Below are 144,179 nucleotides of genomic sequence, written 5' to 3'. Positions count from 1 at the left end.
ACAATTACTATCCATACTTTGTTAGCTGTTTGTTCTTGTACACACTTCTTTCAGAATTACTACAAATCAAAGCGCCTTATTTACACTTTCAAAAAGGAGTAAGTTGACCCAAGACTTATGGAAGATAGAAGTTTACTCAACTTGATCTTCATTCCAAATCACAGATCAGTGAGGGGGATAGAGATTGATAATCACTGTTTAATCATATTTTGTTGGCTCATGTCATGTTTACATGTCGCTTGTTTCCAATGAAGTAATACTTCTCTTTCTCACTCTCTCTTCGAGCCATGTGACATTATATCAGTTTCTATTAATTTTTTTCTTTTTATCATTTTTTCCTTTTTACGAAAGGCCACTCGAGGTTGGTGATTACTGCAGTAATAGCATAGTGATCGTTAAAGGCTGAAATTGATTAAAATTTTATTATCTAAGAGGACAGCTCAACAAGAACTTTCCCACAGTCTTGTAATCTTAAATTCTCGTCCAGCAGTTTGACCTCGACTAGATTTTTATTTCCTGTTTTGTCAACTAACCGTTTTATATACTTTTGAATTTACTTGTCCAATATCTAACAATATTATCAACCAAGGTCCAATCTATGAGTTTGATAGAATCTACCACCTGTCTGACATGAAACTACATTCAACGAGTATTGTAGAAGGAAAGGCAATGTCAGAAAAAATGAGCCAATCCATATAAACCCTGTGTATGGTTTATTGCAGGTTAATATTTTTGGTCTCCTGACAAAAGGTAAATTCAGACTTGTCCGTTCTTCTGTTTGTCTGTTCATCCATTTGTCTGTCCGCACTTTTCTCATAACTACGCCTTGGAATTTTTTGAAATTTTGCACAAACATTAAACATGATATTTTTTACATTTTTTTACATCCAGCATGAATTCAAAAGCTCGGTTCTGGGCTGAATTTGTTGAGAGGCTCAATATTCCAGTTTGGCCACGTCTGAGTGGAATGTGATCTCTGCCAGCCGTTTTTGCCTGTGTCTAAAGATCACGTTGAGATCACCACTTGTTACAGAGGGTTGAGAGGGGTAGTGTGGTGCCAATTGATCGTACAACTACTAAAGATAGACACAAGACAAAGAGGTAACGGTAATAATCTCCTGCTTTATGGTTTTTTAAATCAGAGATTTGCTTCTCCTAGAAAGGTTGCCTTCACCATGGCTTACACGAGCCAAACACAGATGTTTGGTTAAAGACGTGTTTTATTGTTTCTCAAAAAAACAGTAAAATGTACAGCAATCGATACATAATCAGCTGCAGCGAGAACAGGCGTCTTGCAAGGTTGAGATTCTTGGGTCCTTGAGGTAGAAACTAGTAGCCAGACGTCAGTGAGCATTGGTACTTACAGGAGCCCTCTCCACCCCAACACACACAAACACACACAGTGCTAGTTGGCCGTTGATCCCGAAATAGGGTTCATTCGCCCATACATTCATACATACATGATGATTGCAACGTCTTGTCAGACGAGTGCCACTCCCTCAGACACTTCCACGAGCCCAAAAATGACTTCCATCGCCACAGGACCATTTTAATAGACAAATGCCTGAGGGAGTATCTATACAAAGATGATGTTACAGAGCTTTAGCTTTGTACGACAGCTAAGTCTCTCTCTCGGTTCAAAATATTGAGATCCAGCAACAGGCAAGAGCAAGATAGCCAGCAACAAGTTAACTGCAGACCAGCTTAATGTGGGTACTTGTCTTCTGCTTTATGTTTTTTTTTAAATCAGGGATTTGCTTCTCCTAGAAAGGTTGCCTTCACCACGGCTTACGGGAGCCCTCTCCACCCCAACACACATATACACACACACAAATATACATGGTGCTAGTTGGCCGTTGACCCAGAAAAAGGGTTCATTCGCCCTTTGAAAGGTCTTGTTTTTAATCCTTCAGGGAGACTAGCCGCCCTCCTCATCAAACAAGTCTGGTGGGGGAACCAGTTTAGTCGCCAGTAACCCGACCATGAGGCAGGTAGTACTGGGTTACATGATACCAGTAACATATGACATGACCTGGATACATACATACATACATGCATACATTTAAACAGACAGGTGAGATTTATATTATAGATGAACAACTATACTGTCTCCCCCGCTCCCCTCTATAAATACTCTTTATTAATCTTCTCGTTATTGAGCATTTTACATTTTTACTCTTGAAAAAGCCCTCAATAAACGGGCAAAACGTCAAGTTCTTAGGTCTTTCCACCTCCATTTTTATCACATCATCGTATTTCTTATCCTATTTTAATCACATCAATAAATAAATATTTTGTAAATTTCAGGTTTCGAATATTTAAAGAGTTATAGGGACTATATGGACACAAGCTTCCCATCTGAAATTCAAATATTTCAGATTTGCAATAAATGTGATCCAGAGTAAAATTCCCTGAATTTGAATTCCTCCTTAAGACCTTCAATTTTATAAATTTTCCAGAATCGAAATTATGTCACTGATTTCAATTAGTATCGTTATGTCTTGATTTTAATCTTTGTAATGGAATATAAAAGTGAGGCAAAACTGTCCTTATTGTCACACTATTTCGATCAATGTAACCTCCGACCTTCTTCAAGTGTATCTTGCCAAACTCAGAAATCATTCTGTCAAACTCGGGAATCTGCAAAGAATTTTGAATTTAATCCTTCATTTAATTCACAGGAGATAGCATGCTCTTGTTCCATCAGCCATTACTAGGTAGAAGTCTTAAGTAATTTGCAATTGTATTTTAAGTGTCACCCGTACTGAGGATTGAACTTTCAACCCCCAAAAGAGTGTAACCTTACAACTGAATTTTATCAAGAACTTGAATGCCACAGGTCTTTGCAGAGTTTAATGAGATACACCTGAATAAGGTTGGAGGTTACCTCGACTGAAACGTTGTGAAAATAACACTCAAGATGAGAACAGTAGTCTGAATAATCCAAATAATCCAATAAACTAAATACTCCAAATAATCAATTCTCATTTCAAAAATTTGGGAATGTGGTGCAAAACTGTTCTTTTTACAAAATTACTTTCACCTTCCATAGGACGGGTATTTTTCTAGCATCTTTTTGAAACGTGACACATATTTCTTATTTCAGTCAAGATTTTGAGATTGTTATTCAGTTGTAAGAATAGTCAAATTATTTTATGATCCTGGCCAGATGGCTGCCATATCAAGCAGCAAAGATGGAAGACGATTGCTTGTTTCAGAAATTCTTCTGGGTTTTATTTGGGTCAAAAGTTTCACATTGTCTTACTGGTCAATAAAAACAATAAAAAGGAAGAATGATTGTATAGATCCGTGAATAATAAGTTAATTGAATGTCCTTCTGTTTTAGATTGCTCTAAGTTGCAGTTATCCTTTACACACACACACACACACACACACACACACACACACACACACACACACACACACACACACACACACACATAGAGTTATCATTCCAAAACTAGAAGACGTATTTTAATCACATTCATAAGTTTTTTATTCTTTTTGAATAAGCACGTCTTACACATGTTTTGTTGAGTAGCAAACAATCACTAAAGAACCTTTCAGAGACGGATGTATGTTCCTTAAAAACTGCTGGAAAGATTTTTTTTTTTTTTTTTTATAAGAAATGAAAAAAGATTTGGAGAAGAAAAGAGATAAAAGGAAAGGGAGATATGTAAAGTCTGCAAAAAATATAAATGAATTAAAACTTATTATAGTGCAGTTTATTGCCCCCCCTCCCTACCCCCAGCCCCCAAAAATAAAATTCAAAACACACGTGAGAAAAACGTCTTAGGATGCCATATTCATTAAGGATATATATATATATATATATATATATATATATATATATATATATATATATTAGTCATCCACATAGAGTACTGTTTTGCTGTATCACAGCTCATCAGTGCAGCTAGACAGGCAACTAACTCAAGCCAGGATCGAAACCCGACTGCCCAAACGACAGTCTAGGCTTTTTACCATTACGCTATTTGTCTGCTGCTGTGCATGTAGTGAATTAACAATGTTTTGACATTGTCCAAATGCCTAAGCTCGATTTGTTTACACAAAGAGCATCACTTAATATGCTAATAGCAATTTGTATATCACTTCCAATATGCTCACCCAAGATAGGGAGCATTATAGTCATTCACATACAGTACTGTTTCGCTGTATCACAGCTCATCAGTGTGGCTTGACAGGCAACTACCTCAAGCCAAGATCGAAACTTGACTGCCCAAATGATATATATATATATATATATACATATATATTATTATTATTATTATTATTATTATTATTATTATTATTTACTATCATAATTATTAAATACCTACAGACACTAGTGTTTCATCCTTTCGGGAATCATCAGTGCAGGGTGTCACGATTAACGCCAGTCGAGAGATTCGAACCCCAGCAACAGAAATCATCTCTGGCTTCATTACCAAGGGCCCAAACCATTCAGCTACCATCAACCACGAGAGATACAGTTGAAATTTAAACATTAATTCTTATTAAATGTTTTTAACGTCAGAGTGATGTAATCATTACATGACGATCTGCGCGTATAAGCTAAGTTGACAGACTTTATTAGAACTAAAAGTGCTCAACAATAAGAAACAAGTTTCTTAAAATGACTGACGTTATTATTTACTATAATAATTATTAAATATCTACAGACACTAGTGTTTCATCCTTTCGGGAATCATCAGTGCAGGGTGTCATGATTAACGCCAGTCGAGAGATTCGAACCCCGGCAACAGAAGTCATCTCTGGCTTCATTACCAAGGACCCAAACCATTCGGCTATATATATATATATATATATATAAATATATATATATATATATATATATATATATATATATACTGGCAGGCTGCCCGGCATTGCTCGGTCGTAAAATATGCTTAAATATGATGTTTTGATGAATGCAGGTTTTGCATTTATTATTATTATATTATATTGAACCCAATATATAGTAATGATTTAAAAAATTAAAAAAAAATGACTCATGCGCCACCACCAAGAATCAAAACCAAAACGTTTAGCCTATGATTTACTTTTTCCTTTGATGTTAATGCCTGACCTATGAAGACATGTTTGCTGCAAGGCTAAAAATTAAAACATGAACCAATAGCTATTACGTTACGCATGCATATTTGTAATGCTGTCAAATGCTTCACCTGGCAAATTCCATTTTTTTTTTTTATTATCACACTTTTGCACCTATTTTCTCTGGCTAAAACCCAAATGTAAAGTTTTGCATGGATTCAAATACCATATATATTAAGTTCCATATCTGTAGACTAAAAGCTGACAGAGGAGTTTGGTAGGCAAAATTTTTGAACAAATATATATATGCATACATAAATATATATAAAAAGAGGTGTGTGTTGACTCTAACCCTTTTTACGCAAATATTACGCAAGTATAAATCATGTAAAATATCTGCATGAATATAATTACACGTAATAGTTAACTAAAGATTGTCATTCCATAAGAAAACGGAAAAACCTAATAAAGAATTAATTAAATGAATGTTTAAAAGAATATGCAAATTAGCTAGATCTTTTGCAGATGAATGTAATTCCACAACCCATATTTAACAAAGTTGTATTTTCTTTTTAAATAAATAGAAAAGAGACTTTTTAATATGAATATCAATACGCACACAAAAAAAAAAAGAAAAAAAAATTATAGGAGTATAGATATACTAGCAGGAAGTGAATTGTTAAAAATTCACTACAATCTAAAGTTTCATCAAGAGTTTCCACCGACATTTTGCTTTCTTACTAAATTACAATATAGCAAGCATTATCCAACTTCATGTATAGCTGTTTTCCAAAATTCTCCTTAATTAGTACTTTTTCTTTGGGGTCAAGGGTGGAGTATGGAAATTGCTCCAGACCAGACATGAAACCACTTGATGTAAGGATCTAAAAAAAAAAAAAATAGAATTACTACTTTAAGGTCAAAAACTAGCCAAACATGAATGTTATATAGATAAACTTCGATCCAGAAACAGCAATTTTTCCCCTTTTGTCAGAAATATCACTTATGGCATGTGAGGATTAAAGAAAAAAAAAAAGAAAAGCGAGTTATGAAGCTGCCGAAAGAAAACCCAAACTTCACTTTCTACTCTTCTAAGTTTATGAGCTAATTCACATCATACAAATATATAATCATATACACATACCAAACTTTATATATATATATATATATATATATATATATATATATATATATATATATATATATATAGATAGATAGATAGATAGATAGAGAAAGAATAAGTTAAGACGATAAAGCGTAAAGTTACACAGGAACTTCATTACATTATCAAGTCAATAAGAGTTACAGCAAGAGGCATTTCAAAGCTAAATGCTTCTCATCAGAAGAGGCGAAAAAGCCAGCCTTATACGAAAGTAAAGGTACAAAGACGACACCAACTTTGAAAACATTCAGATTAAAAATGAAAAACAATTTTTGAGATTAGAATTGGAAAAATTAAGAAGGTGGTAATGATGGGAGTAAACAAGAGAAAAGGGTCATAAAATAACAATAAATGCTAAAAGAATATACAAAACAATATGTAAGAAAAAAAATTTACTAAGAAACAAAAATATTTTTAATTTATGAAAATATTTTTTTTTTTTTTTAAAACCTTAAAAAATTTCAAACTTCAAAAAAATTTTAAAAGTTGAGAAATTTCCAAAAATTTCAAAAATTCAAAATAATTACAATAAAGTTTTGATAAAAAAATTAAAATATAAATAAATCAAGCCAAATTAATTAATACTAATTTGTTCGCTTAATTAGTTTATAAGATGACATCGTCCCAGTGAGTGTAAAATCCTACTTGTGAAACATTAGCCTGGGTTCTTAATAGTTGGATAACTAAACCGCTTGTTGAGAAGAAGTCACTATATTCCACACTGGGACTTCGCTGCAGTTTGCTTGATCCGTGTTAGTCAATAGACGTTTTTGTATGTGACATGGTGGCTCAAGTAGCAGGGTATTCGCTTCACATGCAAATGACTCTTGTTTTGAATCTTAAGTTTGGATAATTTCTACTGATGAAACCAAATAAGAGTGAAATTTGAGTTTAGCATTTCTAGTCTATGGCTTTCATGGTTTGTGTGAGCTGTTTGATTGTGAAATTAAAAAAAAAAATCAAATAATTCATTTGAATGATTCTGTCATATTATTGCTTACAGAAAAATCAGAAAACTGACAAATTTGGCCATATTTATGACAACGTAGTTTCAATTCAGTGAGAATTTTCACATGATCAAACAAACACATTCACACCCGAGTTCTTATCAGTTATGAGTTTAATTGTATTTATGTTCTAGAATAACAGGTTTTCCTTAAATTAAATAAAAAAAAACTCAACTTTTTATAATACTATCGGTGCACTGCGTAAGTGTTAGGAAGTAGCAGAAAAAGAAGAAATATGTTTATCAGCAGAACAAAGGTATAGGAAGTTGTTCACCAAGGAACATAAAAGAAAGCTAAAATAGAATTGTTAATTAAGGTGTGACAGTAATGGAACAAAAGATCAATCATTATATTTTACAGTTAGTTAAGAGTGGCAATGAGTTTTGTGTAAGGTTACAGCAGTTAGGGACAGTTTCCAGAGAGTCTGTGGTTTGCAGCAATTAAGGGGGAGATGCATGTTGGATATTGTTGAAGGCAGATCGTTGCTTTAAGAGATCGATATGAGCTGATGTCAACCAAATTAGGTTTCAACAGACTTTCCCACAATGGTGTCACACATGCACCCAGAGTACAACTGATACTTGAAGAATCTGTCAGAGTTTGTGCTTTTTATGTTTGGTTTTATTTTGTTGTTTTTATGTTTGGTTTTATTTTGTTGTTTTTATGTTCGGTTTAATTTTGTTGTTTTTATGCTTGTTTTTATTTTGTTGTTTTATGTTTGGTTTTATTTTGTTGTTTTTATGCTTGGTTTTATTTTGTTGTTTTTATGTTTGGTTTTATTTTGTTGTTTTATGTTTGGTTTTATTTTGTTGTTTTTATGCTTGGTTTTATTTTGTTGTTTTTATGCTTGGTTTTATTTTGTTGTTTTTATGCTTGGTTTTATTTTGTTGTTTTTATGTTTGGTTTTATTTTGTTGTTTTTATGCTTGGTTGTATTTTGTTGTTTTTATGCTTGGTTTTATTTTGTTGTTTTTATGTTTGGTTTTATTTTGTTGTTTTTATGCTTGGTTTTATTTTGTTGTTTTTATGCTTGGTTTTATTTTGTTGTTTTTATGTTTGGTTTTATTTTGTTGTTTTTATGCTTGGTTTTATTTTGTTGTTTTTATGTTTGGTTTTATTTTGTTGTTTTTATGCTTGGTTTTATTTTGTTGTTTTTATGCTTGGTTTTATTTTGTTGTTTTTATGCTTGGTTTTATTTTGTTGTTTTTATGCTTGGTTTTATTTTGTTGTTTTTATGTTTGGTTTTATTTTGTTGTTTTTATGTTTGGTTTTATTTTGTTGTTTTTGTGTTTGGTTTTATTTTGTTGTTTTTATGTTTGGTTTTATTTTGTTGCTTTTATGTTTGGTTTTATTTTGTTGTTTTTATGCTTGGTTTTATTTTGTTGTTTTTGTGCTTGGTGTTATTTTGTCGTTTTTATGCTTGGTTTTATTTTTTTGTTTTTATGTCTGGTTTTATTTTGTTGTTTTTATGTTTGGTTTTATTTTGTTGTTGTTTTTATGTTTGGTTTTATTTTGTTGTTGTTTTTATGTTTGGTTTTATCTTGTTGTTGTTTTTATGTTTGGTTTTATTTTGTAGTTTTTATGTTTGGTTTTATTTTGTTGTTTTTATGTTTGGTTGTATTTTGTTGTTTTTATCCTTGGTTTTATTTTGTTGTTTTTATGCTTGGTTTTATTTTGTTGTTTTTAATGTTTGGTTTTATTTTGTTGTTTTTATGCTTGTTTTTATTTTGTTGTTTTATGTTTGGTTTTATTTTGTTGTTTTTATGCTTGGTTTTATTTTGTTGTTTTTATGCTTGGTTTTATTTTGTTGTTTTTATGTTTGGTTTTATTTTGTTGTTTTTATGCTTGGTTTTATTTTGTTGTTTTTATGCTTGGTTTTATTTTGTTGTTTTTATGTTTGGTTTTATTTTGTTGTTTTTATGCTTGGTTTTATTTTGTTGTTTTTATGCTTGGTTTTATTTTGTTGTTTTTATGTTTGGTTTTATTTTGTTGTTTTTATGCTTGGTTTTATTTTGTTGTTTTTATGTTTGGTTTTATTTTGTTGTTTTTATGCTTGGTTTTATTTTGTTGTTTTTATGCTTGGTTTTATTTTGTTGTTTTTATGCTTGGTTTTATATTGTTGTTTTTATGCTTGGTTTTATTTTGTTGTTTTTATGTTTGGTTTTATTTTGTTGTTTTTATGTTTGGTTTTATTTTGTTGTTTTTGTGTTTGGTTTTATTTTGTTGTTTTTATGTTTGGTTTTATTTTGTTGCTTTTATGTTTGGTTTTATTTTGTTGTTTTTATGCTTGGTTTTATTTTGTTGTTTTTGTGCTTGGTTTTATTTTGTCGTTTTTATGCTTGGTTTTATTTTTTTGTTTTTATGTCTGGTTTTATTTTGTTGTTTTTATGTTTGGTTTTATTTTGTTGTTTTTATGTTTGGTTTTATTTTGTTGTTTTTATGTTTGGTTTTATTTTGTTGTTTTTATGTTTGGTTTTATTTTGTTGTTTTTAATGTTTGGTTTTATTTTGTTGTTTTTATGCTTGTTTTTATTTTGTTGTTTTATGTTTGGTTTTATTTTGTTGTTTTTATGTTTGGTTTTATTTTGTTGTTTCTATGCTTGGTTTTATTTTGTTGTTTTTATGTTTGGTTTTATTTTGTTGTTTTTATGTTTGGTTTTATTTTGTTGTTTTTATGTTTGGTTTTATTTTGTTGTTTTTATGTTTGGTTTTATTTTGTTGTTGTTTTTATGTTTGGTTTCATTTTGTTGTTGTTTTTATGTTTGGTTTTATTTTGTAGTTTTTATGTTTGGTTTTATTTTATTGTTTTTATGTTTGGTTTTATTTTGTTGTTTTTATGCTTGGTTTTATTTTGTTGTTTTTATGTTTGGTTTTATTTTGTTGTTTTTATGTTTGGTTTTATTTTGTTGTTTTTATGTTTGGTTTTATTTTGTTGTTTTTATGTTTGGTTTTATTTTGTTGTTTTTATGCTTGGTTTTATTTTGTTGTTTTATGTTTGGTTTTATTTTGTTGTTTTTATGTTTGGTTTTATTTTGTTGTTTTTATGCTTGGTTTTATTTTGTTGTTTTTATGTTTGGTTTTATTTTGTTGTTTTTATGTTTGGTTTTATTTTGTTGTTTTTATGTTTGGTTTTATTTTGTTGTTTTTATGCTTGGTTTTATTTTGTTGTTTTTAATGTTTGGTTTTATTTTGTTGTTTTTATGCTTGTTTTTATTTTGTTGTTTTATGTTTGGTTTTATTTTGTTGTTTTTATGCTTGGTTTTATTTTGTTGTTTTTATGTTTGGTTTTATTTTGTTGTTTTTATGTTTGGTTTTATTTTGTTGTTTTTATGTTTGGTTTTATTTTGTTGTTTTTATGTTTGGTTTTATTTTGTTGTTGTTTTTATGTTTGGTTTTATTTTGTTGTTGTTTTTATGTTTGGTTTTATCTTGTTGTTGTTTTTATGTTTGGTTTTATTTTGTAGTTTTTATGTTTGGTTTTATTTTGTTGTTTTTATGTTTGGTTTTATTTTGTTGTTTTTATCCTTGGTTTTATTTTGTTGTTTTTATGTTTGGTTTTATTTTGTTGTTTTTATGTTTGGTTTTATTTTGTTGTTTTTATGTTTGGTTTTATTTTGTTGTTTTTATGCTTGGTTTTATTTTGTTGTTTTTAATGTTTGGTTTTATTTTGTTGTTTTTATGCTTGTTTTTATTTTGTTGTTTTATGTTTGGTTTTATTTTGTTGTTTTTATGTTTGGTTTTATTTTGTTGTTTTTATGCTTGGTTTTATTTTGTTGTTTTTATGCTTGGTTTTATTTTGTTGTTTTTATGCTTGGTTTTATTTTGTTGTTTTTATGCTTGGTTTTATTTTGTTGTTTTTATGCTTGGTTTTATTTTGTTGTTTTTATGCTTGGTTTTATTTTGTTGTTTTTATGTTTGGTTTTATTTTGTTGTTTTTATGCTTGTTTTTATTTTGTTGTTTTTGTGTTTGGTTTTATTTTGTTGTTTTTATGTTTGGTTTTATTTTGTTGTTTTTATGCTTGGTTTTATTTTGTTGTTTTTATGTTTGGTTTTATTTGGTTGTTTTATGTTTTGTTTTATTTTGTTGTTTTTATGTTTGGTTTTATTTTGTTGTTTTTATGCTTGGTTTTATTTTGTTGTTTTTATGTTTGGTTTTATTTTGTTGTTTTTATGTTTGGTTTTATTTTGTTGTTTTTATGTTTGGTTTTATTTTGTTGTTTTTATGCTTGGTTTTATTTTGTTGTTTTTATGTTTGGTTTTATTTTGTTGTTTTTATGCTTGGTTTTATTTTGTTGTTTTTATGTTTGGTTTTATTTTGTTGTTTTTATGTTTGGTTTTATTTTGTTGTTTTTATGCTTGGTTTTATTTTGTTGTTTTTATGCTTGGTTTTATTTTGTTGTTTTTATGTTTGGTTTTATTTTGTTGTTTTTATGCTTGGTTTTATTTTGTTGTTTTTATGTTTGGTTTTATTTTGTTGTTTTTATGCTTGGTTTTATTTTGTTGTTTTTATGTTTGGTTTTATTTTGTTGTTTTTATGCTTGGTTTTATTTTGTTGTTTTTATGTTTGGTTTTATTTTGTTGTTTTTATGTTTGGTTTTATTTTGTTGTTTTTATGCTTGGTTTTATTTTGTTGTTTTTATGCTTGGTTTTATTTTGTTGTTTTTATGTTTGGTTTTATTTTGTTGTTTTTATGCTTGGTTTTATTTTGTTGTTTTTATGTTTGGTTTTATTTTGTTGTTTTTATGTTTGGTTTTATTTTGTTGTTTTTATGCTTGTGAACCCATGCACGCCTCCTCAGCAGCCACATTAGAGACAACATAGCCAGAAAAAAAGAAGACATTCTCAGAAATATGATGTTTTCAAATCATCCATGAGTTTGGCTCAGAGATCATCTATAAATACAGAAATCATCTATAAATATAAAAGCGAAAATAGATGTATGTATGTATGTATGTATGTATGTATGTATGTATGTGTGTTCGCTTTTTCTGTATGTCTACAAAAGGCTTTTTTCAGAGAAGCAGTCGGTCGGTTCACAACTTTTTAAAACTTTTTATATCACATATAAATCGTAATATCTCAGAGTTTACAACGAAGCTCGCCTGTCTATTTAATTTGCTCGATTTCGGGAAGATAAATATTCAACATTTGTCGCTTGCCGCATGTGGGTTAGTCTTTTTCCTATAACATCTTGGGAAAATACTATCCTGCAGTCAAACTTGACCTCATTAACTCATTAAAACGGGCACCTGCCAAATCTAAGTAATTAAATAAATTCAAACGTGTTTCCGTTAGCATCTCGCGGTGGGGAAATGGTTAACGTCGCACGTTTTTTTTTTTTCACACACCTCCAAACACCCGGGCAACGCCGGGTACCCCTCGCTAGTCTATTAATACAAAGATCATCTATTAATACAGAAATCATCTATTAATATACTAAATATGAGTTAACCACTGTTCACTTCCCTGAGACTAAAATATACCTTATTTTTTGGATTGAGCTATGTTTGGAAAAATTTTTTTTTATTGTTCTAATTAGCTCAACACGTCACCTATCTTTTGTTTTCGCTATCTGTGTTTCTTTTAACACTCTTCTTACTTTTTTTTTTCAGTTTCATCATTTAATTTCATTACGTCTGTCTGTACACACTACAAGCACTTATGTAAATTAGATAGCAAAATAATAAGTCCCTTTATTACAATACTAGCCTGGGTGCCCGGCGTTGCCTGGATGTTTGGAGGTGTGTGTTGAACAAAAAAAAAAAAAGTGGTAGTAGGCAAGCAGGCTCGAACCCATACTGCAAAGGAGGAAAAGAACGTGAAAAAAAAAAAAATAACGTGACGTATTTGCCGTTGCGGCCATCACCAAACGGGAAGTGACGAAGGTTTAAATTAAGGCTAGTCAATCAAAAAGAGGGATGACATTCGAAAATATCGGCGAAAAAAAGCGACCCCTCCCTGTAGAAAAGTGCCCAGTTGAGGATGAAGGAATTAATATTTTTAGCCAATTTTTTGATATTTGTCTCCTGAAGGGCTGAGCTTCAAAACGATACTAATCTCGTGAAAATCTGTCGCCTCTGTCGAAAGTTTTAGGTAGACATACATACATACATACATGATGATTGATTGCAACGTCTTGTCAGACGAGTGCCACTCCCTCAGACATTTAAAATCCATGAGCTCAAATGTCTGAGGGAGTATCTATACAAATATGATGTTACAGAGTCTTAGCTTTGTACGACAGCTAAGTCTCTCTCTCGGTTCAAAATGTTGAGATCCAGCAACAAGCAAGAGCAAGATAGCCAGCAACAAATTAAACTGCAGACCAGCTTAATGCGGGTACTGGTCTTCCGCTTTATGTTTTTTTTAAATCAGAGATTTGCTTCTCCTAGAAAGGTTGCCTTCACCACGGCTTACGGGAACCCTCTCTACCCCAATACACATATACACACACACAAATATACACGTTGCTAGTTGGCCGTTGACCCAGAAAAAGAGTTCATTCGCCCTTTGGCATACATTTAAACAGACAGGTGAAATTTATATAATAGATAAGAATAGTAAAGAATAATGATATGTTTAAAACAACAGAAATAGTTTAGAAGTAAAATGACTCATTATCTTTAATTATGCAAAAAGAATGTTTGAAAAGATGAGTCACAGTTTATAAAGTGAAAGTAGAACAAGTAGTGGTCATGGTTGTGATCCAATGGTTCATGGATCCATCTAGTATTATCTAATACTACTTTTGCCACATGGAGATGTGTGATTCGCCTAATAGTTACAATGATGTACTCCTGAATCAGCCATGCAGAATTCAAATCCTCTCAGATCTGCCATGTTCAATTATGCACTGGGAAAGATATGAACATTCCTCCCATAGACATGGATCAAATAGCTGTATTCAATTAATTGTTTCTAATGAGTGTTGTGTTTCAACATTTAAAAAAAAGCATCTCTGTTCAGTCTCAAAAGACAATGGATACTCCTTGTAAGGGTGGTTGTTCATGGAATTATGAGGCAAAGGTTGCATAATCTTCAACCACACCTCTGCTGAATAGGCACTACTTGAGTCCAGTGGCAGGGAGGAATCCAGGGCGACTGGAAACAATGCTAAGATAAGCAGAGAGTTAATACAGCATCTGGAATTCCCAAATCATCATCCATTTTAGTACTAGCCAGGCTCAAAGTTGCTTAACTTCGGTGATCTAACAGGAACCAATGGGTCAACCTGATTATACTGTCAGCATCAAATAACTAAATACAACTAAATACAGCAAATAAACCTTATCAAGTATTCCCTTGTAATAAAAAAAAAAATGAAGGTTTGCCCACTTTCCTTAGACTGAAAAGATAACCAAATTTATAAAAAATACAATCGAGCAGTTTTGTGTTCATAGTTTTATGGATGTGTGTGGAAAGAGTATATTTAGTATTATTTAGAGTATATTAGGTTGGTCTAAAAATAATGTCGTTTTTTGACGTTCAACTATGCATATAGAAACGACATTATTTTTGCACCAACCCAATAGTTTCTATTCACAAATACTGGAAAGAAAGGTACTATTTGACAGAACTAATTTTATTGTAAATAAAGTAATTTAGGATAACTCTTTTAGCTCTTTTTGCTCAGGCTCAACGTTACTTAGGATTACTGTCTTAGTAATGTGTACTCTGCCTTTTTTTTTTTTTGCCAACCAATCACAATCAATGTTTCGATTTGCATACAAACAAACACACAAAGTACGATAAACTTTAATAGTATATATAAAAAAAATACACAAATCATTTATTGAATAGCCTAAAAATAAATATTGATTTTTTTTTGTTTTTGCAATTCCTGCTGCACTGATAGGATACTGTGCAACTATTTCCTTGTAAAAGACGGAAATTGAACTCTTTATTGGTGATCGATTATATTAAAAATACAGTTTTAAAGACCTTCGTTGAAACAAAAGTCTATTAATGTTTTCCATCTGTGTAATAATGATAATGATTTTCTGTCTTTGTCTCCTATTTTTATTTTTAACTCGAAGACCAGACAAAACCATTAAATGAACCGGATTTGGTCGGCAGGCAGTAACGATCTCTATTTATATAAAGTTAAATATATGTTTATATACTTCTGTGTATGGGATTCACTCCTAAACTAATTAACCGAACATTATGAGATTTGGAACACAATTGCTAGGCGTAACGGTGAGTAATGTGGGTTAAATTTAGTTTAATTTAATTTAGTTTATGTAAAGAGGGCAAAGGTTTGGTTTGGTTGTTTTTGTTTTACGGCATATCAACCCTTTTCAGGTTATTTAATACCGAATCCAGTGATTTTGAAGAAAAATATTTTTAATAGAATATGTTTTTTTGTTTGTTTTTTTCCAAGTCGGTTTCTATTCAGCCCATAGTTGGGGCCCTAACAGGTACTACCACTCCAGGTCAGAGTGGACCTGGAAGCAATAGCAATTAAAGGGTGACTCCACACTCCTCAAAGCCTGCAAGCTGCGGCCTCACCATCGGATATAGTTTAGGGTCATATCTAGGACCGAGTAAAGAGGGCAAAGAGGGAGTATATTGTAAAATGTTAATAATAGCAACGTAGGTATTATACATCAATTAATAAATATTCTTCAATTTTCAGTTTCTTTAAAGTATTTTAAAGGATTTTTAGAGGGCATAATATCGGCACAATCCCCATTTGAAAATTTGGCAAAATTCAGATTGGCATTAAATTTGATCCATGATCATTAGATACCAATTAAGCAAAGATTCCCTGGATTTCAATTTCTCCTTAAGACCCCTTCATTTTAGATATTTTCTTGAAGCAAAATCATGTCATTTATTTGATCAAAATTGTAATTAAGATTCCTGCATTTTTTCTTGATTTTAATTTTCATAAGAGGACAGAAAAGTGGTGTAAAGCTGTTTTACTCATTTTATCCATTCTGGAACGAGTAGTCTTTACTGAGTTATAGTATTCAGCACATTCTTATCATAAAACTAATGTGCATTTTATGTTTGGTTTTATTTTATTGTTTTTATGCTTGTGAACCCATGCATGCCTCCTCAGTAGCCGCCAGTATGAGAGACAACGACATGGCCAGGAGAGAAGATGAAGGAAAATAAGACCATGGAAATAGCGTTGGTCCCAGATTTTAAAGATTTAAAAACCAGGCTAAAACATTCTCAGAAATCTGATGATTTCAAATCATTCATTAGTTTGGCTCAGAGATCATCTATTAATACAGAGATCATCTAATTATACAGAGATAATCTATTAATACTGAGATCATCTCTTAATACAGAGATCATCTATTAATACAGAGATCATCTAATTATACAGAGATCATCTATTAATACTGAGATCATCTCTTAATACAGAAATCATCTATTAATATAGAGATCCTCTAATTATACAGAGATAATCTATTAATACTGAGATCTTCTCTTAATACAGAAACCATCTATTAATATAGAGATCATCTAATTATACAGAAATCATCTATCAATACTGAGATCATCTCTTAATGCAGAGGTCATCTATTAATACACTTTTGATCCCCAATTTTTGGTTAGTTCACATTTTATTTTATGAAACTTGTCAAACTAATATCGACTGCTTTAAGAAAATGCTTTTTGGATTTTATTGTTGACCTTTCATGACCTTCTGGATTGATCTTTGTCAAGTGTACTTAAGCTATAGCCTAGAGTGAGTTATATAAGCTATCTGTATACCTCGTTTAGTTGGAATCCATACAATAGTATCTGGACAGATAATGGACAGATCTCTCATTTAATTTATGTATGTATTTAATTTTAATCTCTCATTTAATTTACACTTATTACCTTACTTAGACTTATTACCATTTATGGCAAGTGATTAAACCTAAAATTCAAAAACAGCCCAAACCATAGGAGATGGCTTATAAATATGTGTGTTCACGGCACAGATCATCATCGTTGACTTGTTGTGTTGATTCAAATCATTGTTCGATTGTGACACCAGTGTCAACCGTTTGATCCAGTCAGTGCTGCAACAGAAGAATTCTCTTTCTAAGTAAAACTAGAACTTCAGTTTAAAATAAGTAACAGAAATTCATTTGTTGGAAGTTACAATGATAATCGTTTTTCAACAACAGACTTGCAAATGAGAGACTTTTGGCTGACCAAATACAAAACACAACTCGAAAGGCTCAACTTGCATCGACTGACACACAGATTGAAAATGAACGTCAGATGCCAGAAAAACACTTGAAATGGCCTATCTGCTAAAAAATCTATGAATATTATTTTCTCAGAGTTCTCATCTCTCAGCATGAATCCCTGGTTTTAAAAAAGATTTACATCTTTTAAAAAAGAAAAAAAAAAAAAAATTCTGAATGGCCGAACCCCCAATCAAAGATTTTTCACTTTCTTGTGTTGCTTCTTTTCCCTTAGCCAAACATCTCTCACCTGCGGCAAATCTACTATTCACACGCACTGCAAATATGTAATCCACTAAACATGTTGCTTAGTGCATATTTACAGGATCATTATAAACACTACATTTTCATTATATACGAAAAGGAGAGATTTTTTTTATGTGCTGTGTACGGTTGTGCAAGAATCAAGAATGGTAGCAAAGAATTGCCAATGAATCAAAGAAATAGTGACACGATTTTAGTTAAAAGGAATTCAATGTATTGAAATACAGTATGTTCTTTTGGTTAAAGAGGTGCACGTGTGAGTATTAATAGTTTATGCGTGACGTGTTATATAAGCAAGAGGAAATTTCTATTACAAATTAAATTGTGATTATTATTAGGTTGGTGCAAAAATAATGCCGTTGAACGTTGAATGTTAAAGAAAACGACATTATTTTTGCACCAACCTAATAAAATGGATAAAATCCAACGATAGGAAATTTAAAATAACCTCTAGGTCTCTCTGCCTCCATTTTAAATTAAATTATGTAAGAGCAGAACATTTCTGATGGAAGTTAAGGCTAGAAATTAAGTTAACGTGTTTGAACGCCGTGGCATTACAAAAAGTTCGGAGTACTACATACTAAAAAAAGCAGAGTGTGTTTCTGTCTTTGATTTTGATTTCCAAGATAAGCAGTCATGTTTTCAGTACACTTGTCCCCTATCTGCAGGAGTGGACATCTGTCATAAGAGGACATTTTTCTCATAAAAGTATTAAGATTCAATTATAATAATATTAAAAATGTGTAATTATTACTGTTGAAAACATTACATTAAAATAAGAATATAAAAATATTCTTTTTAAGAGTTTCCGGAGAGTTCTAAATAAAGAACGTAAAACTCTTCTTTTTCAAGAGCTTCTAGAATATTCTAAGTTGCGGTGTCCCATTTGGAGCATTTCTGGAACTTTCCATTCACCATAACTATAAAAGTATGCTGATAGTGTTAACTCTCCAGTTAGTCAGTTAGTCAGTCAAATATAGTCGTTGTGCCGCAGCAGGTTGTCAGAGGCTGACTGGATTAACTCCGGTCAATATTTCCTGGGATCCAAATCCTGTTGAAAGGAATGTTATAAAAAGAATCAATTACAAGCACCCTCAAAGAAAAACATGAACATTTGGTAATTATAAAGATTTCTTGATATTCTCTCTGACCAAAGAACTATTGTTATTAATTCTTAATAACTAGGTATTTCTTCTAAAGGTAAACTAGACTGAAATATGAACTTGCTTATCTCTCTTAGATCATTTGTAACTATTTTTGCTTCTTTGTTTTTATGTAAAAATAAATAATTTTTATTTTTATTAATTTTAGATTTTTTTTTAAATAATTTTTTTTTGTTTAATTTAGTTTTTTAATAATGTTTAGTACCTCTAGACTCAAACACGTAATTAGTATTGTTAGTAATGTATGATACTCTACAGAGGAATTATTAAAACGAAAAAGAATATTAAAGCCTAGATTGAATTTGATGTCATTCTACAACTTCAATCATGAACAACAGCCCAAGAATGCTACTATTGTTACTATAGCAAAAGAAATAGTTGCCTCAGCACAAAAGCCAACAGAGTCTAGGCCATTGTTGAGATGGCTTTTTCTCTATTGGCTGAGACAGGGCTTTGGTCCTGTATAGTTCTAGGAGATTCACTCTCTTAGGCTTTATCTTCTCCATTTGAGAATCGTCTGAGGTGCTCCTACTGTACTTTGGAGTAATTGCACTAAATCCGAGGGTAATTGCGCCAACTAAAAAAGTTCTTTTTATATGTATGGCGCAATTACCCCGGACTTGGCGCAATTACGCCAAAGTACGGGAATGTTAATGTGAATGTCTAAGCACTTTTTGCAATCCATAGTACTATTTCTCTAGGGCTTAGCTTTTCAAATCTCACCTTCTCAACCTATATGTTACACCATCGTCATGGGAGGGAGACAGATATCGAGACAAGTTGCTATTATCAGTATCATAAGAGAAAAACAAATGCAGAACATAATATCAACACAAAGTGGATACACAAGCCACCTAATAATAGTTCTAAATATTTTTATATCTAAAGGGAGAAATCTATTTTGTACCCTAAAGTTATCTCCCTTGCTTGCGTTCTGAAGTATGATTGATTGGTCAGCATTATCTGCACTCGAATTGACTGGACGATTTAATGGAGGATGTTTACTAAAATTGGTTTAATTAAAAACTATCCAATTCATAGTAATTCCCCCCAACAGTAAATTCAATTTATAAAACTCACTATGTCTGTCTGTCTGTCTCTATATTTTTAAACTTTATTTGTTTCAAAACTAAATGTCGCATAGAAGCGCTAGGGGCCTCAAATGATTGGATTTTTTTATGGACCATTCTTTTATGGGTCTATAACCGGTTAAAATAGTTAAGTGATCAAAAAAGGGGTTAAAATTGAAAATTTTTTAATATATTTTGTACATTCATCTTAGTTTATTTTTAATCAGTTCATATGGGTGTCATATTGGTACAGTGGTAATGTCACCAGCTTTAAATCCTATAGTTTCGGTTTCGATTTTTAGCTGATGGCACCTAAATACTTGTTTTTTACTTTCAGAATCATTGCTTTATAATAATATATGCAAAATCTGGATAAATTAAAATATCATATTTAAGCATATTTATGACTGGGCGACCCCCACTTATTGTTAAGAAATAATTCATTATTGTTGATTTTTTTTTTTTTTTTTACACAGTGGTCACCACTTATCAAGGCCCGAAAGCCACTCAGGGATAAGGGTTATTGCAAGTACATTACGTTAGTGTGGAGATTTGATGAAGTGTTTACTTAAGGGGGCGGTTCATTAGGAATTTGTTAACGTTGGACTTGAACACATCCAAGTTGTAGTCAGGTGGGAAGCAGGCAGACGGAACAGAGTTCCACAGGCATGCAGTTCTAAGAAAGAAGCTTTGTTCATGGAATCCACGTTTTGATTTAGGCACAGATAAAGAATGGGGGAAATTTTTCACAGTGGTTTCAGCTAGACGAGTGTTTTTCGTGAAAGATTGGCGAGGGGGGACCAGAGATTGGAGTTCAGACGAGCACCTGCCATGGAAATAATGATAAAACAAGGATAGGCTCGCAACGTCTCTTCTGTGGGAGAGAGGTTGCAGGGTAGAGAAAAGGGCATCCCCCACTAAGCCACGAAGTCTATTTTGTACTCTGTCAAGGCAGGATAGGCTGTTTTTAGCAGCTCCTGCCCAGATATGTCAGCAGTATTCCATCCTGTACATAGAACCGCTTTCATTTCTTTCCATTTCTTTATATTTCTGTTTTATCACTCATGCAAAATACTTCGCAATAATTGTTCTTCAAAGAAAGATGACGAAACTTTGGGCAACAATATTTATGCATTATTTATTTTTTTCCAACTACTGTTCTCATCCTCAGTGTTATTCTCACAACGTTTCAGCCGGTGTAACCTCCAACCTTCTTCAGGTGTATCTTGTTGTACTCAGGAATGTGTCTGGAATTTTGAATATTCTACACAGTATCGATTCTCTCGTTCTGTCAGCCATGACCGAGTAAAAGGTCTAAGTAATTCGCAATGGTATTTTTAGTATCACGCGCACTGAAAATTGGCATTTCACCCTCCATTAGAGTGTAACTTAGAACTGAATTTTACTTAGTATTTTATCTTTTATACAACTGTCCTTGCGAAAAAAACATATATATGCACATACAGTATTCATATATGCACATATATATATACACACACACATATATGTATATATATATATGCATATATATATATATATATATATATATATATATATATATATGCATATATACATATATATATATATATATGCATATATATATATATATATATGCATATATACATATATATATATATATATGCATATATACATATATATGCATATATACATATATATGCATATATACATATATATGCATATATACATATATATGCATATATACATATATATGCATATATACATATATATATGCATATATACATATATATATATATATATGCATATATACATATATATATATATATATGCATATATACATATATATATATGCATATATATGCATATATACATATATATGCATATATACATATATATGCATATATACATATATATATGCATATATACATATATATATATATATGCATATATACATATATATATATATATATGCATATATACATATATATATATGCATATATACATATATATATATGCATATATGCATATATACATATATATATATATATATATATATATATGCATATATATATATATATATATGCATATATACATATATATATGTGTGTGCTTATATAAACACACATATATATATATATACACACACACACACACATATATATATATATATTAAGTAATGTGATTGATAATTTAAAATTTAAAAATCAAATTATAATTAAATTAAAAATCCGTTTCATAAGAAGGAACAATAACAAAATCAATTACAACGAGCACTTTCTCTTTCCTGTATTTTAATTAAACTAGTAATTTCACTGTTACATTAAAATACACTCAGCTCTTTAGACTATTGTTCTAATCTCCTTTAAATTTATATATATATATTACACGGGAATCACCCCTTATCAAGGCCCGGAAGTCACTCGAGGATAAGAGTTAATGTGCATACATTAGTTAATGCGATTATCGCATAGTACACATAAGTAGTCGGAGTTTTGTAAATTGAATTACTTAGGGGGATGGTTCATTAAGGACATGCTTATGTTGGACTTGAAGACAATCAGATTGTAGTCAGCTGGAAAACAGGCAATCAGAAGAGAGTTCCACAGGCGTGCAGTTCTAAGAAAGTAGCTTTGTTCGTGGAATCTACGTTTAGGTTTAGGCACAGATAAAGAGTGTGGGAAACTATTGATAGTGGTTCTAGCTAGACGATGCACATATATATATATACGTAGTAAGTTTATATATATATATTATTCCTTAATTGGAATTCATTTTTGAGATGAGCCTTATATATTAATTTATTTTTATTTCGGACTATTATTCTCATCTTTATTAGTTGTTGTTTTTGATTTTTTATTGGTTTTGTTTATTCACAACGTTTCGGCCAACTATTCCTCTGGCCTTCGTCAGGTGGTAACCGCGACGGATAGGAACTTCGAATCTCCTAACTGCATTCTCAGCCATCACTGCCATCCGTAGTTGTTGTCGTCTCACCACATTTTGGCCAATTAACCTCTGGCACGCTTTGGGTGGGATTGAAACCGCTATCTTCAGACAATGTTCATCTGGAACTGTAGAGATTCAACGTCTCTATCAACTGTGCCACGGGCCCCGAACAGCGATCAAGGTTGGATTCTTTGATCTTATAAATCCACGTTTATTTATCTGATCTTCTATAGTCGGGTCCGTACTGATTGGTATATATATATATACATTATTCCTTAATTGGAATTCATTTTTGAGATGAGCATTATATATTAATTTATTTTTATTTCGGACTATTATTCTCATCTTAATTAGTTGTTGTTTCGGGCCCGTGGTGCAGTATTATGACTGCCCAAGTTGTATGAAATTATTTTTCCTATAACTATCATCCACCATTCGAATAACATTTTCAATATATATATATATATATATATATATATATATATATATATATATATATATATATATATGAATAAAAAAGAATGCGAAAAGTATAAAAGCTTATAACTTTTCTTTATTCGTTTTCAATTGGTGACGTGCAGGAATACAAAATAATAATATTATGAAAAAAAAATTAAAAAACTTTTTTCATAAGTACATAATTTTCGACCGATCCTTCAGTCTTCATCGGTGTATATATATATATATATATATATATATATATATATATATATATATAATAAATTCCACAGCCAAACAACGTCGCAGCCCACAAGAGCCATGACAATCAACGAACCGGCTCTTGTGGGCTGCGACGTTGTTTGGCTGTGGAATTTATTATATACAATCTCTCACATTCTGAAAATATATATATATATATAATTTTGTATGCAAAATCCGATCCCGCATTTTGCTAATTCCTACCCTCTGATGAGAATGAAAGTATTTCTCCAAAACTCTGCGGATTAAGGACTATCCACTTATTAAGTGTTTCCTTTTCAGATTAAATATGTTTTAACTCTTTTTCAAAGTGTTTTTAACATGTTTCATTAACTATTTGCTCTTATATATATATTGTTCAAACATGTTTTTCCTCACATATACATGCCCACATGTACACACGCACATACGTACACACAGACACACACATATACACATCCTTATACATACACTCACAAGCATATATACGTATACATACACACACATTGTGTGCATGCATCCGAGCTATGACGTCACTTCCTTTTAAGTGAAATCCAGACATGCTCAGTCAGAACACTCACCCCGATATAAAAATCAACAACAAACATTCAACTTCCTCTTTCTTCCCTTTTTGCCTTGGTTCGTCAACCAGGCAAGTTCGCGTCCACAGCTCTTGGTTTGAAGACTTTTCCACATGGACGACTGCTATCATGAACATGTGGCTTTGCTGAGGTCAACACACACACTCTCTCTCTCTCTCTCTCTCTCTCTCTTTCCATTTCTCGTCCTCTACTTCATTCCTTTCTTTTCCATGCATGTAGTCGTCAACGACAGAATGAACGCGTGTTCTACCTAAACCCTTTATTTTCGACAGAAAATAAACAACATGTTTATTTTATCCAGCAATTGAGTTTTGTTTCCTTTTTTCCATTCGTTTCATTATGTTCTTTTGTAGCGAGTTAGGATATTTATATCCTGGCCCGCAACAATATATATATATATATATATATATATATATATATATATATATATATATATATATATATAAGGCTATATGTCTGCCTGTCTCCATATTTTCAAACTCTATCTTCTCCAAAATTAAAAGTTCCGCAGTGGCATTAAGGGCCTCAAATGATTGGATTTTTTTATGGGCCGTTCTTTTATGGGTCTTTAGCCAATTAAAAATGTTTTTAAGGGGTAAAAAATGGGTTAAAATTGAAAACATCGTTATACATTTTGTACATTCATCTTAGTTTATCTTTAATTTTTAATTGGGTTATACGTGTGTCACGTTGGTACAGTGGTAAAGTCACATGCTTTGAATGCTACAGTTCCGATTTCAATTCTAGCTAATGCCACCTAAATACTTTATTTTTACCTTTGAAATCACGGCTCTATAACATTGGACAAATTAAAATATCGTATTTAAGTGTACTTTACACCCCTTCCCCCGCTGGTATGTTGACCATCTTATAATTTATTCCTTTAATTCAGTTGACATTTACAATTCTTCGAGATATATATATATATATATATATATATATATATATAATTGTTGGTAAAATGTGTTGCTGCTCAGTTAGTGTGGTATAAGTGACGGACGTTTGAGGTGAAGCTGGAGTAAACAAGGGATGATTCTCAGAAGAACAAGAAGAAGATTATGAAGAATTTGGGTCTCAAAGTAGAAATTACTAGCAACATTAAACGAGTAAACTTTCTGAACGTCACCTTTGATTTAGCCACCAAAACCTACAAACCATACACTAAGGAAAGCACACACCCCACATATATCCACCCTCACTCAAACCACCCACCTTCTATCATTAAGCACATACCTAAGTCAAGTGAACGTAGAATAAATAATAACTCCTCCAATGAGAAAATATTCAATAGATACAAAAATATTTATAATGATGCGCTAAAAAAATTGGCGCTTCTACACTATTGGGACGAGATTTTCGAAATCGTAATACTGAATTTCACATGAAAACAATCGTATATACGTATGCCTCATATTTTTAAGATGATTATATCCAAAAAAATTGTGAATATCGATAAAGTAGAAAATTATTTATTAAAGAAAATTAATAAAAAATAGAATTTGATGAAAACGATCGTAAAACCTTTAAAAGGGAGGTAATTTTCTGTTTTGATTCAAACAAAATGGCGGTAATTTTCAGTAATATTCAGGTAATTCTGACTGCATAATTTGGAAGTTAACTTGTAACTTATTAGAATTGACAAAAATTATTAGTTGAAACCATTGTTTTTTTTTCTGAAAACTCCATTTATCGACTATGAAATTTCGTCCCAATAGTGTAGAAGCGTCAAAAGTTTTTTTTTTTTTTTTTTTTTGCCATTCAGGTGACAATCGTTTTTATTGTTACAAATGATATGATAGGATTTGTATCATTTAGATTCTTCAGATTATTGTTCTCATCTTGAGTGCTATTCGCAGAATGCTTCAGTCGATGTAATCTCCGACCTTCTTTAGGTGTATCTTGTCAAACTCAGGAATCCTTTTATTGTTCTCGGGAATCTGTACAGAAACGGTATAAGAATAACGCTCAATAAGAGAACAGTAGTCCAAATGCAAATTATCAATCCTCATCTAAAAAAATCAGAAACATAATATTATAGAAGTCTATTGAAAAAGATCAGCTTTTATAGGCTTTGCATTTTTTGTTAGGATCACTGTGTAGCACCTGGCCAGTGAAGGAGAAATCCTTCTTGACTGAGACAATTTCTATTTTTCGTTTCAATCCAGAGTGCCGCTTTTTGAGGAACTGAATTTTTCCAAAATTGACCTTGTATCTAACTTTGCTCTCGTGGGGAGGCAAGTAAATAGAATCTTAATTATTATTATTATTATTATTATTAGTAGTAGTAGTAGTAGTAGTAGTAGTAGTAGTTACTACTACTATTACTACTACTACTACTACTAATAATAATAATAATAATAAGTATTAGAAATCAGGGGAGACTTGCTGTCACTCAGACTCCAGAGAACGCCACAAGTTGTTTTCAAAGAGAAATTTTTCATGATAGCCTGTGTGACTACTCCTAGTGAGTAAATAATATTTTAATTTTTCATTGGAACATCTTCATAGAATTACCGCAAGAATGTTATTTACCTGTATTTTCGCAAAGACTAGATGTAACACAAGGCCGATTCAACCAGAGCAAGCAGTCTCCCACCCCCACCCTCACACCTAAATGTTCGAACCTCGGTATTCTTGGTAAGGGCACCTACCTCGATAAACAAGCAATAAACCTATCTTTCCCGAAAGGAAGAGGCAAAGCCTGGGAGTTAGTTTCCTGGTAAGGTCAAGAACATTCAAATGATCCCAATACTGGCATAAATATCCAGTCATAAGAATCGATCTCACAAAAAAGTTTGCAAAAATTTCCGCCGGATTTCCTCGTCGAATTTATTTCAGCCAATCAAAATACGTCTTTGAAGTGACGTCATTACAAACTCTGCATTCTACAAGTCGAAGAACGGGGAATCACAAACATTCACGTTTCTTTTCGCATCAGAAAAACGTGCACTTGCCCGACGTTTCTTTAGCTACGCATTGCATCCCAGATCGAACACATAAACTGTTTTACTTGCTGTGTTTGTTTCTGTTTTCTGATGTTTCTTTGAAATTCAGGAAAAGAAAGATATTTGCAAGAAGAAACGACAAATAATTTGAAATTCGACACCCGGCGTACAGTGTTGTGTTGCCACCCCCCAAAAAAACGTGCGTAAAAAACAAAAAAGAAATCCATTCGTTTGTTGTTGCAGAAGACGAAATGTGTACATTTTGTTGGTGAGTTTGTGTTTTTGTTTTTTCTTAATAATATTCGAACAGCTACGAAAGTTTTGTAGTTTAATTTTTTTTCTAGTTTACTTTTTTTACGTTTAAAATGCATTTTGTTTTTGTTTACAAAACAGCAACTAAATACACACGAAAATGCCAAAGTGAATTTATAAAATCACTTACGTTTTTTTTTTTACATATTAAAATAATATAATAATAATAATAAAATATAGTTAAATAAATTCACGATAAAAAATGTAAATCCAATATTTACATTTTTAAACTTTAAAATTATAAAAATAACATTGTTTATTTCGTGTTCAATTGTACAATAGGGACAGTCGAAATATCTCTTCGTTTCGGTTGTTTTTAGCTCACATCTGCTTGTGTTTCTCGCCTACATGTAACTTTGAATACGGCATAATCACGTTGACCTACCAGTTCTCGTCAGATCATTGAAGTTAAGTAACGTTGAGCCTGGCTAGTACCAGATGGGTGACCATTTGGGAATTCTAGGCGCTGTATCTTCGTTTATATCGGCATTGTTTCCGGTCGTCTGAACCTGGTATTTAACAACACTGACCCAGGAGAGGTGTGATTAGAGACAGCGCCAGCGCCACTCTTGTCACAAAACTTTCACGCGCAGGCACCATTACAGTGGATATCGATAGTCTGTCAAGACTGAAAGAAGCAACTATATGTAACTTTGATAAGTGCACACTGCACATTTAAGGATTAAAAAAAATGACTATTAATCGAATAATCAAGGTACTTGTGCAGTTTACAAATCGTGCTATTTTTAGATAGGATTTTAAAGTTAAATTCAATTTTTACGGTATCTTTCGTTTATTAAATTGTTAGTCGAAAGTACAAAATATTTACAAAACAACTCCCTTCCCATTATTAAAAATGGGTTTCTAAATAATAACGTTATTATTTCAGACCGGTGCCTTCTCTGTGCTATTTAATAAAAAAATTTAAAAAAATTAAAAAATTGTAAACATTTCTATATTTTGAATTATTTTTTTCTCTAATCATTCCACCTGGCAATATTGTCTTCTCCAAGACAATATCGTCGTTTTGTATTAAATCAATACAGGAATCGCGATTGATTTCTCCAAATTATTTCATCCCCTCCCCAATACCGATTATCTATCAGTACGTTTAGAGGACGATTCTATAAATAAATAAATAAAATCTATCCAAATTTTTATTCTCACAACGTTTTGACCGATGTAACCTCCAATCTTTTTCAGGTGCGTTTTTTGGACTCTGGAATCTTTATGTCCCTAGCCCATTTATTTGCTCTCCCCAAGAAAGCCAAGTTAGGCACAAGGTGTTTTTTTCTTTTTTTTTTTTTTTATTATTATTATGATTATTATTATGGGAGTGGAAGTATCCCATACCATAAAACGGGCACTCTGGATAAGACAGGACAGATACTACACTATTGTTATCTTAGAAGACCAGTTCGAACTGGAACTTTAATAAATTGCCCAGTTCGATTATAAAGATTCTCAAGTTCAACAAAACACACCAGAAACGCCGTGAGAATGAAATACAAGATGAGAGTAGTAGTCCAAATAATCCGAATTATCAATCCTCATCTAAAAAATTCCGAAACACTAACTTTAAACTAAAGTTTTTTGGAGAATGAAAAAAAAAAAAAAAAAATTGACACTCTTCCTTGAACTTTTTGGATAGGAGCAAAGTCTGGTATCCGAGTCTTCTTTTCTGTCTTCGGTCGGTAAAAGAGAAATCATTCTAGACTGAGGCAATTTTAATTTTTTTATCCTGATTCAGAATACTCCCCACTTTTTTTTTTTTTTTTTTTTTTTTTTTTTTTTTTGAGAAGTAGAGGTCTGGATTCGTCCCCTCACCCCCTACATTTAAAACTGATCTTGTGAGTAACTGTACCCTTATGGGGAGGCAAGTAAATAAAGAGACTCGGGGTTATTTTAAAACAACTAAGTTATATATACTTTTTTTTATTGTAATAAGTAATCTATCTATAAATCTATAAAAGTGAAATTGTCTGTGTGTGTACATTTCCCTACCCAACTACTCTGTCAATTTTCAATCTACAGACTCGAGATTTGACATAAAGGGTATTGAGATTTGGGAAAATCTTTTCAATTAGTTCTCGGCCAGAAATTTGGCTGTCAATGTTCAATGATTTGGCCTTTGAAAACTCTACCAAACTCCTTCGCCAATTTTAGGTCTAAACACTTGAAATTTTAGATGTAAGTTACTTGGACATGGATCAAACTTTTTAATTTGAGTCCAAAACAAATGTTAAGGAGTCAAAATTGGGGTCAAAGTTTTAAAAAAAATTTGACCTCTGCAATCTCTAATAAATTACTTAGCCAATTTTTGGTCTAAATATTTGAAATTTTATATAAAGTGTATTCAGACATGCAGCAAACTTTTTAATCAGTTTTTGGACGAAAATTTGTCTGCCAAGTGGTCAAAGTTGAAAGAGTTGACCTTTGCAGACTTTAGTAAACTCCTCCGCCAATTTTGGGTTTAAACACGTAGAATTTTAGATGTAGGTTACCTGGACACGAGTCAAACTTTTTAATATATATATATATATATATATATATATATATATATATATATATATATATGCACATAAAGTTATGAACAGTACATAGGACGAGAGAAAAGCCGGGCTAAACTGCTAGTTACAAGTAAATGTTTATTTTCTTTTTATATACTATTTTTCTATTTTTTCAATAGAAATCATGAAAAAGTAAATTTTTACATCCTTTCCACCCCAACACTCGCATTTAAAATGATGACTTTAATAGGTTTTCAGGTCTGCTAAACACGAATGTCTCATTCAAATTTGGGACAGACATGTAGTTTTCTGGATATTAAGACATTTTCCCAATGTTTTACTTAATAACTGTCAGTGGCGTTCACCATTCTTAACATAGGGAGGAGGAGGTGTTTTGTAACATGCATGCGCATTAGTTCAAGTAGGGGAAAAAAACATGGCAACAAGTGAAGACATAATGTATTACGTTGGATAATAAAGATCTTAATATCAAGAAAACTATTTATTTGTCCAAAATTTAAATGTGATATTCGTTTTCAGTAGGCACAGCCAAAAGGCCGTGCCTACGGAAGGCGGGAGTAAGTATTTTTTGATGGAGTCTCTCTTTAAAAATCTACCAAAAATGAAGTAATTATCCAATCAATGCGAAATTTTCACCGATTATTAAGTAAAGAATGGTGTACTTTTTTTTCATAATCTATATATATATATATATATATATATATATATATATATATATATATATATATATATATATTTATTTATTTTTTTTTGCCTACAACCCCCCCCCCCGTCTTTATTTGGTTACAAATATGTTTAGAATAATCAGTTGAAACCGAACAAAATATATTGTATTGTGTGGAGGGTGAGGATTGTAGATAAAAAAAACAACCATGCACGTATCAGATTTTAAGGTTGAAAATCCGAATTTTGAATGTGTTTAATTTTTCATCCATTGTGTTTTGAAGTATGAATTTCGTTGACTATATTAATAATAATTATTCTTTCAGATTAGCAAATATATGTGTGTGTGTGTGTGTGTGTGTGTGTGTGTGTGTGTGTGTGTGTGTGTATATTTTTATGAAAAACACTAGTTTTAAATCTTTGAAAAATAAATTACTTTTTAGTGAATCCAATATTGCTAATATATATTAAATAGAAAATGCTTCATAGAATCGATACCAAAAAAGAAAGAATCGATAAATAGTTGTGCATTTTGCTAAAAATACGATAATTTCTTTCAGCAATTTGTCGGTATGCCTCACCTATGGTAGACCATATGGCATACAAACACATTTTCATACAGTCGTTATCTTCCCCTTTTCCTTTTTTCTGTGACGTGCTTGATTTAGTTTAAAGTGTGGGGGACTTGCATCTACCACACTCTCTCGTCTAGAAGCACTTGGTCCTGATGGCAAGACAGGGTCAAGACGACCAATCGTAGTACTAGATGCAGAAGTTATCTCTAACACATACCTCGCCTAGCATTCCCAAAATGATCACCCATCTGGTACTGGCCAGCCTCATCGTTGCTTAACTTCGAGGGTCATGTAAGGAACAAATACATATGTATCGCTTATGAAAAAAGAATGAAATCCTTATAAGGTGATTCTTGACTTAATCGTCGATACAAACATTAAAAATACATGGAAATTTACAGAATTAAATAAACTTCATTTAGTCCTGTAAAGGCTACCGTAGTTTCTTCCTAACTATCATTAAATTTTGGATATCTGTATGTGACCATCTATGGAGTGAGATAAGATTGAATTATTTCAAATTCAGGTCTTTATGTAATAATAGTTTTGCATATTCTTACAGCAAATCATCCTAAATCTTATTTAGACAAAAAAAAAAGAAAATTAATGGATTCAAAGATATTTTTTTAAAATATTTAAATGTTAACCATCGAGACAAAAATGTGAGTGGATGGTGATTTTTTTTTTTTTTTTTTTTTTTTTTTATTAAAAAATTTAATTTTCTATTAAAAATAGTAAAAAAGGTTTTATATTAATCTGCTTTTCATATGATAAAATTCAGGCTTTTATTTTTCTGGAAAAAAAAATTGCTCAAGAATAATGGATTTTAATAGATTTTAATTCGTTTTTTTAAAAAAAGACTTTGTTTCTCTTTCACTTTTTTGTTTTTTCTTCCATTCTTTTTTTTTTTTACCGTGCCTAGTTTTTAGCATACCTGAAAACCTTAAAAAGTCATTTTAAAGGCGAGTGTTGAGGTAGAAAGTAAAAAAAAAAAAAAAAAAAATACCTATGAAAAAAAAAATGATTTCAAACTGTAATAAGTTTTGGAATAATATTCAACGTCAATTTTTAGGATTCTCTGATTCCCCCAAAATATCCTTAAGTTGAAAAAGTTTACCTTTCCAGGTTTGCCTTTTTGAGAAAAGCTTATTTTATTGCTAATTGCTTTAAGTGCCCATATCGGAAAATGCTGATAGGGCTGCCGAAACACTTATTGTAGGCCAGTGTGCCCTTCCTTTAGTGCTTTGATTCTTAGTACTTTATGACCTAGTTGAACTAATTCGTTCAGTCGTAAATACATGAATATAACAGCATAAATAAAGTGGGAATTGATTCAAACACGCCTTGTACGTATTAGTTCACTATCTGGGTAGCTGCCAGGTACCTCCAGATTGCAACAGTCCATTGCTTGCATTCAGTATGCTGCCATTTGTCTCGGAGAGTGGAGGATTTCGTTTGTCATAAACACACTTTTTTCAAATACTATGGAAAATAATCAAGGTAAGTTTATGAGATGTAAAAAATTTCCAGTAGTAGTTTAACTATTAAACTTCATAATTTTTCCAGTTTGAAGACCATCACAGTATCATTGCCCTTTTAAACTAACTAAAATTAATAATACATATTTTGTTAACCATCTACATCTTAATTCAAGTCATAAAGGATTAAATCCCACTTTCTCTACCTTGTCACATCTGCCGGCTACGGGAGGGAGATAAACAAATTTGGCTTCTAACAGGATGATAACACTTTCATTGTCAATTGAAAGCCATGTTGCTTATTCAGTAATGGAGCGGGTTGCTCCATTATCTTTGACTGTCGTGCAGCTATCAAAGAGTAATTTGTTTATGGAGTACCTCTATCTGCTAGGTCAGAATTTTATTTTTATTTTTATTTGTGTTTGTTTTTTTTGTTGTTTTTTTTAACAAAGGAGTCACCTCTTATCAAGGCCCGGAGGCCACTCAAGGATAAGGGTTAATGGGTGTACAGTAGTTAATGGGACAATATCATGGTAATCGTTAGCAGTGGAAATTTGGGATATTGGAAGTTGTTCACGTTGGACTTGAAGACGACCATATTGTTAACTAGAAAGCAGGGAAATGGAAGAGACCACAACAGATTTAGCGGCAACACATCCAGCTCTGTATATAAACAAACTGCGCTCATACTTTAATACTTTAATAAACTTCCACCATGAATTCTCAGCAGCGGACCACAGAATCTTTGGTCTCCAAACACATTTTGTCATGGACACATGTTTTTCTATAAAAGAATGCCGTGAGACCTTTTCTCAATTAACCTTATACTGATTCTAATCGTTCGCTTGCACATATTGACAAACTGTTCATCCTAGGCATTGAAATAGGGGAGAGGGGGGGGGGATGTCAATTTATCAGGTAAAAACAGGCCTTTGTAGCCATTATAATGGTGGGAGCTTGGCAAATACTCGGCAGATGGCACAATCACGCTGGCTTTGGTGCTGTGGGAGGTCATGTTTGTGATGTTCTCGACGTATGACCAAACAAAGTAGTCCACCAGGTTCAGGTCCAGGAGGAGGAGGGGGCCAGTCTGAGAAGGGTACAAAGTCATAACACTCCTTCTGAAGCCAAGCATGGGTCTCTTTGGACTTGTCTTACTGCCACACCCAGGGTCTGCCAGTGGACACCTGATTGCATCAGGGGATCACCAAACTCTTCAGCACATCCAGATACACTTTGGTGTTGACTTTCAAGCCGACTTTGAAGATGTGAGGTGGCATGATGTGGCCCTCACTTGGAGCTACACCAAAGACCTACTGTTCCCTCAAGTTCGGATTTGCATTTTGAGGGTGCTGGCAATGGTCATGTTATCATATTTTGGATTGGTAGAGAGCATGAGTTGTATAGCAGCGTATCTCTGATCTCACGCGTTGAACATTGTGTCACTTTCAGACATCGTAGAAGGCTCCTATCGCTCTTGGGACTTGTTCACGACTGGCTAACTAGTAGGTGGTCTGCACAAAAATAACCTGTTTTCATCAAATGGAACTGGAATCCTGTTGTCTTCTCTAGTCCAACAATTTTATTGTTTTACCCTGTACTGTTAAAACAAGCACAGGGATTCAACATTACAGCAATGGAACAGAGATTAGAGCTTGCTTGATTATGTGGAGCCTAATATACCTGGTGAATGAGAAAAATGAATAAAAACGCCCGTTACCATTTAACAAATGTTAAATTCACCAACAGGCTGTTGTGAATAGTGATGGGACAATTCCAATATTTTTCCCCCGATTCTATAATTATAATTACCCATTCTGTACTAAATTCCTGATGCCGATAAAATTACTGATTCCAAGAAATCTCTAAATATTTAACTATAGAATTGTTATTTTTTCCCAATTTACCATAAAATTATATGTAAAAATGTGCAGATATTTTATCAAACCTAAAAATACACTTGTGAGAGATAATCTATAGATTTAAATTTTTATTATTAGTTTAAAATCAATAAATATTTATTTCATCATTACTACAAGCAGTAGAAGATTTTGCTTTTAAACAAAATCAAATAAAAAATGACACTTAATGGAATCGTTTTTGGCATTGGAAAATAGCCACAAATTTTACTGATTCCAATACTTCAAAAAGTTCCAATTTTACCAATTCCCTATTCTAATTAATTATTCCAACACTAGTTGTGAATGAAAGAGAGGCAAACCTTGTTAACGAATAAATTATATTCATATATTTACAAACCTATGAAAGATATTGAGTGAATCCATTGTTCATTTAGAAAAGTCCTTGAGTGCAAGAAGACATGAGTGTTAGATGTATGTCTCTCTCTCTCACATTATATATATATATATATATATATATATATATATATATATATATATATATATAATGAGATTTATATTATTGATGAAAAGGAAAGAATAAGCCAGACAGATGGAGAAAGAGTAGCTTTTATAAGGTAGTAACTTTTTTTATGTTCATCACGTTTCTCCACAAGGTATGATTTTTTTTTTTTAGCCATAGTTTTATTATTGCAAACAATATAAAAATAATTTCTCTGCTATGCATTTTGTAATTAAAATTTCCTGGTCTTTTCTCTTCAGTTATTTTTTTCTCATTGTATTTTTTCTGTTGTAATTTGAGCCGTTTATGTCCATGTTTGTGAGAGATAAATCAAGACAAACTCTTCTTATGCAAACGTTGGCCATTTTTTTCTGTCAGTTATTTGTTTGTGGCATTGCCATTGTTTTTGTTCGCCTGCTGGTTATATAATTGCCTTTTCATTTTTCTATCTCATTTTTTTTTTTGTTTTTTCTTTCGCTTTTAACCCTGTCTTTCTATCCTCCATGCCCCTCTCTCTCTTTGCTTCATCTGTCACTCTGTTTCCATTCGTCTCGTCCGTCTTTCTATCTCTGTTCGTCCCCGTCTGTCTATCTCTTTCGCTTTCTCGCTCATCTACTTTTCTCTCCGTTTCACCTGCTCTCTCTCTCTCTCTCATCATCTCCTTCTCTCTCTCTCCCCCGTTCTCTCTCTCTCGTTAGCTCTCACTACACCTCTTTCATTCTGTCTACATCCTTCACTCTTTTCATTCAGCTGTCATTAAATTTCTTGTTTATTAAATGAAACCTTCCACACGTTTTATTACAACCTCTTTAACAGTCGACTATTTTTTTTTTAATTATTCCTTTAAACCCCCAAAACCAAATAAATTTCATTTTTTTTTAAATTTTATTTTATTACACTTTCTCTCACATAATCATAAACTTATGACGTGTGGCCTTTTCCTCATAAATCCTAACCTATTTCGTGTATTATATGTTCAACTTCTTTACTAAATGAAAGTAAGAACATGCATGTACCTGCAACAAAAACCAACTGGAAAGGTCACTTCTTGAGTGCACTCATCCTGAACAAACATGTCAGCTTTCATATCATCTTACTTCTTTATAATGAAGTCCATTTTCTCCTATTTTATTGATCATTATAGTTTTCAAAACAGCCATGCAAGCCAATTTCTCATGCAGAAAACATGTGTTCGTTTTGTTTCTTTCAAATTTTCTTACATTTTTTCTAGGTAGGCTGCTTCTCCCAGCACAGTCATTTAGAGTAGATTGCAGTCATTTTTACCTGCACTCTCCAACAGCCCTGGAGTCACTAGAGTTTGTTCTTAATGAGATGTTCTTTTCGTAAAATAACAGCAATTATTTTACGTTTTTCTTTTTACTATTGTCTATATAGTACCAAACTGAGTCAATAATGTCTAGTGTGGTATTAGCCCCTGTGTGACTTATGTCAGCTTCCTCTAAAGGAGGAAGTTTAAAAGGAAAATGAAATTCACAAGTGGTCCCCAGGCACATGTATAATCCGATCATGGGAAGATAACATACATAATAATGGTCACTCATTTGGTACTATCTAGATTCATACATAACATACATAATAATGGTCACTCATTTGGTACTATCTAGATCCACATTGCTTAACTTTGATCAAATGAAAACCAGTGTTTAAATGCAATTATGATATATACTACATAAGATTTTAAATTTAAACAAGCCGCGTGTGCCTGGCCCCCCTCTGCTGCTGCATGTGAAATGATACCACAAAAAATAGTGAAGAAATAATTAATGTAAGAAGGGTCAACATTGCCTTCACATTTTCGCCAAGTTTCAGAAAAATCTAATGGATGGGACAAAAGTTATCAGGTAAAAAGTGTCTTTTTTTTTTTTTGGCAATTTTGGGGCATGTGACCTCCTTTGAGCTCCTGGGAACGCCGAATCCCAGTGGAAATGGACAAAAGGTGCAGTTTCATGCCTTAAGACGTATATTTGATTCAGCACCATGGAAAACCACTATATAGACATACATATCAAGTTTTTGAGTAATATGAAAAAAAGACCTCCAAAAAGTCTTTTTTTAGCCCTAAAAGTCTTAAAGGAATGCGGACCAGGATGTTGCCAGGGTCACCCATACTGAACTTATATTAAGAACAATGGCCTCCACGTTTTGGCCAAGTTTCAGGAAACTCTAATGGATGGATCAAACGCTATGGGGCAAAAAGTGTCATTTTGGGCCATTTTTGGAGCATTTTTGAGCCCCCTGGGGACGCCAAATCCCAGTGTAAATTGATAACTGTGCAGTTTCAGGCCTTACCACATGTATATCTGAGTTGACCACTGTGAAAAACCATTATATAGTCAGACATATCAAGTTTTTGTTGAGCAATATAAAAAGAGCTACAAAATGGGACGTGTTTAGCACTAAAAGTCCCCAGGTATGTGAACCAGAAGTTTGCCAGGGTCACCCATACTGGATTTATATTAAAAACAATGGGCTCCACATTTTGACCAAATTTCAGAAAAATGTAATGGATGGATCAAAAGTTATGAGGGCAAAAGTGTCATTTTTGTCCATTTTGAGGCATTTTTGACCTCTTTTGAGCCCCTGGGGATGCAATGGGAATTTTCATAAAAAAATTTAAAAAAAATTTATTGTGCACAGTAAATTATGAAATACAATTTGTGGCAAAATTTCAGGAAAAAACTAACAGACGATTATCTGGCAATCGTCCGGAATAACGGACGCACAGATGGACGCACGAACGCCACTGAAAACATAGGTCCCTCTCCGATATAATTCATATCACAACCAAATCAAGGTTAGCTTCTAGTTCAGCAGCATATTTCAACTGGTCCCAGAGAAGTAGGTGAGAAGCAAAACCAGATTAGAGTGTGGTGGCATAGATTGATCTAATGAATAATATTCTCAGGACGATCATTGATATAGGTATCCAATAAAAGGTATACAATGAAATGTATAAATAATGATCAAAAAACACTAATTGGGTCAACTGATGTGCTTTAATGTTTCTGAAACTACTTTTGATTCAAAGGAAAAGACGAGAAAATAGGTCAATATTTTTAGTTGACCTACATCTATCAATTGTTCTAAAATGAAATGGGGACAGTTTTCCAGAAATAAAACTATTTATTTTTTTACGATTCTTGGTTTCTTTTATCTGAACGAAATGCATTGAAATTTGTGATAATTATAAGGGAAAATTTGCATCTTCTTTGAATTAGGTCGAATAATTCGAATATCAATTCTTGAGATTTGTTTCCAAGTTTTACATGTCAAATGGATGAAATGATTCCAAACGAGAGTTCACACCGAAACAACAAAAGGTTTTATTTGAGAAATTGCCCAAGTGAGATTAATGCTGACCTTTTCTCTTGTCAGCTAAAAATAAGATCAAAAAACTTTGTGGAATTAGCTTTTAACTTTCTATTTATATATCATAATTTATTTAGAAAATCTAAGATCTTGGCAAGTAATATTGAGAAGGTTGAGTTCCTTTCCCATGTTTTCTGGGATATCTCTTATTCTGACTGTTTTTTGTTTTTTTAAGTAGGGGGATATTATTCGTTTTAAATACTAAGTTATGGCTTATTACTTGTATTTAAGAGGGTTTTTTTTATCAATTTATAGTACAAGTTGCTAGATCACTTAAAAAAAAAAGTAGCATAGAATATTTTATGAGGAATTCAAAAATAATTATAAAAAAAATTAATTGTAAAAATAAAATTGATAGCAAACTTCTAGAAATTATCAGATAAAATATTTTAAAAAATTTGATCTGTATACTAATCTATAAATTATATGGAAAAATGCACGCATGAAAAGTAATATTCTTAAGATTTTATTAAACCTGGAAAAGTAAAGGACAAGAAATTCAACCTGAAAAAGTAAAGAACAAGATATTCTAGTAAAGTAAAAAATAAGAATTTTTTTAGACTTAAAATATTGCAGCTAAAAATAAAATTTGAATATTGATAAATATTTTATTTATTGTTTGCATATGTTGTTGTTTATTGTTGAGTTAGAAAGGGTATCAGTCGCTGGATTGAACTTATTTCCCCCCTATTATTTGCATATATTTATGTAGTGAAAATTGTTTGAATAAAATTAATTCATTTTTTTTTTTTTTTTTTTTTATTACATTTTCACCCCAAACAAGGCAAATTGCCACTTTGGTGTAGGGGGCTACTATCAGGGGCAACAACTACTGGGGTACTATGTAGGGATTTGGGCAGCAAGGTGTCGGTTCACGTTACACTTGAACTTCTGCACGTCAGTACTGTTGGGGAAGCAGGGACCTGGAATGGAATTCCAGAGTCTTGCGGTTCTGGGGAAGAAACTATTGGAGTAAAAAGATCTTTTACATCTAGGGACCTCTACAGTGTGGGGGTGGGATCTAGTAGCCTGTCGGGTTTGTCGAGGGTGCTCGCGTCGTGGGGGCACAAGTGATTGCAGTTCGTCAGAGCATTCACCACTAAAATACTTGTAGAAAAGGCAGAGGGATGCAACATTTCGTCGATGGGACAGAGGCTGAAGCTTAGATGCCAGTTCAGGGCCTATCAGGTTTGCGACTCTCTTTTGAACCTTGTCAAGGAGCGAGAGACTAGTAGCAGATGCACCAGCCCAGATGTGGCAGCAATACTCCATACATGGGCGAATGGTGGCCTTATAGAGGTACAGGATACTTTCGGGTGTTAGTAGTTTTCTAGCACGGTAGAGAGAGCCTACCTTTCTTGCAGCGGCCCTGGCAATGCCTTCAATGTAATTGTTCCAACTCATGTTTCCTGTGAACGTTAGGCCAAGGAGTTTGAAAGATGGACTCTCAGATAAAGAGTCGTTAGCCATTGCTATGGGTGGTAGAGAGGGTTTCTTGTAATTATTGAATGAAACTAGTTTAGTCTTGGCAGCATTGAACGCGACCAACCACTTTTGTCCCCATTCCACTACAGATTGGAGGTCTTCCTCTAGTGTTTCTGCCATTTCTTTAGAAATGTGTTCATTCGTCTTCCTGTCGTGTCTGCCATAGAGTGTAGTGTCATCAGCATATATACCCATCTCAGAGGCAATGTTGTCGGGGAGGTCATTTATGAATATCAGGAACAATAGAGGTCCAAGGATAGAACCCTGGGGCACTCCCGCATTTATATCATATTGTTTAGATGTGCGACCGTCGAGGACTACCTGGATTTTTCTCTTATCTAAGAAGGATTTAATTATGTTAAGTATTCTACCAGTGATACCGTATGATCTGATTTTACTGAGGAGACCCTCATGCCATACCCTGTCAAAAGCCTTAGATATATCTAGAGCTACCGCTCTGCCTTCCCCCGCTTTGTCCAGTGAATGGTATATACGTTCAGAGATCACAGTGAGGATGTCTGCTGTGGAACGGGCTCGTCTAAATCCATATTGTTTGTCAGTCAGTAGTTTAGCATCTGTAAGATGATGGACTAGAGCATGGTTAATTATGGTCTCAAATATTTTGGCAAAAAGTGGGAGGAGGCTAATGGGGCGATAATTTGATGGGTCTGTCCTTTCGCCAGAATTCTTGAATACTGGTACAACAGAAGCAGTTTTCCAACAGCCCGGAAAGCAAGCTTCATTAAGACATTTGTTGTAGAGTTTGGAGAGAACTGGAGCTACTTCGGCTGAGCACTTTTTTAATAGCACAGCTGGGATAAGATCGGGTCCACATGCTTTTGAGGTGTCAAGGTTTTTTATGATAGCATGCACCTGAGCAGGGGTGGTTTTCAGATCGTCTAGTGTGGCGTCTGTCCGCATAGGAAAGTCAGGTAGGGGGTTGTTGGAAGGATCCAGTGTGGAGTTTGAGGCAAACCGAATGGCAAGCATGTTAGCCTTGTCGGTTGCTGAGGAGACAACCTCGTGATTGTTGGTTAGTGGGGGAATTGTTGATTGCCCATTATTTACTACACTGTTGTAGATTTTCCAGAAGTCTCGAGTTCCTAGTTTTTGTGCTTCGATGCGCTTTTTAGTGGTTTCCGTAAATTCTCTCTTAGCTGTCGCTATTTCTTTCTTAACGTTATTTCTAGCTTCTATATACTTCAGTCTGTTTGAACTGGACTTATGTCGGTTAAACCTACGGTATGCATGCTGCTTTTGAGTAATGGCAGTTGCACAAGTCGACGTAAACCATTGGGGAGAGTGGGGCTTACTATAAAATTTCCGCATGGGAACATGCGCTTCGATTGCAGTTTTGAACCAGTCAGTGGTCTCGTTTGCACATTGTTCAGCAGGGAGAGAGAAAATATTTTTCCATGGAGCATCTCTAATTAGTTCCCTGATGGCTTCCCAGTCAGCCTTATTATAATATCTCGTTGTTTTGAGCACTGGTTCTTCAGTTTTGGGTCTAGAGTTTAGGGCGATTTCAACCATTATCACTGCATGGTCAGCGTTCCCGAGTGGGCTGTGGGCCTTCGTTATGCAGTCATCGGGAACTGTGGTCAAAAACAGATCTAGAAGTGATGCGTGTTGTTCTTCCTGGTCAGGGAAACGGGTTGGAAACGTAACAATTTGTGATAGGGAGTGAGATATAGCGAAGCTATGGGTTGTGCTGCCCGCTGCATCTGTGTGAGTAGAGAATCCAAGCCAGTTTTTGTGGTGGACATTAAAGTCACCAAACACATGTATTTGTGCGCTAGTGTCGAGGGACAGTGCCGTGTCTATGCTGTCAGATACTTTGTTTATTATGGAGCAGTCCTGAGTCGAGGGAGAGCGGTAGAGAAAATAATAGTAGCTAATACTGTGTTGCACGTTTAGTCTAAAGCACATAAAGGCTTGATCATCTGTTTCTAGGTTTGTTTCTCTAGTCAAGGGAAGGGTATTACGAATGTAAACTCCAAGTCCGTGCATATGTCTGTCAGAGTCCTTACGGCAGAGTGGGAGATATCCAGGCATGTTAAAGTGGTTAGAGGGAATGGAGGAGTGTAGGTTAGTCTCACTTAGTGCTAAGATATCCGGGGTATTTGTTAAGAGAAATGCTTCAACATCAGCTAAGTTAGTTCTAAGCCCACGGATATTTGTGAATGAGAGCCTCAAGGGAGGAGGCAAGTTGAATTTGTTTGTCCCTAATCCTGGTTTAAGCTTATTTTTAGATTGTACTGTCGTCATATTTTTTTTTAAGAGTTTCGGTAAGGGGGAGCTAAACAAGAGGTTATGCGGAGCTTCAGACATGCATCACAAGTAGACCATCAGCTGACCTTTCTCCAATTAGGATTGTGGCCTCAGGAAAGCCCACCGAGGATGAGTGCAGGGTCCCTTTCCATGCGCGTCATGGCACTGCAAACAACCCGATATTATTCAACTGTTGATAGAGCAGCCGCTCTAAGCGCTACCAAAGAGTTAGGGCTCCTGTACTACCAGTCGGGAACAGCAGCCAGGAACTGTCAATCCGGTACCCTCAACCCTTTAGAAGAAGGTCAACCCAATCTAATCGCTCAGGCATATCTTATACTCAAGCACTCCCAAATGTTTAGTTTTAGGGGTGGGGCATGCTGGGAATGGGGAAGAACGGCGTTCATTGCCCTAGCCAGGAAACAAGATCTACCGCTGGGTGTTTCTGTCGAATCACTGAGATAGTGTCTCTGCGCTTGACTAATAGGCAAAGAAAGAGTATGGAAGCCGGGCGATAGACAGAGCCTATCTACTCCTTAAGCAATTTAGGTTTGCAAACCGGTGAATTTGTTTGAGTCACCAGCTCTAGGAAGGTTGTCATCCAAGACTGAAGAGGCCTCTCTCCCCTTTGGTTTAGTTTCAGAGTTTTCCTTCTCCTAGACGGATGATCTGGGAAGACCTACTGGGTCCGTCAGCCCTGAGAGGGTTTTCTCCGCGCCTAGGTTCTAATCCAGGTATTTCTGCGACCCCGCGTTGTTAGTGTTACTGGGTTAGTTTGTGAGGGATTTTATCTCTACTGATTAGTTACACTCCTCAAAGTGATTTAGGGACATGCTATTTACTTGTTAATGGATAAAGGGGGGGTGAAGTTCATGCAGTGTAAGCGTCTATGTTTGTAAGAGGGCTTGTTAGGGAGGAGATAATGTGATTTTAGTCTTACCCTTTTTTTATTTTATTAATGTTAGTTTAGGTCTAGTATAGTGTTACAGTATGAGTAGGTATTAAGAATTGAGCTACGAGTTTTGCCCGAGCTATTTTAGATGATAGGAGGGTTAAGATATAAGGGCAATATAGCATGGATAAGACAGCAAGTTTTGAGTCATGCGTAATTAGGTGAATAGATATATGGGCAGGTTTTCAGTAGGTGCGAATAGAGTTGAAGTTGTAGGTATTTTTTTAGTAAGAGTCATGGGGCGTTTTGCATAACAAGGAGTGTCGTTTCAATAACGTACTTAGTCGTTGCAAAACTCGAGGAGACAGTTGTGTAGTGCATATCGCTTTGTTTCTGGGTACTTTGGCTGTTAAGTACCTGCCTTTATGTGCATAGGCTGTTAAGTCCCTTACTGGATAGGAATGAGCTGTAATGCATGTCTTAGAGGTAGAAATGTATAGATGTTTAGTGATGGCTATTAAATCAGTTTGCATGTGAGGGATTAGGGGCTGGAAGTTAGCGATTCCACTACAGATGCGGAGCAATGTGGGAGTTTAGTGGCGGATAGGTTGGAAGGAGTAGATTGTTAGCGTTCAAGAGAAGAGGGGTTATTTATTTACAGATGGATTTCCATTAGGATTTTTGAGTTACAGGTAAGGTTTAGTTTGAAGAAGGGAGGAATTTTTTTTATTTTTTTATGCATGCAGGTAAGACAAACGCAATCGTCTTGGAGGTAAAATGTATAAGATTTCGTAGCTAGCTATTAGGTTTTTCCCTCCCAGTTATAGGGACAGCTAGTTCGTTGGGATTTGGAATTGTAGTCATTAAGGTCAGGCGCAGAGTGTTGCATCTATTCAGAAAGTTAGCCCTAGTATCACAGCTGGTATTAGGTATATTGCAGTTACTAATATAGTGCCAGTCAAATTATGAGCCACGTGCAGTGGTTTGGTATGGTATGGGTATCATGGAGGACACTTACATACAAGCAAGCGTACGGTGATTGCATATATTAAGTATACTACTTAAATAAAGTTCTTCTGTCTTCTATAGTAGAAAGAAAGGTGGTCCTAGCTCTTCTATATTCTTGCATAGGCTATTCGTTATCGAGTAGAGTTCTTCTGACCATAAAAACGGCTCGCGTGGGACTAAGTGTTAGAGACCATTTTTACGCATATGTAATTAAAATGCATTAAATAAATACATTTAAAGAGAAGGTATACAGTTGGTAAAAGCAAAAAGAGAAATAAATAAACAAAGTGAATAAATAAATAAAAAATAAAGTAATAGGACAAACGACTCGCATGGAAGCAAAGAGTTAAAGACAATATATGCGCATATAGTTAAAATACATTTGTCAAAATTAAGAAAAAAAAAAAAAACAGTTGCCATTTTGGTAATATTAGGATTTGTTAATTTAACTTAGCTTATATTGTTTGCCTATCTTCAAAATTGTCGCGTCTGTCAGCGAGGCGTAACCCTGTTAGTGTGATGGCTTCACTTCCTTTCCCCGGATTTTATATCTATTTATAGTGCGCACATGTGTATGGTAATTTTACTTTTTTATTTTGTTCTTTAGTTAGTTAGTTAGATGGAATTAATAATTTTATAATTTACATAGAAATGAATTAAATGATCCTAATTATGATATAATAAAATTATTAATTCTTATGTAAATTATAAAGTTATTAATTCTATCTACTAACTAACTAACTAATGAATTAATTTTATTCAAACAATTTTCACTACATAAATATATGCAAATAATAGGGGGGAAATAAGTTCAATCCAGCGACTGATACCCTTTCTAACTCAACAATAAACAACAACATATGCAAATAATAAATAAAATATTTATCAATATTCAAATTTTATTTTTAGCTGCAATATTTTAAGTCTAAAAAATTCTTATTTTTTACTTTACTAGAATATCTTGTTCTTTACTTTTCCAGGTTGAATTTCTTGTCCTTTACTTTTCCAGGTTTAATAAAATCTTAAGACTATTACTTTTCATGCGCGCATTTTTCCATATAATCCATGATTTTTCCAGGCATTGCTATTGTATTAATATATAAATTTATAATATTTATTAATGATTGTCAAAAAAAATTAGCTCTCAAACACACATTTATGCAATATTTATCATTCAATCACAGTAGTTCCGAGCCAGGGTCTCTACCGAGACTGCGGTTCATGAATTCGTGATCTGTATAGAGCGTAAACTAACAAAAAAGAAGATGGCACTTTGTGTCTTTTTAGATATCGTTGGAGCTTTTGAAAACATACCCTTCAGTAGTATGTTCAAGTCGCTACGAAAACTCAATGTGCCACCAGTACTCATCATCCGATGGATTGAGTATATGGTGAGGCACAGAACAGTTCAAGTAGAATTACTGAGGGCAACTGTTAAAAGGGAAGTAGTTAAATGAAACCCCCAAAGTGGGATTTTATCACCTTTACTATGGAACTGTATGCAGAATCCTCTTTTAAAGGAGTTTAAAAATAGGAATATTTATGCCCAGGCTGATGCTGATGACATCGCAGTGCTGGTCACAGGTTCAAAAGCATCATTGGTCAGACGCATTGCCAAAATGGCATTAAATATTCCTAATAAATGGTCTAATCGAAATGAATTAGAATTCAGTAGCCGTAAAACAGAAATGGTCTTGTTTACATATAAAAGGAATTGCCAACTTGGTGACCTTTTTCTGAGTGGACAGAAATTGAAACTTTCGCAGGAGGCAAGGCTGTTAGGGGTAATCCTAGACAGTAAGCTAACCAGGAAAAGCCACATAGAAAAGATTTCCTCCAAGGCGACTGCAGCCCTTATGCAATGCAAACAAATTGTGGGGAAAACCTGGGCAGTTAACCCGCATGTAATGAGGTGGATATACATTGCTATGGTATGTCCCATTTTGTCATATGCATGTGTTTCCTGGATCCGCGGGACAGAGAAACTGTACTTGAGGAAGAAACTCCAGACGGTACAAAGACTTGCTTGTTTAATGACTTCTTCAGCATATCCGAGCACACCTACTGGAGCATTGGAGATGCTGTTGAATATCCCTCCGATTAAAGAATTCCTGAAGGCAGAAGCGATACGGGAATCCTATAGAATAGATCTCATGGGTCTGTGGTGGTCAAGATCCGTTGGGACTACTGGAAAAACAAAGAGTCACGTGGATTTGTGTAATGAGGCTAGGAAGGAACTACCGCTCTTGCATGTGCCGGGTGACCTTATGACTAAAACCAGATCATTTGAAAAGCATTTCACATGTATGGTTTATGACAGAACAGGCGCAAGAGATTACGAAAAAGAGCTGGAAAGCAACGTAATCAAATGCTATACTGATGGATCTAAAATGAATGATAGGATTGGTGTGAGTGTTTATATAGAATACTCAAACCACCTCACCTGTCAAAAATCTTATTATCTTGGTAAACTGAGGACGGTCTTCCATGCAGAAGTCTTCACCATACAGGTATCATCGGATACAACACACAACACCAGTCATGAGCTGGTACCATTGGATGTGGTACCAAACACCACCCCCGCCTTCACCAAAGAGCAGGATCTCAGACCTAAGTCTGACAAGTCAGCTCTAACATTCGGTAAACATCATGACAAAAACCGAAGAAGGAGAGATAGCGCATGTTTAAGGCTTTTGAATCTGAGGTTCTGATCATGGAAGAGGTTCAGCAACAGGAAATAGCTATCCTTTCAGATAGTCAGGCAGCTATTAAAGCATTGGAGAATAGTACGGTAAGATCCCAAACCGTACTGTGCTGCATTGAAAATCTAAACCATCTAGGAAAAGAAAACCGCATATCTATTTCATAAGGAGAGTTTAAAAAAAATTAGTTATTAAAAAAAGGTTCGGTTTTTTAATTATAAAAAAAAAAACGATACACGGGATTGAACCTAAAATCTTTCCACCAACCCCCGGTACTCTAACCGTTACGCTAACATGTCATATTGGCAAAATCGCAGTAAAAAATATTTATGGAAAATAAAAAAAAGCGTTAGTCACTTATGTATGTACTTACTCTCCTGTTTGTGAACCCACATATTTTGTAACTTTTTTTCTACTGAACCAATTTTCGAAAATTTTTTTTCAAAATGTAGCTAATGAGGTGTTCTATCCAACTATATAACCTGTTTGAAATTTGGTTGCGAACGGAATTAGTGGTGGGGGTTTGAATGTGTCTCGATTCATTCAATTTTGGACTTAAGCATCCGTGGTTGAATGATTAATACGATAGCGTGTGTGTTCTTTGGTGTGTCACGCTTATATCTTTCTCCTTCCGAGTGATTGTCATTTCATTGTTATCACCTTCAATTTCTTATAATAAATAATTTTACCAAGAATTCTTTAAGTTTTTGTTTCGGTTTCGATTATAGTTGATGGCCCCTCAAGTCGTCTATTTTATAAATAATTTTACTGAGAATTTTTCATAAGATTTGGTTTCGGTTTCGATTATAGCTGAAAGAAATTTATATATAATATATTTCTTCATAAGTTTTGGTTTCGGTTTCAATTCAAGCTGATGCACCCAAGTTATATAGATATTTTTTTTTAATCACTTTATAAAAATCGAATTGACTATAATAATATATAAAAGCATATTTTACGACCGAGCGTCCCTGCTAGGCTTAAATATCTTTGAAATTTTAACAAAAAAAGCTATTATCATACCAGGGCGTCTCCATTTACGCTGAACATCCACAGAATGCCAACATCAACATATGAAAGAGTCCGCTGTGGAATTTCCACAGGTCCCACCATTATTGTATTAATGGCTTAGATGCTGTCGTCATCATCATCATGAACACCCTTCACATTCAATTTAACATATGTTTCCAATGCTGTCATGCATTGGACAGCTTTTAGAAATTGGCTTCCAAACAAATTTATCTCTTTATAAGTAAGTCCATTTTCTCCTATTTTATTGATCATTATAGTTTTCAAAACAGCCATGCAAGCCAATTTCTCATGCAGAAAACATGTGTTCGTTTTGTTTCTTTCAAATTTTCTGACATGTTTTCTAGGTAGGCTGCTTCTCCCAGCACAGTCATTTAGAGTAGATTGAAATTTTCTCTCAAATCTATTATGTCGAAAAAGTTGGACATAATAGATATGAATGAAGGATAACACTCCTTCGTTCTCGACACCAATTCCCTTTTGACATTAATTGGGAATTTGCGGAACAGCATGTGAGCTACAATTATACCAGAAGTAGAGTTTTCTGTAAAAAAAAAAACACACAAAAATGTTCCATCAGATTTGTCCAATTCAGATAAGTCTAGTTTTAATTGTTTATTTTATTTATTTATTTTTCTTTTCAAAGACTTTTTAGGAAAAAAGAAAAAATGGCACACAGAATTGGATAAAAATAATTGCTTCAGTTTTTAAGGAGTTCATTATGTAAATCCTTACTTACTTTCTGCCTTAAGAGAAAATATTTCAAAATAAAAATTATTTTTTCTATGCACTTTTTATATGGATCTAAAAATATATTTGCCAAAAACAAAAAAAACCCTCTCGACTGAAAGTAAGTAAATTCATTTTATTGTTTATTTCAATAATACCACAACCCATTTTTACAATATTTTGTGCTGACAAATACACTAGTTCGTCGGTGTCAAAGTTGCTTTAACAGTAAATCAGCAACAGGAGCAAATAATCACACATTATTTAATCATACATTTTTAGTAAAACGCCTTATGTACGGCCAAAATCCGGCACTACTAAAATGTCCGATTTGTCTCCTGCTGATTCAAGCAACTTTATACGTTTTTTCTCTGACAAACGGCAGGATCAGTCAGTTGTACATTGATGAGGTATAATTTTGGTCCTACATTTTCAGTAAAACCATATTCTAGGCAACACTGTTAGGAACGTGGGCATATTTATGTGTTTTAAACTTTACTATTTAGGGAAGAGGTGCCTGACCCCCCCCTCTCTCCCCCAAAAAGAACTAATGTTATACATATTGCGGTAAAAGAGAAACGGTCTACTTAAAGACGCCTTCCAGTTTTGAAATAAGAAATATACAAACGGTGTTTAGCAAAAAAAAAACTGTTGCTCATTATATTTTAGGTCCGAGTGCTTATTCATGTCGGAGATGCACATTTTGCAATCAACAAATAAACACTAAAAAAATAACTCTAAATGTGTGTGTGTGTATATATATATATATATATATATATATATATATATATGCATGCAGTGGGTGCAATAAGTATCCAATACAAAGCAAAAAGTTTATTTTTATTACATGAAAACAATAACAAAGTGCTATTATGTATTTTGTATGATAAATACAAATCTTGTATCAAAAAATCATAAATACATATTCTAGCACTTTTTGTTTTCGTGTAATAAAAATGAATTAACCTTTTGCTTTGTATCGAATACTTATTACACCCACTGTGTGTGTGTGTGTGTGTGTGTGTGTGTGTGTGTGTGTGTGTGTGTGTGTGAGATATCAAGCCTTTGAAGCATAAAGGCTTAAATTGGATTCAGCATTAAATAAGTTTCATCTGTGGAACACAATTCCACAAGCTGATTACAGTATGATCGCCTCCAAGTCTAATGTCGACAAATACTTTGACCGTCCTTTTATGTAATCAAATCTTTATTTCATTCATAGTTCAATTCACATCAGTTCATTATCAATCTGACAATCTCAACCTCTTATCCAGTGACTTTTACAGTGACTCATCCATATATCTAAAGTAGTGAAAATGTATGTGTGAGACGACGCTTCTCAATCTATATACGCAACAAATGTTTTACTTTAGATATTCAGACATTTGAAAAACTTTTTCATCGGTTTTCATTCGAAAAAATAAAGGCTTCTATGGAGTTAAAATTAAAAATTTTATCTGCTGTTGCGTGAATGGTCCACGTTACTGATTACTTACGTTAAGAATAAGTAAAAATCGTGTCACGCTGGTATAATGGTTATCGTACTCGACTCAGTGTCATTAGGTTTTGACTTCAATCTCAGCTCGAGTTTTAGAAAAAAAAAATGAATACTCACATGCAGTTTCTGTATTAAAATATATGTACGCGTATTTTTATGACTGGGCAATGCTAGGCGGCCCGCTAGTTCGTATATACAATGAAATAGTTGATATGTCGTAAAATAAAATAACCAATGAATTCCATCTTTCTTTGGTATTTTATAGAAGCGCTCTCATCTCGAAACCGTTTTGTTATTTTCTTTTTCTTACATAGTTTTGGACGTTAAAAATGAATGTTAGTTAAATCAGTTGCAAATTACTAGACTTTTAAATTACGATCCTTTTTCGTATTTCTTTATTAATGCTCATATCTTCTCAGGACACCCGAAAAAAACATAAAACCAGAAGAAAAAAAGAAAAACGCTTGATTGTTAACGAGTGATTTTAAAGAAATTATCCTATCTTATTAAATTTACTATTTGTATCTGATTTTTATTTGATTTTTGTACATTTCTAGTAGAACCTTCATGGTCACCCTTATCCACAATCAGCATCATTTACGAAGACTGCTCATTTCCTTCATTATATCAGTAATATTATACTTATTTTTAGTCGCGTGCAAGCGACTCTATAGTCGGTCTGTCCGTAAAACTTTCTTGGCCTTTTTGGTTAAGATCAAAGGTCTTTTGTTAATAGATGCTGTTCTTAGCTTTTTAAGCTTTTCTTGGCCTTTTGGGCAAGATCAAAGTGGTTGGCCATGTGCCTAAGTTTTTTGTTCATTGTTGATTTTCAATGTATTTTTAACATGAATAAAGGATTTAATATCTCAAAGTGGAGTATCTGTTCTTGCTACATGCTGTACTTATGTTTGTAACTTTGTGATATAAAGTGGGGGATCCCTTTTCTGTATTAATTTAATGTAAAATGATTACCCACTTTACAACAAGTCAGTCTCAAAGCCATTCAAGTCATTCTCCAGATCATTCAAGCTGTTTTTGAAGGATTCCAGTTATTTTTTAAGCATTCAAGTCATTCTTAAGGTCATTCAATTCATCCTTAAGTTCATTAAAGTCATTCTAAGTCATTTACTTTTTATTTATTTAAGTCATTTCAGCCCATTTTTTTTTTTTTTGATCATTTTAGTTTATCTTTAAGAATTTCATGTCAATCCTACATTCACGCATTTATTCATTACATGAGAGCATGCGACTAATGGCTATCGGTCTTGTTATAATGGTAGTGCCCTCATTCAGTGTCTTTGATAACTTTTAGTTTTTCTTACATTGCCAAGAGTTCTTTGGTGGTAAAGCATTTCCACTTGGGTCTTGATATAGTCTTGAATAATTGGGACATTTGGAGCACAGGATATGCTTGCTTGCCTTCTTGTTCCTCCTAACCCAGTCCCTTAGCATTTGGCAGGCTTCGGTTGCTCTAGAATTAAGGAATAGGCAAATGGAAGGGGAATTAATGACTAGCAACAATGCGTTAATAATAAAATGGTAATTAATTCTTGAATAATGGCAGAAACTTCTACTTCCTATTTCTCTTTCCATTTAATTTAGTTCAGACTGGAAATTGGCTTGAAATAAAAATGGCATTTAATTTAGCAGGAGAAAATATATTGCTTACATATAGTCAACCATTTCTGAAATATGAGCCCGTGTGTGTGTGAAGTTTAAAAATCACTTTTTTTTTTTTTTTTTTTTTTTTTTTTTTAAAGGGGAGAGGAGGTGTAAAACGGATTTATATATAAAAACAAACGTATTAGATTATTTTCCTCATCTTTGGTTTCAAACATTTATCCTCCAACCTTTTTCTGGCATTGAATTTATTTAACACTAGCGTGATTTTTGTGATTTTTGTCGAAGCGTTGCAGGGAAAATTGTGGAAGCCAAGAATCTTTTGATCCTTAACCCTTCACAGCTATTTTGTGTTACCAGCATGCCGCCTGGCATTGCCCGGTCATAAAATACGCTTAAATATATTTTGATTAATGTAGATTTCGTATTTATTATTATATTGGACCCAATGTATAGTAATGATTTTAAAAAGTAAAAAAAAAAAAATTTGTGCGCCACCACCAAGAATCGAAACCAAAACGTTTAGTTTATGATTTACTTTTTCCTTTGACATTAATGCCTAAGCTATAAAGGTGTGTTTGCTGTAAGACTAAAATTAAAACATGAACCAGTTATATTTGTAATGCTGTTATTCGCCATTCATCTAGCAAGTTCAATTTTTTAAAATTTGTACATCGATTTTCCCCCATTTAAAACTCAAATAAAAAGTTTCACATGGGTTCGAACACCCTATATATTAAGTTTCATGTCTGTAGACCAAAAAACTGACAAAGGAGTTTGATAGGAATTTTTTTTTAAACAAATATATATATGCATACATAAATATATATAGAACGAGTTTTGTGTTTACTCTATACCCTTTTTACGCAAGTATAAATCATGTAAAATATTTGCATGGATATAATTACACGTAATAGTTAACTAAAGATTAAAACATAAGAAAACCGAAAAAACTAATAAGGAATTAATTAAAATGAATGTTTAAAAGAATATGCAAATTAGCTAGATCTTTTGAGTACAATTCCATGCTTCGTGTATAACAGTTGTATTTTCTTTTTAAATAAACAGAAAACAGGTTTGCCTTTTTTCATCTTGGCCTTCAAGCCAAGATCTTCTTTCTGTTATCAAAGTGTTGTATCTGTTCCGGCAGATGCTGCAATCAAAGACCATATGTGGGGGCAACCCCACATATCAGACCATTGCTACTGAGCAATCAGTTTTGGTCAATGTAGGGGAAACCCTTCATACCAATTGTCACTATCCAGTTCCCTCTCGGGAAGGGGGAGGGACTGCCCCACCCCCTCCCCTCACTCTCCACATTAAAAAACGGCCTTGTGTCTAATTTGCTCAGTGGGGAAGCAAATAAATAACTAAATAAATAGAAAGTTTTTTTTTTTAATATTCATATCAGTGCATACAAAAAAAAAGAGTATAGATCAGTCGAGACTAATGCTTTTTTCTTTTTCTTATTTTTCTTTTCCTTATCTATATATTGATATGATAGCGTGTGTGTCATTTATTTTGTGTGCTACGCTTACATTTGAGTGACTGTCATTTAATTGTTATGGACTTCCATTTCTTGTAATAAATAATTTTATCAAGAATTCTTCATAAGTTTTGGTTTCGATTATTGCTGATAACACTGAAGTCATTTTTTTATAAATAATTTTATCAAGAATTCTTAAGTTTTGGTTTCGGTTTTGATTATAGCTGAAGGAACTCAAGTTATATACATATATATGCATATATTTTTTTCATAGGTCTTGGTTTTGGTTTCGATTCAAGCTGATGCACCCAAGTCATATGGATATATATTTTTAAAATCATAACTTTATAATATATAAAAATCGATAGAACATTAACTCTATAATAATATATACGAAATCGGCAAGAATTAAAATATCATATTTAAGTGTACTTTACGACCGGGCTATACTGGGCGTCTGTGCTCGCTTAGATAAATACTTTTGCAGTTTTAACAAAAAAGCTATAATAATATCAGAACCTCTCCATTTACACTGAACATCTACAGAATGCCAACATCAATATATTACATATGAGTCCTCTGTGGAATTTCCACAGGTCCCGCTAGTTATTATTATTATTATCATTATTATTATTATATAAGATGACTTTTATTACTAACCTGGGTGTCCGGCGTTGTCCGGGTGTTTGGAGGTTTGTGTTGAGAAAAAAAAAATGTTGTAGTAGGCAAGCAGACGGGCTCGAACCTATGACATAAAGGCGGAAAAGTGGAGGTGTGTGTAAGGTGTTGGTTGAGCAAAAAAAAAAAAAAAAAAAAGACTGGTAAGCAGGCTCGAACCCGTAACACAGCAGAGGAAAAAGAGGTAATAAAAAAAGTAGATAAAAAAAATCACATTTTCGACACCTTCTTCTTGCCTTTAATCGAGGGCAAAAAGCGAGTGAAGTGACCAAGGGTATTTGTGCCGTATATGGAGAAAACGCTATAGCTGAGAGAACTGTTCGTGATTGGTTTACCAGATTCAAACATGGTAATTTTGACCTCAATGACGCTCCTCTTCCGGAAGACCAATCAAGATAGCACAAAGACTACCTCAGGTTCTTTTGAAGGAAGATGGCTAGCAGACATCTATAGAATTGGGTGAAAAGATGAAATGTGATTTTGCGACAATCTTATGCCACCTTCAGTCGATGGGATCCACACAAAAACTTGGAGTTTTGGTCCCACACGAACTTACTTTTGCTGTGAAAATTTTTTGATTTTTCTTTTAAAAGACTGCAGGAACTTATGCAACAACCTAATACATTCAACATCAGACTAATAAATAATGGTTGTATTTACTAAGCATTGGCTGTATAGTCGTGTTAGGAAAAATAAGTCTAAATACAAACTCTTACATTATCTTTTTTTTAATAAGATTTTTTAATCGCTAAACTTTTTTTATTAATCTCTTTGAGCTTAAAATATCGATTAATATTAAGAAAAAAAAAAATTCGATATGTATTAATTAAATACAGACAAGAAAGAGAAACAAGAAAAATAATAAAAGTAATAAATCATTAAAAAAAATATATGAACTAATTTTTTTTTCTCATGCCGATAAATAAATAGAAGAAATTTATGGATTTTTTTTTTTCTTTTTTTTTGCTTTCGAAAGAAAGTTAAATTCTCACGCGTGAGAAGGTAAGGATTTTACATAGATACATGCTGAAGGTTGAGTTGTGGGCGACAGGTTTTAGAGAGAAGGAAAAACAGTGTATAGCTACTTAACACTATTACTTAGGCATGTGCAAAAGAATGATATACAGCAATTGTAAATATATAAAACAAGAGTTTTCCAAATAATTGCTTTTGCTAGAACTTAAGGAAGTTTGTCTGGATAACTGCATTGCACACTAGGTTCCATCAATTGCAGCTCTTTTCGTCATGGAATGAATAGCTTTTGTCCACAAACCACTTTCTCTGGTTGTTGTTTGATGGTAGCAAAATAATGTGACGTCGACAAGAAGAAAGGAACACAAACACAAATGAAAATTGTTATAAAAATTTGTATTGATAGAAAAGAGGAGAAAGAATGTTTCCTTGCAAAAAAAAAAAAAAAAACTCACATTGTGTAGAACTTATCTGTAGGATTCGTCTTGTTAACCATGTTTGTTTCCTGTGGAGTTTTGGCCGGGTTGAGGAAAAAAGGAAGCCTTGAGATTTTGTGTGCTTCACTTGCTGTTGAAAATCCTCACACGTGTCTGATGTTGATCGGTGAGAGCAGACAGACACATGTTCTTCTCGAGGCCCGATAAGCAAAAGAGGTAGAGAATTTGAAAAAAAAAAAAAATCTCGTGGTGCTGGCGAAGATCTAAAAAGGAAGCCTGTGATTAGTTGTTTTTTTTTTTTTTTATATATCCAATTGCAGGGGGCACCCCCGTTAGTGGCTCCTTAATAATTCCAGTAGGTTCTATCACAAGGCAGACTGGTAAAAATCGACCATAATGAGAAAACTGAACAAAGAGTAGTAGCTGATGGAAAAAATGCAAGGTACTTCCATGGATTAAAAAAATGGTCGCATTCAAAATTTGGTGCTTATGTATTTTTGGTACCACGCTATTTTTAAATAGTTTTTTTGAATTTTTTCAGGTTAAATTCAAGTTTCACGATTTTTTATTTTTTATTAAATTGTTAGGTGGAAGCATAGAATAGTTAAAAACCACCCTCCCCATGTTAAGAATGGCTTTCGAAATAGCGTTATTATTTCAAAAATACATAAGTCCCCGAAATTCTATTTAGATTCCCGAGGACAAGAAAAATACTTGTCACCTAAATATTTTTTCAAATAAACAAAACAATATTTCAACCATTTTTGATTAATTTATTTATTGTAACAGCTTGAATCTTTATCTTAAAGCCTCTTAACGATCAAGCTTTCATAGAACATATCTTTGATGCTTGCATAAACCCTTGCCTGTGGTGTATAAGCTTATAATATAGTGAGAATGTTTTCACCCACCGTGAGTTTGCTAACCAGGATCCTGTCAGAAATAATCATCGTTAAAATCACATTTGATTTAACGTTCGTTTTACTTGTTGACTGGATAGCTTTAAGAAATTGACTTCCAAAGTAACATGTATCTGGCTAGGTCTTTATTTATCCCTCTTTCTCTCAAGCCCATTTTTATAATCCCCCCTCTTGTTTTCCTGTTAACTGAACCTGCTACCTCAACTGTTCTACATCTTTTAACCCCCAATTTTTCGTCTATTCTTTCAGTGTGGGCATACCATCAAAGTATATCTGTATATATTTATGTTTCAATAAAACTTTTTCAAATTTTGGTTTATCTTAAGTAGGACAACCCCTGAAGTGAATGTGGTATTGCGGTGACTGAGATGATTCTAGTTAGGAGTAGGATAGACAATTTTAAGTATTTGTGACTAAGGTTGACTAACGGTACTCATTATCCTCACACTTTTGATTGGCCTTGTGCCTACTTTGAAAATTTGTAATTTTTTATATTTTATTGCAAATATTCCAAAAGATTTTTATGGGTACATAATTTTATAAAATATTTGAATAACACCGACCATAGGGCCATTATTAATTGTTGAGGGTTTTCCTTTTTTTTTTCTATAGTTTCAACATAAACCATTAAAACAGAAAATTTCACAAAGAAAAGAAAACCAAATTACACTTCTAAAGTATATTTCTCCTAAGCTCTAATTGTATGTTTAAAAAACATAAATTAGATAAAAGAGATAAATAAGGGGCTGGGCAGAAAAAAAACCCTATCGAGACGTCTTTCAGCCAACCCTTTCTAAGATTAACGTTGGCAACGGGGAAGGAAATAAATATTCTAAAGTCTCACATTCTGCATACATTTCCAATCTCTCAAATGGGATCACACTTAATAAATATAAATATTTTTATTTGCTTATGTTTTTATTAATATTTTAATGTGTTTAAATATTTGTATCAATAAAACATTACACTTACATAAACCCCGAAATAGAATATATAAAAACTATCATCATCCGTCATTGTACCATTCTCATATCATTTCTGTCCATGCAACACATGTCCTCGACCCTCACTGGCCAGCATGACACTGTGCACACATGCCTGATAGCTTCTTCCCTTGATCAACACCTCTAGCTAAAAATCTACGTATCTATATAAATAAAACAGTTAATGTATGTGTGTGTAAAAAATTTAACAGGTAAACTCTTAAACTACTGGTCATATAACACTGAAATTAACGGGAAATAGTAATTATACACTAAGAATGGTTCATAATGCGTAAAATCTTTGTTTGGGTTGATGAATAACGCATACAGACATATATCGGCATGTTGAAATGCGAAGCCGACATGTTTATACTTCGTTCTGCGCATGCTCACATAAAATTAATTTCTTCAAGTGTGTTAACATTTAGACTTTATTGTCTTTCTTTCAATACCAACATCGGTAAAGAACACGTTTGGAACGCGAAGTGCTTTCGTTTCTATTCTAGCTGATGGTTCTAAATCATTTGTTTTTAATTTTTCCATCATGTCTGTATTAATAAATACGAGTATCTGCATGATTTTAAATATATTTAAACGTATTTGACGGCAGGCGGAATCAAAATATTTATTTACAAGCTTGGAAAATAAAACTCTTCTTTTTTAATCTCTTACAGATATTTTTGGACATTTTTTTTTCTTTCTTTTTTTGCCGGGAATCGGATAATTATGTATGAGGACGGAATATTCAAATATATCAAATACAACCTGTCAACGTCGGGTACTTCAACTAGTAATATAATAAAATGTTTATAATTGTCAGTAGGCTCATGTTCTTTCATGTGCATTTTTTTTTGTTTTATATTTAAAAAAAAAAAAAAAAAACTCAAGTTTACACCCGTCGTTATTATTCTTTGTGTAATTGACTGCACTAAGTATGTTAGTTAAAATACCAAACGATAAGATTCTTATTTACTTTCTCAAGCGATTATGTATTACATTGTGTAACTGCGTAAAAAAAAGGAGGCGTTTTATGTAGTAAACATCCAGTTTAATCATATTTATTTAATGGAATGTGCTCTGATGAATTCATTGCACTTGTGCTCCTTTGACATACATATCCCCAACAAACCCACTTAGCAACAAAATCATACCCTTTCACTGTTGAGGTCCTTGAACAGCTAGACTTTAGAATTACCTTCCCTGACTGTACTGATATGCAGAAGTTTAAATGTAATCTAAACCAATATCTTGTTAATCTTTTTTAGGCATGATCCCAAATAGTAGCCCCTTACGTCCAAATGGCGATATGCCTTGTTTAAGGTGAACGTGAGGAAAAAAAAAAAAAAAGAAAAAAAAAAAGACATTGTATTCAACATAGGAGAATAGAAAATGAACCTTTGGCTTACTTTCGAGGGCATCGTAACTTTTGTTTCTCTTATTTTATCATTTAGTCCTCATATTCCCTGAGCGAGGTTTCTGACAAAGGAGGAAGAATGGCTGTTTTCTGGGTCTGAATCTATCTATCTATTGTTTGTTAATTTTTGACTCTGAAGTTGTATTTCCTTTTTTTTGTTTTGCTTTAAGTTCCTTACATCAAATAGCTTTATGTCTTGTCAGAAGCGATTTCCATAAAAAAGATTTTTGTATCAAGTTTACGATTATGGTTTATAGTAAAACGAAAATGAAATTTTAGAATTTCCAAAGTGTAAATATGAATTACAGTAATATTGGACTAAACTGGAGGTTTCGGATCAATATATATATATATTATTATTATTTACTATAATAATTAAATATCTACAGACACTAGTGTTTCATCCTTTCGGGAATCATCAGTGCAGGGTGTCACAATTAACACCGGTCGATAGATTGAAACCTGGCAACAGAAGGCATCTCTGCAAGAACCTAATCAAATCGGCCACTGTTAATGGCAAGAAATGCTGTTGAAATTTAAACATTTATTTTTAAATGTTTTTAACGTCTGTCACACACACACACACACACACACACACACACACACACACACACACACACACACACACACACACACACACACACACATATATATATATATATATATATATATATAAGAACAAGTAGTTAATAAAACATGTTAAAAAAACACTTTGGAAAAGAGTTAAAACCATATTTAATTTTAAAAAGGAAACCCTAAATAAATGGATAGTCCTTAGTCTGCGAAGTTTTGGAGAAATACTTTCCTTATTGGTCCTGGATATGACTTTAAACTATATCCAGTGGTGAGGCCCCAACTTGCGGGCTTTGTGGAGTGTGGAGCCACCCTTTAATTAATATTGCTCCCAGGTCCACTCTGACCCGGAGTTGTAGTACCTGTTAGGGTCCCAACTATGGGTTAAATAGAAACCGACTTGAAAATAATATTCTATTAAAAAAATTTTTCTTCAAAATCTTTGGATTCAGCATTAAATAACCTGAAAAGGGTTGATATGCCGTAAAACAAAAACAACAAATCCTTCTCATCAGAGGGTAGGATTTAGCAAAATGCGGGATCGGATTTTGCTTGCAAAAGCATTAAATGAAACTACAAGTTAGTCATAGATCTTACTTGATAACAAAAAGTGACTTCACGTGAATGGATAGTCTGAAGGGTAAAATTTCCAAATCCAAAGATGCAGAATCCAAGAAAGTTAGTTTTAACTTTCTTCGATTCTGCATCTTTGGATGTTACCGTCATTGGAAATTTTACCCTTAACAAGACTATCCATTCACGTGAAATCACTTTTTTATTCACCCTATTCCCTCTGCTTCACTTTTTGTTATCAAGTAAGATCTATGACTTCCTTATAGTTTCAATACTTTTGCAAGCAAAATCCGATCCCACATTTTGCTAAATCTCATCTTTTGATGAGAAGGAAAGTATTTCTTCGAAACTCTGCAGATTAAGGACTATCCATTTATGTAGTGTTTCCTTTATAAAATTAAATATGTTTTTAACTCTTTTCCAAAGTGTTTTTTAACATGTTCTATTGACTGCTTGTTCTTATTATAAGTTCTATCTCCTATTTGGTTTTATCGAGCTTTTACATCTGGTTGAGATTACCTTATAAATATTAATTCTTTAATATTTATAATTCACTTTAGTTTTGCTATCTTGGATCATTTTGGTAAACTTAACTGTAATTCTTATTTGTGTGTGTGTGTATGTATATATATATATATATATATATATATATATATATATATATTGAAACCTGCGCATGATCTCGCAGTAGTCGTTTGCATACTTATGCAGAATATGAATGATGTTTTTTTGTTTTTTTTTTTATTATCGGATTTTCAAGTTATATTAAATTTTTTCATATATAAGTACTGCCATTTGTTTGGTTTTAGTGCTATTGCTACTTTAGTTTTGATCTGTATGATAATCTGCTTGTGTCACATATTGAATGTGTAGATCAACTGGTGTGTATTTTGGTTTAGGCAAGGTCAACAAGTGTAAGAAAATAATTTGTAAGAACTAGACTTCAGAACATTTTCTGGCTTACAAACAAGGGACTTAATTCATACAACTAAAGCGTAACACTTCTAAACCAAAACCAAAGAGAAGATGCGATTGATGCAAAGAAAAGAGAAAAATATGAAAGTTCCTGAAGTATATGAATGTGTGACATGGCGCAAAAGTGAATATCAACAAAATGAGTGATAACAGAAATTTGTGAATGGCAAAAAACATAATGAAGGCTATGCGTCTCATATTAAGAACCTCGGTTATGATGTGGCAGGTGGAGACTCTTGATTTTACTTCAGCAATGTAATACTCTAGATTCTTAAGGAAGGTGGTGTTTGATCAACACAGCTGTGGAGCTATGATTTAATATTTTGTTTTTAAATCCCTGAAAACAGTGCTTCATGGTAAACAACTGATGATCTCTTAAATTAACTTTAGGACTATTGTGAATTCAAGAGAGTAAGTTGATGCAGTAATTGGAGGTGATTAAATAACTTACTGAATAAATAGTTTTCCAATGAATGGTAGAAAGATAAAAATTAAATAAGTTCTTTTTAAAGGTTAAAAAAAACTTCCAAGACTATATATATATATATATATATATATATATTCAGTAAAATGATTCATGATTTTGAATTAAAAATTAGTTTCAAAAGGAAAAAAAAAAAAAAAAAATCAACTAGATTATACGATCGTTTCAGAAACGATGTTCATTTTATTTAAATTGACAATAAATATTGACAATAATCTGATAAAAGTTTTGTCCTTTATCAACAAAGTCTCCTCATCAGCAAAAATGGCGGGGGCACAATTTAACACACCAAATAAAACTAGCATTTTCGCTGTGTGTTTCAGTCATATATATATATCCTTTTTGGCGTCGAGAGGTTCCAGGTCGCCTGATGAAGTCTCTTTGATTGAAACAGATGGCTATTTGTAGCGACCATATGTAACTGTTTACCCCAAATAATAAAACAAAATATATATGTATTATATATTATATTATATATATATTATATTATATATATATGAGAGTGAAAGAGAAATATATCTAGATTAATAAAATGATAACGATTTTTTTTTTTTTACATGGTTGTCACCACTTATCAAGGCCCGGAAGCCACTCAGGGATAAGGGTTACTGCAAGTACAGTACGTTAGTGTGGTGATTTGATGAAGTGCTTACTTAAGAGGGCGGTTCATTAGGAATTTGTTAACGTTGGACTTGAACACATCCAGGTTGTAGTCAGGTGGGAAGCAGGCAGACGGAACAGTTCTACAGGCGTGCAGTTCTAAGAAAGAAGCTTTGTTCATGGAATCCGCGTTTTGATTTAGGCACAGATAAAGAGTGGGGGAAATTTTTCACAGTGGATTCAGCTAGACGGGTGGTTTTCGTGAAAGATTGGCGAGGGGGGACCAGAGATTGGAGTTCAGACGAGCACCTGCCATGGAAATAACGATAAAACAAGGATAGTCTCGCAACGTCTCTTCTGTGGGAGAGAGGTTGCAGAGTAGAGAAAAGGGCATCCCCCACTAAGCCACGGAGTCTATTTTGTACTCTGTCAAGGCAGGATAGGCTGCTTTTAGCAGCTCCTGCCCAGATATGGCAGCAGTATTCCATCCTTGGATGTACTTGGCTTTTATACAGATAGAGAATTGCATAAGCAGTGAAATATCTTCTGGAGCGGTAGAAGGATCCCACCATCTTTCCAGCGACCTTGGCAACAGACTTGATGTACGTGTTCCATTTCAGATCAGGAGTAAAGGTCAAACCCAGAAGCTTGTCAAAACACTGGGCCTCTCCCAGACGAGAGCCATCCATCCCAATTGATACCAGATGGGGGTCAGAGCGTTGATGATGTAAGGATAGGAGTTTGGTTTTAGATGCATTAAAGGTAACCAGCCACGTCTTTCCCCACTGAACCATGCGCTCGAGATCAGAGGAGAGAGAATCAGAACTTTGTCATTTACAGCCTTTGATGTGTTGCCGTAGATGGTCGAGTCATCAGCATAGATGTCAACGAATGATTTAAGTATGTGTTTAGGGAGGTCATTGATGTAGATCAGGAAGAGAGTTGGGCCCAGGATTGACCCTTGAGGGACTCCAGCATTAATACTGCAGGCCTCTGATTTTTGTCCATCGACCACTACTCTTATGAGCCTATCGGAGAGAAATGATTTAATGATTGAAAAAACACTTCCAGTTATACCGTAGCTGGAAATCTTGTGAAGTAAACCCTTATGCCATACCTTGTCGAAGGCCTTTGATATGTCGAGCAATTGCCCTAGAAAGGAAGCCTTTGTCAAGAGATTCACTAATCCTGTGAGATATAACCGTTAGCACATCTGCGGTAGATCTTGCAAAACGGAAACCATATTGAGTGTCACTAAGAAGGTTGTTTCTGATGAGGTGGTTGACTATTTCTCTATTTAATATGGATTCCAGCAACTTGCTCATAACACACAGGAGACTTATTGGTCTGTACTGAGAGGGAAATGACATCACCTGAATTCTTAAATACAGGGCTAACTGATGAGGTTTTCCAGGGAGTCGAAAAGCATTTCTCCTTAAGGCAGCGCTTAAACAGTTTCGTAAGTATGGGAGTAAGTTCTGGTTGAAGCTTTTTGAACACTATAATTGAGATGCCGTCAGGGCCAGTTGCTTTACTGGAATCAAGGTTCTTGATTAGCTTGGCGACCTCATGCACGGATATTTGTATATTACCTAGCGTGTTCTGTGTTACAGGAGGAAATATGAGGAGTTGATGGCCTTCGTCGCATAGGGTAGAATTAGCTGCAAAGTTCTTTGCAAATAGTTTGGCCTTGTCTGATGCTGACGAGATGACCTCTGGTCCATTGATGATGGTTGGGATAGAACGCACACTTCTGTTCAGGATCCTATTTGTTATTTGCCAAAACTGGTGGGAACCAAGCCACTGATCAGCTACTTTGGATTTAACAGACTGGGCATATAGCTCTCTTGCATTTCTTATTACTCTTTACAGTGGTTGCTGGCAGTCCTGAAAGCAGCTTTAGTCTCAGTGCATCTATTACGTTGGTAGTTATGGAAAAGTGATTTCTGTGCGCGATAGCAGCAGCACATTCTGGGGAGAACCATGGCTGGCTGTTAGGTTTTTGTTGGAATTTTTTAGATTGTAGGCATAGACCAATTCATACCATTAACCATTTGGTCAGATCTGATACTATAGAGGACACTTCCTTTTTAAACATGGCATGCAGAGGTAAATCAGATATGAATGTACGGAAGCTATCCCAGTCAGCCATAGAGTATCGGTATATAGTACGGTGGAGAGTTACGTCTGGGGGCTTATTACATTTCGTTTTTATCTTAACTGATACAACAGAGTGGTCGGAGGATCCTAGAGGAGAATGAATGGAACATGAACATAGCTCAGGGGAAGTTGAGAGAAAAAGGTCTAGGAGGCTTGCATATTGACCGGGTGTATCGGGCACACTGGTGGGTTCGCGAACAATCTGAGTGAGGTCATAAGCAATGGCAAAATCATGGCAAAACCTCCCCTCATCGTCTGTCTTATTTAAATGGGTCAGCCATTCCACGTTATGGACGTTGAAGTCACCACAGATGTGGATGTTAGCCGAGGAATGTGCAGACAGGATGTGGTCTATTTTCTCAGATATGCTCTTAAAGATAGTAACTCCGCTGTTGTGGGGCCGATAGAGGGCAAATATAAATGCAGTGGTGTTAGCAAGTGCAACCCAGAAGCACATATAGGGTAAATTAGGGTCTTCTCTAGAGATATCCCTGCCACACGGGAAGCCATCTTTAATGTAGGCACATATTCCATGCCCATGGCGATCTTGGAAGTCAGATTTAGCTGCTAAGTTAGAGTATCCATTAATTATGAACTCATCTAGGGAAGTGGTCGGCCCTATTCCAGTTTCGCTTAGAAACAATATGTTCGGTTTTGTCTCTTGTAATTGGGTTTCAACCTCTGGAAGGTTGGGACGTAGACCTCTGATGTTGGAGAAGGAGACCTGGTAGTAGGGGTCTACGTTGGAAGATGGGGTTCTAGGTTTATTCGAGTTTTTTTCTGGAGATATTTCATGTTGAGGTTTTGGGATTTGTGGAACAGGTCGGCATACTTGGTTAGAGCAGTACAGAGAGGGAAAGTAAGAGAGAAAAAGACAGGAGATTTTTTTTTTTTGTAGCACATGAAAAGGTAAAGCCGTAACAATTACCCACTAGTATGGCATCGAGAGCCCCCACCAGAGACTACTGCATGGTCTAGATCCACTCACCAAATGGCAATACAGTAGTCCCAGTACTTTGCGCCTGCTGATAGGACAGCCTCCTTAGTGGTTAATCCAAGATTCGGGTCCCTGACTATCAGGCGGATAACGTCAGCCCAGACAAAACGTTTACCTCCAGCACCCTTACTAGTGACATGGCCACAGGGATAGACATAGAGACAGAAAAATTTCCGACATCTCAGACTACTGTTCATCAAGTACTACCGACCTTTAAGCAGCTTTTTCTTCACCCTTTGTCAGAAAAATCACTCATTTGAATGAGGACTGAGGGACAAAAAAGGAGAAGCGAGAGTTACTGGAGCTGCTAATAACACATCCACTGTCTTATCTACTCTCCATTTAAAAAATAAAGAAGAAAAAAAGAGAAACGGGGAGGAAGGGAATGGGTACAAGTGACTTATTTATATCTAAGTAAGTCCGGTGCTAAATTATCAATTCAGGACACTTTTGATGATAATCTCCCCTCCCATATTAATGGGTGGAAGTTTGTCGTTATCCCAGAAGTGCTATGAAAGCATTCTGCAAGAAGAGTGGATGGAGAAGGGAGAGCATAGATATCAGAAGGCTGAAATGGAGAATCGCGGATGCATTTATTGTTTAAATAGTGATGTCCGTTCATGATACAAGCGAGTTAATCATGAGTTAATTCACTTGAAAGGAATGGTGAATTAATACGACAATGCACTATTTCTTTTTTCGTACAATGCCATTGGTGACTTGATAAGCTTTCTGGCAATAAGCGTACATCATTTCATATTCTGTAGAAATGATCTATCTCAGAAAAATGTTATCAAAGAATTGAACATAATTAAAATAGGAAAGCCTGAAAATAGAACATTAAAATTTTTGGGATTGAATGTTAAACTAACAAAAAAAAAATTATTATAGATCAAAATCTATTTGCTTCAGCTATATCCCCAATAGACATAAAGGAAGATTAAGGAAAAATGATGGATTGAGCTTAAGAGGAGAAAACAGAGCTAAAGAGATTGATAGATCAAATGATGTGGATATCTACCTGGACTCTACCAGATGTATTGTTTGATGTGTGTAGAATCTATCTATCTATATATCTGTGAAAGTGTCTGTGTGTGTGTGTACATTTCCCTACGCAATAACTCTGTCAATTTTAAGTCTACAGACTCGAAATACAGGATACTGAGATTTGGGAAAATCGATGTGATCGGTTTTCGACCAGAAATTTTGCAATTAATGGGTCAACGATTTGACCTTTGAGAACTCTACCAAACTCCACCAACAATTTTGTGTCTAAACACTTGATATTTTAGATATAGATTCCTTGGACATGGATCTAACTTGATTTGAGCCCAAAACAATAAATGTTAAGGGGTCATAATAGGGGTCAAAGTTTAAAAAAATCGACTCTTTTTTTTTTTTTTTTTTGCTCAGCATACACCTCAAAACATGCGGGCAACGCCGGGCACCCATGCTAATATATCTATAAAAGTGAAATTGTCTGTGTGTGTGTCTGTGTGTACATTGCTCTACCAAACTGTCAATTTTCAGTCTACAGACTTGAGATTTGACATAAAGGGAATTGAGATTTGGGAAAATCTGTTTAATCAGTTTTCGGCTAGAAATTTGGCTGTCAAGGGGTCAAAGTTCAACGATTTGACCATTGAAAACTCTACCAAACTCCTCTGCCAATTTTTGGCCTAAACACTTGGAATTTTAGATGTAGCTTACTTGGACATGGATCAAACTTTTTTTTATTTGATTTGAGCCCAAAACAAATTTTAAGGGGTCAACATTGGGGTCAAAGTCTTAAAAAAGTTTTTTACCTCTGCGGTCTCTACCAACTTTTCTCTGTGGTAGTTAAGGAAGCCTATTATATAGAAAGGCATTATCGTACATGTGCACACTTTTTAATATATACACATGCATGTAAAGTTATGAACAATACATAGATCCTGAGCAAAGCCAAGCTGAACTGATAGTAATATTAGAAAATCGTCAAAAGTGAAGTTACACTTTGAGGCAAACAAGTCATTACTAAAGATAAAATCAACAGGTTCCATATCTTTTACTAAGCTTGGGAAACCTTCAGATCTGAATATTGTTTGTTATTTAGATGCGATCTATGCTAATTTGGAGGATGGATCTTCACAAGGTGGTTTTATCCTTCTTGTTTATTGCAAGATGAACAGAATGGACCTATGTGCTGGTCATCAAAAGTATTTGACTCTAACAAAAAGTCAATTAGACTCAGAAACTCTTGTGCTTAGTGAAGCAGCTGATGCAACCGGCCACCATGTTTCAAGAGGTATTCAAGACTTACATTGCCTGAAGTTCTTAGGAAAAAAGATAATGCTTCTCTGGTAGAGACTTTAAATTCATCAAATCTTGTGAGTGATCAAAGTGAAAGAAATAAAGTCGAAGAAGGAAATTCAAACTGAATGGATTAAGGGTCGAGAACAGATAGCAGATTGTCTGACAAAGATGAAGGTCTGTTCTGAAATCTTGAGACTTTTTTTTTTTTTTTACATGGGGGTCACCACTTATCAAGGCTCGAAGGCCACTCAGGGATAAGGGTTATTGTGTGTACAGTAATCAATGATGTAGTATTGTAGTAATCATTAGTATTGGAGGTTTTGATAGTGTCTTAAGGGGCGGTTTGTCAGGAGTTTGTTTATGTTGGACTTGAAGATGTCCAAATTGTAGTCAGGTGGGAAACAGGCAAGTGGCAGAGAGTTCCACTGGCGTGCAGTTCTAAGAAAGAAGCTTTGCTCATGGAATCTACGTTTGGATTTAGGCACAGATAGAGAGTGGGGAAAATTATTGACAGTAGTTTCAGCCAGATGGGTGTTTCTCGTGAAAGATTGGCGAGGGGGGGACGAGGGAGTGGAGCTCAGACAAGCACTTGCCATGGAAATAACGATAAAACAAAGACAGGCTCACAACGTCTCTTCTGTGGGAGAGAGGTTGCAGGGAAGAGAAAAGGGCATCCCCACTTGTTGCAATAAAACTGGTTTTATTTTTGACGTTTCTGAATTTTTAGAGGATTGGTTATTCATATTATTTGGATTTCACGGACTACTGTTCTCATCTTGAGTTGGATTTTTCACAATGTTTCGGTCGATATAACCTCCGACCTTCTTCAGGTGCATATTGTCAAACTCTGGAATGTTTCTGCCAAACTCGAGAATTTGGATGGAATTTCGAGTGGAACCCTTTATTTACTTCATGGGGGTCCGTCAGCCATGACTGGATAGGACCTCTATCCAGTCATGGCTGATGGCACAAGAGCATGCTAACCCCTGTAAATTAATTCCATCTTGAGTTCAACAGAAACCTTCCCAGTTTGACAAGATACACTTGAAGAAGGTCGGAGGTTATATTGACTGAAACGTTTCATTTTTGTTTTATTTATTATAGGGAACTGTAGTCTCCACAAAAAAACATCAGCACTGTTAAATTGTGTTTCTTTCTATTAAGATAAGAGTTCTCTTCATTGTGTTATGTATTTATAGTGATATTTCTCTTGCTGTATGTTGTGGAGTATTGATTGTAAAAACAAAGATGGAGATTTTGATAAACGTTACTGTGTCTATGATTGGAATTATATGTAGAGTAAACTTTTATATTAAGAAAGTTGGGAAGCATTGCCAAGGTTGCTGTGAAGAAGGTGGGCTCTCTTTACCGTGCTAGAAAGCTACTTATGCTTGAAAGTATACTGTACCTCTATAAGGCCACCATTCGCCAATGTATGGAGTATTGTTGTCACATTTGGGCTGGTGCATCTGCTACTTGTCTCTCGCTTCTGAACAGGGTTCAAAAGAGTCGCCAACCTGATAGGTCCTGAACTGTCATCTAGGCTTCAGCCTCTGTCCCATTGATGAAATGTTGCATCCCTCTGCCTGTTCTACAAGTACTTTAATGATGAATGCTCTGACGAACTACAAGCACCTGTACCTCCTCGACGTAAATACCCCCGACAAACCCAACAAGCTGGAGATCCCTAGGTGTACTACTCGAATAGTTTCTTCCCCAGAACTGCTAGACTTTGGAACTCCCTTCCGGGATTCTGTTTTCCCAACTGTACTGACATGCAGAAGTTCAAGTATAATGTGAATATACATCTTGCTACTCCTCTCCCTTCATATAATACCCCTACAACTTGTGTCCCTGATAGTAGCCCCCTACTTCAAAGTGGCAATGGGCCTTGTTTGGGGTGAAAATTGATTTAAAAAAAAAGCTACCATGGAATTTCTTGTATGTTATTTTAATTTTATTTAAATTCTTTTCCAGATGTTCCAATGGAGTCTCTTTGTCTTTGAGGGAAAAGACCAATTCCGGTCCTGCAAGATCGTCTAATTCAACTTGTTCAGTTATGAATCAAACAAAAGAGCCAGTTAAAAATGGCTCAACTCACCAAGGAGAGAGTATGGTGCAAAGCAAGGAACAAAAATCAACTCTTTATGTGGTTTTTGTGGCCCTCATTGTTGATTTGTTGGCATTTACTTTGATTTTGCCATTACTGCCATCCATAATGGACTATTATCAAAAAAGAGACCAGGTAATTTTGTTTATGACGCTGTAAAAAACACACCTCGCACTTTTTTGTTTTTCTTTATTATGATATCTTTTACAGACTTATTAAAATTAGCTGAATAATTGGTTGGTCTAGTCCTAAGAATTGAACTTATAAACAGGCACATATCACTCTGTTAATATCTTGAAGTATGTAAGATGACAAGCCATATCCAAACTTTGAGACTCAACATCACTTAACACTAGTTGTTTGCAATTAATTACGCATCCAACAATATGTAAGCTTAAAGTAAATATATAAATTTCAAATGGAGTGGGGAGAAAAACAAGTCAAGTACTATACTTAAAGATACAATATCCATTATTACACTTTTACTATGAAGTAAAGTTTGTCTTTTTATTTCTTTGTCTTACAAAATCAATATTGTATTTTTTTTTTCTTGTGGATTGTTGCTGCATGTTGTTAAGAATAAAACGTAATGCGAGTTAATTCCTTTCAAAAAAATACTTGTGTTGGAATTATTTTCAAATAGCTGCAATCTAAAAAATAAAATAAAATAGGTGATGTAACTCTAAATTCTATATTGCTCCCCCTTTTGATTGAAACAAAAATTATGCAAAATGAACAACCCCCAAATGGTATCTGTCCAGCCACCGATTGTCATGGAAACACTCTAACCTGAATGGGAACAAAAGCATAGAAGACATTGCCAAGGCTGCTGCAAAGAAGGTGGGCTCTCTTTACTATACTAAAAAATCATACCTGAAAATATATCTAGAAGCAACCATTTGCCCATGTCTGGAATATTGTTGCCACATATGAGTTGATGTATCAACCTATATTGGACAGTCTAAAAACGAATCTCCAATCTAATAAATCCTGCATTATCAACCAAGCTCTAAACCTCGTTTCATTGGCACAATATTGCATACCTGACTAACTTCCCTGTAGAGGTAACTTGATGTCAGAGTTTTTTTTTTAATCTAACAGGTTCTTTCCTCTGTCTACTTGACTTTGAAATATCAAAAATCGTTTGACTCTGAGAGAAAAGTGAGAGGATGTATTGACCCATGCCAACTTGTGTCCAAGAACATTGATGGCAACGCAGTAATATATTATTGGGACAACTTGCCAGTTCGGAGTAAGAACAACAATAACATTTTAAGATGAAATTAAATGAATTTAGAAAAACTAGTAAAAAAGATGCATTGTTGAAAACTGAAATTGAATATTTTACAGAATGTTATCTGTATATTGCATCGGTCTGTCTTAAGAGTCAGTGGAATTCTGTGCCTCAGTTTAGTCTGTTACCAAATTCCGATGTCTGCTTTAATATAACTATTCAAGCCTCTCTTGAATTGACAGGCTCTGTTGCAGTTGCCATAGATGTAAATGGTGTCTGATTGCTAGAGCTCTGTTTCAGCCTTCTAACATCTATGCTCTCTTCCCCATTCACCATTCAACCTCTCGCTCCTCTTGGAGAATGTTTTCATAGCACTTCTGGGAAAATCGTTATCATTTTATTAATATAGATATATTTCTCTTTCACTCTCTCAGATATATATATATATATCTTGGAAGTTTTTTTTAACCTTTAAAACTATATAAAAGAACTTAATTAATTTTTATATTTTTTTTACCATTTGTTGGAAAACTATTTAGTCAGTAAGTCATTTAATCGCCTGCAATCACTGCATCAACTTTCTCTCTCGAATTCACAATAGTCCTAATGTTAATTTAAGGGATCATCAGTTGTTTACCATGAAGCACTGTTTCGGGGATTTAAAAACAAAACAGCATATTAAATTATGGCTCCCCAGCAGTGTTTATCAAACACCACCTCCCTTAATCACAAGAACAAAAAAAATGTTCCAGATATTGGATCTAGTTACCTACTCATCATTAATTTGACTAATCTATTCATGTTATAAAAAAATGTCTTCCTTACCTGTGAGATTCGTCTCTGTCTCCAAATTCAAAATGTAAATATTTTTAATTTACCAGCGTTTTTTTTATAAGATTAGGATTAGTCCATTATGCTACTGATCACTCCCTGCTATTATTAGTACTTTATATATTTACATCTTTTATTTATTAAGAATATATAAACGTTATGTATATATTTACTTGCTATATTTAAGTATCTGTCCATCTTTTCAAGTCATAAATAAAATAATGTAAAATTCGATTTTTATGGATGTTCAGAATAAATGCAAACTCCAAACTTTTATTGTAAAAAAAAAAAAAAAAAAAAAAAATCCGCTAATACAAAAAATTTATATCACCACTAAATTCATTGTAAAGTCTTTATCAACAAAATTTGTGTTTGATTTTTTTCATTGCGTTTTTATCTGACCAGGGATGAAATTGAAAATAGACTACAAATATAGTATAGATTCTGAGATTTATATTCATCTGTGCCAGCACTGACTCTTACCAGTTTTATAAAGTGCTAATTTGGACAGTCTTGTCTAAGATTGCAAGCACGATTTATGGATAAATTCAGGGGAGACTACGAGGAACTGTTCAGTAAAGTCCAAATTTTACAAAGTAATTATCCTGTCAACTCTTTTTTTTTTTTATGGAATGGAAACCTGGAATACTGATGTGTGACAACTCCATGACTACATGATGTTTCATAACAGGGAAATATATGGCAAGATATGGTCACAAGTGAATTCAGTAATCAGTGCTGATCAGAGACTCCTAACAAACGGTTCCCCAGTTCGATACAAAACACCTGACGAAGGCCGGATGGCAAAACGGCCGAAACGTTGTGACAATAACAACCAAGATGAGGAAGTCAGTCCGACAATCTCAATCAATGAAAACACCTCATCTCAAAAATACAGACAATTACAGTGCTGATCAGTTTGAAAAAAAAATTTTTTTTTTGTCACCCCAAACAAAGCACAGGACCATTTAGTTGTGAGGGGCTACTATTTGGGACCAGATTTGCAGGGATACTATTTATGGAGTTGGGCAGCGAGATGTCTGTTCATATTACGCTTGAATTTTTGCATGTCGATACAGTCAGGAAAGCAGGGGCATGGGAGGGAATTCCAAAGTGCAGAAGTCCAAGGGAAAAAGCTATTCGAGTAGAAGGTTTTATGGCATCTACAGATCTCTACAGTGTAGGGGTGGGATATTGCTGCTTATCAAGTTTGTTGGCGGTGTTGTTGTCAAAAGGGTGTTAGTGCTCGGAGTTCCTCAGAACACTTGCCATTGAAACACTTGTAAAACGGGCACAAGGATACCAGGTTTCGGTGATGAGATAGAGGTTGGAGTTTATTTGCTAGTTCAGAACCTATTAGGTTGGTGACTATATCTTTGAACCCTGTCTAGGAGCGAGAGACTAGTGGCAGATGCACCAACCCAGATGTGGCAATGCATGGCGAACTGTGGCCTTCTGATCAGTTAAGCTCAAACTGAAATAAAAGGCTAGCAAGTTGATAAGATAAGAAGTGGGGATATTCCATTATGCTTAGATAGGCAATTCCATTCTCTGGGTTCTGATTGGTTGCTAGTCAACAAGTCTTTTATGCTGGAAAGTGTTAATCTGATTTTGCAGGCAGTAACAATGAAATACTAGAAAGTGGAGGCCTATGTTCTATGATGAATGTACGAATTCAGAATAATCTTAGCTGTGTGGAATGTATGGAGAGAAAAGAACTCAAACGACTAGCAAGATAACTGATGTACTCTCGTCTGTCAATGAGGCTACACACCAAAATGATGAAATAAAAGACCTGAAGTCAAGATGGCGGCAGTCAAGTTCAGGAGAACCGGACTGAATGGATCAGAATTTATAATGTTGTTCGAATGCACACAAGAGTCCAGTTTTATTTGATTACAAGCTATTTTGACCAGAAAAATAAAGTTGCTGCGACCGAGATGAAAATTGAAATCATTGAAAAAGATTAAACGAGTTGCATCGAAATTCGAAAGCGTCAAAAATTAAAATGATTCGCATAGAAATTTGAAAGCGTCGAAAGTTAAAAATTAAAATGATTCGCATAGAAATTTGAAAGTGTCAAGAGAATGTTGAATGGCACGCGTTGAATTTTAAAAATTGAAAGCGTTGAAAAATGGAAAGATTAAAATGATTTGCGTTGAACTTTAAAAATTTAAAGTGTTAAGAAAGGGAAAACTGAAAAGAGTTGCATCGAGATTTGAAATATAATATTTTGACTTATAATGGGGTATGATCCTGCACAGTCGGGAGATTCTATTTATAAACGATGTTGCTAGAAATTGACGAATCAAATTAATTCACGTTCCGCTACCAATCAATCAGAAACGAGAATTGCCCCATAAAAATTAAACCTTTTCTGTAGCAACTTCGCATATATTTTCTTTGTGTCAACATGGAAAGAATCTTTTGCTCGTAGGCTTCCAACTCAAGAACTGTCTACTGCAAACCAATCATCTTCAGGACTTGTGTAGAACAACTAACCATTGGAAACTGTTCTGAAACTAAACATGGCTTACAACTCTAGAGAAAAGATTAAATGAGTCGTGCCAAACTGAAAAAATGGAAAGCATTGTGGGCTAGCTGTGACTAGCCAAGTAGTGTGGGCTAGGGAAGAGACTAGCAGGGATCAAGGAGATGATCTTTAAGGATCAGGGGGCGATGTAGTTTGATATCGATGAGGCCACACACCAAAAATGACGTAATAAAAGACCCGAAGTCAAGATGGTGACAGTCGAGTTCAGGAGAACCAGACTGAACGGATCAGAATTTATAATGTTGTTCAAATGCTGGCAAGAGTCTAGTTTTATTTGATTACAGTGATCAGATGACCGAGACAAATATTCAAATACAGTGAAAAGAATCTTGGAAAAGGAATATAGCGATTGGCAATATCATGCAAAAAATAGTAACAGGTGGATATCACTGGAACTACTTTCTATGCACAAAGAATGTAACCCATTATTGTAGGAACACATAGGACACCGTAGAACTCTTCACTAAGGGCTGTGTTTTATGTATATGCGTTAATAAACTGGGAAATTTACACAATGATTGTTACTATTTACCACATAAGCACATTACAGTGGAGAAGTATGATTACAGTATGGCGGCCTTCCTGAAACAGTTATCACTTTGATGGAGGACATCTGATAACAGTGGTACCAAATTTGGTCACAATCTAGAGCAAGAGTCCGAAAACTAAGGATGATGAAAAAAATACCAAAGTACCAACATGAGAGATTATTTGTTTATCAAATTTTTTTTATTTTTCCAAATTTTCTTTGAGAAAAAAAAAATTATTTTCTGGTTTTAAATGTTTTTTTTTTTTTTTTTTAATTTACATCGTGAATTTATTGTTCTCTTTTTTAATTCCTACATTCTATTCATTATCTTGTGTTGCAAACATTTATTTTAGGACACAATGTATTCAGGCATTGCCAGCAGTGTACATGACTTCCAGGACTTTATAGGCGTTCCTCATACAGATCGATGGAATGCTGTGTTATTTGGAGGTAAGTCTACATTCTATTAAGAATATTTGTTCATCATGATTTTTTTTTTTTTTTTGTATAGGTTGGTCATAAAAGTCTATATTGAATTAAAAGAAAACCACTGTCAGATGATTTATCAAATCCATTGCCAACGTCGCTGGAAAAATGGTAGGATCCTTCTTCCGCTCCAGTAGATATCTCCCTCCTGATGCAATTCTCTATCTATATAAATGCCAGGTACGGCCAATGGAGTAGTTGCCACATCTGGGCATATCCTGCCTTGACAGTTAAAAATAGACTTCATAGCTTAGTGGGGAATGCCCTTTTCTCTTTCTCTGCAATCTCTTTCCCACAGAAGAGACATTGGGAACCTGTCTCTGCTTTATCGCTATTTCTATGGCAAGTGCTCATCTGAGCTCCAATCTATGGTCCCTCCCCTCACCAAACTTTCACGAAAAACACTCGTCTAGCCAAAACCACTATCAATGATTTCCCACATTCTTTATCTGTGCCTAAACTTAAATGTAGATTCCATGAACAAAGCTTATTTCTTAGAACTGCATGCCTATGGAACTCTCTTCCGATTGCCTGCTTTCCAGCTGAATACAATCTGATTATCTTCAAGTCCAATATAAACAAGTTCTTGATGAATCGTTTCCCTAAGTAATCCAATTTACAAAATTTCCACTACTTATGTTTACTACACTATAATCACATTGGCTAAGGTATACCTATTAACCCTTATCCTCAAGTGGCCCCCGGTCCTTGATAAGTAGTTTTTCCTGTGTAAAAAAATAAATAAATAAATAAAAAATAATCTGTGTTATAGAAATTGATATCTTAACAGCACATACAAGTTTTAAATGAATTTAAATGCACTAAATTTCCTTTGATTCTATCTAAAGTCACTGAAAGTGATTTTCAGTTTTGTCATAAAATAGATTGTAAAGAAACAATTTATTTTTTTTTTTTTTTTTGTAAGTTAAAGCATTTATCTAATTTTTTACTGGTATTTTTAAGATTTAGAATAGAAAATAAATAAAAAGGAAAAAGGAAGTTGCTACTTTACAGAACACTGTTGCTCTGACAATTTGTTTAATTACTTGCCCTCCCTCATATTGGAAATGTTTTTTTAACTGTACTTTCAAGTCCGAAATTCTAAACATAATATTTAAGTCTTATATAGACTTAGTCATTTGAAAACTAAGGTCAATAGGCACCTTCTTGAGTTGTAAGTCATGTTTAGTTTCAGAACAGTTTCCGATGGGTAGTTATTCTATACGAGTCCTGGAGATGACAAGTTCTCAGTAGACAGCTGTTCTGTACAGGTTCCGGACTTTATAATTTTGTAGCCAAAGAACAAAAGATTCTTCCCGTGTTGACAGGAAGAAAACATATGCAAGGTTGCTAAAAAGAAGGTTTAATTTTTATGGAGCAATTCTGGTTTCTGATTGGTTGGTAGCAGAACGTGAATTAATTTGATTCGTCAGTTCCTAGCAGCAGCGTATATAAATGGAATCTCCCAACTCTGAGGGACCATACCCCATTATAAGCCAAAAATATCGCAATACACCTTTGCTATAATCATCTCTTGTTCTTGTTAGCTGCTTACATAAGGTGGCTTCACACCTTGTCAGGAGCGATTTCCATAAAAATACTTCATAAAATAATATACCACATTTTCTTACATAAATATGTTCATTTAAGTATTTTCTTTCAAAATACATTCTTCCTTTATGAGGGTTGGTGGTGTACTCTTAAACAAACTATAAGAACAAGCATACAGTATCGAAATTATTATCATTATTTCCAGTGAAGGTCACTTCAATATATAAAATCGTTACAAAGACAAAAGCAACAACAACAAAAAAATGAAAAGAGAAAAAAACTTGGTGGATAGAAACAAACGAACAGTTTTATTAAAAAAAGAAACTTAGAGCGAAAAGTTCACGACTTTCTGCCGCTAAGATTTTGCTCTCAGCTACAAAGAAACTCCTTTGTGTGGTAACATTTGCGGAAGAAAGACTGGTTCAGTAGGCTTTTTATTTATTTATTTATTTTTTTAATGTTCCGAGGGTGTTCTGTTTGTGAGGAATTTATTTCCTGATTTTACTGAAGGGATAACCTGTAAAAACAATACACAGTTCTTCATATTTTAACGTTCACTGAAGAGGCTAGAAGTCCAATAATAATTAAAAAAAAAAAAAAAAAAAGTCTTTGTTCATTTTTTCAGTCTGGTCAAAATATATTCTTTTCTACTTGACTTAGAAAAACTGCAGCTTGAGACGTGTCCGTTTTCTTGAGGCCTTAGAAGAAAATATCTAATAATAAACACCTATTTCAATCTTTCCTAGTGAGAATATTTCTTACGTGTGTGTTCTCTCCACCAAGCTAGTATTTTTCCAACAAATTCAAATGTAAGTCCTCGACAGATTTCTTGGATTTCCTTGAAGTAGATTTCCCCCAGTGAGATACGACTACGTCAGGTAACTTAGACGAGTTCACTTCAACACTTTACAAATATCCATTTCCGTCAAGTCTGAACTCCAAACTGCTAACTTCGGCTTTGAATTTTATTACAAAATGAGGGAATGTGCAAATCAATCAACAAGGAGAAATTAGTCACATGACCAACAACATCAGCAGTATGCAAACTCGGTTTCAGTTATTGAATGACGATACGAAGACAAACAGTACAAAATATAGATGGTGATTCTATATTCATCAGCCGGCTGATTGATGACTCAGGAATTCAAGCTTGTATGACTACACGGTCCCCTCCCTTCGTCTCTAAGTCACTGACCAACTCTTCTCTCTAACTGACTCCATCACTGTGACTGTGATTGTGTGATCGTCTCTAACTTCGAACCCTGTCTCAATATATTGAGAATCTCCTTTCTTTATGCGAGAAGTATGGTCAACCAATGTGACTTTATCACATTTCAATTTACCCGTGCCCTTTGCATATGTATCTCACACATCTCATAAACAAAAATCCGTAAATTAAATTGCATCATTTAACCTAGTAGTTACATAACATTCAACTTTATATTTGTCCATTCTTTTAACTGACATTCTTAATATCCAGTTATTTCTAAAAGTATGGACAATCGTTCTATCTCTGACATAAATAATATTTAGTTATTTTAACACTTGCCTACTGGGTTCGATTCTAGCCTTTTCCTAATATTTTCAAACTTTCTAGTTTTGCTTTCTTATTTACTGGGGTCTGTCCCTTTTGTTATACTTCTCCTTAATTAGCCATAGTGATTTCTCTCAAGTTAGTAAATATGTGCTGAAATACAAAAAGATGGGTGTTTTTTTCAGTATTTTCTAATGTAATGGGGTTGTGCTAAGACTCATTGTGATAAAGTGTGTGTGAGAGAGTTATCATCTTTTTGACATCTACTATTTGAAATTTTTTTCTGTCACAGACTAACCTAAGTTACAATTTATTGGCAAAACAATCTTCAGTGTACAGCATTTGTTTATGAAGCTATACTGACCAATCAAATAGTGGAAAATCTCTTTATTTTATGTTTTTAAAGAACAAAATAGTGTCAGTTTGTAAACTTTATCGGGGAATATCTCTTTACGTTTTTTCTTGAATATCCATTTCTGAGTTGTACCATAATCCTAAAGAATAACATTTAATAACTTCCACTTTTAGCTAAAAGCAAAACCTCATGCTAATAAACTAATTAAGAATATTATCAACTAACTGTCCTTACTCGGCGTTGCCCATTAATCTTCTAGTACCCACCAAATTCTTTCCACAAAGGTTCAATTGTAGTATAGAACTGTTGTAATACCTCACCTATTTTGTCCAAAATTAAGACATTATAGCCAGCAGTGAGTAAAACATTGAATACAAGTTGCTATAAGAGTATTACCAACTAGTTTTCTACAATGTTAAATTTATAAATTACAGAAAATTAGAACAAATAAAATAGAATTCTTTTCAAACATTACTCAGTCTCAAAATTGAGGAATATTTTAGCATGTATTTTGTATGATTCAAAATCTATAGAGGAAAACCGTAAGGCAAACAAACATTGATAAACTCTGCTTTAGTGTGATAACAGGTGTCATGGATTTGATATTTCCATTAACTGAATAAAATAGATTTCTTTTCTAAAACTGCAAAAAGTTTGCCAGCAATTTGCTCCATTTTCTTGTATGTAAATTTTTTTTTCTTTTTGGATATAAAAAGTTTCGATGTTCATTTGTAAAAAAAAAAAAAATTATTTGTTTAACCGTTTTTATTTATGTTATTACAAATTTATTTTAACTTTCAGGTTTTATTGGATCTTTATTTTCCATTCTTCAGTTTCTTGCTTGTCCAGTTATTGGCATGGCATCTGATGTTTATGGACGAAAACCAATACTCCTTATTTCATTGGTAAAGTATAGTACACTTGTGCTTCTCTCTCTCTCTCTCTCTCTCTCTCTCTCTCTCTCTCTGTCTCACTATTTTATTGATATGCTAAACATTACTGTCTCTGCTGGGGATACTCTGGTTGTATCCCAATAAAAACATTCAGTACAACAAATAACCAGCTTATAAAACCGCCCAGAAATGTTTTGAAAAGGGAAACTTAATGATCATTACGTTTTTAATGGGACTGATGAGATCAAGCTGAAATTTTTATAATTCCAGAGTGACCAGATGAACAAAAACCTGGGTATCTGCAATAAAAACAGTAATGTGCATTATTTAAATAAAATAATTAATATTAGTTTTAGTATAACTTAAGATTGATTAACTTTGATTTATTTTCTATTAACTTGTAAAACATGCTATATATATATATATATTAGTGATGGGATATTCCAAAATTTTCCCGATTCCAATACAGTTACTGATTCTATTCTAAATTCCCACTTCTAATAGAATTACCGATTTTAAAATCTTTAAATGAAGTTGTAGAGTTAGATTTTAATAATTTTATTTTCAGATTAATATCAAAACTTATGTATTATATGCATATATTTTCTCAAACATAAAACACTTTTGAGATGGTCTATACATATAAATTCAGTTTAAAATTAATAAATATTTGTTTTATTTTTAGTACCAGCGTTGGGAAATTACATTTAAAAAAAACCCAAAAATTAAACAATTAAAGGAATCGTTTTCAGCATCAGAAAATAGGCACTAATCTTTCCAATACCAATTCCGATACCTCTAAAAGGTCTGATCTTTCCGATTAATCGCCCCAATACTAATATATTAACAAAGACGGCAATCTGATGCAAATACACCATGTGAGTTCTTCTTCTTTTTACCACATCATATGGTCATGCATTTTTCTTTCTAAAAAAAAATTGTCTTTTCTGATGAGTATATGTAAGAAAAAAAAATTCAATGTTAACATATATTAATATTGATTGTTTCACGTAAACAAAACAGATCTGTAAACAGTGTACCAAAGATATGTTGAAAGAATGATTTTTAAAACAAATAAAAAAACCTTGGAACGTGGAATATATCAAAATTGTTATTCATGCATATATATATATATATATATATATATAATTGAGCATATTGGGAAGTGATACACGATATACCATTGGAATATTAAGAGATGCTCTTTGTGTAAACAAACCGAGCTTAGGTATTCGGATGATGTCAAAACATCGTTAATTCACTGCCCACACAGCAGCTGCTGGTTGGCGTAATGCCTTAACTGTCATACGGGTGGTCGGGTTTCGATCCTGGCTTGAGGTAGTTGCCTGTCTAGCCGCACTGATGAGTTGTGATACAGCAAAACAGTACCGTATTTGGATAACTATATATATATATATGTGTGTGTGTGGATAAAAAATCAATATGAAAAATATATAAATGTTTATCTTTTCTGTATTTATTTCCTATTTGTTGACATGTAGGAAAACAAAGTCTTCCAAAAAAAAAAAAAAAAGAAATTACTTTCTTCAAAAACACATAATTTTCGACCGATCCTTCAGTCTTCTACAGTGTGAATGATAGAAACACAAGTGCAGGGCGGGCAGGGCGGGCAGGGCTAACAGCAGGAAAAGAACGGGTATAGTCAATATTTTTGACTTGGAATATGCAGCAACTTGTATGGTCTTTATTCAAAACCAAGTCTTTCATAAAATGTTGAAGTGGACTCCCATGCACCTCTACGTACACACTCGCATATATGAATATACATGCATGTACACCCGTACATTAACACACATGCTTCTACACATACCTTTACACACACACAATATGCACACACACGTTTATAGACATACGTACATATATGCATAGAATGATGAACAGATATAGACAGATAAGCGGAAAGTACTGGCCAAAAACTAGTGATTCCTGTTGGAATCATAAATTTATTATGGTTCTAGGTCTGGGACAGGGTGAAAGGATAATGTCTTCTTTGCTGGATTTTATATATGCATACGGTTGCGTTTACTTTGTTTTCTTGAGTTAATTTTATTTGCATCCAATCCATATCTGAACCCATACGTTCAGGCACATACACACACACTCATACTTGTAAGTACATATGTATATGCACACATACCGCACACACATGCATACACCCACATATATACATAAATGCGCATATATATATACGTACATACTCGCATGCTGATGCATGTAAATGTACATGCACACACACACACACACACATATATATATATATATATCCACATATGTGTATATATAGAGAAAACCAACCCCCAAAAATCAAAACAAAACCGAATTAAGACAGAATATTGAACAATAAAACATAATAAAATTTATTTATTTAAACCGCTTGCCATAGATTTCAATGTCTAGAATTAATTGATGTATACACACATATATTGTTTTTTTTTTTTTTTTTTTTTTTTTTTTTTTTTTAAAAGTAAACCTTTTTATTTTCATTTTTATTTACTTCATTCTACTTTTGTTCAAACATAATAAAATATCAGCAAAAACCTTTTTAGATTTTTGGCTATTCGATATCTAAAGTTTCTCTGTCTGCCTGTGTGTCCATACGTATCTCCCTATCTCTCTTCTCCCACACACATCCACACTCGTATATACACATATATATATACAACTACATGCATGACAATTGTTTCGTCTTTACAGATGTTAGTCATCCCAATACTCCCCACCAATCTCATCGTAATTATCAGGTTAATTGTCAGCGATACCCAAATACCATCCATGGGCCCGAAGATGATTTTTCAGGCCAGCATTTGACTTGCATAGTCTACCGCACGCATGGCAGACAAAGTTGTGTGTTGAAACTTGTTTCACTTCTGGCTTTGTTTTTTGCTCACTCTGTTCATGGCATGTTTTTTTGTGGTTAATGTAAGTCGCTTTTGAGAGGAGCACGTGATTACAAGCCTCACATTTCCAATTGTTCAAATCTGACACATTGCCTTTCCAACGGTTTCTCTCGAGTTCAGCATGATCGATTCTTTCCCTAGCAAAAATTTCAGATCCCCACTCTAACTAGCATCCTCCATTCGGGCCAGCATTTTCCAGAGTCTCCTAATTCTGAACAGGAATCTTGAAAGCTTTAAGATCGTCTTTTATGCAATCCTTGAAGCACTTCTTTGGTCGATGTTGAGGACGTTTCCAGTCTTAAGCTCGCCGTAAAACGGCTACTCAAGCAGCCTCACATCCTCCATCCGAACAACATGACCTACCCAGCGCAACCGGTTCCTCATCATCATTGCTCCAATGCTCAAACACTCAGCCTTCCCGAGAATATCCATGTCAGATGTCAGTGATTGCCATTTCACATTTAGAATTCTCCTGAGGCATCTCTGATGGAATCTCGAATTGCTTCAAGTGCTGTCGTTGTGTTGTCCAACATTCAGATGAGTAAAGCAAAGTAGAAAGTACACAGGTCGAGTAAACACTGATCCTGGTTTTAACAGAGATGCCATGATTACACCACAGCCGCTTTCCTAGTGTTCCAAATGCAATACTGGTCCTCTGGATGTGAAGATGTATCTCCGCATTCAGAGAGCCATCTCTGGAGATTGTGCTACCCAAGTACACAAATGTGTCCACAGCATCCAGCCTACTTTCCCCTACATAGATGTTTGGTTCAATGTATGGAGCACCAGGTGCAGGGGGGGGGACATCACTTTCGTCTTAATGCTGATAGTTAAGCCAAAGGCGTCACATGCTGCTGAAAAACAATTCACTAAATACATACATACCTACAAAAAATGACAAAGATAAGGGAAAAGCATTTTTAAATTAGAAGCTATTACGATAATTGGAAGCTCAGTATGGTGGTTGGAAGCAATCAGAGATTAAGAACAATTAATGCCGCAAGTAAATCTCAGATCTATTGCAATGCTTAAACAAGGAGGTAAATAATAATAATGATGATGATAATACTAAACCTTATGCAGTATATTTTCAAAGAGGCGTACATGACCGTCTGGTATTTTTAATATTTCTAATATATATATATATATATATATATATATATATATACCTTTTTTCCGGAAAGGTATATATTATATTAACAGAAAGTTAGTTCTTATTTTAGTCCATCTGTTTCTTGACATGCTAAAAACTGGCGGAAAAAGGGTGTATATATATATATTCTCTTAACCTTACTTTTCCACCCGATTTTAATTTTATTTTATTTTATCAACATAAAAATTAGTAACCACTTTTTCTTTATTTAAAAAAAAAAATATTTCCAGGAATATTTACCTTAATACAAAAATGCTAGTTTATTTTGGTGTCTTTACCTTCAACCCCACATTTTTTTTTTTGCTGATGAGACTTTATTTAAATATAAAAATCTTTTTATCACATTATTATTCAAGACATACTGTCTATTTCAATAAAACATCGTTTCCGAAACGATCGTACAAACTATTGATTTGTTTGTGTTTTTTTTTTCCTTTTGAAACTGATTTTCAATTAAAAAATTATTAATTATTTTACTCTATATTAAAATAACTCTAGGATATCTATACCTATCGAGCTTATTATATATCTACATTACAACGAGCATTGTTTTTCTTTTAATAGTATTAATATATTTACTAATACATTAAAATAAACTCTGCTTTTTAGACTCTAGGTCTAATTCCCTCAAAATTATATATATATATATATATATATATATATATATATATATATATAAATAAAACCGTAGACTTTATTTAAAATAGTAAGGAATATTTATACAGTTTTTTTAAAGACAATAGCTTTTGGTGAAAAAGGCATAAAACCATGTGTGTGCGTGTGTGTTGTTGATTTCTGCCAATTATGTGTGGACTGAAATTAAATATTTTCTTTAATGTTGTTACCAAGGTCATTTATGGATTGTAGAGTTTGTTTGTTCATGATTTTGCGGTGTTTGGCTTACCTCAATAAGGCTGGATAGTATGCAAAAGTTCATTTTATTATTGGGCCTTAATAAGTGATTCTCTTAACAAAACAAAACAAAAAAAACACTAAATATTTGGAGACATAAAGAAGTTGAAGCATAAAACCTTTTACTAAAATGACCAGATTCGGTGTTATAACCTGAAAAGGGACGATATTCCATAAAACAAAAGAAATTAAATTCCGAAACTTGACCTCGTACACTTTTCATCAAAATTAGTATCCTACTTACTTATATCAACCCCCCCCTCAGGAGTCCTCTTGTTTCACTCATCACACCTGGTATTTGCAAACAGTCACCCGTCTATTTACTGATCAGACTCAACGTTATTTACAAGTGCATAAGCGACAAATAGTCATATATCCTCTTAATCTCTGCTCTCTTTACCTTACAGATTGGTGTGGCTCTCTCTTATTTGGTCTGGTCATTTTCCAAGACTTTCTCCCTGTTTGTGTTTGCACGCATTCTTGGTGGTGTGAGCAAAGGAAATGTCGGCATCACTACCGCCATTGTGACTGACGTGTCTTCCGCTGAGAAACGAGGTAGAGAAATGGTAAGATATATTTGTTTTATTTTACTTGACATTTAAAGAAAAAAACTAATTTACAAAACCATCTTTAAAGGACAACCCTGACCTCAGTCAATTGTGTGGTAGTTAAAATATGAAAACTATTTGTTTTACTATGTTTCTGAATTTTTGAGTTGAAGATTAATGTTCCTATTTACTTGCCTCCCCACGAGGGCAGAGTTAGATACAACGTCGGTTTTTAATGTAGGGAAAATCCAGCTCCCCCCAAAAAGAGCACTCTGGATAAGAATACAAGTAAAAAAAATTGTCTCCGTCGTGAAGGATTTCTCCTCCACTGACCGAGGACAGAAAAGGTGAAGTGTAGTATCAGAACAGATACAACACTGATCTTGGTCCGAAGGCCAACTTGATTAATGAGGTATTTAGTTCTCTCCCACTGCTAGAACTGTGACACTAGAGTCAGAAGATGGGATTGAGAAGTCAGCGCCCCTGAGGAGGGGCACTCTGACCTGCAAAAAGTGCCTGGGCAGCGCCGTCAGCATTCCCCGGTGAGCGCGCCTCAGGTGATTAGCAATAAACTAAAAAAAAAAAAAACCTTCTCAAAGAGAGAAGGCAAAAACTGGGAGGGTGGACCTCCTAGAACTACACAATTTAACACCCACTACAAAATCAACAGGAACCAGTTCATTACAGGAATGGTGTAATCTTTGCTAATTTGGGAGCCAACGATTGACAAAAAAAAAATGCTGATTTTTTTTTTTTTTTTTTTTTTAATGTAAAACAAATACTCATATGATTTTGATTCTTCAGACTACTGTTCCTATCTTGAGTGCTATTTTCACAAAGTTTCAGCTTGTGGCATAGTTGATAAAATACTTGGTAAAATTCAGTTGTAAATTACACTCTTCTAGCTGTTGAAAGGTTCAATCCTCAGTGCAGATAATACTCAAAATACAATTGAAAATTACTTAGGACTTCTACTCAGTCATACAAATACTTTTAATTCCTAACTGTAAATCGAACGGATAGCATAATACTTAGTTCGCTACACCTTAAAGAAATTGTCCATTCAAAATATCAGCCAGATCGGCTCAGTAATTTCCGAGACAGGCGAGATATAAGAGAAAAGAAATTGCAAATGTAAGTTGAAATTTACAATCAAATTTATTTTTCGACTGAATACTCCAAAAAGCAATTTTCAAAGTCCTTATTCCGCAGAGTTTCAAAGAATGCTATTCTTACTATTCTTCTCATCAGAGAACAGAACGAAATCAGCAAATTATATTTGTCGCAATGATAGAATTTGCTGGTTATGACATTAAATGAAACTACAATTTATTATAGTCATAAATTGCAAAAATGTACATGTCCTTTAAAAATAAATAATTGAAAAAAATGTAGATGTAAAAAAAATAATAAAAACGAACCGAGAATTGCAACTTGCATGAAGACTCTTTCAACGGTGATCCAAAGGTGAAAATAAATCTTTAGAAAGAATCAAGTCCAAATTTAAATCCAATTGATTAGAATTGGTCCGGTTGGAAAATTTTCAATGCAGCTGAAATTATGGAAATTGTTTTTGCCAATAGGGCAGTAGCTCAAGATAGTTTGATCCACAGTCGAGTGGATTCGAGAAATTAGATGCATAGAAAAACCAACATGTATTCCCCCATGGCTGGCTTAATTAGAAATGACGATTTCAGACTAAATTTAAAAAATTAAGGTCAACCTAAAAAGATTTCAACATGTGCATGTTTCAATCATTACAACGGGAAATGGTCTAAACAGACTGAAAACAATTCTTTCTATAAAGTGTTACAAGTTGAATGCCGATATTAAAAGGGTGGGGTGAGGGTAAAGATTAGAATGATTTAAGCGTGGCGAAATCTTAGCTTACTGGTAATTATAAGGCTGTCAAATAGTAATGATGATGATGGCAATAATGATAATAATGATGATGATGAAAGTAATGTAATACTAATAGAATTAATAATGTTAATGATAATGTTATTACTAATGATACCAATAATAATAATAATAATAATAATAATAATAATGTCAATAGTCATCTGTAATAAAAAAAATAATTACAGTAAAAACAATCATAACCATATTAGTACTGATAGTAACAAATTTAGTAATAATAATAATAATAATAATAATAATAAATAACAATAAAAATAATAATAATAATAATAATAATAAATAACAATAAAAATGGTGATGATAATAAGTTATAAAAATACTACTGCTAAAAATAATAAAAATAGTAATATACATAATAACATCGATAATGATAAAAAGGCGACAAAGGATATATATATATATATATATATATATATATATATTTTGTGTACAGAAAGTTGTTAGTTGAGACAGATCATTGGTACCGTCGGTTTCAAGCCCGATAATAAGGCCCGTTTAAGGTATCCTTATCAAGCTCTCTTCAGCCAATATTCGAATAGAGACGAATATTGGCTGAAGAGAGCTTGATAAGGATACCTTAAACGGGCCTTATTATCGGGCTTGAAACCGACGGTACCAATACTCTGTCTCAACTAACAACTTTCTGTACACAAAATATAAATACGCTCTTACAATTTGGATTTTCCTTTTAATTGAGCACTCTGCTGGAATTCTTTTTCCCCCAAAAACTAATCATATATATATATATATATATATAATTAGGGCTATAACAACAGCATATTCTTTTCGAGTGTGTATCCCTTGATATCTTATGTTTTATGTAGAGTGATGTGATTCTCGGTTGATTAACTGCTGTGTCTAAGTGTGTCGGATATATACTCGAGAGTCAAAATAATGAAAAGAATTTCTGTTGTCATAGCCTTAATAATACATACATAAGTTGGAGGTTACATTGATTGAAATATTGTGAAAAGATGCGAATGATAGTCCAAAGAATCGAATATATATATATTTTTTTTTCGACATATAGTACTTGATTGATTAAATATTATACAGGGACTAGATTACTTATGGCATATTTGTTTAATATTTGTTATATATATCGTTAAATATTTGGAAATTCAAAATGTTTACAGAAATATTTGTCAATTCCAAGTTTGAGTTTGGAAACATTCATGACCAGTATTATATAGCCATAATATATTTCTTCCATATAAGTTGGCTTAGATTTCACCGATTTTGATGACAATAAAAGTATGGGATAGTGGAACATTTGTTGATCCTCATTCAATCTTGAACAGCGTCGAGCCTCCCTGCTAATAATATATATATGGTGGAAGTCAAAGAGAATTAGAAATTCTTTAAAAGGAGTTATTAGGATAATGCAAAACTCACCACTTGAGGTGGAGCTTACATAGAAGAGAAAGAATAAAAAAATCGGCAATATAAAAATATATATTAATGCATATAAATTTAATCGTTGATTCAATAGAAAGATTATATCAATCGGCTATAAAATACCGATGTATAAAGAGCATCTTTATCCTACACCCCCAATTGATGTAATCTCTTTTGAATCAATGATTAATATGCATTAGTATCTATTTTTATATTGTCGTTCTTTTATTCTTTCTCTTATATACACACGCACACACACATTATGCACTCCAATAGCAACCCTTCATATTAGATGATTTGTGTGGTTTGTCAATAACATTAAATGTTAGAAAATGAAAGTTGAAAAACAATGGCTTGCTTTCCTATGACTCCATGTGCAAAACAAAACTTCTCAATCATCAACATATTTTCTTATAAGACTGCAGTTCTTCTAAGGGTCAAGTTATGTCTCCTTGAGATTCTCTTCAAAATGACTCTCATTTAAAAAAAATAATGAGCCTCTTGAAGTGTAAAAGAGGAAATCAGGTAGGTTATAATTCTTTCTCTGGACCAACAGACGATAAAGAAAGAAGCAACATGTCATAATGTAAAAGTGAATAACTGCTTTCAGTATTTTTTGTTGACAAACTTTGATGGATTTTCTAGTGTGCCTTCTCCTCTATCTAAAATGATTTTTTTTGGTTGAATTTTTTATTCCAAATTTTAATTTATTACTTTCAAATTGTCACCCCTCTTCTCCTCCTCCCCCATAAGAAATCTTATATAAGTAGTAGCGTTTGTGTGTGTCTGTGTGTACAACTCTCCTACATCCCACACTACTGAACCGATCATGACCAAACCTGGCATAATGATGATTCCCCCATCTAGGAATGCTTCACACCATTTGTCAAGATCAAAGTCATAGCCTATGTATATATACTCTCTTACAGCTCACACCTCTAGATTGATCATGACCAAACCTGACATGCTGATGGTCTCTGACCTAGAGATGATGCACACTATTTTTCAAGGTCAAGGTCGGGACTTCGCTAGCATTTAATATTTACATGGAAATGTGGAACATTTTTTTCAATTTTAATTAATACATTCATTTTCTTTTTGAAAGAATCAACAGTTTCACTTAACTTAAACTTAATTCTAATTAGGAACTTCCAAATCATTGATTCAATTCTGAGATGAGTAATCATTCTACAATAAATTTACATGGCAAAATCTATCCCCCTCCAACGTAAGTATGATTTGGTGTTACTAAATCAAGTTGTTTGACGATATTGGCTTCCTGCCCTAAAAGTGCACCAAACATTGATGTTATTGCTTTCTTTTCTTTTCCTTTGAAAAACTCAATCATGTTCTAAAAGTCAAAAACAAAAACAATTTTCCTCTACAAAGCAATCAAACCGAACTCCATGAATAAATATTTGAAGATATAAAGAACTTGAAGCATACAAACTTTTTATAAAATTATTAAATTCGAGATTAAAAACCTGAAAAAAGTTGATATACTGTAAAAAAAAAACCGAACAGCCAAGACTTTCCTTTATTTATATTTATACTATTAATAAAATTTGAAATTTTGTGTTTTCAAATAAAACTTTTGAACGGATGCACTGAATTGAAAATTTTTTTTTTTTTCTTCCCTGAAAGATGTGAGTCCCTAGATTCTCCTTATCTATATACGATTTGTACCTATTTACTATGCCTCCCCACGGGACAGAGTTAGACACCAGGGTCGTTTTTTAACGTGGAGAAAAGGTACAAAAATAAAAATTGTCTCAGTCGTGAAGGATTTCTCCTCCACCGAAAGAGAACAAGAAATGGAAGTGCAGCATCTGAAGAACAGATACTACACTTTGATCTTGTCCTGAAGGCCAAGTTGTAACGAACAACGCAGTCACACAAAAAGCCCAAAATAAGGGTTTTGGGGCCGTTTCCTGCAATCGTCGAAAAAGTTACCTGCCCATGTCAACGGAATTTAGCACTGTCTGTATACAGTCGCGGTAACATCTTTTAGCATACGGACAGGACTTGTGGTGCAATGGATAACGCGTCTGACTACGGATCAAAAGATTCTAGGTTCGAATCCTGGCAAGTTCGTAATAATTTTAACCATCATTTTATCCAACGTTTACTCATTATCCTTACACTTAGTTAAGGTATTTTCGTTTTTTTCAGTGATTTTCTTTTGTACATATGGGAATTTCCCATACTCTGAGTTCACGCGGTAAACGCTGATGGTAAGACAATGTGGAGTGTACTTGATGTTGAGTGTACTCGATTTTGTGTTTGGCTCGGCGTTGTGTGTACCGACGCGGCACAGCTGCTAGTTTAAAATAAAACATTTGTGCAGAATAATAAAGACACTCCTCCTCTGAATGTACATGACCTGGCAATACCTTGTTCCCATGCTCATGTACCAGAAACTCGAATGAACACGGTTTATTCCTGTGCCTACCTAGCTATTTACAGGCAAGTAAATAAAAACAATAAAATAACACTTACAAAGATAATCTATTAATAACAAAAAAAAAAAAAAAAAAGATAAAAGAACAATTGAAAAGATTACAAGAAAAAATACACAATTTTCATGAAATAAATTGCTTGTCACAGGAAAACTGGGCATAATGCAGAAGTGACCATTCCCCCTCTCTCATTTTAAAAATTTATTTTGAATATCTATCGGCCAGACAACCCCACCCCACGCCATTGCTATCGAGACATTCAGCAACAAATTATCTATGAGTTAACTATAAAAGAAAGCGAGTTAGACACCACATCCTCATCCCCTCACCAAGTCAAAAACATGTGCCAAGGCCACGACAAGAAACCACCCAGAAACCTCACCTCCACCTCAAACGAAGCAGCGTGCGGAAAAAAGGAGGAAGAAACCCCCTTTTGGCGGGAGTTACGTGCAAAGAGAAAGAAGCAGTAGGGTCCCTTTAAAAAAAAAAAAAAATGGAGCTGATCACATCGCCAAACGAATGTCGATAATAAAAATGTGACAGATACCAGCCAATATGACTCGCTTGATAAATTGGAAGCTCATTCGACTTGAGTCTCATTCCTGGAGTCGAAAAGAGAACACAGTAAAACTATGAAAACACCTTGGCTCAGAGATATCGGAATGGGATACATCTACATCCTCGAGTGGAGAGGACGCGATGATCAACAGCAAAGCGATTTATGCGGTGAAATGGCGACTCTCTTAACTGAGTCTTATTCCTGGAGTCGAAAAGGGAACTCATTAAAACTACGAAAATACCTTGGCTCAGATATATGGGAATGAGACGTCCGAACGTCGGTGGTTGAGAAAATAAGCGAAAGAAAAACGAGGGAAGACAAGTGGACAAACGAACTTCGAAGGATATCGACTCGTGCATCAGCGAAATGGGACTGTCTCACATAACATCGGAACATTGAATTTTATCGGATACCGAACCATCGGTTGAATGCACGTCCTCACAGCTAAGTATTATCCAATATCCCCCCTCCCCATATTTCACAAACGTCGACTTGCTGGACTGAACCGTTTTTTTTTTTTTTTTTTTTTTTATTTTGAATAATTTCTACTGCCTCAATGACTCCACCATTTTTCCACGTGAAAAAAAAAAAAAGTGAAAAGAGGCTATGTTTATCTGAACAGTTTTCTGTATTGTGCCCTAACTATATATATATATATATATATATATATATATATATATATATATATATATATATATATATATATATATATATATATACTATTTGCTACGTTTGGAAATTCTTCAACAAAAAGATCGATCATTAAGAAAAACCCTAACCCCCTTTTGGATCCGTTGGACACTGTCTGCATGTTTTCTTATTTCCTTTTAATATTTTGTCTTGATTATTGAATTTTTAACACACAGTAAATGACATGCGTATAATATATATATACAACCGTGTTGTTTCGTTATTCATTGCCTGGTATTTTGTCAATCGTGAATCTCATAAGAACACTCCACGACGGAAGTATTGTCTAGAATTTGGGTAAGTGCTACGTGGGCGAGATAATTTTACGGCCGGCACATTTTTTTTTATTTTACGATACGTTTCTGGGATAAATTCCCTTTTGGGATTTTCCAACCGGGACGTATCGTCACACTTGCAAAAGTGAAAGTACTGAAATTCGTTGATTCGCTGAATAATTTTTATTTTTTTATTTTTATTTTTTTTTATTACTTTCGCTGTTGCTTGCTTTTCTTGTTTTGCTTGCATTTTCTTTTCTTTCTCTTTGACCCCAATCTCTTTTTAATTTTACTATTTGGTTTAGACATGCTGAATCAATTATTTATTTTTTTTAAGTGTTTTATTAACCCAAACAAGTGTCTGGTGATTGAAAAATGTAAACAAAGTTCAAACACATGAATTGCCGGTTTTGTCTGTGTATATATGTACAACGAGGACACTGCATACATTGACATCAGCTTTTGAAAGAGGTCAATGAAAACACTACCTCCTAGATGAATGGACAAATAAACAGATCAACCTCTCATTCTAGAAAGAAATATATTTGAACTAAGTACAAACACACCAACCAATCATTTCTGTCCCAAGATGTAAAAAGTGCTAACAGAAACTCAAGCTTGGACATTTTTGAAAATGATAATATATGCTAGTGTATATATATATATATATATATATATATACACACACACTGTATTAACAAAAACCAAGACTTCAAAAGAAAAAGAATTGATAGCAACAAAAAGTGTATTTCATTGTTAGTTACAATTGTTTCAAGACTAATTGGACAAATTCAAACATTATGGCATTTGAAAAATTTTGACATAAACAGCCTTTCTTCAGACTTATTGAATATATATACTGCATAATCTCGCCAGATCACATAAGTTAAGCAACGTTGAGCCTGGTTAGTACAAGATGGGTGACCATTTGGTAATTCTAGGCGCTGTATGTGCTCTCTGCTTATCTCTGCAGTTGTTTCCAGTCGTCCTGTACATGCACTTCACTTGCAACTGGTATTTAACAACGTTGACTCGAGAGGTGTGGTTGGAGATTGCGCACCGCCTGCCACAAAAATTTCATGAGCAGGCACCTCTTCGTGGGTATCCATAGTTTATCAAAGACTGAAGGAGCCCCTTTATATATATATATATATACATATACATATATATATATATATATATATATATATATATATATATATATATATATATATATATATAATGTGTGTCCAAAAAGTAACCGAAGGGTTGAAAATCGTTGTCATTTTTTTACCATTAATGATTTTTTTTTCTCTATTTCAGACATTTTACAGATAATATTTTGGAAATTATGGATAAGTATAGCATTGAACAACGTATGCAAGTTCTGAAATTGTTTTACCAAAATCAGGGGTCAATTGTTTTGATCCAAAGAGCTTATCGACGGCATTTTCATGTAAGAGATATCTCAAGTCGCAATACAATTCAAAACATTGTGCGGCAATTTGAAGACCAAGTACCTGTACTTGATCGTCTGGGAGCTGACAGAACTCAAAATATCACAAATGAAAATAGTGAAAAAGTGCGAGACAGCATGGAGAAGCACCCTGAAACATCGATTCGACATTTCGCTCAACTTGGGATATGTCGGAGTTCACTACACAATATTCTGCAGTTTAAAACCCTTTCCTTATAAAGTGCAGCTTGTTTAACACTTTAAGTCTGAAGATTTTCAAACAAGTGTCCAATATGCAGTTCAAACATAAGAACTTGTCTGAAATGTGTGTGTGTGTATATATATATATGTTATGTTATAGTTATGTCAGGTCATGTTATATGCTACTGGTACCATGTAACCCAGTACTACCTGCCTCATGGTCGGGTCACCGGCAACTAAACTGGTTCCCCCACCAGACTTGTTTGGTGAGGAAGGTGGTTAGTCTCGCTGAAGGATTAAAAACAAGACCTTCCAAAGGGCGAATGAACCCTTTTTTGGGGTCAACGGCCAACTAGCACCGTGTGTGTGTGTATGTGTGTTGAGGTGGAGAGGGCTCCCATAAGCCGTGGTGAAGGCAACCTTTCTAGGAGAAGCAAATCTCTGATTTAAAAAAACCATAAAGCGGGAGACCAGTACTCGCATTAAGCTGGTCTGCATTTTAACTTGTTGTTGGCTATCTTGCCCTTTCTTGTTGCTGGATCTCAACATTTTGAACCGAAAGAGACTTAGCTGTCGTACAAAGCTCAGACTCTGTAACATCATCTGTGTACAGATACTCCCTCAGGCATTTGTCTATTAAAATGGTCCTGTGGCGAGAGAAGTCATTTTTGGGCTCATGGACTTTAAGTGTCTGACAAGACGTTGCAATCATCATCATCATCATATATATATATATATATATATATATCAAATAGAACACGTATGTAAAAATGTTTTGAAGCCATTCAATGCAAAGAATAAACAATTTAAATAAATGTTTATCGGTATATTTCTGCACAGAAATTCGCCCTTATCAAGATTTGTTTTTTCTCTTATGCCTGATGGTGGTTGGACAATTATTCCTTTAGTGCACGCCACTAGTATCATGTATAATAAATGCATTTTCTTTTATTCTTTCTTTTTAAAATTTTTGTCTGCTTAACTAATTTTAATGCCAATTTTCTGGTTTCCTTTTTTTGTTTCAGGCTTTGATTGGAATTGCCTTTTCCCTCGGCTTCATTTTTGGTCCCCTCATTGGTGCGGTGTTTTCTAAAATGGCAGACAAGGATCAGGATTTCTTTGTGGTGCCAGCCCTGTTTGCATTTGGATTGACTTTTGTCAACATTGTCTTTGTTGCCTTCCGCCTCAAGGAATCACTGCCGCCCAAAAAAAGGGTAACAGCTAAAAAAACATTCTGTTTTTATTTGTGTTTGAAAATACGAATCATGATTGGACGATGTTTTTTAAATTAGCCTATACTAACTTAATAGCAAGTGATGATGACTCGTACAAATGAGAATACTCTTGTTTACAAAAATTTAGGACAGGATTTTTCAACAAAATTACTTGCCCACAAACAAGAAAAATGTGATAAAATATTAAACAAACTATCCATAATCTATAGAACTAATACGTAGTAGTAGAGAAATATACAGCATATTGTTTTCATTGTTACGACTCTCGAGTATATATCCGATACCGTTAGACACAGATAATCAACCGAGAACCACATCACCCTATATAAAAGATATAAGATATCAGCAGATACACACTCTATAGTCAAAACAATGAAAAGAATATGCCGTTGTCCTAGCCCTACTCATGATATGTAAGCTACACAGAAACGTTTTCTTCATTCCTAGAAAAAAATCATCAGACTAATTACTGTAGTTTAACTTAGAATTAATATATCATATATTACTAATCTTCTCTTACATATTGAGCACTTTTGAAGTAAATACGGAAAATATATATATATACACAATATATTTCTTTATAATATTATTTTATTGCCAAACATTCACCTACTAACTCAGATATTCCAACCAAGAGATCTTTTTGAGATTCTGACTGTTCCTTTAGATGTAATTTGAATCTCTCTTCACCGGGAATCTTTGCCAGGTAGTTTTTGAAATTCTTTTTCATGAGTCCAGTTGCTCTTATGATTACTGGAATGATAGAGCCCTTCCTAAGATCCTAATTTCTTTTCATGTTATACATAAGATGTTGGTATTTCGTTTTCTTTCCCCCTGCTAGCTCTGTTTAATGTAGCATCATCGGGGGACACTGACTTCTAAGGTTGCTTCTTTCTCCTTCTTGTCTCATATGACTATATCAGGTTTAGCTTTCTAAACCATCAATGATGGCGTATGTAAGTGAAATCTGATCAGTGAGGACATGTGTTGCATGGAGAGAAATGGTATGAGAATGATATGATAGATGGGTGATGTTAGTCTTAAAGATTAAGTTTAAAGACATCAGTGGAAGACTAAATCTTAATATTCATATTATTTGGATTCATTGGACTATTGCTCTCATCTTGAGTGTGATTTTTTAAATTTGGATGGAATTTCGAATGAAACCCTTTATTTGCTTCATGGGGGTAGCATGTTCTTGTTCGATCAGTCTTGGGTAATTTGCAATTGTATTCTGACTGAATAAAGGTTCTACATAATTCACAATTGTATTTTTCGGTCGCCCATATAGAGAGTTGAACCTTCATCTGACTGAAACGTTGTGAAAATCACCTTCAAGATGAGAACAGTAATCCGAAGAATCGGAATAATACGAATAACCAATCCTCCTCTCCAAACTTCAGAAACATTAGATCTGGACAGTATAATAGGATGTGTACAGAATGAGAAACTTTGATATAGCAACGTCGAAATAACATGAGAATTTTTGGGTTAGTAAATGTAGAACAGTTGAGGTAGCAGAGGAAGGCAAAGAAAAACATGGAAGGAATTAATAAGAATGGAATTGAAAGAAAGAGGGATGAATAAAAATTTGGCTAGAGATTGGTTAGTTTCAAAGTCAATTTCTAAAAGCCGTCCAATGCATGCTAGTATGTAAAATGGATGTTAAACTTATTATTATTGTCTTCATCCCCATATATATTTTGTTTGCAGAAATTCCCCTCTGGACTAAAGTACCATAGGTTTACAACGACAGATACCACATATAAATTCAAGACATCTACCTGACAGCCATTATCTTATTTAGCTTACAATCACGATTTCTGCCACATTCACTCATAATAATAAAATGCTACATTACATTCGATGAGCAATACCATCACAATCTACAGAGGAAGAAGTTCCTTGTTTTCTCTCTCAATATTTAGTGCTCCCACTGCTACCGGTTGAAACTGGCTTAAATTCTATATTTCTTACGATATTGTGCTCGCACCGCCATTAACTAGTTATTACATACATACTCATAACATAATCTTTCCATTTCCCGATTCAAAAATAATAAATTCACCCTTCTCAAATTCTGCCCATTTTAATTGGCTGATACCTGACTATTGTCATCACTCTTTACATATTAGTCGTGCTGAAAAAGCGTCGCTCTATACAGAAGACAATAACTTTGTTTTTTTTTTTTTTTTTTTTTTTTTTTTTTTGAGGGGGGGGGGATAAATTTTTACATTAACGTCATCTCCAGAATTTTCTTTAACATGACGACTTCTATAGGTTTTCGACTATGTTGATTACAAAAATCTCATTTAAATTTGACAGACAAGTACTTTTTGATGGTCTATTCTGAAAGCTGTTCTTAACATGAAGTGGTTGGAGTTATCTGTTCCGAAAGTGGTTCTTAGCATGGGGAGGTTGGGGGTGTCTATTTCAAAAGATGCTATAAACATGTGGAGGTTGAGGGTGGCCACCAACAACAACCGTACTTTAATTTTTTATGCGGAGGGGAGGGGCTGCGTCAACCAAGCAACGCCAGTTAACAGGTCCTGCTAGTTATTATGTACTCACTAGGAGTAGTTACTCAAGCCATCATCAAAGATTGCTCTTTGAGAACAACTCGTGTTCCCTGGAGTCTGAGTGACGAGTCTCCCTAGATTTCTAGTACTCTCTACCTCTTTCGATAACCTTTACAAAAGAATTTGCATCATCGCAATAGCCGCTAACCATTGGTTTCTTGTTGGCAGCGACCTTTGGTCTTCACTGGAATTTGGGTGGCAATAAGCCTCTCCAATGCCCCAGTCCTCTTTGCACTAAGCCAGCAGAGGTGTAGCTAAAGTTTTCCCTCCTCGGTCTTTCCGTGGCCGTTTATTATTATTATTATTATTATTATTATTATTATTATTACAATGATTGGTCAAGATCAAAGTGTAGTATCTGTTCTTCAGATGCTGCACTTCATTTTCTTGTTCTCTTTCGGTGGAGGAGAAATCCTTCACGAATGAGACAATTTTTATTTTTGTACCTTTTCTCCACGTTAAAAAACGACCCTGGTGTCTAACTCTGTCCCGTGGGGAGGCATAGTAAATAGGTACAATGATTATTATCAATATTACTAAAGTTATTATTACAATTATGATTATTATTACAATGATTATCATAATTATGATTATTACGATTGTTATTAGTATTAATATTATTATTACAATGTTTATCATTATGATTATCATTATTACGATTATTATTGTTATTGCTATCTTTTTAGATCTCTACGTTTTTCTATCTCGTATTAATGTTTTTTTTTTTTTTTTTTTTTTTTTTTTACCAGGCTCTCATAAAGTATTGTAAATTCAATCAAGATGCGTCTTTTCCTTGTTACGACTTGTTTGCTCGGCCGCTCTCACTGATGCGAGGCTCGGTTATCTGAATTGCAATTGAATGAACTGCTTAATACAATAAAAATGACCTTTAATAAGTTAGCGTTTCCTGTTACAAGCAAAAGCTTTGTGCGTGATGTTTAAATGTTCAAAGGCTGCATCCAACGTATTCATTAAGTTAACACGCACACTTATCAAAAAGAATAGAAAAAAAGAAAAGAAAAAATATTATGTAATCATCTTTTTATTCAATTTTTCATTTCTTATGGTTTTAGTATCTACCTTAAAATTATTAACTAAACAAAAACAAACTCATCCAGTATTTTTATATTGAAGAATGTGAATATTGGTTACTCTCATTCTGTTAAGATAGGAAAAATCTTGGTTAGGGAATGCAAGCAAATCTCCCAAATAAATGCTTGCTAACACGCACACACATCAGTAAGAAACAACTACGAAAGGGGCTGGTTAAATATGCATTTATTCAAAATTTGTCTTTACAAACTAAAGTACAACAAAAAGTAAAGAAACAAAGCCTTAATCTATGTTCCCACAACGATACAATTTTTTAACAAATTTCAACATTTTTCATTTTACCGATGCTTTTACTGTAGTAAAAATTGATATAAAAAAATGAACTTATTTTTATTGGATTATCTGGACTACTATTCTCATCTTGGTTGTTATTTATGCAACGTTTTAGACAATGCAGGATTTTTAAAATCTTTTTTAACAAATGATCGATAGATAAGACTCCTAGCCTTTTTTTTTCTTTCATTTTATTTCTTTGAATATTTTAACGTTGGTTATGAGGCAGTCAAACCAGCTGCCAACATTCCCCTGCTATAATGAAACCAACCGACAGCTCTTTTTAGTATCCTAGCTGTTCCCTTAAGTGCAATTGTCTGGATCTCTTTTGCACTTGGTTTCTCAGGAATATTAGTTAGGTAGGACTTCAGATTCTTCATAAGCTCTGTAGCACATATAACTAGTATGATTGATATCTTCCTATGATTCCAGTTTCTCTTTATATCATACATGAGACCTTGATATTTGGTCTGTTTCTCTCTTTCAGCTCTGTTTAGACCTCCATCATTAGGAACACTCTCTTCAACCACGATTGCCACTCTTTCTGACTTATTCTATATAACTATGTCAGGTTTGACAGCAGCATTTTCAAGGTATGTGGCTGTAGGGATTACATAGCCGTAAGTCTGCTTCATTCCATGAACAGTCAGGTAAAAGATAAGGAAATTCAGTGTCATTCTCAGACCTTACAAGATCCAGAATGGGGTTATGTGTGCTCAACAAATTTTGGGACATGACCCAAGGCACAAGTTTGTATCACGCATCTCTAAAAATAGATAGCGTTGAAGGGTTAGGATTAAACAGTTCCGAATGTTAACAAAGAAAGGAAGTCAAGTGAAGCACATGGGAGTTCGTAGTAGGAGCAGGTTCGAGACCCAGTAGGTTTGTTTTGTTTTGTGAACAGCAAGCAAAAGGTCTCTTTTCTGGATCTTATGAGAGCTGGGACAGGGTTACATGTTCTCATGAGATTTAGACAAAATTGTTTTCCAAGGGACACAACTCTGAATTCCTTTACCTCCAAAAAAGATAGAGGTAATTTTGTTGTCTCTTGAGTATATCATCATCATCCTGCAGCCTCAGCCGAGATTGAACTCTCTACACTCTTCCAGTATTCCCTATCTGTCATAGCACCCAAAAGATCTTCCTTGAAGATGAATGTATCTCGTTGTATCCTATTTGGAAAAGTTAACTTACATGATCGATTGCGAGATGATGGGTGCCTCCTCAGTACAAATGATGAAACAATATCTATGAGATAGCATATCATATGAAGATACGAAGATGTGTGAAATTAAATTATAAAATAAAATCCCCAGTGGATAGTTGTTGGTTGTGTTTTATTTTATTTTATTTATTTTTTTTTTTTACGGCGTATCAACCCTTTTCAGGGCATTTAAAGCCAACCCAGTGGATAGAGATGTGGATATATCTATGATTCCAGGTGAGCATTATCTGGGGGTAGCGGTTTCAATCCTACACAAAGCTGGTCAGAGGATTAGTTGGCCAAACCGTGGTGGGATGACAACTATTGAAGGCAGTAATTGCTGTGGATGTAGTTGGAGGATTTGACATTTTTATCACGTAGCAGTGAACCTGACAAAGACCAGAGGAATAATTGGCTGAAACGTCGTGAAAACAACAACTAGATGAGGATAAAAGTCCAAATAATTAAATAAAATAAAATCCCCATTATATCTAATAATCAACTTTGTCGATGCAGTTCTAAATTTAAAAATAATTTTGCTCATTAAATTTTTTTTTTCTTTTTAAATTTCAGGCCAAATCATTGTCAACCAGTTGGAGTCAAGCTTCCTATTTAGTCAACCCAGTTTCTTTATTCAAGTTCTCAGCTTTAGGAAACTTGAAAAGCAATGGTAAACATGTCTTTCTTTTTCATTTGAACATGAAAAACCACATTTCAATTCACTGTTTCTTTGGGGATTGCTTATTTTAATAACTTCATTTTACCTTTTAAATGAAAAAAATAATATATAATGTATATATTATTTCATGTGTACGCATATTATATAGTGATATAATATATTGTATATAGTTTTTTAATATTTACTTCAAGAGTGCTCAATGCATAGGTAGAGCTTACTAGTAAAGCATGAAATTAGGTTTATAGCAATTAAGACCCACAAGCGCATCTGCATTTCATTCTTGCAGGTATCTGTCAGGCTGCACATAATTCACTGTGAAGATTAAATGCAGACGTCTCTCTGCAACTTAATCGCCATAAATATATTTCCATACTTTACTATGTTTTTTAATTTTTTTTTTTTTCATTTGAAGATTGTAATGCTGGGGATGGGGCAGCTAAACCAGCTGCCAACATTGCCCTGCTTTTTACTGAAACCAGCCGAGAGCTCTTTTTAGTATCCTCGCTGTTCCCTTAAGTGCAATTGTCTGGATCTCTTTTGCACTTGGTTTACCAGGAATATTAGTTAGATAGGACTTCAGGTTCTTCTTCATAAGCCCTGTGGCAACTATAATAACTGGTGTGGTTGATATCTGTCTAAGATTATGTATGGGTGTGTGTGATAGATCAGGTCAAAACGGCGTGAGATCATTAAAAATCGCAGATCATCTTCAGTCAAACTGATATATATAATTTAAAGTATTATTAAATAAATAAATAATTAAATAATTTTCACTTACATATTTTCTAATTATTAATGGCACTTTTAAATTATATACTTTCAGAATTTTATTTTGTATTTATATGATTTATACACGGATTCATGTTGCTCAATTTGGTAGACTTATGTCTTAATTCTGATTTATCGCATATTAGTAAGGGGGGGGGGGAGACTTTGCCCGGGCGTAAAATATGCTTAAATATGATATTTTAATTTGTCCCAGATTTTTGTATATATTATTATTACAGTTGTAATTTCAAAAGTAAAAAAAAAAAAAAAAATGTCAATGCCATTAGCTAGAATCGAAACCAAAACTACAGCAAAGCTGGTGATGTTACCACTGTACCAACGTGACACGCATACAAACCGATTAAAAATTTAAAATAAATTAAGATGAATGTGAAAAATATTTAAGGATTTTTTGTTTTAATTTTGACCTATTTTTGCCCCCTTGAAAACAATCTTAACCGGCTAAAGATCCATAAAAGAAAGGCCCGTAAAAAATCCAATGATTTGAGGCCCCTAGCGCCGCTTTGCGACTTTTAGTTTCGGAGGAGAGAGTTTGAAAATATGGAGACAGACTGACAGACAGACAGACAGACAGACATAGCCGTTTATATATTAGGCTGATCAAGAACATTTGAACTTTGATTTTGCTGTTTTAGGTATACAGTTAATGAAAAAATTTAATTTGCTCCTTTACGCATTTTCTTAAGGAAATTAATAGCTAAATGCTTACAAAATATTACACACGTATAGGAGGTCTCAGAGTATGTTAAAAAAAAACAAAAAAAACAAAAAAAACACGTGAGTTAGCTCCCTGTGTCTTATAAAGACACAGGGAGCTAACTCACGTGTTTTTTTTTATTCAGTCCAATATAATTTTTTTTATTCAGTCCAATATAAACAATTTGGTCAGACAGATTTGTTTTGATTATAATCGGCAGCCTGCCTGATAGACAACCTAAGCTTAATGATTTCAAATTTTCTCTACTAATTAATTGATTTATTCTCCCCAACTTGGGCATATATGCTTTGCCTACCAAATAAAGGAAAATAAATCACAGGAAAAATCCAACTATAACCGATATCCAAAAAAGAAAAAAAAAAAAAAAAAGACAAATTGATTCAAGTTTGATGAGTGTATTGATTATTTCCCCTTACTCCTACACAGCAAAAAAATAAGTTCTAATGAAAAGGGAGAAGTTATAATTCTAAGATCAGCATGGTGATTATCTTAACATTTTAACCTCATTCCCACTGTAAATAATGAATTAACAGTTTAGTTCAATGCAAAGGATGTTAAAAGAATGTGGATGTCCTTTGTGTAAATTTTGATATCTCCAACTTGTGTGAAATTTTAAGAATATATATTAGATATTAATTAATAAATATTCTCCAAATTTCATTGAAGTATTTCAAAGGGTTTTAAGAGACCATAGTATGGGCACAACCTCTCATGTGAGTATTTAAATATTTCAGATTTACATTGAATTTGATCCAGCCTCATTAAACACAAATTAAGAATTTCCTAATTTCAATTTCTTATTAAGACCCCTTAAGCTTGAGTCTTAAATTTGAGACCAATCGAAATCATGTAATAGATTTTGATCCAAATTTGAACACGGATTCTAGGCATAAGGTTTATGTTATGGGGTTAAATGGTAATAAACGAAAGGAACACATGACTTTTAAGAAAACACATGTATTCACATATATTACAGGCAAAGCGAGTTGAGCAATACCATTCGTCAACGGTAGGGCGTTGCACATGACCTCCTTGGCCAAGTGTCAATCTCTGACTGCCGGGCACCGGTACTCGATACCGGAAGTGACGTCACCAGAGGAAGTGACGTCATGAGATAGTCCCATGGAGGGGCGTCTCGTTTAGTACCCCTTATATATTAATTTTAATCTTTTGTAAGGTGGCATAAGTGGCACAAAGGAGTTCTGTTCTGAGAATTCATTTTACTCCTTCTTGAACAGGTAATCTTCTAGCACTGCAACCCATTGAGTTTAGATTGTCTGAATAAGAAAAAAGTGAGTTTGAACGATGAGTTAAATTTTAAAAAATAAAAATAAAAGGACAAAATCCCCAAATTCATCGGTCTGCTTGCTATCTCTCCTTTTCTTGTTTTCTTTCTCTTTCTTTATCTACAAGTTAAACAGAATTACTGCTCGTCTTGCTGTCTCTTTGTATCAATACAGAAAATGATGGGAGATCAAGGACGAGGGTTAATGGAAACGGTGCTTGGACGTGTGTTGAGCAAAATAAAAAAAAAAAAAAGTGGTAGTAGGCAGGCAGGCTCGAACCCGTACCGCGAAGGAAGAAAGAATGTGAAAAAAAAACAAAAAAAAAACGTGACGTCTTTGTTGTTGTGTCCATCACCAAACCAAAAGTGGCGAAGGTTTAAATTTCAACAAGTCAATCGAAAAGAGGAGATGACTTTCGAAAATATCGGCGAAAAAACCGACCCCCTCCTTGTAGAAAAGTGCCGAGTTGAGGGTGAAGGAATTAATGTTTTTAGCCAATTTTCATAAAAAAAACACTCTCTCTACAACCACTATCAACAACTTCCTCCACTCTCTCTCTATGCCTAATTCTAAACGTGAGTTCTACAAACAAAGGTTCTTTCCTAGAACTGCCTGGCTGTGGAACTCTGTTCTGCTAGCCTGCTTTCCAGCTGACTAAAACATGGTCGTCTTCAAGTCCAATGTAAACAAAGTTTTGTTGAGCCGTCGCCTTAAATAGTCAATTTCTACCCAATTTCCATCACCTTACACGCATTAACTCTTCTCCTCGAACAGCTTTTAGACTTTGATTGATGACCCCCCCCCAAAAAAAAAAAAAAAAAAAAATTTTAAATTAAAAAAAAAAAACTCTGCAGAGAGGGATGCATGGAGACTCAGAATCTATACCTGAGACAATTCTGGCTTAATCATTTAAAGGAAATGCTGGATGGATCATGGCTGCTGGTATTTGGATAATTACTCCTTACATGAGTAGTGGAGGGATGTGGGGGTGCGTTGCTGTTGTAAAGTATCATCAACCAGAATTGAAATATACCTTTTTAAGAGTTTTCAGTGCCACAACAAGTCGTGGTCTCCATGAGACCCAGCAAAAGATGTACCATAATCATTTGTTTTTATTTTTGCTTTGTTGAATTGTTGCAGCTATTAAGTTTCCTAATGCGTTTTTTTTTTCTTTTTCATTTATTAGAAATCCACTCGATGCGAACAATCGGCTTTGTCTACTTCTGCTACCTTTTCCTTTTCTCTGGTCTTGAATTCACCCTCACATTCCTCATGCATTCCCGTTTTGGCTACACCAGGCAAGTCAATTTTCATGATACTCAGACTCATTTCTGATAGCTTTAGTGCAAGCAGAGGTGGTGGTGGTGGTGGTGGTGGTGGTGGTGTCTTCTAACTATTTAATATCGAGACTTTATGTATAATTGAGAAAGAGCGCATCACTAGTAAGGAGAATTGATTTAGTGTCCATTCTGTAAGCCTTATTTAGTAAGAAAAAAAGTTTTAACAGTTGCTGTTAGTGGAGGCTACTATTAGCTCAAATATAAAGCAAACTCTTCCGCTAGCTTCCTTTTTATAAATCACTTCACCAACAAACAAGGGACTATGAATGAGTTATCTATATATCTATGAAAGTGAGAATGTTTGTGTGTGAGGACACTTCTCAACCTATATACTTAACAAATTTTGGATCATAGGATAATCAGACACATGGAAAACTTTTTAATAGGTTTTCATCTGGATAAAAAGGCTGTTAAATTGGTCAAAATTGGAAAATTAGTACTTGGGGAGTCTTTGGATTTTTCTACTATTTCTCGATTGCGCACACGCGGTCATGAAACATGGCAGCTTCTTTATGTTAAGAATAAGTAGGTTTGAAAACCCTTTGTAAAAATTTCTGTTAAGAATAAGTAGGTTTGAAAACACTTTATAGAGATTGTGTCAAGCTGATAACGGTTATCATACTTGATTCACTGTCTTTTGGTTTCGATTTCAATCTCAGCTCGAGCATTTTTTTTTTTTTTGTTTCATCAAAGGTATTGATACACTTTTTGATCTTAATTGTGACAACTGAGTGATTTAAAAATTCCAGCAGAGACAGAAGAGTAGATAAATACAATTTAGCTTAAAACATTACCTTAACAAAATAATTATTAGCTCTGCCGGTGGGGCATTAGAATACACTGACTGCCCCCCCCCCTTGCAGAGAATAAAAGTCCCTCAAGATCAGACACTAACAACTCACAAAAAATAAAATAAATACATAAAATCAAATGATAACCCCAAAACATCATCCAATGGAACTGCTAGGGCCTAAAAACTAGCATAAATGACTTATTACTCCTTATAACAAACCATCAACCAGCCATCACATGCCTCTAAGAAACCTTTTTAAAAGCTGAAGATAAAATAAATATTAAAAAAAAAACTACAAACAGTACAATCACATCCACAATACCCAACAGAGAGCCTCTGGAGAAGTATCTATCCTTATTATAAATAATATCTCACAAAGTAAAATAGATCTAAAAACTAATATTCAGGCCATTGCTACAGCAGCCATACTACACAGAACTATAAATATCTGCACTATCTACATACCATCTTAGGATGCAACAAACGAAATAGAACTGGACAAAATAAATCAGTTCCCCAACCCCTTCTTACTCTTAAGTGACTTTAATATATTTATACTTGAATAAAAATAGGAAAAATTTTGAAAAAAGTATTAATAACAATGACTTGTGCATATTAAACAAATCCCACACCTACCTTCATCCTGCTTCAGGCACCTACTCAGTATTAGATCTGTCATTGTCTGACCCCACTATCTTCATGGATTACAATTGGAAGGTTCTAGAAGATTCATGGGGTAGCGACCATTTTTCCAGTGATTTTTTTTTTTTTTTTTTTTTTTTTTAACAAATCTGAAAGAAACAAATAAATATTTCCCCCAATGGAAAATAAAAGAAAGCAAATTGGGAGAAATATAAAAAAATGCCAACAAAAAATTTCAGGAGGAAAAAACCCAAATAAATCTATTATTTTAATTGGAATTCATTATTGAGATGAGTATTATTTAATAATTTATTAATTGCAGACTATTATCCTCATCTTAGATGTTGTTTCACAACGTTTCTGTCAACTTTTCCTCTGGCCTCCATCAAGTGGTAACCGCGATGGGGTAGGAACTCCGAATCTCCTAACTGTATTCTCAGCAATTAATGCCTTCTATAGCTGTTGCCGTCTCACCATGTTTTGGCTAAGTAAACCGCTGGTCGGGTTTGGGTAGGATTGAAACCACTATCCTCAGACAACTCTCACCTGGAATCGTAGAGATTCAACATCTCTATCCACTGTGCTACGGGCCCATGGCGCAGTAGATAGAGATGTTGAAAACAATTCCTCCAGTAAAAATTAGTCTGTCCTTCCAAAAGACAAAACAAGATACAAAAAAAAAAAGACAAACAAATTAAATTTCAACTCCAACAACAAAAAAGAATACAACTATCCTTTTACTAAAAATGAACTCCTAAAAGCCGTAAACAAAGCAGATAATGCAGCTACCGGTGCGGATGAGATACATTATGAGTTTCTGAAACAATTTCCTCTCAAATCAATAACACATCTTTTAAACACACTCAACAAAATATGGTTCAAGGGAAAACTACCCAATAGCTGAGAACCTGCTATCGTGATCCTCGTCCCTAAACTTGAACATAACATAGTTCAGATCCACAAAATTTCAGACCAATTGCATTGACAAGTTGTCTCTGCAAAACATTTGAAAGAATGATAAAGAAACAACTGAATTTGTATCTGGAAACCAACGACTCAATTGCCAACATACAAAGTGGTTTTAGAAACAAAAGAGAAACAATGGACAACATAATCCGATTGGAAACTTTTATCAAAGTATCTTTCATTAAAAAAAGTACATGCAATAGCTATCTTTTGTGATTTAGGAAAGACTTATGATATAGCATGGCAACATGGTATACTAAAAGACCTATACAATTTTGTATTAAAGGGCATACTACCCATCCTGATAAAAGATTTTCTATTTGATAGACGTTTTAAAGTAAGAATCAGACCAATCCTATAAGACCCAAAAATACAGAAAGGGGTCCCATAAGGATGTATTTATCAGTCACTCCTCAATATAAAAATCAATAATATTGTAAACTGTCTAAACAATGAGATAAATGGCTCCTTATAAGTGGATGACTTTGTTATCTGCCATAGATCAAAAAATATTTGTACCTCAGAACTTCAACTACAGACGTGCATAAACAAACTAACACAATGGACCACAGAAAATGGTTTTAAATTTTCAACAACCAAAACTGTGTCCATTTCTGTAATCATAGGAAAATGCACAATGACCCCACTCTCAACCTAAAAGGAACAAAAATCAATATCTGACCAACATAAATTTAGGGGATTTATTTTTGACAAAAACTCTTCAAATATTTAAAACAAAAATATTTTAAAACCCTACATATATTAAGGGTTATAGCAAATATTGGGGATCAGACTGCTTATCACTCCTAAAATTATATAGAACCCTGATAAGAGCCAAACTAGATTATGGAAGCTTTATATATGGTTTAACCAGAAAAAGTTATCTTAAAACTCTGGATTCCATCCATCACACAGGATTAAGACTTGCCTTGGGGGCATTCAAAATCTCCTCGCTAGAAAGCTTATATGATGAAGTCTATGCGCCCCCTCACACTAAAATTGAGAGTGAAAAACTAGGCTTACAATATTATTTAAAACTCAAATCACCCCCCCCCCAAAAAAAAAAAAAAAAAATTCTACCTATCAATGCACTTTCAATCCCAACTACACACATCTATTCAAAAAAAAAAAAAAAAAAAAAAAAATGAAAATGCAATTAAACCATTTGGTCTTTACATGAAAGAAACGATAAAACCACTTAGACAACTCAATAGATCAAACCAGCATTCATGAGGAAAATTTCACAGAACTCTCACCCTGGCTGTAAAATCAACCTAAAGTCATACTAGACCTGACAATAAATACTAAATCTAATACTCACCCCTCAGACTATAGAGAAAAACTAAACAACATTCTGGATTCTTACCCATCTTGGACACACATTCATATGGATGGTTCCAAAGATCAAAACAAAATGGGATGTGCAGCTATTTCAGAAAACACTATTCAGTAGAAAAGGTTGCCAAATAATTCCTCAATCTATAGTGCAGAAATTATTCATAAATTTGTATCCAGATATTATCACTAACAAAAACTCCAACGGCCCTGTCGGTGGGGCATTAGAATATGCCGACTGCCCCCCTGCAGAGGGTAAAAGTCCCTCAATGGGGGTCCTGGATATGACCTTAAACTATATCCAGTGGTGAGGCCCAGCTTGTGGGCTTTGGGGAGTGTGGAGCCACCCTTTAATTACCATTGCTCCCAGGTCCACTCTGATCCGGAGTGGTAGTACCTGTTAGAGTCCCAACTATGGGTTAAATAGAAACCGACGTGAAAATAACAAATATACTCTATTAAAAAAATTTTTCTTCAAAATCTTTGGATTCGGCATTAAATAACCCGAAAAGGGTTGATATGCCGTAAAACAAAAACAATCAACAACCAACCAAAACTCCAAGAAATTCATAATATTTGTAAACTCATTATCAATACTTGAATCATTAAAAAAAAAAAAAAATTAAACACTCTCTTATCAAGCTGCTATGAAGGATCCATTCTATCATACAACACAAAACTTTCTTCTGTTGGATTCCTAGTCACTATGGTTTCTGTGGAAATGAAAAAAGTTGACATGGCAGCCAAAAATTTCCTAAAATTCCAAATAAATAACATAAGGGTCCCATACACGGACTACAAACCTTCAATAAACAATTTTATTACAAAGAAATGGAACCTTTATACAGTGAAACATTTTTACGTGAATGCTTATGACTTTACACAAATTCGTCAACACTACTAGAAGGCTACATATTTAAAGAGCTCTTCCTAAAACCATTGTAACCTTTCTAAAAATAGGTGAATCTTGACCATAAAATAAAAATGCCATCAAATAACAAACAATATCAAAACATTACTATACCCAACAAAAATCAACTCCAAAAGCATTTAAGTTTAAATTTTATATACAGGATAAATGACCCAAAGAAGATCGATATACTGGATAAATAAACAAACAAAATAATTATAGCTTAGGCACGACATCAGAGAGCTATGATTTCTACTATGTTTATAAATATAAATTCTAACATAAGTGATAATAAAAAAATAAATGAATGGGTAAACATTATCAATAGGGTTGGAAATTATTTTAATAGTCCAAAATACTTTATTTAGGTTTAACTATGTCGTCACCTTCACGTGCCCCGTGGCGGTTGCCATTGGGGCGCTACAAATGACCTGTAAACCAGTCCTCTTCATTCTTCTCTGTCGTCTGCCTCGCTCAGCTTCAATCATGTCTATTCTGTGATATTGTCTTTTCATCTCTTCTGTCTTCCTTTCTTTCTTCCTCCTCTGGAGGACTGTCTTGGCAAGCCTTTATGGCCGAACCATTTTAGATTGTGCCTCTTCATAAGGACCAATGGCTTGTCTTATTCTGTTTTTGACTTCCTCATTGGTAATGTGGTCTTTGTAAGAAATGCCAAGCAGTCTTCTGAAGCATCTCATTTCTGAGGCCTGAATTCCCTTCTCTAATTCTGCTGTAGAAGAGGATTCTATTGGGGGTTAAAAACAGTTTAATATTTGAAGCAATCCATTGTTTGCAGATGATAGCAGGGTGTCTACATGACTTATAATTTGGGCTTGTAGATCCCATCAATTCCAGTGAAGTATATTTGTATGAATTAGTATGATATGACTTTCTTTTCACTTTTGAACTAACATGATCACTGCTGCTGCTGCTTAGACGAAGAAACAATCAAAACATACTTTCATCAATGAGTGTACGGTGCAAACACACGTTAACATGCTCAAACAGACATATTTTCTCACGCGTTACATTCAGGCTAATTGTAGCCTGGGAAAACAAGCACTTCGTATTATCCGTGCTAACCAGGGAACTATAGGTCACTGCATGAAGCATTAGTTGAGCTGAGACTTCTATTGAGCAACATCACTGTGTAGAAATAAACCCTCAGGATTTCATCTAACTGAAATCCTTAAAAAAGAAAAAAACAAAAACACTGGGTCTTTTGAATTCAACCGATTTTTTTGCCTTTTGGAGTTAATGAATGAGTCTCATTCCTGCTTTTTTTTTTGTTTTTTTTTTTGTAATAGAGTTCCTGCAGTGCTCGCTCCACATGCTTATTTGGTTCTTGGCCTCCCCAACCTAAATTCATGTCGGAAAGACCTCATCCACTTCAACACTCCGTTTTTTTCTTATTTTCTCCCACATTAGTTCTACTCCCACTTAGAGATCAACCTGCTTGTTTTTCTTAAACAATCTGGATAACAGGAGAAGTCTATTTTTTAGAAAGGGTTTGTGTGTATGTATATATTTGTTTAAAAAAATTGGCCTACCAAACTCCTGTCAGTTTTTGGTCTAGTCATGAAAATTAATATATAGGGTATTCGAACCCATGCAAAACTTTATATTTGGGTTTTAGCCAGGGAAAATCGGCGCAAAACTGTAAAAATTAGAGAAATGGAATTTTTCAGATGAAGGTTGAACTACGGCATTATGAACATGCATGCGTAACATAATAGCTAGTGGTTCATGTTTTAATTTTAAGTTTTTTTTAAAAACAGGAATGAGACTCGTTCATTAACTGCAAGCATGTCTTCATAGCTCAGGCATTAACGCCAAAGGAAAAGTAAATCGTAAGCTAAACGTTTTTGTTTCGATTCTTGCTGGTGGCACACAAGTTATTTATTTTAACTTTTTAAATCATTACTATATATTAGGTCCAATATAATAATAAATACGAAATCTGCATTAATCAAAATATCATCTTTAAGTATATTTTACGACCGTGCAATGCTGGGCGGTCTGCTAGTATATATTTATAGAATTGTTTTTTTTGTTTTTTTTTTTAATACTTTGGGGATATTTTAAGTAGAATGACTCGTAGAGTAAATGTGGCATTATGGTGACTGCAATGATTCTAGCCAGCAATAGGAAAAACAAATAGAGTAAACCAAGGATAACGAGCAACCTCCATTTTCCTTACACTTTTGGTGGCCTTGTACCTAATTTGTTATATATATAGAGAGAGAGAGAGAGAAAAAAACAAATAATAAAAAAACTATAGTTTTTGTTCTGAGTCAACATTTTTTTTTCTTTTTTTTTTTTTTTTTTGTCTTCGATCAGTGAAGGAGAAATCCTTCCAGACTAAGTGCAATTTAATCCAACCCAGAGTGACCGCTTTTGGGAGCTGGATTTTCCTTCCATAATAAACCCACCATATGTCTACCCACGAGAGGAGGCAAGTAAAAAGAAACTTTTTTTTTTTTTTTTTTCTGTGATAATCTGGAAATCTTCATCTTACATTTGGCTTTTCGCATTTTTCCTGAAATTCATGTTCAAATGGGAAATTGTACCAATATTATATCCTAACAGCCTTTAAAATATTATAAAGAAACTGAAATTTGAGGAATATCAATATCATAGGAATGAACTGGAAATTAGAAATCATTGTTTAAACTGTAAATTGAATTTAAAAAAAAAAAATCAGTGGATAATCCTGTTTATTGCGATCTTTTGCCATCCTAGGGATACCGAATGAATAGACAACTTTATTATCTTTTTTTCAGACTGTTATCCTCATCTTTATAGTTGTTGTTTCCCCACATTTCGGCTAACTTATTCTCTGGCCTTCTTCAGGTGGTTAACCATGACGGGATAGGAATGCGGAGTCTCGTAACTGTATCCCCAGTAATTACTGCCTTCCATAGTTGTTGTCTCATCACATTTTGGCCAACTAACCCCCTGACCTGCTTTGGGTAGGATTGAAACTGCTATCTTCTGACAATGCTCATCTGGAACCATAGAGACTCAACCCCTCTATCCACTGCCCCACCCCCCATACTCATGTTATGAAGCCTCATCTCAAAGGATTCCAAAAAATAAAAATTTATAACTAGCAGAATACCCATCCCCAGGACACATATTCTGCTAGGTAACAACAAATTTAATTCACTGAACAGGATAGTTTTGCACAACTTTTATGTCCCTTTACAAAAATGAAAATCAAAGTATATTTATGTTTTGAATTCTTATTCCAGATTTGATCACAATTAATTAAATCTTTTTTTTTATTCTGGAAAAATGTCTAAAATTTGTAGCTTAAAAAAAAAAAGATTTTAAGAAAAAATTGAAATTCCATGAATCTTTCCTTATTGATTCCAATTAATTATGGATAAAATTTTATGCAAATCAGAAACATTTGAATTTTCAAATAGATGATATATAGGCACAACCTCCTATCAACCTTTGAAAATATTCCAAACAAACTGAAAATTTGAGGAATATTAATAGAGTTCTGCCACTCCCTCTTTACTTTTTGGATTTAAGTAAATATAATCCACAATACACACCCTCACGGCTGGAAGTTGTGTCAAAATTCATATGTTAATTCGTTTCAGAGCTTAAGTGACAACTTATATATATAAACATATATTTACCTGACTTACATACTATAGATAAAATTAACAATGATTGCTTTTAGTGTTAGAATAATTTCTGATACTAAAGTAATTATTGTCATTAATTGTTTGACCGACACTAATATCGGTCAGTTGAGTCAGAATCTTGGGAGGGGTAGAACCATTAAAATAAGTCAAGGGATAGTGAAAAAAAAAAAAAAAGAAAAAAAAGTTAGCCTAAATTAAAAAAAAAAAAAAAAAAAAAAAAATTAATATTTATTTCTTTATTTATTTTTAAATGCTAACCTCGTGTAACTTGAATATATTTGCTCTTAACAAAATCAAATATTTTTTATCTGCTAGAAAAATACTTTTTACAAGGATTAAAATTAAGTTATAATACTATTAAGCTTTAATCTTAGCTTGTATCAGGTTGACAAGAAAGTTCTTGCGGTTTTAAACTTTTAGATTCAGATGAGCACATCTCGACTCAAATAAAAATTTATTGATCGAAATAAGCACTATCAGAATCAACACACTTTTGTAAATGCAAAACAAGTGTATTTATGTCCGCGCATAAGTCTTGTGTTCTGGTAGCGATGAAGGCGTTTTTGACATCGCTTAGGTTTTTGAAGCATTTCTCAGACAGAAAGTTGTCGAGATGCTTGAAAAAATGATAGTTACTAAATGGGAGGTCTGAAGAGTATGACAAATGAGGCAGTTTCGTAGCCCAATTCTGCAGGGTCGGTTTAGCAATGTGCAGTCGGGCATTGTCGTAGAGGAGAATCGGGCCTTTTCTGTTGACTAATGCTGGGTGTTGTTGTTGAAGTTTCTGATGCATTTCATCCATTTATTGACAATACTTCTCTGCCATAATGATTTCGCCAGCATTCAAAAAGGAATCTTAATTATGTCTAATAACTGGATCAAGTTTAATGTAAATTTTAAATATTTAAACATTCAAATAGATTATTTCACATTATTCACATTAAAAACTTCTTTTTTTTTTTTTTTATAAAAGTTTGTGAAATGTTTATTAATTGATGTCTAATATCTTTTAAAATTTCGCAAAAAATCTGAGGTATCAGAATTTTCATGGCAGATTTTGCACAGCATTAAATCAAACTAAATATAGTCCACGTTATCAACACTTACACATTGCAGATCTGTTTAAAATATCACAATGATCATTAATTAATTTAGCAGTGAATCTTGTACATGAAAATATACAAACATATGAACATACTTTATATAAATAAATTATTTTTACTCCTGCATAATTCTGTTGATATTTTTATTACTTTTATTTTATGACAAAGCTTTAATTTTATTCCTACTTTAATTATGTTGAGTTTTTTTTTCAGTCTGATAAAACGTAATAATGCAATGAAAACTAATAAATCTACTTTGTCTGAAGGCAAATACCGAGAAGCATATAAAAGATCAGCAAAGAAGTAAAAATCTCGTGAAGGAGGGAGACAATATTTTATGATAAACTGAATGAGATAATAGTCCAACCAATGCAAAATACAATTAGTTCTAAAATGTTTTCTTATTTGATTAACTTTTTTAGATGTTAAATGAATCGTTTTTGGCATCGGAGAATAGACGTTTTTTTCTGATATTGGAATCAGAAAAAAATATCTTTTTCTGATGGCAAAAATAATTAATTTACAAAAAGCTCCTATTTTTATGATTCCTGATTTTAATTTTGATTAATCGTCCCAACATTTATATATATATTAGCGGCCTGGCAAGGCCACAGGAGACAACCAAGCAAAAATAACCCTAAGCAAAATTCATCCCAAAGAAGCAAAACTAAAGCTGGCCTGCCAGGACATTGTATATGTGTAGGCAAATTAAGACATATTTTACTGGTTTGAAAATATAGTTTTTTTTTACCAATTGTCATAAAATTTTAACCATAGAATAATATAATAATCTTTGAAAAGCCTGCAAATTTTTATGTAGTTTCGTTCCATAGAACCAAAAGATATGTACATTTTAATATTCAATTTGGTTACCAGTGTGTGTATGTATGTATGTATGTATCTGTGTGTGTATATATATATATATATATATATATATATATATATATATATACTACCTTTTTTGACAATTTTATAAATTTTAAATCTCGGCGGCTATTAATCAGAATTTAACAAATGAAGGATCGTTGGAAAGGTAATGACCTAAATTATGTCGTGGGCTATGTGACATTTGCCCTTAAGGCTGCACATTAAGAGATCATCCAGAGCCTATTTTTGGCATTTTTTTACAGCCATAAAATGTTTCAATCATAGTCATTTCCCCCCAAACCTCTGGCATTGATAGAAGGGAGACTACAACTTACTGTTATGATTTCAAATGATCTCAAATAACAAGGGGAGACTTGATTCCAAATATTTCCCCTCTTTTGGAAATAGGATATGATTATGAATATCTCCAGTGTTAAATAATTCTTATACACTGAAATTTACTTTATGTATGAAAACCACAGAGGAGAGATATAACATATGAGAAATAGTTTCCCCTTGCTGTTATTTCAGATAATTTGAAACCATGGTAGCAAGTTTTAGTCTCTCCTCCATCAAGGCCAGAAGTTTTGGAAGTGTGTGTGTGTGTGTGTGTAGTTAGTCATCCACATACAGTACTGTTTCGCTGTATCACGGCTCATCAGTGTGGCTAGACGGGCAACTACCATAAGCCAGGATCAAAACCCGACTGCCCAAATGAATCAAGGCCTCTCATCACTACGCTGTTTGGCTGTGCTGTGCGGGCACTGAATTAACAATGTTTTGACATCGCCCAAATGCCTAAGCTCAATTTGTTTACACAACATCACTTAATATGCTAATGGCAGTTTGTATATCACTTCCCAATATGCTCAACCCAAGATAGGGAGCATTATAGTCATCCACATACAGTACTGTTTCGCTGTATCATAGCTCATCAGTGCAGCTAGACAGGCAACTACCTCAAGCTTAGATCGAATCCCGATCGCCTAAACGACATGTTTTTCTTCAATTATATTTCACCTTTTATTTATACCAATCCTTCAATTTACGAAGCTCAATGTAATTATAGAGTATATGATAAATAAATGACAAACGTCTCTATTGCAAATTTAAAGATGTTGACCATCTTACCATTTATTCCTTTAAGTATGTTTGATATGCACAATTCTTGACAGCATCTGTTTTGTAGCACAAAATCATTCATTTAATTGTATGAATCAATGAATTTCTTTTGCCATTAACTCATCAGAAGAAAAATCACTTAGCAATTGTAAAAGAAAAGAAATGCATATGGACGTGATTACAAAATCTGAAAAATTTCCTTTTTTTTTCTTTTGATTACGTCATCTTGTCAAGAATTATGCATGTCAAACATACTTAAATGAATAAATGGCAAGATGGTCAATATCTGAAAATTTGGAATATAGATTTTGTCATTTATATATATATATACTAGCGAGGGGTACCCGGCGTTTCCCGGGTGTTTGGAGGTATGTATGTAGGAGGGGGGGGAGCTGTTTTAATATTATAAAAAAAAAAAAACTGTTATAAAAATTGGAACAACCAAAACAAAGCAAAACCGCGAACAAATGTAAAAAAACAAAAGGAAAAAAAAAGGTGGAAAAAATTCTGGTTTAGCTAATATGATGCGTAAAATTGAAAGGAATAAAAAAACAAAATGAACGTGAAAAAAGGAAAAAGAACCCCCCCCCCAAAAAAAAACCCATCATTAAAACTAACAAATAACACCCCATCTGAGAGACCATCATTAAAACTAACAAATAACACCCCATCTGAGAGAGCATCATTAAAACTAACAAATAACACCCCATCTGAGAGACCATCATTAAAACTAACAAATAACACCCCATCTGAGAGAGCATCATTAAAACTAACAAATAACACCCTATCTGAGAGACCATCATTAAAACTAACAAATAACACCCTATCTGAGGGAGCATCATTAAAACTAACAAATAACACTCCATCTGAGAGACTATCATTAAAACTAACAAATAACACCCTATCTGAGAGAGCATCATTAAAACTAACAAATAACACCCCATCTGAGAGACCATCATTAAAACTAACAAATAACACCCCATCTGAGAGAGCATCATTAAAACTAACAAATAACACCCCATCTGAGAGACCATCATTAAAACTAACAAATAACACCCCATCTGAGAGAGCATCATTAAAACTAACAAATAACACCCCATCTGAGAGACCATCATTAAAACTAACAAATAACACCCCATCTGAGAGAGCATCATTAAAACTAACAAATAACACCCCATCTGAGAGACCATCATTAAAACTAACAAATAACACCCTATCTGAGAGAGCATCATTAAAACTAACAAATAACACCCCATCTGAGAGACCATCATTAAAACTAACAAATAACACCCTATCTGAGAGAGCATCATTAAAACTAACAAATAACACCCTATCTGAGAGACCATCATTAAAACTAACAAATAACACCCTATCTGAGAGAGCATCATTAAAACTAACAAATAACACCCCATCTGAGAGACCATCATTAAAACTAACAAATAACACCCTATCTGAGAGAGCATCATTAAAACTAACAAATAACACCCCATCTGAGAGAGCATCATTAAAACTAACAAATAACACCCTATCTGAGAGAGCATCATTAAAACTAACAAATAACACCCTATCTGAGAGAGCATCATTAAAACTAACAAATAACACCCCATCTGAGAGGCCATCATTAAAACTAACAAATAACACCCCATCTGAGAGACCATCATTAAAACTAACAAATAACACCCCATCTGAGAGACCATCATTAAAACTAACAAATAACACCCTATCTGAGAGAGCATCATTAAAACTAACAAATAACACCCTATCTGAGAGAGCATCATTAAAACTAACAAATAACACCCTATCTGAGAGACCATCATTAAAACTAACAAATAACACCCTATCTGAGAGAGCATCATTAAAACTAACAAATAACACCCTATCTGAGGGAGCATCATTAAAACTAACAAATAACACCCTATCTGAGAGAGCATCATTAAAACTAACAAATAACACCCTATCTGAGAGACCATCATTAAAACTAACAAATAACACCCCATCTGAGAGAGCATCATTAAAACTAACAAATAACACCCTATCTGAGAGAGCATCATTAAAACTAACAAATAACACCCTATCTGAGAGAGCATCATTAAAACTAACAAATAACACCCCATCTGAGAGACCATCATTAAAACTAACAAATAACACCCCATCTGAGAGACCATCATTAAAACTAACAAATAACACCCTATCTGAGAGAGCATCATTAAAACTAACAAATAACACCCTATCTGAGAGAGCATCATTAAAACTAACAAATAACACCCTATCTGGGAGACCATCATTAAAACTAACAAATAACACCCTATCTGAGAGAGCATCATTAAAACTAACAAATAACACCCCATCTGAGAGAGCATCATCAAAACTAACAAATAACACCCTATCTAAGAGAGCATCATCAAAACTTACAAATAACACCCTATCTAAGAGAGCATCATCAAAACTAACAAATAACACCCCATCTGAGAGAGCATCATTAAAACTAACAAATAGAACCCTATCTGAGAGAGCATCATTAAAACTAACAAATAACACCTTATCTGAGAGAGCATCATCAAAACTAACAAACAACACCCCATCTGAGAGAGCATCATTAAAACTAACAAATAGCACCCTATCTGAGAGAGCATCATTAAAACTAACAAATAACACCCCATCTGAGAGAGCATCATTAAAACTAACAAATAACACCCTATCTGGGAGACCATCATTAAAACTAACAAATAACACTCCATCTGAGAGACCATCATTAAAACTAACAAATAACACCCTATCTGAGAGACCATCATTAAAACTAACAAATAACACCCTATCTGGGAGACCATCATTAAAACTAACAAATAATAATCTATCTGAGAGACCATCATTAAAACTAACAAATAATAACCTACCTGAAAGACTATCTTTCAAACCCTTCGGTTTAACATTCACTACCAACATGAATTGGAACAAATACATTGAGGACATTGCCAGGGCTGCTGCAAAAAAGGTTGGCTCCCTCTACTGTCCTAGAAAATTACTCACACGAAAGAGTATCCTATATCTTTACAAAGATGTATCTGGGCTGACTGCAACTAGTCTCTTACTCTTAGACAGATTAAAAAAAAGAAGTTTTCAGTGTAAACATTCCTAGACACCCAAAAGTCTTCTACTCTAATAGTTTCTGTCCTCAAACTACCATACTTTGGGATTCCCTCCCTGTTTCTTGCTTCCCTGATTGTACTAATCTGCTGAAATCTAAATGCAATGTGAACAGACATCTTGATGCTCAGCTCTCCTGACCCCAAGTCTTCTGTTAGACAAGATGGCAAGTCGTAGTTCCTTGCAATCCAAGTGGAAATATGCCTTATCTGAGGTGAAAGTAAAAAAAAAAAAAAAAAAAAAAAAAAAAATCGGTTGGAGTCTGTAAGAAGTGATATTACTACATACAACCTAATTGATATAAACTCTTTTAGATTGGACCACATTGGGTCTGGGACTTGCATGCAGTGGCCCTGCTATTTTAAGTGTTGGCGACCATGGCCCTTCCAAAGTGAAGAGCCATGGTAATCTCAGGAAGACAAAGATGGTAGTTTCCCTGTTACTTTCCATCTTAATTCGGGGGTCTATCTCCCCTGTGAGTTAATCGTGCTCCCATATACAAACCTGGAAATTTTTATTACTCTGCTCGGTACATACAGCATCTAACCTTCGCAAAAAGTCACCCATCTGGTACTGGTCAGGCTAGTCGGTGCTTAACCTCAGTGATTTGGCAGGAACCGGTGTATCAACATGATTGTGGAACTTAAAGCATCCTAAATACTCAAACTAAATGATAAAAAAAAAAGAAACAATGGCCGCCATAGTTCAAAAGGTTCAGTTATTTTATCTATTTGTCGGTTTCTTTCTGAAACTATACAAACTTAAGTTTGTAAAATTCATTGAATATATAAGAATGATTCCACATCATTATTTGTTGAAGAAATGTAGTTTGTGTATTTTTATAATTGAAAATAGTTTTTTTGTTTTTTGCAGCATGCAACAAGGCAAGATGTTCTTCTTTATTGGATCTTTCATGGCTTTAGTCCAAGGTAAAACCTCATCTTTTATTGCTGTTTATTATCAGGCATGTATGTTAAGTGCGATTATGTATGGAAGATATAAAACTGACCAGTGAGAGCTGAGTATATCCAGGGTGGAACGATAAAATTGTCACTCCAGAAAAGATAACATGATTCCATTTCTGTTTGATGAAAACCGGTCTTTTTTTTTTTTTTTCCTTATAGACCATCTGCCTGTTGGCCAGTCAGTTGTGTACAAATCGCATATGTGACGAGGGAGATCCCCATTAGGGATCGCTGAAAGTTCACAAAAGACGGATAAATAGTCTGGGTTATTTTAGAAGTCAATTTCTAAAAGCCGTCCAACACATGTCAATACATAAATCAAATGTTAAACAGAATATGAAAATGGTGATGATGATTTCTTTTTGAATTTACGTTTTCGTCCTCCTTTTGTATTAAAATACGAACCACAAAGGAAAGATGTCAAAATTGTGTAGATTAAATCCTACAACCATATTTTTATATTTTCTTCAGAAAATTCTTACGATTTATTTTTTCTCACTAGAAATGATTTCTTGTCACTGAAACTGTTGGGACCCATGTTCCATGGTAATAATTCATGACAGAAAACGCACATTCGGCCTGGAATTCTAAAGGAAATGTACCTAGATGTAAGAATTGGCTGCAGCTTCTGGAACCTTTTCCATGCAACACAACAAGATGTGGGCAATGCATTTTTTTTTTTCACCACAAACAAGGCCACTGAGATGTACTGTGATTCGGGGGGGGGGGCCAGATTTATAGAAGGCATTCTAAATGGGGAATTGTGCAGCAAGATGTTTGTGTATACTACATTTAAATTTTTCATACGGGCACAGTTTGGGAAACAAGGAGCAGGCAGGGAATTCTGAAGCAAGAGTCCAAGAGAAAAGAGCTATTAGAGTGGAACTTTGGGGGGGGGGGCTCTACAATGAAGGTAGGATTTTGCTGCGCTAGTTAAGTTAGTTAAAGGTGTTCATGCTAAGGGGAGACAAGTGCGGTAAGATCATCGGAGCACATTCTAGGCTGTGATACAAAATCTGAAAAAAAAAATAAAATAAAAAATAAATAAAAATAAAATAAAACAAATGCTTAAAAAGGTTACAAAACTGAAAATCTATGCAAATCGATATAAGATGAAATTTTTTGTTTTGTAAAAATTATTTGTTGTAAATTTTTTTTTTTTTTTTTTTTCACTTCCTTTTGTTCTTAATTATACTGCACATTTGCTAATTTTGTTAAGATTTTTTTTTTAGGTTGTTTGGGAAATACTGGTCGATTTTTCAACTTGCAAGTTTCTGCAGTGTTTTATGCAAAATTTTACAGACTTAATAATTGATTTGCACACCTTAATTAATTTCCAATCATTTTGTAAGCATTTAAGCTGTTCATAATGAAAATGAAAAGAAAAAAAAATGCATATTTTTCTTGCATCCGAATAATTCACAACTCGTATCAGGCATTAAACGGCTCAGATAGGTTGCTTAAATGTTTCAGTGCATCTCCCTAGCTATCAACTGAGGCAACATTTTGACCTTCGGACCAAGATCACAGTGTAGTATCTGTTCTGATGCTACACTTCACCTTTTCTGTCCTAGGTCAGTGGAGGAGAAATCCTTCATGACTGAGACAACCTTTATTTTTGTTCCTATCCAGAGTGGCCCTTTTTGGCGAGCTAGATTTTTGCATTAAAAACTGACCTTGTGTCTAACTCTTCCCTCGTGGGGAGGCAAGTAAATAGGAACATTTCGCCTGTTATGTCGTCATCCTATGTCTAAGTTTTGTTGTAGAAAAAAAAACAAAACAATTTTGCCTTCCTGTTAAATGAAGGGTAAAAGCAATACATTTTTTATTTCCAACTAGCAAGGCTCTCCAGCACTGCCTAGGGTAGTAGTAAGTTATTTTTATCGATAAAAATTAGTTTCCTATTGTCATAGGAATATGGGAGGTAATTCTTACTATAAACTCTGAAACAACTAATCGAAATAAAACTTCAAAATACACAAACAAATATGTGAGTTAAATTAAAGAACAAATACAGAGGGGAACGATAAATTTGATATACATATGCACATAAAATTATGAACAGTACATAGGGCCCGAGCAAAGCCGGGCTGAACTGCTAGTATATATATATATATATATATATATATATATATATATATATATATATTATATATATATATATATTATATATATATATATATTATATAATATATATATTATATATATATATATATTATATAATATATATATTATATAATATATATATATATATATTATATAATATATATATATATATTATATAATATATATATTATATAATATATATATATTATATAATATATATATTATATAATATATATAATATATATATATTATATAATATATATATATTATATAATATATATATATTATATAATATATATTATATAATATATATATATTATATAATATATATTATATAATATATATATATTATATAATATATATTATATAATATATATATTATATAATATATATATATTATATAATATATATATTATATAATATATATATTATATAATATATATATATTATATAATATATATATTATATAATATATAATATATATTATATATATTATATATTATATAATATATATATTATATAATATATATTATATATATGTATATATTATATAATATATATATTATATTTTATATATATATATATATATATATATATATGGTGGAACGATAAGTGTCACCCTAAAGAAAACAATATTTCAGCTTTATTTTAAAACTTTTATTGAAAATATCCATTCAGGTAACTTGATTATGTAGTAGAGCTGACATCTATTCAATGTAGCTGCCTTCAGCCTCAATCACTGCCTCGATATGGGTTCGGAACTAGAAGCATGCCTTTTCCACAAGCGTTAGCTGGACCTCAGCGAATACTCAGTGTGATCAGACTGGCTTTGGTGTTGTGGGAGGTCATGTTGGTGATGTTCTCGATGTATAACCAAACAAAGTTGTCCAGTGGATTAAGGAGGTGGGAGGAGGGGAAGCAGTGAGAGAAGGGTAAAAAGTTGTAGCATTCCTTCAGAAGCCAAGTGTGGGTCTCTTTGGACGTGGGCTGGCGCCGTGTCCAGCTGCCACACCCAGTGTCTGCCAGTGGCCACCTAATTGCACCAGGGAATCATCACACTCTTCAACACATTCAGGTACACTTTGGTGAATAATTTAAAGCCAATTTCAGATGTGAGGTGGCATGATGTGGCCATCACTTGAAATCACACCAAAGACGATAACTGTGGCTGGAACATTCAGGATTTTCATTTTGAGGGTGTTGGAAAGGGTCCTGTTTTCATAACTTGGATCTGTCTTGGAAATGGGATCATGTCGTCTTTTCTAGGGTGACAATCTTATCATTACACTCTGTACAGGAGTTAAGTTTTTACAAAAAAAAAAAAAAAACAACCCTCAAACTAATCTCCTCTCTCACCCTGTTTTTCGATCTTTCTCTCTTTAATATGCGAATAAAGAATCTGTTCGTAGATGGAACCATGTTTTAACCACAAAACAGTAAGAACATAGAACATTTCTTTTGTGTCTATTAAAAGTGAAAGAAATTTTTGTTGTTTATTTTTTTACCATTTTATATTAAGCCTTTTTTTTAAATTAAATTTGCATTCATGATTCTTTCCTTTCTTTATCATCAGTTATCATTAAGATTAAGCCTTCTTTTCTTTGTACCTAAAAATATATTTGCATACGTGGTCATTCAACCAAGCCAGACACGCGTATGTCTACGTTATTTATATAGATACATGGTGTTTTCTTGCATGAGATTGAACACTGTCATAATGCTTCACTTCACAACCCAATGATCAATAGAACCTGGGAAGAAGAGTCCACAAGTGGTTGAAAAATACAAAAGTAGTTTCAGAAATTGAGGTTTGAAGATTAGAACAGATATACATTATTGGTCGGCATAATCACGTTGACACACCAGTTCTCGTTAGATCACTGAAGTTAAGCAACATTGAGCCTGGTCAGTACCAGATGGGTGACTAATTTATGAATTCCAGGTGATGTATATAGGAGGACGTCGACACCTCTCTGCAAAAGCTGCAAATCCCTAAGATTGTCATTTCTTCTAATGGAGATGTACAGGGTGTCCAAAAAGTCACTGAAGGGTTTTGAACTTAAATAGATTCTTTATTTTTTATGATATCTTTCTGCAATTCTAACACAATCTGACAAAGACATTGGGAAATGTTTTAAAAACCATGCAAAATTCAAGCAATCTTTATTTATGAAAAATAATATCTTTTAAATGTTGCCCATTTTCAGCTTCGCATATTTGTGTTCTTTCCAAAACCATATTCATGAGAGATTGCAGAATTTCTGGATTGTTTTTTAACTCCCTTATTTCGTTCTGCGAGTTGGCAGGCCTTGAAACGTTAAATCCCAAACCCTGCTAGAATTGAAGGAAAATATCAGGAACGAAATAAAGGAGTTAAATCACAATATAGAGATTCTGCAATCTATCATGAATAATGTCTTGAAAGAGCACAAATATGCGAAGCTGAAAATGGGCAAAATTTAAGACATTATTTTTCACAAATAAATATTTTTGAATGTACTTTTTAAAAGAATTTCCTAATGTTTTAGTCAGATTGTGTTAAAATTACAGAAAGATATCATAAAAAAATAATCTATTTAAGCTCAAAACCCTTCAGTGACTTTTTGGATACCTTGTACATGCGAATGGAGACTGCTTGTGAATTTCATACTCCCTTGAAACTTCCTCCTTTGGATGAAAGCTGATTAAACCCATTTAGAGTTGGTGCTGCAGTTTCATTATCATATATTATTGACAATAAAGTTTTGAAAGTCAGTGTTGAACAAGGACCACAATGCAAGAGAAAGTACTTGATGTCCGTATTTCAACAGCAAATTGGTAAGGTGAAAAAGTTTGATAAATGTGTCTTGCCACTTAATGAATGATATTTTAAAAGCGAGCATTATTTTCCGAACACCCTAATATCTTTATGCATTGCTTATTGACTTGATGCACAATATCTGTATTTTTTTATGCACTTTTAAAACTTTTCTTGCAAGGTTGTTGTACCAGGCGCATTCCATTTGGGAAGGAAAAATATGTGGCTACTGTTGTAAGTTTTGCTTTATGTATTTTTATTTATTTATTTTTATTTATTTTATTTTATTTATTTATCATTTATTTTATTTTTTATGAAATCACTCCAGACAAGGTATGATGCCACTTGATGGAAGAAGCTAAAAAATATTAAAAAAAAAACTAGTCAGCGATAAGATTATGAGCTAGAAAACAGCAGTTATTCTCCCTTTGTCAGAAACATCACTCATGGAATGTGAGGACTAATGAGCAAATAAGGGACGTGAGAATCTTTGCTTTGTCAATAAAGCATTTTTTTTTTAAATTATCATTACTTTTATGATATTTTCAAGTTGCATTTAACACCTTAATTTTCCATAGAGTGCTCAATATGTAAACAGATGTGTTTTTTTTTGTTTTTTTTTGTTAGCATAAAACTTGATGTGGATAGTTTATATTAGAAAGCCAAAACAACGATGCAAGTTTTAATAAAAAAAAATAAAATGAATAAAAATAAGTTTTAATAAAAAAAATAAAATAATAAAAAAATAAAATATAAGTATTGCCACAAAGAAGCTGTTGTTAGATATTGAACATCATTAGTTTTTTTTTTTTTAGCATAAAACTTGATGTGGATAGTTTATATTAGAAATATAATAGTTTATATTAGAAGTAAGTTTTAAGAAAAAAAAAATAAAATCATAAAAAAATAAAACATAAGTATTGCCACAAAGAACGTCATTACAAAAAATAATGATTCTATTCATTATAAAATTGCATAATGTTTGGTTTCAATTTCTTTTTATAAATATTATATTTTATTATGAATATAAATAATATATATACACTAGCTGACAGCCCAGCGTTGCCTGGTCGTCATGCTTAAACATATTTTAATTTATGCAGATTACGTATGTATTATTATAATCCTCTATTGATTATTATATATTACGAGGAATTTGTTTGAATTTATTTGCAAAAAGAAAATTTTTTTAAAATAATAATAATGTCGTTCATCAAGTTCCATCTGTGTTTGTTTACAATATCATGTCAGCTGATATTTGAGCTTGACGATGAATGCCCTGGAAAAGTCAATTCTGATTAATGTTTAGTTTTAAAGTCTGCAAAGGAAGAAATGATTTACATCAAAAACCATAACCGTGGTTGGAAACTTTGTTTTCATCACTCTGGGCATGTCCTTGTTATTTGTGGCAATCCAGCAATTCATTTTGAGGGTGGTGATCCTGTGGTAATAACTTGGATCGGTAGAAAGCATGAGATGTACAGTGGCACATCTTCGGTCTCGCTCATTGAACATTGTCTCACTTTCAGACATGATAGAAGGATCCTATTGCTCTTGGGATTTGTACACAACTAGCCAACTGGTCGGCAACAAAAAAAGAAAACCAGTTTTCATAAAACGGAAATGGAATCATGTCGTCTTTTCTAGGGCGGCAATTTTATCGTTCCACCCCATATAACGTGGTGAAACAGCAACTATGAGGATACCAGTCCACAAAAGAATGAATACACAAATTATGCCGCTTCATTGCAAAAGATACCAAAAACAAAAAATGTAGGTTTATTAATACTATTTCTGCAATTATATAAATGCAACGTTGTGTGTGTGTGTGAGTTCGTTTCTTATAGACTTCTAAACGACTGAATAGATTTTCTTTAAAATTTACAGAACTTTAGTGTATAAGTCTGGGAGTGATCTTAGTTAAGTTTTGTCTCAGAATACTCGCGATAATTACTGATAATCGAAACCGTTATTTTAATTTATCTATCATTGGTAAAGCCATTTTTCCATGTCGTTGATCACCAACAATGATAGAACAATGGGTTGTAAAAATTCTATTGTTGGTGTTTTTGATACGTGTTTTTTTTTTTTTTTATGACGTGGTATGTAGGTTCAAACTCTGCACATTTCTTTTTTTTTTTTTTTTCCATTAATTGCAAAGAATTTTATAAGACTTGAAAAATTTACGTGGTCTGTAGATTTGGTGTAAACCACGTAAATTTCTTAATGTTTTTTTTTTTTTTTTTTTTTTTTTTTTTTGCATGACGTGGTCTGTAGGTTCCAACCCCGCACGTAAATTTCTTAATGTTTTGTTTTTTTTTTTGCATGACGTGGTCTGTAGGTTCCAACCCCGCACATAAATTTCTTAATGTTTTTTTTTTATTTCGTTAACTGGAAAGAAGTTTATATAAAATAATTTTATAAAAGAAACAGTAGGTTCTCTAGAGTGCAATGTAGAATAACATCTATTTTAGACTAAGTTACTGCATGGAGGCATGTGAAGCTTCTTCTTTCCGGACGGTTCCACAGATTTCGATGACAATAAAAATATAGGAGTGTGAAATATTCGTTGATCATCATTCAATCCTGCGCAACGTTGGGTGCCCCTGCTAGTTTATAATAATTTTATTTTTTATAACTTTTTATATTCATACATGGCTCTGCAAATCTCATTAATTCTTATCCTTGAGTGACATCTGACCTTGATAAGTGGTGATCGTTTTTAATATAAAAAAGCCAACAAATAGTATTGAGTATTTATTTATATAAATAAAACGTTAAATAGCATAAACTAAACTTCCTGTTTTGAACTTCATTAATAGTCACTCTCTTCCCTTCACTCGCTGGAGACAAGGAAGGGGTAATTTAAAACTATAACATACTATACATATTTCATCTTTAAAATGAAGAGGAGCAAGGTGAAGTAATTTAGACGAAATTTAAAAAAAAATCCGTGTTTTAAATATTTTATATCAGTATTCATTTATTCATTAATAAATACTTAAAATTTTTATCAAAATCGAATGAATCTGATTTTTGGTAAATCTTTTTTTTTTTTCTTTTTTTTTTTCAACGAGTTTTAAAACAAACACAACTTTCACTTTCAATAAACAATCATTTCTGGTGGCGCGGATAAACCTTACCGGCTGACTGTGTAAGGGAGATAACTCAAAGTTGTTGAGAGTTTTCTATTTGCATTTCAAAATGCTAACTTAATTTTGTGAATGATGCTTATGGAAAAAAAAAACAAACAATAAATAATCTTTCAGAAGTTTCTAATTTTACATACGTACGTATCTACATTAATCAAATTAGTGTGTGTGTGTGTGTGTGTGTGTTGAGTCAACCTAATTTCAATAATCACATATTTAAATATTTAAAAAAAAATTTACTAATCTAGTGTGTGTGGGGATCTCCCCCCCTCCTCCCCTACTAGATTAGTAAATTCCTTACAACCTCTCTTTCACAGAAGAGATGTTTCTAGTCTCTCTCTACTTTATCACTATTTGATTAGTAGGTGTTCAACTGAATGCAAATCTCTGGTTCCTTTTTGTAAAAAATTCACAGCAAAAACCCCTTTTTGTAACCTTAATGAAGAAAACAAAAACCCTTTCTCAGTGTCCGTAGCAAAGGCCAAATTTCCCTAAACAGTGCTTCTTCACAAGGGCTTCCTATCTGTGGAACACATTGTGGAACTGCTTCCCCACAGTTGTCTACAAAGCCAATGTCAACAGATTCCTCGACATATCAAAGGCATTTCATAAGGTATGGCATAAAGGGCTACTTCACAAGATCTCCAGCTATGGTATAGTTGGAAATGTCTTAATTATTAAATCATTTCTCTCTGATAAGTTTATAAGAGTAGTGGTTGATGGGCCCAACTCTCTTCCTGATCTACATTAAGGATCTTCCAAATCACATCCTCACATCATTCGTAGACATTTCTGCTGATGACACCACCATCTATGGTAGCACATCTAAGACCGTAAACGACCTGATCCTGAGCATGTGGCAAAATGGAGAAAGAGGTGGCTGGTTGCTTTTAATGCATCTAAAACTAAGCTTCTATTTTTACATCATCAATGCTCTGATCCTCATCTGACATCTATTGAAATGACTGGCTCTCATCTTGGGGAAGCTTCATGTTTTGACAAGCTTCTGGGCTTGACCTTTACTCCGGATCTAAAATGGAACATTTAGATCAAATCTGTTGCCAAGTTCGCTGGTAAAATGGTGGGATCCTTCTATTGATCCAGTAGATATCTCACTACTGATGCAATTCTCTACCTATATAAGAGTCAGGTCCGTGCAAGAATGGAGTACTGTTGCCACATCTGGGCAGGAGCTGCTAGAAAAACCTTATCCTGCTTTGATAGAGTTGGCTAGTTGGGGATGCTCTTTTCTCTTCCCTGCAACCTTTTTCTCACAGAAGAGACGATACGAGACTGTCTCTACTTTATTGTTATTTTCATGGCAAGTACTTGCTTGAGCTCCAATCCATGGTCCCCCCTCACTAAACTTTCACAAGAAACACTCGTCTAGCTGAAAACACTATCAATAATTTCCCCTACTCTTTATCTGTGCCTAAACCTAAACGTAGATTTCCTGAACAAAGCTTCTTTCTTAGAACTGCATGCCTGTGGAATTGTCTTCTGTTTGCCTGCTTTCCACCTGACTTCAATATGGTCGTCTTCAAGTCCAATGTAAACAAGTTCTTGATGAGCCGTTTCACTTAGGTTACCAATTTTCCACTACTAACAATTACTATGATTTTGATATTGTACATGCTTTAACCCTTATCCTCGAGTGGCCTCTGGCCCTTGAGTGGTGACTCCTATGTAAAAAAAAAAAACAAAAAAAAAACAATCCTATTTCAAACTTCATTAATATCTCGCACATTATGTAAGCAACTTCCACTTCCTTGCATTTCTCTTGTAATCAGCATTTTCGTTCTCTCTCTGAGCTTGCTTGATGATGGTGATGGAAGCTAGCTTTTTATAATTTAAAACGAAATAAAAAAAAAACAAATCAAAAATAGTTATGCGATTTAAAAAGAAAATTTGAAAAGACTGAGGCAAATATAGTTAGTTTATAAAATTATAGATTTTCATTTATTTATTTCTTGTTCATTAGTTTAACATCCATTTTATATGTTGGCATGCATTGGACAATTTTAAGAAATTAATCTCCAAGCTAACCTGTTTCTGACCAGGTCTTTATTTATGCCTCTTTTGCTCATTTTTATCACTTTCCACCATGTTTTCCTTGGCCTTCCCCTGTAAACAGAACCTACTATCTCAACTGTTCTACATCTACTAACCCAAGAAATCTAATTTATTTTTTTTAATGTGGTCTTAATATCAAAATCCTTTGTTCTCCACATTATTTATCTCCCTATCATCTCGCTATTTATTTATCCTAGATTTAATCTTCCTCTTAGGTCATCAGAACTAAGCTTGTCTTAAAGACTCGTAATACACATTCACCGTTTTATTCTCCTATCCTTTCTCTCCATACAATTATGCCCTCAACCCTCATTGGTCAGGTTTCATTTCCATATCACACTGTGTACATATGCCTGATAAACTCTTTCTTTGGTCGACAGTGGCAACACTCTGCTGGTTAGTAATGACAGAAGTTCCCTCCACTTGCTCCATCCACTCCTAATTCTTGCAATCACACTAGTACCTGCACCACCCTGTGCTCCAATGCTATCACCAAGGTAACAAAACTTCTCAACGACCTCTTATAGCTTTATTATCCAGATATCCTTTCTCCACATCTGAATTTTCATCTATCTCCATCGTCTTACGCATCTTGCATGCAAATTGGTTATCCTCTCTCAATCTACTAGTAATTGCACTACACTTCTTTTTATTATAAAAACAGAATTTGTAATTCTGTGTGTGTCTGTGTCTGGCTAAAAGTCAGAATCTACACAAGATATATTTATAAGTGTTATATCAGATCCAGTGTAATGTTATTGTAGAGTTGAATGTAATAATCAAAGAAGCAAGTGCCCACGTGTGTGTGCCTTGTGTGGCTATATGACTTACCTTCAGGTGGGTTCTGAGAGAGAGAAAGATTAAAGATGGTGACCGTGGCTTTATAAGGGGTGATCTCATGGAATCGCACGAGATCACGCCGCACACTGCACACATATGCAAATGAAATACAATCATTTTTTTTTTTTTTTTTTAATAAAACGCCTGTTAGCAGAGGTGAGGGGGGACAAATGCGTGCTGGAAGCTGAGGGGTAAAATTGTGAAGAGAAGGAAATACAGCGACAAATTCTATCCATGAACTTTTGTGTGTTTTTTTTTTTTTCTCCCAAAATACCAGCCCATTTAACTGCAGGTCTGTAAAAAATTCGAGTACTAGAGAGAATAATAAAAAAAAAAGGTTCTTTTTGTTTAAAATTTTTCCAGGTACTTGTTTCCAAAACAACACTGAAACTAGGTTAAAGAACAGTTAGTCAGATTTTATTTTCATTCTTGCTTTCTTCTTTCCTATCATATTGAACCAGTTGTCAAAAAGATAGACAGGTAATCAGAGAGATCAGTAGAAAGAAAGGTAAAAAAAAAAACAAAAAAACAGATGTTAACTCTTCTATTTTGTTATCCATGCTACCGGGCAGCACTGGATAACCCTGCTATTATTTATATATTAAAAATAAGATTCCTTAACTTTCTTTTTCTCCTCTTTTAGGGAATTGGTATTCTCATCCCAGCTTTCTCAATTATTGCTTTTGCCTATTCAACATGGCTGATGTATTTAGCTCTCATGCTTTTCTCGTTTGGTAAGTCACTTTTTTTTGTTTTTATTTTGATGTTACAAATGGACACTCGGACATTTTTATCAGACTAAAATAAAAAAGGAGACATTAAACTAAAGATGATCACTGCCAAATATTCGTAAAATCGCCGCCTTATATTTTAATGCAATTTAGAGCATGTATTTATTTAGAAATGGTGACGCATTGAAATTACAGTTATCAAATTTATTGCTAAGGTTTCTGGAAAAATGGTTTTACCATTCTAGCCAAGGAACTGTGATGTGATGGAGAAAATACTAGGTAAAATTTAATTCTAAGCAACATTTTTTTTAAAGGTTGAAGATTCAATTCTCAATGTGGGTGATACTAAGAATACAATTGCGAATTACTTAAAACTTCCATGCAGTCGTATATCTGAGAGAACCCCTATGTTCAAAAGAGTCGCCAATCTGATAGGTCCTGAACTGTCATCTAAGCTTCAGCCTCTGTCCCATCGACGAAATGTTGCATCCCTTTGCCTGTTCTACAAGTATTTTAATGGTGAATGTTCTGACGAACTGCAAGCATTTGTGTCCCCACGACGTAAACACCCTCGACAAACCCGACAGGCAGCTAAATCCCACCCCCACACAGTAGAGATCCCTAGATGTAAAAGATCTTTCTACTCCAGTAGTTTCTTCCCCAGAACCGCTAGACTTTGGAATTCCATTCCAGGTCCCTGCTTCCCCAACTGTGCTGACATGCAGAAGTTCAAGTGTAACATGAACCGATATCTTGCTGCCCAACTCCCTACATAGTACCCCAGTAGCTGTTGCGCCTGATAGTAGCCCCCTACACCAAAGTGGTAATGTGCCTTGTTTGGGGTCAAAATGTAATAAACAAAAAAAAAATAAAATGAAAGGTTCCATTTAAAATTTCGCATAGATTTCTGCGTTCTACAGAAAGATTCCCCGAGTTCAACAAAATACTCCTGAAGAATATTACATGGGGGGAGGGGGGTATATGAAAGAAGAAACTTCATACCTTTCCGTCCAGCGGTCCTTTGTCTCTTTCTGCTGTTGAGTGCTGTGATGAATGTAACACAATGAAACGATTGAAACATACCTGACTTTTCTTCTTTGCGAACCACAGGACAATGACTTTATATTTTGTAAATATAAATTTATTTCAGATGTGTCCATGTTTTCACTGGAGTGTGCTACGTCTCTACAAGCCTGTTTTGTCTAGCCTCGCTTCTCGGCTTTCTGGAGCACGTCTGCACACTTTGGTGACAAATCCCCAAACTCTCAGCACTAATCTTTTTGACCTGTAAGTTCTGCTACGTCATCCTCAAAAGGACGTTTCCGTTTCATTCATGAGCCTCGGTGACGTAAGTGATTCAACAACATCTCTCACTGTGTCACCTCTTAGTCCATACCCAACTGCTCAAGGTCGATCTAGTTAAAATTTGTTCCTATTTTATTTAAAATAATTTTTGTAAACATTTCAGTGAGCAATTTATTTCTCCAAACAATTATGCAATTATGGAACACGAGAAATTATCTGCCTCTCTGTCTCACATGATCAGGTTAACGGTCCCCCATCTTGGGAGGGAGCGGATGTGTCTCAAAAATGGAGACTATTAGAATTAACCACAAGTAAAGATCCTCACTTTCCATTCTTCTGCGTTCGACACCTGGAAAGTGAATAAAATCTAATATAAAACTAACCCTCGTTTTGGAGTAAAATGCATCCCTTCTTGGGTTCCAGCTTCCCTCCAAGAACAGATGCGACGCAGATGAAAAGTTATGTCGAGATACATGCATGCGTTTATGTTATGGATGACCCACACATGCAACACATTTAGACGATCACGCAACAAACTCAAATAGGTCACAAAGATAACTTGGGTTCAGATAGTGAAGAGCCACTAGATAGAGAATAGTGACACGCACTCAACCCTAAACGACTATACAGCACAATAATACTTAACATAAACTATTTTAACAAGATCATTACTGCTGTACACTTATTACTAGATAGATGGATAGATAGATAGATAATTGCTAATTAACACTTTTAGCCCTGCTATTATCTAACAAGAAGACCAGAGGCTACATCGGCCAAACAGTTGTGAGAACAATCGTGTGAATAATTCAAACAGATAATTTTCAAATAATAATTGACAAGCATTTTATCCGCTCACGAAAAACAATTATTGTTCTGAAATTTCCGGAAATAAGAAAACAAGACTTTTCTACTCTAAAACAAATCTCTATTCACACTGGAATAATATTTTTGCTTGTTTTTGTGTTTTTAATTTCATATACACAGACAGAGAGAGTTAGAGAGAGTGAGTTTAGTGAACATTATCACTCAATTTCTGATTAAAGCTAGTCACTCTCTGATAACGAATGAAGATATTTCTAATGGTGAAATGGTGTCATAATTCTTGATAATTTTTTTTTTTTTTGTTATTTGCCAGGAGCCGCCACAGTCGTGCCATGTCTTACGACACTAATATCCCGAAATGGTAAACCTCACCAAAAAGGAGTTATCGTAGGAATTTTCCGTTCACTTGGTGCCTTAGCCAGAGCTTTAGGACCAATTATCCTTTGTACACGTAAGTAACCAATCAATTTCTAATTATTTAACTATTGGTTGAATCAAGTTTTAAGATCGATAATATAAATCTGTTCTTTCGGAGAATGCAACTGACAACGAGGCTTTATACAAAGATTAACGACAACTTTTCTTAAGTTAGTCTCACGTGATATTCAATGATGGTATTGATTTTGTATTAAGACGTTTTATAAAAATGTTATGCAGTTTGTTTGACAGCATTGTACTTTACTTTTTCTTATACCTTTTTTTTTTACTTGGGATTCACCACTTATCAAGGCCCGAAGGCCATTCGAGAGGATAAGGGTTTATGAATGTAAGGTGGTAGTGAAACAATCCTTAATGTAAATGGAGTAGAATTTGATTAACGAGAACGGCTTCATAGGAACTCGTTTACATTATATTTGAAGGCTACCATGTTGCATTCAACCGGGAAGCATGCCAGCAGAACAGTGTTTCAAGGGCGGGCAGTTCTGGGAAAGAAGCTTTGTTCATGGAATCTGCATTTACATTTAGGCATAGATAGAAAGCGGGGAAAATCAGATATGGTGCTTGTAGCTAGTTGAGTGTTTTTCGTGAAAGTTTGGCGAAGGGGGGGGGACTATAGATTGGAGTTCAGTGGAGCACTTGTCATGAAAATAGCGATAAAATAAATTATAAAAACTAGTAAGATTACTTGGCTTCCATAAATTATGCAGAATAAAGAAATAAAATAGAAGTAAAATTAAACAAGCTGCTTAATATTGCAATTTAAGCCTGGGTGCCCGGCGTTACTCGGGTGTGTGGAAGTGTGTGTTGAGCAAAAAAAAAAAAAAAAAATGTGTTAGTAGGTAGGCCGGCTCGAACCTGTACCATGAAGGAGGAAAAGAATGTGATAAAAAAAAAAAAATGTGACATCTTTGCCGTTGCGTTCCTCGCAAAACCAGAAGTGGCAAACGTCGAAATTAAGGCATGTTAATCGAAAAAAGGGGATGACTTGCAAAAATATCGGTGAAAAAAGCAACCCGTCCTTGTAGAAAACTGCCCGGTTGAAGGCGAAGGAATTAATGTTTTTAGCCAATTTTTCGATATTTGTTGTCCGAAAGTTCAAGGTTTAAAACGATACATACAAATCAACAAACATACAGACGTTTGCCGTTTATATTATAGATTTCTTTTACTATTTCTGCCGATTCCACTTTTTCTCAGAAGCCAATGAGCTGACCCGGCTGAAATTTTGTATTGACCTTTATAATAAGGTGCAGTGAACTAAGTATTATGGTATCTGTTTGATGCACTGTTAGGGATTAATGAGGATTATTAGGGATTAGACACAATAATACCACATGTTCTATACTTCAAGGAAGCAGTCCCGTGGTAATGTGTTTTGCAGGTAGGAAGCTCCTGGAAAGGAACTTTCCATGGAAATTTGAAGATGACTATGTTGTAATCTGCAGGGAAATAGTTCTATGGTAATGTATTCCACAAATAGGAAGTCTTTGCGAAGAACCTCTTTGTGGCAATTTTGCCTGACGCAAGACACACAGGAAACTTTTTTTCATTGTGATAGAAAACGAATTCACAGCAAGAATTCGTTTCCTATCACAATGAGAAAAAATTTGGATCCCTGGTTTTTCCTTATTTATTAATCTTTTTTTTAATTAGTATTTTGGTTAATTTTTTAAAATTGAAGACTAAAAAATAAAAAAAAAAAGTTACAAGTAAATTTTGATCTGTTCACTTTAACTTATATCTATTTTGTATTTCTCTTAGTCTGTCTGTCTGTTTCACTTAATCTCGGAAAATACTGGATCGATCTGGCTGAAATTTTGTATGAACTAAGTTTTATGGCATTCGTTTGATGCACAGTTAGATTAATAGGGATTAGTATTTAATGCAAAACTTAGTTGAATATGCTTAATTTTGTACTATCAATTTGGCATAAAATGCTTGGTCCTGGATATGACCTTAAACTATATCCGATGGTTAGGCCCCAGCTTGCGGGCTTTGGGGAGTGTGGAGCCACCGTTTAATTACCATTGCTCCCAGGTCTACTCTGACCCAGAGTGGTAGTACCTGTTAGGGTCCCAACTTTCTGTTAGAAACCGACTTAAAAAATATATTCTATTAAAAAAATTTTCTTCAAAATAACTGGATTCGGCATTAAATAACCTGAAAAGGGTTGAGATGCCGTAAAACAAAAACGACCAACCAACCATAAAGTGCTCGTTCAAAGTCAATGGAATGTAACATGCCTGTTTTTAATGGACTAAAAAAATCTAGTTTGAAATATTTATATTTATTTTAGGTTAGCGGGGGTACCCGGCGTTGCCCGTGTGTGTGTGTGTGGGGGGGGGGTAAATAAAAAAAATAATAAAATGGAAAATGAAGAATAAGCGAACTAAATAACTCTGTTTAACTGTTAAAACTGTTTTAAAAAATCGGGGGGGGGGGTAGACACAAAAAAAAAACAGCGAACGTGATTAAAAATAAAGAATAAGCGAACGAAAAAAAAATGGTATAAATAACCCTGTTTAAATATTAAAACTTTAAAAAATCGGAAAAACAAGAACAACAAAAAATAAAAAAAAAATAAAAAAAAAAAATAAACAAACGAAAAAAATGGCATCACCGGTTCGAGCCTGCCTGCCTACAATTTTTTTTTTTTTTTTTTTTTTGCTCAAAACACAGACACACCTTCAAACACCTGGGCAATGCCGGGCACTTAGGCTAGTCTATAATATAAATCTCACCTGCCTGTTTAAAATGTATGTATGTCTGCTTTAAACTTTCGAATGAGGCGACGGATTTTCACGAGATCAGTATCATTTTGAAGCTCGACCCTTTGGACGACAAATATTGAAAAATTGGCCAAAATCATTAATTCCTTCACCCTCAACTGTGCACTTTTCTACAGAGAGGGGTCGCTTTTTTTGCCGAATATTTTCGAAAGTCATCGCCTCTTTTCGATTGTCTAGCTTTAATTTAAACCTACATCAGTTTGTTCTGGCGATGGACGCAACAGCAAAGACGTCACTTTTTTCTTTTTTTTTTTTCACATTCTTTTTCCTCCTTTGTGGTACGGGTTTGAGCCTACCTACCTACTACCACTTTTTTTTGCTCAACACACACCTGCAAACACCAGGACAACACCAAGCACCCAGGCTAGTACTAAAGAAATCATATATTTTAGAACACAGAATTTTATTTATTTTTTTTTTATTTTATTTTTTTTTATTTTTTTTTTTTTTTTAATGAATAAAACCATGTAATTAATATTTTCTTTTCTTAGACTTTTGAAAGTGCCTCCAACAAGTTTCTAGACATTTGTTGCATGGACACTTTTATTGATAGTGCACCCATGAAACTCTAGTCCCCTTTGAAGTAATCTTCTCCGGCTGCAATACACTTATTGTACCGTTCCAACAACTTCTGGAAGGTCCCATGGAAGTCCTCTTATGTGAGCGTGTCAATGACTCTCGTCACAGCCTCTTTCATCTCTTCAATTGTCTCATAATGACAGCCTCTAACGTTTTAATTCACAGAGAGCAAGGTGTGAACTATATGGAGGATGAGGAGCTATTTTGGTCTTCATCTTGGTCAAATAGTCTGTGATAAGGATGGAGCACACTTGGAACAAACTTTGCACAAATCTTATGCATCTTCAGTCCCTTGCAAATAATTGCTTACATTTCCCACACTGACATCAAACTGTACGCTTATTGTCTATCGACACAGGACGGTTCTTATCCATCAAATTCTTTATTTGGCTAATCGATTCTGGTGTTCTGATTTCCTTATTCCTCTCACACCTCTCATCATCCCTCATAGACTCCGTGCCTTCCTTGAACCTCTTATGCCACTCAAAAACTGATGCTCGATTCATGCGAGATGGCCCAAAAGCAGTCTGAAGCATTCCATACGTTTACATGGCATTTTTGTCAAAGTTTAAAACAGAATTGTATTGCATTCTTGAAATTCACCAGCTCTGTCAATCAGGCTTTAGTAGGGTGTATTTCAATTCCTGCTGTGGCTGTTCATTTGAACCTGAAATCATAAAAATTGGCCAGTCATCTAAGATGTATAGGAAAATATACTGAATTTTCAAGTATTACATGCTTGTGCCAAAACGTCTGAGACCTTATTGAAGGCACTTCGTATATGTCTTTAAAAACACAAAAAAAACTTCATTTTTCTCTTTTAAATTTGCTGGTATTAACCACGAGATGAACCCACTAATGGATACAGCAAAATATATGTCCAGTCTTGTTGATGAACATTATTAGGTAAAGTCTGAATCCAAAATGTCTTGCATGGTTGGTAAAGAAGAGGTTGATCATATTTTTAAAGTTTGGTATAGAAGAGGTTGATCATATTTTAAAAGTTTGGTATAGAAGAGGTTGATCATATTTTAAAAGTTTGGTATAGAAGAGGTTGATCATATTTTTAAAGTTTGGTATAGAAGAGGTTGATCATATTTTTAAAGTTTGGTATAGAAGAGGTTGATCATATTTTTAAAGTTTGGTATAGAAGAGGTTGATCATATCATTGAAAACATAAAAACAAAACGAAATGTTTTCAACAATCTGACAAGACACTTATATTGAAAAAAGTGCTAACCACGCAAGGCACATCAGATTCAAATTTTACTTAATAATAAAAACGGACATATATTAATCACGATTAATACTAGTGGAATGAAGGTCTTCTTTGAAGCAGACATATATTGACAGAAGTTTCAGAAAAAAAAAATATAAATGATTTCATTCATTTACTAGCGGTGGTGGGTAGCGCCCAACCTTGCCCGGTCGTAAAATACGCCTAAATATTTTTTAATTCATTCAGATTTCGTATTTATTATTACAAAGCTAATCCTGTATTAAATATTATGTGTATATAGCACTGATTTCAAAATATAAAAAAAAAAAAATGACTTGAGTGGCATCAACTAGAATTCAAACCAAAACATTTAGCGCTATAACTGCATTCCCTACCGTTGGATCTATCGACAGATAGATAAGATTTAAAATGAGCCCACTTCAAGTTATGAATGAATTTGCACATGCGCAAAAAAATAAGATATATGCCGGCAAGTAAAAATGATCATTTTTCATTTCAACTTGCCAACATATTTCTGTATCTGTTATTCATTCATTCATTCAAAGATTTTACCTGTTATAAACCATTCTTGGTGTATGATTACTATTTTCTGTTAATTTCAGTATTATGTGGTCAGTAGTTTAAAAGTTTATCGGTTAAATATTTTCACGCACACATTTACTGTTTTATTTATATGGAATAAAAAAGAAAAAAATATAACATTATTTCCAAATTCTTAAAATAACTTTATTAAAATGAAATTATGAATTTTTGAGATGAGATGTGAATGCTTGTGTTATGTCGATTAATCGGACTATTATTTTCATCTTGGGTGTAATTAGCACAACGTTTCGGTCGCTGCAACCTGCGACCTTCTTCGGGTGTTAAAAGCATGCTTGCTTTTTTTCTACTAAGGAAAAGAGGGTTGGCTCTGCATTACAAGAATTCGAGCCGTGGGTTTGAGGGTGGGTACATTTTTTTTTTTTTTTTTCTTTTAAACAAAAATACGCATGGGTATCGATCCTCTGTTTCATAAAATTTTTTTTCAATAATAATATTAAAAATTAGTATAGATATGCTGAAAAATTTGAGTCATAGGAAAGCCTTTAAAAAAATATCTTAGTGACCCCTGACGATTGCACCTTCTTTATGATCTACAGAACAACCCTCATATCCACGGTTTGAATTCTTGTAATGCAGAGCCAACCCTCTTTTTCCTAGTAGAGAAAAAGAAGCATGTTTTCAACAACCAAAGAAGGTCGTAGGTTACAGCGACTGAAACGTTGTGCTAATAAGACCCAAGATGAGAATAGGCCGATTAATTAACATAACACAAGCAACTTTATAAAATGTTTTTGATGTGACGAATCATTTATTTTGATAAATAACACACCGTACAGCATTAGAAAAAAAATATCATGCTCTTACCGGGGGCCCAACAATATTTTTCGGATACTTAAGTATTCGAGTTTCCGAATACCATAGAGTGACGAAATTCCTTCAATAGAGTAACATAAATATATAAAGACAATACCTGTAATAAAAATGGAAAAAAAAATCGATTATGTAAGGAAAAAATATTTAATTCTCATCATTTTTTACAAAACACACGCGACATTATTTTTCGGAAATCGTTGAAAAACTGTTAATAGTCTGTAATATCACCTTTCTTCTCAATAACATTTATCAATCTCTCTTCATAATGATTAAACATATGCACAATAACATCTCTACGTGTTTCTATTAGTTGTTTTTTGGCATCTAGTACTCGTTCCCATAGTTGAGCCTCTTTCGTTATTTCAGATCCATCATAGACAAGTTGCGCAAGCATTTCCCAAATATTTTCCATTAAATTTAGATCTGGGCTTTTTGCAGGCCATTCCAAAGTAGTCATATTCACTTCAGCCATCCATTCTTTCTTGAGTTTTGACACATGGATGCTGCAATTGTCTTGCTGTAGAACGAAATCAATCCACATCTCTCTTCTTATCCTTAGTAGTGCTTTCTCATCCAGCAACTGTTTGTAGCTTTTGCTGTTCTGTCGTCCTTTCAGCCACTCCAACCATATATTTCCATTAGCAAAGATCATACCCCAAACTAAAACTCATCCTCCTCCCATCTGTCGTTTGTTCAGTACATCATTATCATCATGACGAGCTCCTTGCCTGGACCAATGGGACTCTTCCTCTCCAGAGTTTCCTGTCCTCCACCAGCTGCCCACCAGATACCCAGGCTCACAGTTGGCACCGCGCGCCACCTGCCGGACATACATGGATCCAGATCGCCGCCCCCCCATGTCTGCGTGTCCGCGTTATGGAGTCCACAGCAATACATCACTCACCAACTCCTGCTTGCTCCTCAGACAACAGGCTCACCCCTTCTCGACCAAATACACCATCCATCGGGCCCATCAAACTTGAAACGCTTCTCATCAGTAAATATAACCTTCTTAAAGTCAACATGTTTTGTTAACCACCTTTTAACACTCTAGTCTTGCCCCTTTGTGTTTCTTTGTTAGTGTAATTTATTTCCTAGCCTTTGCATACTTCAAACCAATCCTCTGCAGCGTTCTTTGTACTGTTCGGACGTTTACATCCAATTCACATTTCTCCTTCACTTTTCTTGCTGTAACTTTTTCTCCAGATGTCAAAAGCCGTGTCACAGTCCTCTTCATTCTTCTTTCAGTCCTCTTGCCAATTGATTTTTTCCGTTCTCTCTTCTTTTTCCGCTCGAAGTTTGTCTTCAACATGTATTCGACCGTTGATTTTGACAGCTTCATATCCATGGCGATCTTTCTGATGCTGAGGCCATCTTCCTGCTTTTTCCATGCCAAACAAACGACTTCTTTTTAATGCATTTTACCCCAATAAACTTAATTGTATTTGCCAGTAGAATAGAACAGATAATTGATTCTAATGATGACAGCTAAGTGTACAAGTAGAAAATTTGCATACAGCAACATATACATGAACATATTAATAAAATAGGATTTGTTGTCATGTCGGAAAAATAGTGTCGCGCAAGTTTTTGCAAAAAATCACAAAAAACTAAAATTATCAAAGCTAAACTAAAAACAATGATTACACTAGTAGTGGATTTTCACTCCTCAACTACGTACTTACAATCTCAAAAGTTTTTGGCACTAGTAACCACCTTGAAGTACTTTTTTTTTTTTCAAAGTCTCCAAAAAATATTGTCGGGCCCCTGTACTAAAGTAGTTGAACACTCTAGCATTATTTCTTCATATGTATTATGTTATATTATGCACACATATACTTCAATGACTTTATACTGCTATGTTTTTTTGTTTTTTTTTCTTTCTACAGTTTACTGGCTCACTGGTCCTCAGTTATGTTACCTGACAGGAGCTGTTTGTTTATTGCAGCCCTTGTTTCTATTACAGCGTTTGGGTCATGGTTAAACAGGAACGGTAGCCATCTTAAACAAGGGCTGAAATCTGATCTGCTGCGGCCCTAACTACATTTTTTTTTTTTTTTTTTTTTTTTTATATATAACTGCTGTCCAAAAAAAAAAAAAAAAGAATTTGAGTATCTCATGACTCGTCACATAAGTGTGGATGAATATTTACATATCCCTTTACCTATAAGAATCTTTTCTTCAACAGCATCCTTTTTCTTTTATTGTTCATTCTATCGTACAATGAGCACTGTTTTCTTTTAATAGTATTAATACATTTACTAATACATTAAATAAAACTCTGCTCTTTAGACTCCAGGTCTAATTCTCTCTCTCTCTCTCTCTCTCTCTCTCTCTCTCTCTCTCTATATATATATATATATATATATATATATATATATATATATATAGTAATTTATAAAATATATATGACGATTAAGCTACACTGAATATTCTGCGTTTCATCCAACTATAGGATTCGTCAGGCTTATGCGCATAAGCCTGACGAATCCTATAGTTGGATGAAACGCAGAATATTCAGTGTAGCTTAATCGTCATATATATTTATAAATTACTAACTAGCTCTACCTACGTATTGAGCACTTTTGAAGTAAATACTTAAAGTTTACGCATAAATCTATACTTTCATATATTAAATTTATGCGAATAAATGAAGTAGTTATATATATATATATATATATATATATATATATATATATATATATATAATGTGTGTTTTGTTTACAGAAAGTTTAGATAAGTCATCAGTACCGTCGGTTTCTAATCTGATTATTAGGGACCGTTTTAGATACCAATATCAAGCTCTTGATATTGGTATCTAAAACGGTCCCTAATCATCAGGTTAGAAACCGACGGTACTAATCACTTCTCTCATCTAAACTTTCTGTAAACAAAACCTAAATAATACGCTCATATTTTTTTTGATTTTTCCTTATAATAGGACACTCTGCTGGAATCCCTTTTCAAAAAAAAAAAAAAAGAAAATATAACTAATTATATATACAAGTTAGAAAATCATTTCATCCAGGGCATGAAAATTGTTAAACAAAATGTTTTTACTATAGGCTTTAAAAATAAAGGTACAAGATTCAATTTGAAATTTATTTACCTTCAAAGTGCACTTTTATAAATTTTACAAAGTAAGGTATAAAATTTAATTTAAATTGAATCCAAAAATTACCTTGGATTTATTTTATGTAATGTATATTCTGTTGCACTTTAAAAAAAAATCATTGAAAATTTTATATCTATATCATTAATTGCTAGATGAAAGATAATGTTTTTAAATTGCAACAAAATGTACATTCCATAAAATAAATCCAAGGTAATTTTTTGATTTTAACAATATTTTGGTCGATTTAACCTTCGATCCTCTTCATATGTATTTTGTTGAACTCTAGAATCTTTCTGATGAACTTGGAAAAACTTTTGGCGAACTCGGAAATCTACATGGAAT

General features: G+C 33.8%; 1 protein-coding gene, 1 non-coding gene and 1 pseudogene across 2 annotated transcripts; all 3 read left to right on the top strand.

The window, feature by feature from the left end:
* The first annotated feature begins 26,979 nt into the window (after positions 1–26,979).
* Positions 26,980–142,848, top strand: LOC145283766 (solute carrier family 75 member 1-like). The gene is made up of 13 exons (XM_080132822.1): positions 26,980–27,335; positions 69,136–69,403; positions 74,770–74,866; positions 79,144–79,247; positions 84,626–84,784; positions 94,729–94,917; positions 100,681–100,777; positions 104,766–104,877; positions 120,337–120,392; positions 125,513–125,565; positions 132,040–132,130; positions 134,571–134,708; positions 142,612–142,848. Exons 2-13 carry the CDS (start codon positions 69,218–69,220, stop codon positions 142,704–142,706), a joined length of 1,377 nt encoding a protein of 458 aa, XP_079988948.1. The 5' UTR covers positions 26,980–27,335; positions 69,136–69,217; the 3' UTR covers positions 142,707–142,848.
* LOC145284138 (5S ribosomal RNA) lies at positions 27,738–27,854 on the top strand (annotated as a pseudogene).
* Positions 90,106–90,178, top strand: Trnar-acg (transfer RNA arginine (anticodon ACG)). Its single transcript has one exon. It is a non-coding gene; the product is annotated as a tRNA-Arg (tRNA).
* Positions 142,849–144,179: the final 1,331 nt, after the last annotated feature.

This window comes from Euprymna scolopes, chromosome 8, assembly GCF_053919585.1.
Source record: "Euprymna scolopes isolate OS-2025 chromosome 8, ASM5391958v1, whole genome shotgun sequence".
NCBI classification, from domain to species: domain Eukaryota; kingdom Metazoa; phylum Mollusca; class Cephalopoda; order Sepiida; family Sepiolidae; genus Euprymna; species Euprymna scolopes.
The sequence above is the reverse complement of the archived record's forward strand: the minus strand, read 5'-3'. Positions and strand labels throughout refer to the sequence as shown.

Bases quoted from the DNA above. Each gene is read 5' to 3' on its own strand.
- LOC145283766 (XM_080132822.1), top strand. From the start codon at position 69,218: ATGAATCAAACAAAAGAGCCAGTTAAAAATGGCTCAACTCACCAAGGA. The intron at 69,404-74,769 runs GTAATTTTGTTT...CATTTATTTTAG, and splicing joins ATTATCAAAAAAGAGACCAG to GACACAATGTATTCAGGCAT. The intron at 84,785-94,728 runs GTAAGATATATT...TTTTTGTTTCAG, and splicing joins AGAAACGAGGTAGAGAAATG to GCTTTGATTGGAATTGCCTT.